The 114,784-nt window shown below is 33.8% G+C and overlaps 3 protein-coding genes across 4 annotated transcripts; 2 read left to right on the plus strand and 1 right to left on the minus strand.

Moving 5' to 3' along the window:
- Positions 1–26,265: 26,265 nt before the first annotated feature.
- Positions 26,266–38,750, minus strand: LOC125062393 (glycerol kinase). Of its 2 annotated transcripts, XM_047668293.1 has the most exons (9): positions 38,084–38,750; positions 37,289–37,462; positions 36,498–36,645; positions 36,153–36,304; positions 35,453–35,701; positions 35,032–35,201; positions 34,034–34,169; positions 32,355–32,623; positions 26,266–26,818 (listed from the first exon to the last, which is right to left on the minus strand). In XM_047668293.1, exons 1-9 carry the CDS (start codon positions 38,324–38,326, stop codon positions 26,590–26,592), a joined length of 1,770 nt encoding a protein of 589 aa, XP_047524249.1. In that variant the 5' UTR covers positions 38,327–38,750; the 3' UTR covers positions 26,266–26,589. The 2 variants fall into 2 exon arrangements, with proteins under 2 accessions (XP_047524249.1, XP_047524248.1); XM_047668292.1 differs by lacking the exon at positions 26,266–26,818 and having other exon boundaries at positions 32,002–32,623; positions 38,084–38,743.
- Positions 38,751–43,178: 4,428 nt separating this feature from the next.
- On the plus strand, positions 43,179–68,013 carry LOC125062772 (probable cytochrome P450 305a1). The gene is made up of 8 exons (XM_047668917.1): positions 43,179–43,334; positions 56,803–57,057; positions 59,066–59,284; positions 61,803–61,984; positions 63,101–63,200; positions 63,846–64,023; positions 66,184–66,443; positions 67,226–68,013. The coding sequence occupies exons 1-8, from the start codon at positions 43,247–43,249 to the stop codon at positions 67,402–67,404; spliced, it is 1,461 nt and encodes a 486-aa protein (XP_047524873.1). The 5' UTR covers positions 43,179–43,246; the 3' UTR covers positions 67,405–68,013.
- Positions 68,014–77,275: 9,262 nt separating this feature from the next.
- Positions 77,276–106,173, plus strand: LOC125062760 (sodium-dependent dopamine transporter-like). The gene is made up of 12 exons (XM_047668880.1): positions 77,276–77,352; positions 77,919–78,039; positions 80,912–81,084; positions 87,044–87,225; positions 89,489–89,603; positions 90,082–90,210; positions 94,790–95,113; positions 95,927–96,046; positions 98,776–98,970; positions 104,695–104,838; positions 105,006–105,134; positions 106,008–106,173. The coding sequence occupies exons 1-12, from the start codon at positions 77,293–77,295 to the stop codon at positions 106,155–106,157; spliced, it is 1,842 nt and encodes a 613-aa protein (XP_047524836.1). The 5' UTR covers positions 77,276–77,292; the 3' UTR covers positions 106,158–106,173.
- The last annotated feature ends 8,611 nt before the right edge of the window (positions 106,174–114,784 follow it).

Consider the following 114,784-nt stretch of genomic DNA (forward strand, 5'->3'; position numbering starts at 1 on the left):
CATGGGCGGCGGAAGAGCACACCAGAATGAACACCAGATGAGCCTCCTGCCCTTTACATGAATTACAATAATTATGGCTAAGTAATTTTATGTTGACTTAATTTTCTACAACACTAGTGGATAGCTAACTAAGGTATTGTTTATTAACAGTCTTAGTGATCTATAATGTTATGACACTATGTTCGTATGTCCGAAATTACACTTGCACTTATATTCACTACACTAGGTTTAGTAAATCAAAATGTTTAGTTCTTTAGGCGTCTAGTTCCTGTTGGTTCAAATAGTTGGATTGCCTCCGAAGTCACATGTAGCCTGTTTAACGGCCGAACCCATTAACCTATTGAGATAGGTTCCATTTTTGACCATCTGAGATAGTAATCTCCAAATGTTGTAACAAGTGTGCCAATAACCAATCGACGGATTATAATAGCCATCTGTCGATACAAGCTATCCATAGGAGGTCGTATCGGTGTCTGTGGATAGACCTTTGTATGAAAATTACAGTAGACGAAAGCTCAATTTCAACAGTTAATGATTTTAACAGATTTTAACTTACGCCAGTTTTTTAAATAATTAAAAAAACTGCTTGTTATGTTTTAAACATACACACGTTTATTTTATTGTTATATTTACACGGTTTTATTTACTTTATTTTGTTTACATTGATTGTCAAATATGAGTGATTATTTTTCCGACCCAAATATCGGCCAATAGAATTGCACCATTCGACGTCACGTGGTACAACCTACATGGTATTATACTGAAAATTTTTTGTGAAAATTTTCTCTGGTCGTTGCTTCAAGAAAAGTATTAAGTAGTTGTTTTATTCATTATGAAATTCTTATTTGTTAACTGTACATTTCGTCTCATGGTGCAATTCTATTGGCCGACATTTGGGTCGGAAAAATAATCCCCCGAATACCACTCGAGCTTCAAAATTATCTGGTATTTCCCTCAAGGTTCGTTGCAAACGACTGTCGTCGTCATGACAACTATATTAATTGTTTGCAACGAACCTATCGGGAAATACCCGATAATTTTGAAGCTCTTGTGGTATTACATATGAAAACTCGGTAAAATGGAGCGACAAAGAGCATTTTATCCGTCGCCAAATATGGATTGTCTTCGTAGGCTTTGGTTATTGGAATGCTGATAGGAGATCGATCGACTGTCACGGTATGAACTCAGATTGTTTTCAATCTGCGATTGTGGATGAATTATTGGGTTCGAGAGTTAGTGAGCTAAGGCAAACCGTTTCGCCGTATTTAGGACTGTAACCACATTAAGCATCAGAAGAAGTGACTAAAGTCGGAAAAACCAATTCACGAAACGTACTAGTCCAATCACAAAACGTCTCCTAGCCTTAGCCAAGTCAAGGATAAATCGAAGCGAACTAAAAGCGACAAGGGTATGGGGTACCCGGATACTCATGGAACCGGGTGAGCTATACCCACTAAAGCCTTCTCAGATAACAACACAACCGCATGGACGAGACTCTCCTGTTCGCGTTCGCATTCTATCGGGAACATAAGGTGATATGTAATATACTTAAAAGGCTTATATATCCAAATTCTTTATTAATCAAAACATAAAACTACGAGGCAATAGTGTTCTAATGATAACTTTAAATTAAAATAATTATGATAAACTAGCGCAACTACGACCTCCTTAGTAAAATTTAATTATTTATTTCGCATTTAGTTTAACACCGTCTAATTTAATCACCGGAAAAAATTTTGACGCAAAAGGTTTTGTGAAATTTCTCGAAGGATTTTATTATGCAAAATATAATTAAATTTTCATAAATGTTTACCGTTTAACACTAATGCCTAGAAAGTTGCACATTAAGGACATAGAAATACCGTTTTTCAAATTAGTTTATGTTTGAACTAACCACTTAGAATCAGTTAGTCACGCAGTTGGACGAGTTCTTAATTTAAATTTTGGAAAAACACGTTGAATCAGAAGTTATAGGAACTACATTTTGTATTAGAAAAATATGTCACCAGCTCACTAGCTGCAAGCTGCTACAACACTGTAGATAAAATAAAAAATAAAATAAATGGGCCTCATATTTCTGCTGAGGCTGATCAGTTAATAAGCAAGTAACTGATCAGCCTCATGTGCCTGACACATGCGGTCGACTTTTTGGGTCTAAGGCAAGCCGGTTTTCTCACGATACTTTCCTTCACCGTTCGAGCGAATGTTAAATGCGCACATAGAAAGAAAGTCCATTGGTGCACCGCCGGGGTTCGAACCTGTGACCTCAGGCACGCACGCTGAAGCACTAGACTAACACTGCACAGTGTTGTAGTTAAGCATGGAAATAACTTACCACTAAAAAAAATTTCGACACGTACAGGACGTGTTGAATTTTTTTTAACACCACACAACGGAATCAGTATAATAATGTAATTTAGGTGCAAATCGATTAAAAATAAGACACTTTTTACTAGTAGGCAATCCTCGATTGTATTCCCAACTGCTGCATTGATACATTGTCAAGAACGCATTTGCATAACATATAAAATTAAAATAGTATTGATGTCCACACAGATAACTCGTCGTACCTACAGTAAAATCCAAAATATTTCCTTTAGCAATCGCTTAACCTGGTCTTCGGGCAACTCTAAATTAACATCAAAGTTAGGTGTTAAATAAGTCAGTATTGAAAAAAAGACCAACGAATTAAACGTTTTTTAATCGTATTTCCAGCGCCTGTCGTGTTGGGGGCAGTAGCGGGAACGTCGCAAAGTCGCGAAGATGAGATGCGATAATTGAAAAAATGCTACAACCAGTGAATCTTAACACGGTCTTGAAGCAGCGACAGATAAATTAAAGGAATCCAACCGAGTCTCGATTGTTTTTCTTTGCAGATCTTAGCCACCGATAATTCAGATAAAGCTTGTTCTCAACGAACTTTATGTCTCCTTGTCGGTATGTGTGTACTCTGTGTAGGTAGCACTCGCGTGTTCGGCTTTATCGTGTAATTTTAATTACTCTCTGGGTTTATTACACTTTTATAATTTACCCTTAATTAAGAGCGAGTTTTTGGCGTATTAGATTTATATCGTAATATATAAACGGCATAGAGATGCTTATTTATAAGCCAGCGGATTATGCGCGTTTTTATCTGAATATTTCGCATGAAACAAATTGCTATGAATGCACTCAATCATAATTACAAATCATTGAAACAGTAGTCAAGTTCTTTTGAATCCTTTGTACGTGTTTCGAGACAAAATTATTCACGAAAAACTTAATTAAAACTGTACAGCGGTGTAACTGCTACTTGTATTCAAACGAATGAAATCATTAGCGTAAAAAATACATTGAGTTAAAACAACAGACAATGAGTGATCGGGGGACAAATAAAAATGCATGCTTTAATCCCCAGTTTGGGTCCTAAACGGAGCCACTTTCCGCGCATCATTAAATTTCTTTTGATTTCCTATTCCACCCGACCTCCCTTCGAGTTAACACCCTGAGTAGTGAAAAATTGGAGCAAGCGTGTTATAAAAGGCGGGGGAGTAGGTGCCCAACAATAATTCACAAAAAGCGCTCGCGGTTAATATTCCTCGCCTGAACGAGACATAATCATCCACAAAACTAAATTTAATGCTAATAGCACTTTGTAAAATAAAACCTTCGCAGGGTTGGCCGCTTAGTGGCGTTATTTAAAGTGATTTTAATTATGTTGAAAGCAGATGACACATTGTGCCCTCCTCTTCATTGTCCGTTGGGCTCGGACGGGTCTCACTGATTCGGCCGTTAATTATACCGAAGCCTCCGGCCGCGGCCCGAAGGTGTCGAATCTTTTAATGAGCCTTATTACGGTTTATTTTATCCGGATACGTCATGTGTCGTAATTTATTTCAACTTTCCGCAATGTTTTGTTTAATAATTTTTATGTTAATGGCCTTATTGCCGAATTGAGTTGAACATAGTGAAGTTTACATTCATTTGTGCCGTCTTTTTGTGTAATCAATTAACCAGAAATATTTACCTTTAGGCTTTTTATTAACAATTGTATAAGGATGCGTTGACCATATTTGACTTATTGTAACTTGTTGACGCTTACTTGGACTCAATACGACGGATCAATTACATATAATACAAATCAAATATTTTAATGATATTAATATATATGTAATTACTTATGTTGTTAACCTTTTAATAGCAAGTAAGGACGGACACACACTTTGAATAAAAAAAAGATATTTTTGATAGAATTGTGATCATAGATGAGTACATATTATCGAACTTGTCTTAGTCCTAGAAGTGCTTCCAAAAAAGCGGCTTTCTTAAACAAATCTTTACAGAAAAATTTGAAAATATCTAAGCGCTTATTACGCTTAAATAGTCACTTTATAGTACGACTTTACAGCTAGATCTAGCTATTTTCCAATGGCGGCTAGCATAATGTTTACGTTGAGGTACTAAAACACTACAAAAGAGGATAACCGGCTTGGTAATTATAATGGCGGCTTCGAGGGTTTGATAAACGAAACTCCAATCCAATATAGTAGAGGGATGTTCCTAATAGTATCGTAATATTACACCGGGAGAAAATGTTCCAATCAGTTGGCCTTCACAAATAAAAGCGCTGCAACGAATTTTAAAATTAGTAATATATCATTAGAAAATGGTAAGCAAATTAATTTAGATCTTACCTTACTGTATAGTATACATTCCAACTCAATATGTATATATTTAATATGAATATTGTCCATTAATCTATATATTATATAAAAATGTTATGTTGATTTTGTACGCTTCAAAAACTCAAAAAGTTCTGCACCGATCGAGCTGAAATTTTAGCATGATATATAATCCGCATCAAGGATCGTTTTTATCTATATTTTTTTTGTTTTTTTGGTTCTTTCGATTTTTTTCCAGAAGTATTGCAAAATTTAACTCACAAGAAATGTATTCTTTGTTTTGTTTCTCATTTCTCAACCATTCAATCACAATGTGCCACAGCGAAGCCAGAAGCAATGCGTTTCCATCAGTCCAACTGAAACTAATCTGTGACAAGGTCCCATGCGTGTCTCCAAATCCGACGAAGCCAATAAATCACACGAACGCAAACATAGCGAGGCTTTCTATGTATATTGTTACGCACTGTGCCCCCGTATACTCTGTTTGCTTGGCTAGCCGATACAAAAGCGAAGTGATTTGCAAACATATCGTAGGCATATGTTATATGGGAACTAACTACACAAGTGATCGCTCTAGCTGGATTGGTTGAGATTTGTAGGCTTCCTTAGATTATGATTTAGGTCACGCGTTCGACTCGGTAATGGACGTCTTAAAACTAAATGCTAGCTGGCTTTTTCAGCAGTGCTCTCGATTTTCTAGCACTAAAAGTATTCATGTTTGGCTTAACATTATGTGAACCTACCCTATATATAGAAAGATATTCAATTACGAACTGCTTTCAATGAAGTATGTCTAAATTTGAATTAGTTTTCTTCAAGCGAGCCTTACGCCTTCTGATAGGATCGGTAAAAATGTTGTGAAATCGGTAAAAAGTTTAAATATAGTATTGAAAACATACACCTAAGCTAAGTGACAGCGCAATATTTACGAAGACTGTTTAAACAAGGGATGACCTAAGCGTGGCGGCTCTGATCCTCATAGGTGGATAAATCACACGAATACAAACAATGAATGTTTGAGAAGCTTATACAACTCAAAAAGTTAAGTGCAATAATTGATGGGAATACAAGAGTCGCTTTTCTTTATTTCATACCTTTTTGTCTGTATTGTTTTTCTGAATTATTTGTATACTTAAAGCGTATTAAAAATGTATACATTAGCTGGTTACGTTACTCCATAATAACAATTTGTGGCATACAAGTATTTGTCTTGCCCTCCGGTTTCCAACGCTGATTTCTCCCCGTACCAGCAAGTGTTACCGCAGATAGAATGAACACTTGAACAGTCCATTGGGAGGTGGCACCGATCTCAGGTATGAGAGTCACTCGTACTACACTGTTCTCGGCACGTTACATATCGCTAGGTTTCTGTTGTTACATTAGGGTAAATGTATGTTGGGTACTGATAAATAATGATAAACTAACCATTATAAACCTATATGGACATATTAAGATCTGAAATGTTTTCTTATTTTTATTACAAACAGTCTCCTTCATAGGGTGACATAAAATTACAGAGTTTAATTTTATTGTGATTTAAATTGTATTTATTTTATGTTTTACGTTAGCTCACATTTTATATTTATTGAAATAGAAGCTTAAAACACAAAACTTTCAGTAATTTTATAACATGTCCATGACGTGACAAAAATCTAATAACTGGGTCTAATTGTCGTCTCAATGTACTGTAAGACGGGTTATTGAGCACTATTCCTAATTAGAAAATATCAAGTTTAGTTCTATTTGGTATACTATTTGCTATACTATACTGGTGAAGTTAATTTCAGTACTATAAATTGTGGGTTGGTGGTAGAAGCGTAAAAATAAATGGTAATAAATATGTTTAATACCAAATTAACATTTTAAACACGGCAGCGCTCTTGCGAGCTTTCTGGCAGTTCCAGTGATCATGGGCGGCACTTAACATCAGGTGAGCGTCCTGCCCGTTTGCCTCCTGTAACATTAAAAAAAATATATCTAAAAATGAATAGGGTTATTATCCTTATTTTTAACAACCAAAAATCACAGAATACCGAATGAAAACTAAGAAAATATAACAATTATAACATTAACAAAATACTCTCCAATCCGGCTGGTCCCCATGGGGAAGCGACCACCACCCTCCATTAGTCCATTACATATGAAAAACGAAAACAGGTCAATAAAAATAATAAAAAGAGGCGCTACACGTCTCTTTAATTGAAAGTATGCACTTTAAACGTAAAATCATCAATTAGATCTGAACAATGCATTGAGAAAAATCAGAGGAAAACAAAGAGAAATGGAAAAATATGGAGGAAGCTTTTAACCTAAAAGGGGCCATACCTAGACTACTTCTATGCGATGTGAACTTGGAGAAACTGATCGTGGTTGGTAACACAGAACGCAAAAGATCACAAGGTCGTTCACCAATCGGTCCAGATGGACCGATCAAGTGAAAGACTCATCGTTCTCAAAACTGTACACTATCATAAGAGAAGCGCTGGACAGAAACCGGTGGAAACAGTTAGTCCGCTCCAGATGCTTCCTTGCTGACCGCGACGCTCAGAGAGAAAGAGAGAGAGAGAGAAGCTCCTTATATATTTCTCACTTTCTATTAATAGTATTTATGTTAATGTTTTCGACGGTGAAGCTTCCAAATGCGTTTCTTTCTTCTCTTCCTATAATGGGGTGACTCTTCTGTTTATTCATTTCACTCTATTTACACATGAAAAGTATACAAATATTTATGTTTCACTTTATACACTGGCTGAAACAGACAAAAGCATCGTAATTTGCCTTCGGATGAGTGAAATTGACGCGTCTCTTTAAAAATTTATCAATGCCTGCAACAAATTGAAAATCGGATTAATATATTTACAATAAAATCCAGAGAAATGTCGTAAACCGTTTAACAGTTAACATGTACGTTCGCTGACAGCTCTGACAGCATGAAAAGCAGTTATATGTATGCTTATGCTTAGGGTACACTTAGCGTAGGCTCTGCACTTCTAAGTAATGGCCTCAGCTGCAGCGTGTGCCTCACTACCCGTTCGAATCACGACCGGGACGGTGTACCAATGGATTATTATAAGAAAAGAGCGTACCAATTCTTAAAAGGCCGGCAACGCACTCGCGAGCCCTTTGGCATTGAGAGTGTCCATGGGTGGATTATTAATTTTTTTTTATAAAATTGGCTGTTTTCTTAAAAAAATCATTCTTACGTAAGGGCGGCCCAAAAAGTCTTGACAGATCAAATAGATACAAAAATCTGAGACCTAAAAAGTTGTAGCACCACTGCTTTTTTAGCATACACTTGTAGCTATAACTATATAAACCTAGCGAACAAAGTAACAACCAAAGCGCTAGATTTAGGTATTCAGGTTTTAGGGAGCAGAGTTTTTATTTATTGTTGGTAACCCAGTCCAGGCTGGGGCACCTTGAGTGCATGGGCCAAGATCGGGCGGTGAAGGAAGCTTATCTGAGCCGGCTTAGTAGTCGGAGATCAGTAGGTTGGCCTAGGTACAGCTGGATCGATAGAGTGGAAGAGGCCCTCTGCAGCTTGAAACCAATATTTGGCGGAGGTGGCATAGGATAGAGAGTTCTGGAAGTTTCTCGTTTTAGAGACCAACACTTTTGGGTCGCAGAGCCAGCAAAGTCAGTGAACGTGAAGAAAATCTTTATTGTAAGAATATCTTACCGTGCTTACCTTTATATTGCGTTTATATGTAATGAGTGTTACTTTTTTTTACGTCAGGGGGCAAACGGGCAGGAGGCTCATCTGATGTTAAGTGATACCGCCGCCCATCGACACTCACATTGCCAGAATGCTCGCAAGTGCGTTGCCAGCCTTTCAAGAATTGGTACTCTTTTCTTGTCTATAGATTTCGGAGTGTACGCTATACTGGTATTTCATTTTGGAAAATATATTTCCTATGTTCAGTAGGTTTCAGTTTGGGAAAACCAATAGACCTCTTTATAATATTGAACGGTAAATATTTGAAATTTTAAACAATTGTACTGTGTAGACCCGGCTTTTGTTTTGCGGAACCTTTTATTTTCATTCAGTATGGAATAATGAATCCTAAATCAGTGTTCGGTGAAAAACTATTTTTAAATTTTCGTTCATCGTCGTTACTCATTGTTGTCGTGATAATAGGGGGCGGTCGCAGTTAGGCATTAGAAAGCTTCATTTCACTAATGACATCCCGAACGCGTAAGGTATTTTTACACTGTATTTTAGTCGGCCGAGGTTACTATTAACGTTTTCTTATTCAAAAGTGTAACCATGGTAACAAATCAATTGCAGCGAATTTTGACATACGGTTTAAATTTATATCTCACTAGCTGACCCGGCAAACGTTGTTTTGCCATGTATATTTTCTAGGAAACATTTTTAGTGCTATAATAAAAAAAATAAAAACAAAAAAATTGTCTCCTAATAAATAAAAATAAAATTTTGGGGTGGTTCACACCCCTTATCACTTAGGGGTGTGAAAGATAGTAGCCGATTCTCAGGCTTACTGAATATGCATCAAAAATTTCATAAAAATCTACTAATCTACTTGATTTCGCTGGTCGTGTCCACATGTGCACCCGTGGACGGCACCGCTTTTGATATTTTTGTATGTATGTCAATTTATATCATGTGTTTGTCCTAATTTTGTGGTCCAATAAAAAAATAAAGAATAAAAAAAATCCATCGAGCCGTTTCGGAAGAGTACGAACATTGTGACACGAGAATTTTATATATGAGGAAATATACTTAAAGAAGTACGTCTTAAATACATAAAATTGTCCAGATTATTGTCTAAACTATTCTTGAAACTACAAGAAATTTCATTAAAATCGCTCCAGACGTTTAGGAGGAATTTAATTACAATCACTATAGATTTACATATATGCATAAAGGTTCATTAAGATTTTCTAATTTATAAGTACTACTTAAAAATAAAAATCATAACCTTCTTGTTGTGTTATTAATTATTTTTAATTAGCGTTTTTATGGCGAGAATCCCACGAGGACTAGTCCGAAATATCTGATGTGCAATTCAAACAAAATGCTTACATTAAACAACAGCGAATCATACGATTTGAGACAAGAACAAATTAAAAACATATAGTTCTTAAAGGTGCGCTATATCTATATATATTGTATGTATAATGTGTATGTATCTAGTATCTACTGAGCGATTCCCAAAAATTGTTCCGTATATTCGGTAGATGTAAGAATATTTTTATACCCCTAAGTGATAAGGGTGACGCACCCACATTATTTCTTTTATTTAACAAAACTTTTTTATGATTTGGCTTTAAAATATAATTAATTTGCACCCTTCTACCAGCAACCCCCACTTATGGCCAAAACCGGGTCAAGTCAGGTATTATTATCAAATACAAATTGTCTTTGCTACCTATTAGGTAAGCTAATTAAATAACAATTGTTTTCTGTATATTATTACCATAAACAGTGTTGGATTATTGGCTTTAGCGTGCGACTCTCATACCTGAGGTCGTAGGTTCGGTCCCCGGCTGTGCACCAATGGACTTTCTATCTATGTGCGCATTTAACATTTGCTTGAACGGTGAAGGAAAACATCGTGAGGAAACCGACATGATTTAGACCCAAAAATTCGACGGCGTATGTCAGGCACTGGAGGCTGATCACCAACATGCCTATTAGATGTAAAAAATGATCATGAAACAGATTCAGAAATCTGAGGCCAAGACCTAAAAGAGGTTGTAGCGCCACTGGTTATTTTATTTATTCACCTATTAGTTTAAATATTTAAAGTCGTGCATAGAGTTTCCTATCTGTCATGCCCATGACTTGACGCTCAAAATTACAAAATTCTTTGATCGTTCTAATTTATATCGAATAGAATATTATCATAGCCAATTAATAAGACTAAACTCGTCGTTAAGTATGCTTTAAATACTTCTTAATTAAGCTAATAAACATAAAATAGTATTTTTAGATTATGCAAGAGTCCAGTGCTACACACGCGAAAATAAAATAATTAAAAACCGACTTCAGCGTTTAAAAGTATTTGGCAATAATATTTAATTAATTGGGTTTATATTAATTAAATGTTCAATTCTTAATTAGTTTATTTATATAGGAGTTCAAATCATCTGACACCGTGATCATCCGTGTTGCTACTCTGTTACTGTCAATAGTCAATACTAATAGCGATTGCGATCCCGAAATCAATGTTTAGTTACAGCGCACTGTATTGAAATTTCACTCAAAAACAGAGCGAGAATTACGGAATGGGTACAAGGTTTATTCAATTGTTTTAAAACATGAAATAACATTAATAAACAATATTAATTGTTTCGAGATACAATTATATACGAAAAGTAATTCAACCGATAACGAACGTTAAAAATATCCGCAACGGTCCGTAAAAAGAAATGGCATATCAAATTTCGTAATAGTTCAACCATTCAACAGCGCACCTGTCCCAAGTTATGCGTTATCTAAAGATAACTATCGGCCATCCTCATTGGAACTAAAACTTTACCGAGACAATAAAATAATGAGAAATAATTATGTAAAAACCTCTTCGCTCCGTGTACTTAATGTTTCACACATTGTAACTATGAGACCAAAAATCGGTGTTTTAATGAAGAACGTAATTATTTTTGTGTAATTAAAATAAATGTATCATAATGGTTATGCATATTCAACAGCCCTTAATCAAACTATATTAAGAATAACTCTTTCTTATAATTAGCTAACTGTTTATTTAAATCGGGACAACAAAATTTTAGTAATTGTTTTATCAGAGTTTATAATTGGGTTTATTACAGGACGCGCGCGAAGAGCACGAGTTTTAAGAAAAGATGCATTCGAGAGTGAAGTATGACTCATATTTCACGCTGTCACGTTTCTGAGTGCTAGATTTCATACTAAAACCGTTAACATTCATGATTTGTTAAATTCTCTCTCTCTCTCTCCTTAATCGGCAGCTCATGTCTAAGCGTCGTGGTCAGCAAGGAGGCATCTGGAGCGGACTATCTGTTTCCACCGGTTTCTGTTTCTCTCTTATGAGTACAGTATTGAGTACGATGAGTCTTTCACTTGATCGGTCCATCTGGTTGGTCAACGACCACGTGGTCTTTTGCCTTATGTGTTACCATGATCAGTTTCTCCAAGTTCTCATCGCCTCTACGCATTATAACATTCAATTAATGCTGTAGGCATATGCCTCATAATTCTTTACTATTGCCGTTTAGTTGCCTGACTTCCAGTCTTATCTCCAGAGAATGCTCCAACTACGTCATCCCTATCAAACTACGCTTATCTAGAAGCACACTGCAGTTTCATCCCTTTGTTGTTGACATCCCCAGGTGCAGCACTTTTTTGGATCGTCGTTTTTTGTAAAAACAACAAAGGAGTGGAACCTTGCCCCCTTCCAACTTTCCTACTCAATTTAATATGGGTTAATTTAAGCGTCGGTTAAACAGACACCTCCTTCAAAGGAGTGCCCTCCAATAGGCATCTCAGTTAACATCAGGTAGGATTGTGGCCACAGATCTGTCCAATTCTATATAAAAAACTTGCATTTTAATGTATATATTTCATACGTAAGTTATCGAAGGCAAATTTAAATTTTCACGCCACCACTATTGGTGCGTTATTAGAATCCCTACTAACTTAGTCAACAGGCTCTCAAAGAACACTAGTATATATTAACTATATTGTTATTATTGAAGACACAGGCAGGAGGCTCATCTGATGCTTACTGATACCGCAGCCCAAGTACTCAATGCCAGAGGGCTCGCGAGTGCGTTGCTGGCCTTTAAAGAATTGGTACGCACGTCTATAAGTCGAATTGGTTCGGAAATACATAGCGGAACATAGCGGTGTGGAACCAGCGTGTACCAACCACAACGGTGGTGTGGTACTTGTTAAAGTATTAAAATAATTGTATGAAAAATGCATTTAATGTGTAACAGTATATGGTGTCGCGGATATTCGTATATATTGATGTTTGCTTTTGTCTGTAGTACATTATTTTGGTCTATTGTCTATAGATTTCGGAGCGTACGCAATACTGGTATTTTATTTTGGAAAATATATTTCCTATGGTCAGTAGGTTTAATGTAGGATTGAGTGGTGGTGCGCGGCAAAATCTGCCTTAAAAACGCTCAGTTGTCGAACGATGATACGGGTAGAATTTCGTATTCTGCCTTGTCGTCCGATGGTGAAACTCAGCTGCAGGTATTAAACCGAACCACTACAATCCAGCCATAAGGCGCTTTAACCCTATATATTGCATAGATTGCATCCATTTCTTTGTTCATTTTATTTTATAGACACGTAGGCGTATGGGACGTCGAAGACATGCCGGTTTCCTCAGGATGTTTGCCTTTACCGTAGGAGCAAGTGTTAATTGCGCACATCCATTGGTGCACGGCCGTGTTTTGAACCCACAAGCTCAAGGTTGAGACTCGCACGCTTAAGCCACTAGGCCAATTGTTCTCACAAATCTATTCAGTATGATGTTATACTGAGAGCTTTACACTGGCGGTACGCTTACGGTACCGGCATTACCATCCTAATTAATTGAATTCATGCGTACTTTAATAGTTTAAACTTAATTTTTTTAGTTTAATTAATTTATTAAATACGAAAATACTCAATATGGTTTATGTTTAATTTGCTTTATGTCACACCCGGTCGAAGCCTTTCGCTAAATCCAAACTAACCGCTAACCCTTTGGCCTCTGCCCATCTATGCGGTAGGTATTCTAGAAGATCACCAGCTGAACGACCACGGCGAAAGCATAAAAGAATAGGAATTTGGACCTGGTTTCTATACGTATCCAATACCACTCTTAATTGGTACTAGTCGTTAATTAACCTATAGACTGCAATTTCACAGCCGTTTTCTTTTACATATGAAAATAGCTTGTAGTGCTGAAGACTGTAGGTACATTGAGAATAAACGTCAGTCTTCGTAACCTATGATCCTGGGTTTGATTTCCGGTGAAGCAATAAAATTCAGCCTTCAAAAGACATAGGACCGGACCTTAACTACAGTTTATCATTTTATGAATATACTTAACTCATTTTGTAGTGCTCTAATTAAAATAGGCGAAACTGAACACTGTATCCTGGAATCCAGGAAATCCCGATGAAATCCATTCGTATGTATGTATGGTTATTGAATGGTTTAGAATTTCTAATTAAATTTATCATCTGTGCGTACATCCAAGTAAGAAGGTATTGTATAATCATTGGCATTATATTTTAAGCTCCTTCCTGTTTACGCTGCCTTATAAATAAGATATATGGCTCTTTTCTTCACAGAATAAACATAATTCGACAGGAGACAGAAGAGAGTATTTCAGTTAAAATATATTTTCGCGGACTAATTTCTATAACACATCAAACAGTTCATACATTTTTAACTAAACGGCCAATTTAATACACAAGAAAACCGCACATCGTGACTGCGTCCGCCATCTATCGGCGAGCGCGCGAAACGGCAAAACGTGTTAACTTTGAATACAAGGGCCGACAAAACCGCTCCCAGTCAATATTGACACAAAAGTCCCATAATTTCAACCGCCATGCACACAATAGATTTATAAGATAAACATAGAGTAAAATGACTGTAAATAGTATCTACAACATTTTAATATATGGCTGTTTACTTTGGACCAAGTCGGCTCTGTTATGCCTACATGCGTTAATGCTACACCGTGAAATTATTGTTTTTTGTCCACAGATTAAATATGAAGGATGTGAGTGACTGTGGGATTTTGCAATTTGAGTCTTACCCTTGTAAACATTGTTTAGAATTAAAAGCGCATTTACATGTAGGTAACAGGTATGGGCAGAGATTTGTGCATTTGTTTTTCAGATTTTTTACAAGTATTTAGACAGTAAGTAAAGATTAAATGTAGATGTATTCCCAAATCAGCTTCAGATTCAGATATTCCCTGGGAGTGCACAAACTGTTTAGGCCCATTTCTATGCCCCATTGGAGTTTTATATCATCAACGGAGCGTCACAAAGGCACAATGTTCGATTTAAAACAGCCTGTTATCTCGAAATTATGATTGTTTCCCTCGCAATCAAAATTCAACTTATAGATTACTAATTTTACATATGTGCATTATAATTAAGAAAGACAAGCCCATGAAAGGTATTTTAGGTTGTAGGACCTGAATTACCTTTCATGGGCTTGTCAACCAAGAACGTCATAGACAGAAGGGCAGCAGTCCGATATGATAAGCGCGAAGTTGACACACAGATTATGTCACCCAGGTGTTAACAACCGCCAAGACCAAGGGGTATTGAAGGAAGAATTTTTTATTCTGGCTTTCGATTTTGTCCGAACCTATAAAAATACTTTCAATAGTTATTTTTTTATTTAGATAGCTTTTAAACGTTAATAGTTTCTGAGAGCTAATTCGATTTTCATTCAAGAATGCATTACCAACGAATTTAAAGCGGGTTAGTTACAATATTGTTATTAATTCACTATAAATATGTAATAATAGTCCGTTTAACGAAAAGCTTTGAGCTTTTTGAGCAAGCAACACCTTCCAATGATTTGGTACTCTTTAAGTTCTAAAAGATTTGGTAAAAAGGAACGCGATAGAGTATTGCGAATTTTCTTGAGAAATAGTCTTTATAATTACCACATTCCAGATCTTTAATAAGCCAAATATAACTAAAGTCACTGTATCCAAATCTGTTATTTTATATAAAAAAAGTGTGAGGCCAGGTGAAATAAAATTGGCATTCACCTGAACAAACGAAACGTTGATGTGTCGAAAGCGGATTTTAACAGTTTGTGTTTGGGATTCTCTCAATGGTAAACATACTTTATAGTAACTATATTATAAAGAAATTACACGCTGCTATTCCTTTTGTTTTGAAGTTTCACACATACTATTAATTATTATTCTACAAGATCTCTGCTTGTCTTACAAACAAAATCGTGGCTTGTGCGAAATTTCACCCGCATCACCTCCACCTCGACGCTCCACAACTGAGCGTTTTTTAAGTCACTTGCGCGCACCACCAGTATGTGGAACAAGCTGCCCACGGAGGTATATCCGAACCAATTCGACTCAGACACAAGAACATATAAATTACTATAACGCCGGCAACCCACTTGCCAAAGAGCCAAAGACACCTGATTCATAGGATGGCTATTAAAATATAAAAAATGAAATACTTGGAATATAAGTGAATTTAAACTTAAAAGACGCCGACTGTTTCTGAAATAATTATATATAATTTATGATTAACGTCGAAAAAGAAAGTCATTTAAGTCAAACAATATTATTTATTATATTTAATCACAATGAGGTTATTTCCCGTTTTTTTCATTTAGCTTTGGGACAAATAGATTAGTAAATATGATTGAAGTAGTTTTTCAGTCATATCCCACGGCTTATGATGAAGTTTTTATCAATACAGTGAACAGAAGAACTCACAAGGAATGTTTTAGATAGATATAATATGGTCAAACATATTGTGTCGTTGTTGCGACTCGCAAACCTTTAGTTATAATATGCTACCGGTGCAGTGTAAAACCGAGTAGTTGAAATTAAAATTTTCATATCTACCCTTAGGGAGCGTTCAAATATTACGTAATTATTTGCAGATTATTGAAACCCCCCCCCCCCATGTAACGTGCCGTAACGTTTTTCTGTACCCAAGTATACCTAGTACAACGATTCGTGACCTAGTGACTCTTTATACCTAAAACTTACCGTTATGTGGTGTAAAGTACTGGAAAGTCGAAAATAATATTAACAATAACGCGTAATTCAATCCAATTTAGAAAAGGACCCCCCCCCCTCCCCAAATTCGTTACGTAATACTTGAACGCTCCCTTATTCATAAAAATAAATTATTCAAGAAAGATATTTTGAGTGGCCCTATGACAACTTAAAAACTTAGGCATTTATCAAAAGAAAACATCGACAAGCGAGCGGGCGAGTTGCTTAGAAGTGTTTACCGTCGTTCATGGACAACGCCAAGTGGCTTGCGGAAGTGTTGCCGACGTTTAAAATACATATTTTCAAACGGTTACAATATTATAAAATACTTAGACATCTAAACTTTCAGTTTGAAAGAAACACAAACATGTCGCAATTCGTATGATGAAAAAACGCCTATACAAATACAAAACTTATTCATCGTTATCAAATATTGCTTTTATAAATAATCAGGCGTCAATTGTTTAGTACGGTTCAGAGCCGAGACCTATTTTAAAAGAGTAAGTGTGGAGTTTCTTGCCCATTCTTCTCCACACGAAACTACCTTTTGGAAGGGGCTACTAGAATCTTCTTTATATTTTTTTTTTGACGTTCAAAAGTGCCATTTTAGATGGTCTAATTGAAATAAATGATTTGACTTGACTTGACTTGACTTGAGATCTACCGAACAATGCATGTGTCAAAAACCATATCCACACGTCTGGATATCCATAGAAGCTCCCCTCACAGTTTGAAAGTTATAATGAATCGAGGTATTTTTCTCTCTGTATTTGTGTACCAATTTATCAGTAGATATACCGAGCGTTGGCTAGCTTTTGTAAATAAAAAAAATTGACGTTCAAAAAGGCGGATTCAAGGTGAAATTCAGACATTATAACGCGTGTTTTGTGTTTTAAAATCCAAGACATTTTGGATGCCCTGGAATCGGTCTTTGAACTCGTTTTTAAACGCGATTTTTTATGGCAAGAGTCGCTAGCCAAATCATAGAAAGGTTGTTTGGATCGTAGTCAGTACTTAAAGTCTCTTTTGACTCATATGAAAGAACTACGAAATATTAACGCAAGATTCCTCAAATATTAGTGGATATCTCAAAAATTGCCTGAAAAGCAAAACGGGTATTTTCAAAGGGTTTTAAAATATATTGCAATTATGAAATATTGTAGTGAATTTTATTTAAGCAAAAGGTTGTTGGTTTAACAAAGATAGAGAATGAGATTTAATTCCGCTATGGATTTCACGTCCCTTACAAAAGACACCTAAAAAAAATTCTAGCAAATCTTAAGCCAAAACATTACTATATTATGATTACTAAAGGATTTTCGTTTGTACTTCCGAACACGGCGAGCAGTGACATCTACTTTAATGGAAGTGCAAAAATTTTATTACCCATTTCAGAGTAATGGCGGTTTAAGAAACACTTTTTCTAGAGTAGGGCATTTTAATGTATGAATAAAACAAAACACGACAAGCATTTGATCCTATACCAACGACCATAGATACATAGATTATTTATAATTAATCTATATGGCTATAAACTGTATAAATTAATATATCTAATACAATAATTTGGCCTTTAGCTCTCAAATCATCAGTTGGTTTTTTCAGTAACGCGATTTACTATGAAAGAAATTCCAAATTCAAATTCCATGTATTTTACGTACGTAACAATAACGTGGTATTTTGAATTTCGAACCCGGGTTTCACTTAAACGCTCATTAATATACGTAAAAGAACCAGTTATAATAATTCATGTCGCTGTGTTTGTACAAGTTCGATGTACAATGCACGAAGCAAAGGGGTGACTTAAAATCAATGCTACCATTGAATGCAAGCCGCGTCTAAGCCAGTGGGGTGTTCTTCTGCTACTAATAACGCCACCCCGAAAGGGTGGGGTATCTGAACTTTGTATGTTAATATAAACACTCATGTAGGCTTCACAGAAAGCGTTATTATGTACGTATCAAGCCGAATTGTTGAGGGTTTTAGAGTTGACATCAAATAAACTATTGTATAACGGATGTAATTAGGATTTATATTTATTGCATCCGGTTATTTTGAATCTTTATTTGAATTTTATAGTATTTACAAACATCGAATTTATTTCTAATTATCTTAAGGTACGAATGATAAGCGCCGTGTATCTGTTTCATTTTAATAATATTTATTGGGTTTGATACTCAGGCAAATAAAAATTATAAATTCCTTGCTAAATATAACTTTATTAATAATATAGGGTGTTCATTAGTTCATATATAGCAGGCTAGGTGCAAAATCAGTGTTTGTATATAGACAGATAAATGAATGGTCACTTCACATGGAAAGAATATCGTGAACAAATCGTAAAAATTTTGCATGCTTGAGCGACTGGTATAGGTTTGATTGGTGATGCATCATAGAGTAATACTTGATGACAGGCGCTAAACTATAAACGGTATAAAACCTCGCCTGAAAAAAACTGTAGTGCATCACTTTGCTCTATTGTCAATAGTTTCCGTAGAGTGCGCGATATAGCTTTTTTATCTTTCACTACATTATCGAAATTTACGAAAAATTAGGAAAATAATCTATAGCTTATGTTCATTAGGGATTTAAGATTCTAATCGTGAAATAATTTTTCTTCAGCAGTTTTCACTCTTTATAGTGACAGTGGTATGTTTAAAACTGTCTCTGTATCAATAAAAAGAAAATTACAATTTACATCATAGACTAAGAATGCTGGAACGTTGATAGAAATATGAATCGTTTACGATTTATATATTTTTTATTTACAAAAGCTTGCCAACGGTCGGCTCACTGACTTTAGCACTTAAGAAAAAAATACGTCGATATCGTCATTAATTATAAAACTAAAGTAAAATTGATTATGGATAAAACTATGGAACTAATGCTCAATCTGGATATCGGTGAATTTTGGCCAAAAAGCGTTCTCAGATCCGTAATGTTATCCATGAAATGGCCATATCACTAACCATTTCAGCGATTGGACTACCTACTATCTACCAGACAGATAAAATTGTACATCAAAGTTAGCAAGTGTGTAGAAACCTCACTGCATGTAAATATAGAGTGGAACAAACTTTGCCGAAACTCAGCAGGAGACGGCATTCAGTTACACATGTTAGGGGGTGAGACGGGGGGGTGGACACATGTCCCACCCCCCTATCATAAGAAACTAGTCAAATCTCCCAGCACCCACTTAAATTTGTATGCACATTATACATGAGCGAACGAGGTACCTATCATATTTATATTGCCGTCAGTGGTCCTCTGTAAACACCGGCCTGTTGAATGTCTTCCTTTAAATGTTTTCTGTCGAAATATATGTATAAGCGACTGAGAACTGGTTTCAGCTGGTATTCTCTGCAGTATGCGTTCTACAATTGCGACATGTGTCTACTAAGCTGGCGTTGGCAAACTAAAATTTATAGAAAAATGTGCAGCTGGTATTCGAACTCACGACCTCCAGGTAGCAAATCCACTTCCCATTATGTGTTATTACTAAAGTTTACCGTCCATTTTATAATATATAAGATATTAGAGTAAATCTTAATCCATTATTTCGAATCGAACCCCAGAAGCAACTTAAAGAGAAATCGTTTCTGTAAACCCATAATTTAAACTTGAAAGAAATGGCTAAATTGTGGTCCGGTCCCTTCATTTGTAAGCCTTTTTGGGTAACCATCAGAAATTCACGGTTCATTTCATTTGAATTCGCCTTTTACTAAGCGAATTTTCTAATTAATCTAAGCATTTTTCGGCTTTCAATAGAAAATATAATTGTTAAGGGGTAAAATATATATATTTATAATAATAATATATATATTTTTATATATAGATGACAATGGTGCGTTTAGTAACTTAGACCAAAATTTCCTACAGGCAATGTAATCTAAGAATAATGGCACACGTGTTAATGCAATTAACAATAACAAAGGCGAGAAGACTGTTTTTGCTAAAGTTGCCGAATTTTCTCAAGTGTCTTTCTTAGAAAATTCGGCACTTCAATAGCGTTCTGATTATAAATCTGATTATAAAAACAATTACACGTATGTAAGTGTTCACAAAAAGGATCCTCTTAATATAACTGTGGACGATGAGTATGGAGTGCTGTTCCTCCAATCTAAAGATGGGTCTACCACCAGTCTAACCACAGACTGGCCCTGAAGGCACCAGTGACTAAGGTGGAGTAAGTTATATATACCTACTCTTAGCAGCCGGAACAACCGGCGTTTGCGTTTCAGGGTATGTTGACATCACCAATCTTTGTAGTGGTTAGGTAGTAGGTACATCACTTATAGAGCCCGAGAAATTATGTCCCTAGGTGAAACTAACAAATAATCTTAATTTTTTGCGTAAAATATCTTTAATATCCCAGTTTGTTTGGTAGTTTGGATGCCTGAGCATCGCGGTCAGAAAGGAAACATCTATCTGTTTTCAACGGTTTTCAGCGCCTCTCTTATGACAGATCTCGTTGATGAACGGCCAGGTGATCTTTTGCCTTCTGTGTTACCAACCACGGTTAGTTTCTCCAAGTTCTCGTCGACTCTACGCATTGTATGGCCGAAATATGGTGTTGGTGTCGGCATATGGTCACGCTTGATGAATTGGTGCGCTTCGCAGTCCACGTTTTTTATTATTTCGTCTCCAGCACCTCTATCTTTATAATAGTTAATGTTAATATACCATACATAGGTTTTTAAAGTGATACCTCCATGAACACTCACACTGGCACGCAAATGCGTTGAGGGCGTTTTAAGAGTTCAGGCGATGATAAATTTAAATTTGTCGAACAAGGCAATCAATAGGACCATTATACTTTCATATCGCTGCAATTGTCAATAGTATAATTTCGTGATCACCGAAGCGTATCACTATAGAATGATAATCCTTTTCTTCAATAACACAATTGAAACTATTAGAAAAAATTGACAATTGGCATGACATATTATATTTCTCTATTAAACTATAATTATTTTGTCAATATGAGTTGACATTTGAATGTTCAATTAAACGTAAGGAAATGTGCAAAATATTATAAATAGGTATTGTTATATTCTATAGACGTTTGGACTAATATGACTTAATTTTTATGGTTTTAATAGAAGCTTCTTACGTTGCCTCTTCAATTGCTAAAATTAGAGTCAATCTCCGAAATCTCTTCTTTTTTATTGGCAACCTTGGTTAGGTTAGTGGTTGTTCTGACTTGATCCCCGTACACTCCCAGATGTTCCGGAGTCAATGGGCCTTTTCTATTTTTTGATATCCGAAGTGGAAATGCATTTGCGCATCTGAACGTTGCAAGGGTATGTGCGACTCGACCCACACAGGAATGTCTCTTATTCACTTAAAGCATCTCGGGTAGTTCCTAAGGCCGCGTTAGAGGGTCCGGGGTCATTCTCGCATTCTAATGGAGCAACTAATTTTCGCAGATACTAAGTAACGCCGAGGCAAATATAAATGTTTTATAAATATTTTAAATAGTAAATAGAATAATTTCCGGTGAAGAACCGTCTTGTAAACTGCATTAGAATTTTTTAAATTATTTTTAATTGTTTTTTTTAGTAAAAAGTTTAGTGATTGTGGATTTAATAATTGGGTACACGGGTACGTTTATTATATAGTAGGATTTGCCTTGTGGCTTAAGTGGCCGAGTCGCATTTCTGTACACCAATGGACTGTTCCATGGCAACTAGATTTTTTTTTAAATATTTTGGTCTTGACATTTTGACTTTCAAAAGTGACTTTTTAGTAGGCTGGCATTGAAATAAATGAATAGACTTTGATTTTGAAAATAATTATACATATACGTTTTAAATAAATTCATCAATACACGTAACCATAGCTTTATTTTTTTTAATTAATGAAAGGAGTTTTTAATGTGATAAAATATGACAAGCGTGTGTTTGTCGCTATAACGAATAGCCTTTGTCTGTCACAGATTTTCCAAAGGGGAACTTTTAATATTTCCTCTGGATATAATTGCTAAGTCTTTTTCTTGCTTTTAATTTTAAAATAGCGAAGGGGTTGGCAAATTTATACGAGCTGTTACACACTTGATTATTGACGCGAACTATAATTTTGCTGTGTTAAATGGATTTGATAGATTATAATAAATTCGCGTTCAACGCGAGTAGTTGATATAAAATTCAAAATCATTTATTCATTAAGATAACACAATGTACAGTTGTACACTTATGAACGTCAAAAAAGAAATATAAATTAAATGCTTCTAATTCTACATTTACAGCCACTTCTCTAATCAAGGGCGTAGAACGGACGAAAAGAACTGGCAATAAACTCTCCGCCACTCTTTTTATTTTTTTATGGTTTACAAAATGTTAGTAAGGAGCTGCAACCATTACACCATGTTCCACATGACATTTTTCAGTAATAACTTAACATTATAGGGGGTTAAACGTACCTAAAAGGGCAGTCATCGCAGCCCATGGACACCTATTTTCGTGCGTGCGTTGCCGGCCTTTGAGGAGGAGTATACTCTTTTTTTATACAATTCGAGGTCGTATATATAGGGAAGACCCCCACTGGGAGTCGATTCCACCGTCCGAAACCCTTATATAACTTAACTTTTAAGATGTACAGGATATTCGTGATTAAAATAATTAATCTTATTTGAATTATTCCAATATTCGAAGCGTTTTTTTGATTAAAGCTTGAAGCTTTGTCGGACTGAAAAACGGGACGTTCGATTTGAATGAAGATTTTAGATGATTTTTATATTTGATAAGGGTCAATTCTGTCAGGGTCAGTTATGTACTTTATTCTACCTGAACAACTAATTCGACGCAATGAATATCAAATACAACAGCAAAACTAACCTATCCGCCATCTTTGCACCTACACTATACCATTATGTAACCAGCACAGTAAATAGCCATTTGTCTTATACGGTTTCGATGTACTGCGCTCTAAGTCCGATCGATAAAGAAATTCTAGTCGTATATTGTGACATGCATGTTTATCTAGCAATCACTCAAGATTTGCGAACGACATATTGACAGCTCTATCTAACCATGGAGGCTGCATGCTCGATCTACAAACACTGACGCCCCATCCGAAAACAAACGCGTGCCAAATTTTGATAAAGTCCTCTCACCATGTTTAATCATACGACATTAAAGGCGAGTGTACACAGAGTCGCGCTTTGCGCACATTGTGCATTTGGGTCACAGTGTTTAGATTTTCTAGTTTGTAAACTCTTTAAAAGCATTCTAACAAGGTAAAATTGAATGCAAACTGTTTCAACAGCCCGCCTCCAGAGATACATGAATCACATGCAAAGGTTATTTGTAGTTCGAGACAGCGTCTTGTAGCTTTGATTTCTTTTTCTCATGCAAGTGACATATTTTAATGGGAACTTCTCGAAACAATATACCAAGAGCAAGAGCATTTACCTTGAAAATGCCCCAGTATTAGGGTAATCTTAGTATATATGGAAAATAAGATGTTGACTAACAATGCCCTGAGGGAAAATTCCAAAATAAGGACGGGGCCGTTTGAATACTTTTAATTTATTTTTTCTCGAGCACTCACTACAAATACATGATGTCATTAGGTTGAATTTCTGTCAACAGTAGACCTGCATCTCAATTGATGTATTATATACCTAGTAGTGACGAATTAAATAACTTATTTCCTCGATAACAAGGCCAAATTGGCTTAAAAGCCGTTTTTCCTCACTGCTTGGCCGTTCATCGACTGCGGTTTTACCACAGTTCACACTGAACACTGATTGACTTTAATAATCTGTAACCCTTGCTTGTTTTGTTGGCCTGTAATTTTGTATTGTTTGGAAATGATATCGTGAATTAAGCCTTAACTAGAATAGGGAAAAGTTGTTTTAAGTTCATACATATATTAATTTTCTCTTTTAGCATAAAGTGTGTTTTAATAGTTATATATTGCTCCTGATGCTTAGTGGTTTACGCGTTTGACGTTTAGAGGTCCTGGGATTGATTCCACTTGTCATAATAGGCACAGAATTTATTTAAGAAGGAGATAACTGATAAGCATTTATTTAATCGTCTCTAAACAAATTATTACAAGTAAGAAAAATAAAAATTAATCAGAGGCCGTACAATCTTTTTAGATCTGGGCCTCAGATTTCTGTATCTGTTTCATGATCATTTGTCAATCTAATAGGCAAGTAGGTGATCGGCCTCCTGTCCTTGACACACGCCATCGAGTTTTTGGGTTTAAGGCAAGCCGGTTTCCACACGATGTTTTCCTTTACCGTTCGAGCGATTGTTAAATGAATATCCATTGGTGCACAGCCGGGGATTGAATCTACGCCCTCAGAGATGAGAGTCGCACGCTGAAGCCAACATTCCTCTTATTATAAGTATGAAATAAAATGTAAAAAAATATTTCGTTATTCCGCCATATTCTGAGAGATAAGGACAAAACATTATATAAAGTTATTATTTCATCTGGAAACAACACTCTCTTCGAATTTCGGAATTAAGGGCCTATCCCAGCACGAATTGCTGGGATAGGATAGGTTAGGTTAGGATGCTGGACTGCCACCCCGAGACACTGACACAGGGGCGCTGGAGAGCTGGAGCGCTGAGGCGCACCGGCCCGTAATAACAATTAGTTATGTAAAACATTAAATTTATGATTTTTTTCTGAAATGGATTACTTGGCTTGCGATAAAATATATCGTGTAAATTTCAAAATCATATTCTATATACATTTTCGTCATAAATTGAATGATCTTTTTTCTATCGAGCGTAATTATTTAAATCGTGTATCGATCTTTCAAAATGGATACACAAACTACTCAACTCCACCATATATTTCCATTCTCCCTACTTCAAGAAATGATGACGAAACATGGAAATAAACAATGTACTTTTTGGAGTTTCGCGAACTTAAACGTTGTGTTGTATTTCTTACTTATAATAAGAGGAATGTTGGCTTCAGCGTGCGACTCTCATCTCAGAGGTCGTAGGTTCAATCCCCGGCTGTGCTCCAATGGATATTCATTTAACAATCGCTCGAACAGTATTTTATTTTATTAGTACATTGTGTGGAAACCTAACGCTCGGTATACTTAAAATCTATTTGATTTTCCTTATGGTTTAATTTGTGGAGAAACTATAATTTTCAACTTTTGACGGGAGTCTTATGGTACTTAGAACTAAATAGGCACAAAAGGCTAAACTTGCCAATTGAAACGGAATTCCAACTAATATCATATCCAACTCTTCCGTCACTTATTCTTAGGTTAATTGAACTAAAAAGGTTTCGTAATTGTTTCGGCGATATCGACCCACGATCCTGAAATACAACTGTCATATGTGGCTATTCATTCCCTCCACGATGGACCAAGACTGCAGCCATCCGTCAGACTGTCGGACTTCACTTACAAGGTTCTGCACTTAGCCCCTTATACGATACACTAAGTAGCAATATAGCTTGTCTATGACAATAATTAGTTTGTTTATCTTGAATTAAATGCTCTATTTTATATTTACAAGTAACGAAATCTTGTTGGAATCTTATACAAGAAAACATAATGTAATTTAAGCCAATGTAAATTTCTAATAACCACTAACTCACGTCAAAAATTAATACGTTTTTGAAATACAGGAGTCATCTTTAAATAAATTAATACTAGGTCTAGGCAAAACTTGGTCAAAGTTCTTTTATAAACGTTTATTTGTGTTTTTATTTATTAATTGAAGCATATGTATTGGGCGAATGTAATTTTCTACTTTAATAATCACCAATTGACTGACAATTTAGGAAATGTAGATTAATGAGATTGACTGACAAATTTAAAATTAATGAGATTTTGTTTCAATTGGATATTTATTGTAATGAATTAGTAATTGTTGAAAATATCAAAATATAGAAATGGTACTAGTAACGCCATCTAATGACAGTTATATAAAAATGTATTACTGTGGTCTATTGTATCTATTGTATCTGTGATGTGCTTGAATAAATTAGTCGTTCGTCGTTCTTTGTCACTGAAAGTGATTGCGTTTCATTTTAGGTTATGTGCCCAGCGCACCTCTAAACTTTTGTTAAATGTAGTAATTTTGTGTCGAGAAGTAAGTTTCGGACTTGTTGAAGTTATAATTGTATCGATCGTGTTATCCAGTAAGTTAACTAACGAGGATGGCATCGAATTACATAGTCAACGTGCCCAAACTGAAAGGCAGAGAAAATTACACAGAATGGGTTTTCGCTGCAGAGAATTTTCTAGTCCTGGAGGATATGGTGCATTGCATCAGACCAATACCTGGGAAGAAGATAGAAGCTGCAGAAGATGCGAAAACAAAGGCAAAGCTTATCATGACTATAGACAGCGTCTTGTACGTGCATATCAAGGAAGTCAAAACATCGTCAGAACTTTGGAACAAGCTTAAGTCATTATTTGATGATTCCGGTTTTTCGCGAAGAATATCTCTTTTGCGAAACCTTATTTCAATACGGTTGGAAAACTGTGCTTCCATGCAGGCGTACGTCACGCAGATAGTCGAGACAGGTCAAAAGTTGAGCGGGACAGGTTTTAAAATCAGTGACGAGTGGATCGGCTGTCTTTTACTAGCTGGATTGACGGAGAAATTCATGCCGATGATCATGGCCATTGAGCATTCAGGTATCCAAATAACAACGGACGCCATTAGAACAAAGCTGATGGATATGGAAACGGAAGTTCGGGGTTCTCAATCTAGTGAAATTAGTGGTGCATTTGCAAGTGGCGCACAGAAGTGGCAACCTAAGAAAAATAAAAATGTGTCAGCCGGTGCGCAAAGTCAAGCTAAGTCAAATGTCAGTGTCAGTAGTGGTGCCAAAAGTCATGTCAAATGTTACCGGTGTAAACAAACGGGTCATTACAAGAATCAATGCCCAAATAATGATAATTCAAGTAATCATTCGAAAGAATTGCAACGTAAACAGAGTAATGCATTCAGTGCAGTGTTTATGAGTGGCCAATTCAACAAGTACGACTGGTACATCGACTCTGGCGCGAGTATGCACTTGACGGCCAATGAAAAGTGGATAAAGGATGCAACATACCACGATATGCGGGAGATATGTGTTGCAAATAACGAGAAACTTCAAGTATTATGTTCCGGCGACGTAAATATTGTGACGAAAACTGATCAATGTGAATATGAGATACCAGTGAAAGATGTTATGTGTGCTCCAGGATTGACAACAAATTTATTATCAGTAAGCCAATTGATCGAGACTGGTAACAGAGTTCAATTTACGTCAGAAGGCTGTAACGTGTTCAACAGAAATAATGAAATGGTGGCTATGGCTGTGCTCATTAACGGAGTGTACAAGGTGAGACTTGCTGACAGTGAAGTGACAAGTTTAGCAGTGTCAGGAGATGTCTGGCACAGAAGACTAGGCCATGTCAATAGCAGTTATTTAAATAAAATGTCAATTGCTGTGGAAGGAATGGATCTCCAAGAAAAAGTTGACATAAATAAGTCATCTTGTCCTGTATGCTGTGAGGGCAAACAGTGTCGTCTGTCATTCCCAAGTGGTTCTAGATGCAATGAGTTGCTAGGTTTGGTACACACTGACATTTGTGGACCAATGGAGCATGAATCGTTGGGAGGCTCGAGGTATTTTATCTTGTTCATTGACGACTTCAGCAGAATGATAGCAGTGTACTTCTTAAAGCATAAAAGTGAAGCGCTCAGATGTTTTGCAGAATATAAAGCCAAAGTGGAGAAGCAAACGAGCAAGAAAATTAAAATCTTGAGAAGCGATAATGGGTGTGAGTACTGCAATAAAGAATTTGACTCATTTCTCAAGAATGAAGGTATTATACACCAAAGAAGTAATCCGTACACACCCGAGCAGAATGGTGTATCGGAACGGAATAATCGTACTGTGGTTGAAAAAGCAAGATGCTTATTGTTTGATGCGAAGTTAGGGAAAGAGTTCTGGGCAGAGGCGACACATACTGCTGTGTACCTACAGAATAGAACAGTACTTCCATCATTGAATGATAAGACTCCATATGAAGTCTGGTTTGGTCATAAACCAAATGTGAGCCATCTCAGGATCTTCGGTAGCAGTGTGATGGTACATGTGGCAAAGGCAAGACGTCAGAAATGGGACAAGAAAGCTGAAAAACACATTCTTGTCGGATATCCAGATGGTATCAAAGGATACAGGATATATAATCCAAGGACAAAGTGTATCACAACTAGCCGAGAGGTCATTGTCATGGAAAAGGATAAACATCCAGATATCACTATCCCAATTATTGAGAGTGAGAAAAAGGAAAACTCATGTTCAGTGGGAGACATAGAGGATAAGGAGGCATCAACCTTAGAAAATGTCACCAGTGTGGATGAAACCACAATAACTGATGAAACACTAGGTTTATCAGATGAAGACTATATACCAAGTGATTACGAAGATGCTTCTGATTTGCCGGCACGTCCCAAGTCTACCAGGATAAAGAAAAAGCCAGAAAAGTACAAAGTGACTAATATGTGTGTCTCTGAGGAGTTTGATGATGCCAATGGTTTATCAATAGAAGAGGCTTTACAAGGAGAAGAAAAGGATCAGTGGTTGTCAGCGGTAAAAGAAGAACTTCAGTGTTTTAAGGACAACGATGCTTGGGAGTTGGTAAATAGGCCTACGAATGGTGAAACTATAGTGAAGTGCAAGTGGGTTCTTAAAAAGAAGTGTGATTCAGAAAATAATGTGCGTTATAGAGCTAGGCTTGTAGCTAAGGGGTGTTCTCAAAAGTATGGTGTGGACTACAGTGAAACTTTTTCCCCTGTTGTGCGGCATACAACACTTAGATTACTTTTTGCATTGTCAGTACAGTTGAATCTAGAAGTTACTCATCTTGATGTAAAAACTGCTTTCTTAAATGGGGACCTGGCTGAGACAATATATATGCAGAAACCGGCTGGTTATGCCTGTTCAGATAATAGTAAGGTGCTTAAATTAAAAAAGGCTATATATGGTCTCAAGCAGGCATCCCGGGCTTGGCATAAGAAGGTAGATTCTTGTATGTTAGTTGATGGTTATATAAAGTCAAAAATTGAGCCATGTTTGTATATTAAAATTGTTGGTAATAGAAAAACTATTGTAGCTCTGTATGTTGATGACATGTTTGTTTTTTCTAACAATAGAGCTGAAAATAAACACCTTAAAACCATGCTAAGTAAAAATTTCCAGTTGAAAGACTTAGGTATTATTAAGGAATGTTTAGGAATGTCTGTAAGTTTTAATAAGGAGAAAGGCACTGTTACATTAAATCAGAAGAGATATATAGTTACATTATTGTCTAAATTTTGTATGACTGATTGTAAGCCAGTAAATACTCCTATGGAGGTCAATTTAAAATGTAAAAAGGAGACTACTGGTAGTAGCCAAAATCCTTATCAGCAGCTTGTAGGGAGCTTAATGTATTTAGTTGTTCTTACACGACCCGACATAGCATATGCGGTGTCTTATTTAAGCCAATTTAATAATTGTAATACTGAAGAACATTGGCAGTATGCAAAGAGAGTGTTAAGATATTTAAAGAAAACAAAAGATTTAGGCTTAAAATATTGTAAAGGCAACAATAATAACATTGTTGGTTATGTAGATGCAGACTGGAGTAATGATATCAATGATAGGAAATCATATTCTGGGTATTGTTTTGTTTTGTCAGGATCAGTAATATCTTGGAGCTGTAGTAAACAAAAATGTATTGCTTTATCTAGCACAGAGGCTGAGTATGTATCAATCTCAGAAGCATGTAAAGAGGCAGTTTACTTAAGGAATTTACAGAATGAAATTACACAAAAATTGTATACTATTACTGTATTCAATGATAGTATGAGTGCTCAGAAATTGTTATCTAATCCAGTTTTTCATAATAAAACGAAGCATATAGATGTCAGATATCATTATTGTAGAGAAATGATAACTGAAAATATTGTTGGTGTTGAATATATGTGTACATCAGATATGCCAGCAGATTTGCTCACAAAGAGCTTAGGCCCTATTAAACATTACAAACATTTAAATACTCTAGGTATTGTTGAAATATGAATTATTTTTGTTTGTTTGTAATTTTCTATATTTTGAGTGGGAGTGTTGAAAATATCAAAATATAGAAATGGTACTAGTAACGCCATCTAATGACAGTTATATAAAAATGTATTACTGTGGTCTATTGTATCTATTGTATCTGTGATGTGCTTGAATAAATTAGTCGTTCGTCGTTCTTTGTCACTGAAAGTGATTGCGTTTCATTTTAGTAATTAATTTAAATTCAGCATAAGACAGTTTAAGACATATTATGCTCTTATTAGAAGAAGATATAAGAGAGAAGAGATGAGATCAGCGACCAAACTAGAGGACATTATAAAGAAAATAAGGCAATTGAAATGCAACCACGCGATGGAAAAAGGAAAAGAGGAAGACAGAGCAAGAGATGGGCAGACGATATAAAGAGAATAGGAGGCACAACTTGGACAAACAAAGCTAACATCAGAAAAGAATGGAAGCAGCTGGAAGAGGACGTATGTGTCGCAGGACAACGCTGATTACCTAGAACGGGTCAAGTGATGTATTAGATTACGTTTTATGTATGTATTATTTATTTATTATTATGAGCAGTGTTGGCCTAGTGGCTTCAGCGTGCGAATCTCATACCTGAGGTCGTAAGTTCGATCCCCGGCTGTGCACCAATGGATTTTTAACATTTGCTCGAACGGTGATGGAAAACATCGTGAGGAAACCGACATGTCTTAGACCCAAAAAGTCTACGGCGTGTGTCAGGCACTGGAGGCTGATCACCAACTTGCCTATTAGATTTAAAAATGATCATGAAACAGATTAGAAATCTAAGGCCAAGACCTACAGAGGTTGTAGCGCCACTGATTTTTTATTTTTATTTATATGTATTAGAATTAAGTTTTTTATGTAACTTAAATAAGTGTTAAAATATTATACTGGGTGTCAACAATAAACGCTTAATAATAATAATGCTCTTATTAGAATCAATTAATAAAATCTTTTACCAAAACAGATTGAGATAATACTAATATTGTAGTTATGAAATTTAACACTAGATGGCCTTTATACAATTACCGTTTACGGTTACCGGAATCTGGAAAAACAGTTCGACTTGATTTAGATAGACCAATTATAAGTCTGTGTTTGATAATTTAATAATTATTTTTTAATCAAATAAATACCCGTAAATTATCACGTATATACCACAACAACAATACAGCGCTATTGGCGTAGAATACTGTGTGGGTATTTCTAAGATGCTACACTAGATGGCGTCGAAACAAAAAATAATACTACGCTGAATAATAAGTGCTGATTTTACTTAGTTATGCTTCCTGACGATAGATGGCGTGGTTATACATTACTTAAAGCACTTGGTATTTCTTTGACTTCTTACTTCTATTCTTAGAACTTCTATATAAAGTTTTAGGAAAGCACAATTTTCTTCAGTCGAGTTGTAGAGGTAGATGTTCCCCATAGTACTACCATTATTGCTGTTTTATTTAAAATACTTTCATCTTATTCCAAAATGGATCAAGACAAAAATGTAGTAGCACTGTATTCCATAATAAATTAAACAAACATCTTTTTTATAATTTATTTAAAACATGATAACGGTATTCTATGAACATATTTTTTGGAATTTCCACATCACATTTATACTAGTTTTAACACATTCAAATGTTGTACACAAATCGTACTAACCATAGTTGTTATATACAAAATCATATTTTAGGCCAAATTGCAATCAATTTATACAAAATTATATATATTTAGATAAGTTAACACTTACGTATAAAAATTCACGCGCTCTATATAAATCGGGTAAATAACAATAGGGTCACCAAGGGTTCTTAGATAACTGTTAGGCTACGATAAATCGTTTTAAACTAACTAACATAAAAATCAAGTACAATGCCTTTAAGTCTTAATTTAATTCTGTTCCCACCCCAATGAGCGTTCGACTGCCATTTTCCACTGCTTATATCTCATATCGCGTTCATCATCGGTTATTTTAGGGTTGTACATCTGACCATTTTGCATATCGATATTTGGCGTTTGTGTATTTCTATCTAAGCCCCAAAAAGCGACGAGTGCCGCCCCTAGCGCAGTGCTTTCGGTAAAACCGGCCTTTATAATGTTAATTCCTATAAGATCAGTCTGCATTTGCATTACTAGCGAATTGGAAGTCATGCCACCGTCCACCTGAAAAATATATGTTTTAATATTACTCTAATACTAATAAAAGAGACAAATATTATAAATTATAAAGATATTCAAACCAATAATACAGAAAAAACATTATTTATAGAATTAAAAGATTAAATTTCCCACTCTAAAAAAATAACAGTATTTCTTATTAAAATATAATATAAATCCTATTTTTATTAATATAAATATGAATAAAAAAAATATAATAAAACAAATAGAATTATTATTTTTAATAACTTCAAATGGAAGCCCACAAATTAATATTTTATTTAAGTTAAATACAAATACGTACATTGAAGTATTTATATTATGTAGAATTTGTAGCTAAAACATGGGCTATTTTAAATTAAATTTAATAAACTATTCTATATTATATTATTTTTTAATTTTGATAAATATTGACCTTTAATAACCACCAAAAAGCTTCTCTACACAAGATGGCGTCGCACCACCTACTTTACCATTAAACACATAAACAAACGTACTTTCACGTAGGTTTCACGTTTTACTTATTAAATAACACAAATACACATTGATTTTCAAAAACCCTCCGACATTAAACTCCAAAACAGTATTAGGATAAGATACTTGCATCGTCGTTTCTACTAATCTCTGACTGTTTTATATCACGTGATCGATGTATCAATATCTATAATTATGTTTTGACTAGTTAAGTCCTACGTGACATTTGAAACGTTATATAGTATTTGTTACGCTAAATCAAGGTTTAAGTGTGCTCACATTAATTGTTTTTTTTAAGTGAAACTTCTTTAGAATCGTTGTGATTTCAAACCGGATGCAACGGAAAAAGCGACAGTAAAAAGAGACAGACACATAAATTAATAGGATTTGGCGTGGGAGAGAGTGAGATAGGAGGCATTATACAGTGTATAAACTTTAAATTAGTGTGTAGTGTATTTGAACATTTTCTGAAATAAAAAAACAGATTTGATGAATATTAAATAAGTAAGTCAAGTAAGTAGTTTAATTATAAAATTAGATTATTTATCAATTTTATTTAAAAGTCATTAGTTATAGAAACTTTTTGAAGTGAAAACTTCGTACTACACTTAATTAAAAGTTTATACACAGTATAATGCTTCCTATCTCATTTTCTCCCACGTTGGATCTTGTGAATTTATTTCAAACTTTTATTATTTTAGTTTTTACCAAATTAAAGATTGATATTAAAGTTAAAAATAAAAATTTAACATTAAAATATATTTTTTTTTAAAGAAAAGATCCTACATTTAGATAGAGAAAAAATCGAATTTACATATTTTAATTGTAAAAACTTTGTTTTTGAAGGTTTCACTTCTACCACGTGTGAATTGGACACATGATTTTTTTTTTATAAATAATTAATTTTATTTAATTAGAAGACATTTTAAATAAAATATTTACCTTTAAGAGTTGCAAAGGGATTCCACAGTCTTCGTTCATTGCATCTAGGATATCTCTTACTTGAAAACAGACAGCTTCCAATGCTGCCTTCACTATATGATTTGAATTTGTATCCTCCGTTATACCGCATATTACACTAAAATATTTGTTTACACTTATGTACTTTTACAAGTTTGGCGCGTTCGAATGACACAGAGAAATATTGCGAGGGAACTAATATGTTCGAAGAATAATTGCTTATTAAAAAAAATACGAAATACATATAATTATAATTCGATAGATAAACTGTTAAATAAAGTAACTCGAAACCAAGTTTTAAAGTTGTAGTGCGGTTTATTTATTAACAAATTATGAATATACAAATATATATTATTAAATAATTGCAGATAGCAAAATTGTTTACGAGTATATATTATTATGATTTGAGGACATTAGAAAGTATTTTATTTGTGACATTATTTTGTTTTCAATAACAATTTTGTGTTGCAGCGCCATCTACGTATTAAAAGATATACGTCCATGACGTAGCTTTTGAATTCTTATGGTTGTTCTTCACTTAGTTATGGTTGGATAGATGGCGCTATTATGAAGAAAATAGACCTAGAAAGTTTTGATAAACTTTTTCTTATGCTTTTTGTAATCAGGATTATTTGCATATCAAATAAACTACTCATATGTAACATGAGTAGTTTATTTTGATAAATATAACGACAAAAGAGACATGAGTTGTTTCTGTCTTCATTGCTCGCAAAGCTAAATCATATATTTTTTTTTTTGATGTATTTAGAAAAAAACACAATCACGTCCTAACAGGTGACCCTAAACTGACAAGAATATATAAAAAATAATAATAAGAAACATAGATAAGGCCGCCAGTTGCCCATTTAGTTTTGTAAATTTTATTATGTTATTGCAACGAAGTTTTAATAAATAAATAAGAAATCAAAAACTAGATAATAGTACTTTTGCCAGGTGACGTTATAAGAATAAAAACATACCCTCTGGCATCTTGTCGCCAATATGGTGCATATAACCCACTAAATGCGGGAACAAAAACGACACTACCATTCTCTGTGGCCATTTCAGCCAATTCTTGCGACTGTTTGGCACTTTCCAGTATTCCAACGTTGTCCTTCAACCATCCCAGTGCTGCCCCCGCTACAGCAACCTAAAAAATATAGATTTTTGATGAAAGCGGAAATAATAGCTTCTATGTATTAATAGAAAAAAAAAATAACCCAGAGAAACTTCAAGAACCGTACCGATTCACAAAAGGCCTGCAACGCACTCGCGAGCTCTCTGCCATTGCGTATCCATGGGCGGCGGTAACAATTAACAGTGAACCTGTTTGCCCCCTGTTCAATAAAATATAATTATTGTTTTATAATAAATAATAATATCATTAATATAAATACTTACAGAGCCCTCTAAAGCATAACAAGGTGCATTGTTAGCTCCCAGTTGGTAGGCAACAGTTGTTAGAAGCCCTTTGCTAGAATTTACACGAACATCTCCTGTATTATATAGGACAAAACATCCAGTTCCATATGTGGCCTTCGCTTGTCCCTTCTGTAGACATAACTGGCCAACTAGAGCAGCTTGTTGGTCACCAAGACAACCGGATATGGGAATACTTCTTAAGGGACCATCCGCTATGTAACCATATATCTGAAATAGGAGAACTCGAATGTATTTCTGAGAGTATGGCATAGATGGCACTTAACACACATGGTGCACAACCACTATGTGGAACTAGCTAATTTATATATATATATATATATATATAAATTATTGTAATTGGTTAAATTTAATTTTTTTCTCTTCCCTGGCTATAACACAAAGAAATGCTCGGTCCCTTGAAATTTGTTATAAAGAGTTTGCACTGTATTTCAATTCTGTACTTAGAAAGATAAGGTTGATACTTATACAAGTACACAGCCTATTTTTTATGTATATACATGATGTAAAACATTAGCTCTCAACTTGGAATGTGAAAAGAGAGAACCATCATGGGCCGAGATTCCATTTTGTCATATTTCTACATATACTACATAGTAGTAAATAAATATATATATATATATATATATATATATTTATTTTTTAATTCTATATACTCTACCTCTGAGCTAGATTTGATTTGAGGCAATACAGACTTAGGTATTTCAAAGAATTTCATCAAAAGTGGATCCCAGTTAAGTGTTTCAATATTCATGAGCATTGTTCGCGATGCATTTGTCACATCTGTTATATGCTTGCCCCCATTAACACCTCCTAAAAAAAGAAAAACATACATGTGTTTAAAAGGCAACTCCTAAGCGACTGGCTTTCATGAAATTTTTCAAAGACTTCATAATTTTAATTCCATGTAAAAGAAAAATGTTATTTATTCATATATTTAAAATAGGTTTCAAAATAACATTTTAAACCAGTATACAACAAAATAAGCACAATGGATTCTATTAACCTGTTAGATTCCAAATTAGCCATGTGTCCACAGTGCCGAAACAACAAGTTCCATTCTTTATAGCTTGCTGAACTACCTCAACATTATCGGCAAGCCACCTTAGTTTAACCGCACTGAAGTATGGGGACATAGGCAGACCACATAATGGCTGGAAACCATATGATTTAATAGTTAATTATTGCCATTCTTAATATAATAAACAAATTATTTATGATAAAATTGAAATGTTGTCACATGATTTTCTAGTGGCTAGAAGCTTCACTAATTAGGTTTGTGATCAGACTTTTTTCCGAATCGAGATGTTTTTGTAGGAGAATGTAATGTTCTAATTTATATATTAATACATCTCCATAATTCTCATACCCTGGCATGGGTCTATCTCAAAACCATCAAGACTGTGAAACTGTGAATACATTTTGGATGTAATGTGTGTAACGATATTGCAACTAGTTTTAATATTTACTGACTGTTATTAAATTATTGTATCATTGTATTGTAATATTAACAAAAGTAATGTTCAAAAAAACAGTAAAGATATAAAACTAAATAAGAGCACAACATCCAGTAATTAATACATTCAATAAAATAAAATCGATATTTAAGATAACACAGAAAAGTAATCAACAAAAATATATAAAATACATATATTTTTATATTGTTGTTTTAAAAGGGTTTGCCGCCGTGTAAATTAAAAGTTTTAAGGTTTTATTATATGCAGTTCAATTCTTAAACTTGTGTTAATGTGTATTCCTTTTAATAATATAGTTATTAAAATAGTTAAATTTATATACCTTCAAATAATTCTTATTCCTAGTTTTGTTTGGAACTAAGTCAAGTAATTTGTCAATTGTTGATGATGTTCTCATATCAAGCCATACAATAGCGTTATGCAGAGGCTTTCCTGTTATTTTATCCCATACTATAGTAGTTTCCCGTTGATTTGTTACACCAATTGCAACTATATCCTAAAATGGTAAAGAATTTAATGATGCAACTTTAAGCAACTATCTGCCAAATGAAACTATAGAGTAAATAATATTCCTGAATATGAGAATTGTTGAGAAAACAGTTACTTCTTTACAAAATTAGATGTGACTTAACATAATATTACCTGGATGAAAAAGTCCCAATATACTCATAGCTGTCTTGGCTAAACGTAACACAAAGTGATTGTTAGTATCACCCCAACTAATGGGTCAAATTTTTAATTCATATTAATATTTTTTAGAGATGTTGAGATATTTATCATAAAAAGTCTAGTTTCAACTGCACTAAGTGTTTTGCTCTATGCTATAAATCAAAGCAATTTATCATTGAGTTTTTACCCAATCTTATGCTTACTAAATTGAATAATATCTATTGATATATGAAAACGTTTTAATACCGGCCATACATGTGTAAGTGACTGCAGAGGTCATTTTATATTTTAACAATAATTCTTAATTCTGTAAAAAAGAAGTATCTTAAAAATTTACTTCAGTGGATAATTAATTGTTTTGTTATCCGAGTTGAATTTAGGTGAAAACTGTATTTTACAGGTTGATGTAAAAGGCGGTATTGTTAAATCTTATATTCTATATACATACCTTTGGGCTTCCACCCAATGAAACTAATTGCTTCACAGCTTCATTAATACATATTGTAACTACTTCCAGAATAGCACAAGCATCCTGTTCAACCCAACCCTCTTGAGGAAAATGTTGCTCAATTTCTTTTTGATATGTTGCAACTACTTCGCAAGAATTTGCTTTAAATATAATAAACCGCGCACTTGAAGTTCCTTCATCTATCGCCCCAACTAATGGCCCAAATTTTCCATACTCAGACATATTAATGTTTTTTAAGATGTTCAGATATTATTGTAGTAATACGTATGTCACTATTCTAGTTTCTAACTGCACTGTGACTTTGCTATTAATCAAACCTATTTATCTTATGCTTACTCATTACTCAATGGTTATCTTCGACTATAAAGATAATCTATTTGTGTTACTGAGGTCGGGGTATTAAATTATTTTTATAAAAAATTTCTTGCGGAGTAGGTTTTTATAAGCATACTCCTAACAGTGCAATATGATAATAGTTTAAATTTTAAAACAATAGGCACTTTCTAAATTGTTGATAGTAATATTTTTATTTAAAAAGGGAATATTTTACATTATTCTTGAATGTGTAAAATGTAAATAAATTAGGAAACAAGAATATTTATATTGGAAATTGACATTACATGTCGACTGTCGGCTATGGACTGTCACTGTCATCTGTTTGCTTTTGGCTGTCAGCTATCAAATTGTCGGATTTAAGATGTCAGCTATCACATTCACTGATATTGGCTGACATCTGTCGGCTATCGGCTGTCGGCCGTCGACTGTCAGCTGTTGGCTATCGACTGTGCACTGTCCGCTCTCCGCTGTCGGAGGTCAGCTGTCGGCTGTCATCTATCAGGTTCCTCGTCGTTAGTGACAGTTGTTATTTATTGTTAATACCAACCTTCAACACTTATGTCAATTTCAATCGTACATCTAACAATAATAATAATAATTTACTTATTACATAATCTTTGTAATGTAATATGATCGAATTTTTGAATAAAGAAATAAATTGGTGGTTTGAGCATTTTTTGCGGGCCGAGCAGGTGGTGTATGCATTTTGCTAAACATTTTGTTTCTCAAACCCTCGACAATGCGGTGGACTAAAGACTAAAGACTTTAGTCTAGCTGATTTTTTTCTAATCGGATAAATCCCCCACGCACCTTTCGCCTTGCGTGACTGCGTAAATTATGTAATTTGCTTATTTATCTTCATCTACGACTTTGATCTATTCAGTAACGTTTTAAAAGATTAAAAAGTGCTCATAAAAGTATCTATCTACTTGGAAAAGATAGTTCACTATTTCCCAAAGATTAATATTTTGTTGACATTGTATACGATAGGTATATATATAGTTTGTCATCTTATAACAACAACAACTCATAACAATATAAAAGCACATTTAAAAAATAATTCTAGTTCATCTATGTTCTATAGACACAAAAAATCTGTCAACCTGGTTGAGTTCTGTAGCAGCAGTAAAAAAGATACAACAGATCAGACAATATTGTTGCTTGTCTGTTTTAGTTATTTTCATCGTATAAAATCTTACGATGTGCTGTTGTGGTGTATTATGACTAAAGCTTAATCTACAATATTTTTAGCAGTAGCACTAGAGTCTGTTCTAAATAAGTAGATGAATTATAGATTTTTTTACAGAATAATACAGAAAATCATAAAGTCTTACATTAGAAAACCATAGTGGTGTGTATTAATGTAACCATAGCAGTCTTGCTCAGGAGCACGACGAATTTTCAGTTTAGGATTTTTGCAACTTTTTATAATACTAAAAGTCATGTGTCATTTGTGTACCAAAACAAGGTTTTATATTTCTAGGGAAAACTTGGAAGCTTCTTAAAGAAATCCCTAGCACTTCGCTAGCGCTGCCAATTAATAAATTCTCGCCAAGGTTTATTGTAATATAAATAATTGTTTAAATAGTTATAGACCATGAATATAAATTATAATAGTAATAAAATCGGGAAAACATATCAAACCTATTTAGAATTAAATGTAAATGAAACATTGCGGTTCTTAGGCGGCGCGGCTCTTATAAATTCCCGCGCATTCGTTCTATTAAATTTTTTTAAATGAAACATTGTAAAATTATACATTGCTATTACGCAGTTAGCGTATATTTGCCAGTTTGCCACCCCGATTTTTAGCTTGCATGTGGGAGGGAGTCGTTTTTGTAATAATTACTGCAATTAGGTCTACACTTAAACACGCAACTTAGGCTCAAGAAAAAGGTAAGTATCCTTTTTTTATAATGATGAGGAGAATGCCACCTTCTTCAATCCAAAATGCTGTTCTTTATACATATTAGTAAGAAGTCGGCAAAACAGGGCGACAATACTGTACGTTGGCTGGGGGTAGATAGACGCTCTCGTCCTGAAATTGACCTGAAAAATATCTGATAGCTGTAACGTAAAACCAGTTTAATACGATTTCCCGCATGTTACGCCATTATTTAATATCTGCATATCTATATCTGTTTCGTTATTTGTTTCACATATCTTTTATAGACAAGTTTTATCATCGGACGTCGAGGCAGAATACAAAATACCATCCGTATCACCTCGACGTCCGTCGTTCCACAACTGAGAGTTTTTTTTAGAAAGTTTCTGACGCACACCACTACTATCTAAAACCAGCTGCCCACTGAAGTATTTCCAAGCCAATTCGACTTAAGATCCTTCAAGAAAATAGTGTACCAATTTTAAGGCCATATTCCACTTGCGAACCCCTAGCATTGAGAGTGTCCATGGGCAGTGAGCCTCCAGACTGCTTGACCCCTGTTCTATAAAAAAACGTTGGTGAGCCAATCTGGTCTGGTCCAAAAATGTCTGACTGCCTGATGATTTTAAAACAACTACGCTCACAATGTTATCCTACGCCGACCAAAATATGTTGATTGCGGACAGAAAAGTTCTTTCGAATCCCGCCTTAGGCATACGAAAGAACGCCACTTACCCTGCCACAGATCTGTTAATAAAAATGTAAAAATCCACAGTCATATTAAGTATCATAAAAATCTTATTTAAAAATTATCATCAACTCATTATTCCGTAGCTCATTAACTGTCCAAATTATCGAAGTAAATATAATGTTTATTCGATAATGGTATTTTTGCAAACGTTGATAATTCAACGTGTATTTTGATCGTGAAAATTCTGTTTTATCTCTATTCAAACAATGAATTCAGCAAATTCCAAATGAAAGCTATTCGCAATGGTTCCAATACATTTCTAAATTCTCGGAAATTGCGTTGCACCTGATTTTCCAAGGGCGCTAGGTTTGCACCTGTCAAACGCAAGTTCAATGCTACGTTTGTTTGTTTACATCGAATGTTTGAATTGACAGCGGTGAATTTGTAATATTTAGTTGAATATTACAAATTATATTAAATTTAAACTGTCGATTAATAATCCTATCTATAGAAGGACTTTAAATCTTACTTATAACGCTTAATTAGGTTAAAATAGAAGACGATAGGCGATTTTTTGGAATTAATTAACCGTTCATTAAGAACTAATGCAATTGTACCGTTCATTTCCTTTTTTCTATTATATGGTAGTTCGATAATAATTAGCAATTAAACTGTGAAAGCATGGGGCAGTTTTTTTGCTTGTTATTCTACCGTAAATGAATTTGAATCGTCGTGGAAGAGAGATTGGAAAACTCGATTCATTAGTGTCGTTCCCGAGGTGGATTTTCTGCCTTCATATATGAAAATACGTGCATTTCATGAAGTAGATATTTTTCTTTATGAACATACAGTTAGGAACGATATCGTTTTAATTCTGAACAAAAAATAGAACAATTAATTCGAATCGCGCGGGAATTCACGAGACCATTTTTTTATTTGGTCAAAACTTTTTTTAACGGCCAGCAATATTATCGTACATTAATAGATCTCTTTGGTGAATGAAGCATTTATTAGCAGCACCCACATTCCAAATTCAAAACACTTATGAATTAAAATTATGAGTCATATAAGGATTCTGAGCGACCGTCCCTTAACGGCTTGCATGATGTCACACGCTTATGGGTTAAGTAATAATCTAACAATCTCTTTTACTGCGTATAATAATATTATGTCTGCCCAATCATTTGTATTTACTAGAATAGAAAGATTTTGGACAGAGGAGCCGGCGTACAGAATTTTAATTGTAAATGTGAGCTTGTAATGTTCAAGTTCAATGTTAGCAACATTAAACTTGAAATACGGAATATCGGTAGTTCATCATACTATCGGCCATGAATATGATGACGAATCAATACCTTACGGGCGAAATTAATGCGAAAGCAATTTACCGACCTATTTGTTTAAAATGTACGTAAATATTATATTGAAAGCTTGCTAACAATGTTGAAAATTTGATACTTTTTATTTTTAAAGTTAAAATAAAAGATGAGAGAAATTGCCGACATATTTTACCAAAGTATCTTCTAACCTACTAATATTAACAATATTATTCACCTAGATAATAATAATAATAATTAAAAATTGATATGAATAATAATAATTAAAGATCGATGAATAATAATAATCAAAAACTAAAATAAATTAAACTTTATTTAATAAGCCATGTGAATATAGGTTTTAAAAGAGTCATAGTTTTTCGGATGAATCAAAAATATTTTCTGATTAAGTATAAAGTTCAATATTACTTATATAGTGAAAATACCTATACACAAAAATTCAATCTATAACTTAAAATTTATGTCCAATGGGTTATGGGGGGGTATTAATTCTGAAAGAGACAATAATTCGAATCATTTAGATCACTGACGTTTTCAAAATATATGAATATTTCCATTTGTCAATCTGCATTACATTATTAATAAACACTCTGTATAAGTCATGACAATTGCCTAAAAAAAGTTATAGACAAAAATACACTCTTATTTTGTTGCAATAATTTATGATTTATTTGTCTCTGTTAACGCTTTTTACTAATAATTTACGCAGCCCACTGTTGTGTTCCAGTCGTAAACTAGAAAAAGCTTCGTCCGCTATTGACATTACATGTTATGATAGATGTCAATGGTATTATGTAACTGATAGTCCCCATAAAAGAATGTGTTATGAATATACCAAGAACAGTTGCGCTGTGAACGCCGAGTGATTGGCGCGTGAGGTAATTCAAATCAAAATGTTTGCGACACTGGTCGCCGTTCTCGTGTTAACCATCTTCGGCTATATTATCAATACGATCAGCAAGCCACGCAACTTCCCACCAGGTAATGTTAAATTTAGTTCAATACCACGATCTTAAATTAGCGTCTAACCTATATGTCACGTGCTCAGTTGTCAATCAACCAAAAATAGTTTAGACGAATTGGTTCCTCTGCCCATGCTTTCTGTGAAACCGTTTATCGTATTTTAATCTATTCCCAAAAATTGCATGAACATGTTGATAATAACGGACGTTTTTAATGTTTCTTCGCGGCTTATGCAATTATTACTTTTGTTAATTACAATTGTATTTATTAAATTATATATATTTTTTTAAATTTACAGCACGCGTAAACTTTAATATTTGAATAATTTTAACTATTATATATGCAAATAATTTTAATTATATTTTATAAATGTGCGAGTGTATGGTAATTTTTTATACATACATATCTGCACGTGTGTTACTATGGTAGCGTTAAATATTTTCTTAGATTTATACATATCACTGCTAAAATTGATCGGAAACTCTTAAATATTTAAAAAATCAATAACTCTGTCTTCGGGGTCGTCTATTACTAATTTAGTTATTTCGATTAGTTTTTTATTAATATAATATGCTATTAGTTTAGTTTCTCCTTTCAATGTTCTGTAAGAGATTTTTGTTGCCTAAATCACTTCGATTCACTATCCTGAGAACAAAACTACATTATAAAACAATTTTACGGTTTGATCACCAATATTTCTCAGTATCACGTGTCCATGCGTTAAACTGTTTATATGATTTCGGTGAGCTAAATTGGCTATAAAATACCACAATTTCATGAATTCGCCACGTAATACGCGACATACATATATAGGTTGCGACATGTATAACGAAAAATTAAACCAGTGGAAAATTTTTGTTGTTCTTCCATTTCTGTATTGAGCCTGACACACGCCGTCGAAGTATTGGGTTTAAGACGCCTTACGATGTTTTACTTTACCAATTAAGAGCGAGTATTAAATGCGCATTTAGAAAGAGAAGTACATTAAAGCAGAGCCGAGATGCAATTGCTTTCTGGGGTAAGGCTTGGACTATTGCCGGTTTCGTCACGATGTTTTCCTTCACCGTACCAGCGTTAAATGCGCATAAAGAAAGTAAAGTCCATTGATGCGCAGCAATGCATCTCAGGATTGTGAGACACACGCCCAAGCCAACAGTGTACAACGTACATAGAAATAGTTTAATGACTTATATACCTTTACAAAGTTTGAAATGAGCAGTCGAGTAGTAAACGAAACTTCTTAGGAACTCGTTGAAGAACTTTTGAAAAATGCCACCGAGCTTTCAGAAAGAAATCATTGTTTAAAGTACCCGGCTGTCCCGGGCTCTACTTTTTAGTTATGAATTGAGAGACAAGATTTGATTCTCAACTATCGTCGGGAAAGCTAGACTACATAAAATTATTAAAATATTTCCGTGTAAACCCTAAATTGAATAATAATTATATGAGTCATCTTGTTTGAAAAATGTATGAAATAGTTGCGGAGAAAGAAATTCGGAGCCTAGACCCCTGTATTTGCATGCTTTAGCTTTTTCAGCCGCTTCACAAGCCGCACCAGCTCTGTTGTTTGTTCCAAGTAGATGGAAAGGGGCCAGCGTGTCTGAACAGGCAGATTCAATATAATTCAAAGTTAGTTTAACTTTACAACAAATGACTTAGTTCTTTTTGACCGCAACAGCAGATGTTTTGACTTCGGATTTTTATAAAAATACTCGCTTCTTAAAAATATAAAAAAAAGGCAGTCACTTTCACAATTGTATATATTTTTAATTATTATAAGCTATATATATATATTTTTAACACTGAATAAGCAATTATTAGTTCTGAATTAATCTGAAATAATGTTCTTATCTTCTCTTTCATTGATTTAATTTATATCACCACATAAATTGACACTTTCGGCATTTAAAAACCTTTTCCCACCAAGAATTACAGAGATTAAGATCCAGCTTACTAACCCAACTGTCAGAATTACTTGACAGATGGGAGTATCGGTTCAGTTAATATTTATAGGGTTAAATAAGTCTCTGAATATCGGTCAATAAATTAATGAATAATGAAAATTATAAATTAGTAAGCCTACCTCATGAATCACCCTGTCTTGTGAAAACATCCAGTTTATTTATGGTAAATGAATACTACGTTACATATAGATTATACAAGTATTCTTCTTCTTATAGTGCCATCTCCTTGCGAAGGTTGGCGATCATCATGGCTATTTTAATTTTGGATGCCGCGCTTCTAAACAATGACTTGGTGCTTTGACCAAACCATAACCATACAAGTATTACCGAACGTATTCGACTAAGAGAATTTATCATATTTTATGCCTTATTTATTTCCTGTTACACTTATTATCAAATTATCCTCAAAAAGTCAAAAGTCAACATTATTTATTCATATAGGTAGGATTCATATAGGTACACAATGTACACTTATGAACGTCAAAAAAGAAATATACCCAGAACACTGAAAATGTTTAGAAAATGAAAAACTACTATACTTTTATTGTTTTTCGAAGTGATCTCCGTTCCTCTCTACATATCGTCGCTTTCGATGGATCCACTCAGAAAAGCAGTAGGCCCATTCTTCCTTAAGGGTCTCTTCTATGGCATTTTCGTACGCTTTCACCGCATCTTCAGGGCACGAGATGAGGCTTCATTAAGAAATGCTAATGATAATGAGCCTCCCGTGACCCGTTTTTATATAAAACAAAAACATGATTGCTTTTGATAATATTTTGTTTGGTTAACGTGTTTCAAATATTTCATATAGATCTTGTTTCAATGTCCTTTAAAAGACAAGTTACAATAACAATTTTTACTAATACTACAAGAATTCCTTTACTATTGGAAGTAAATTTTTTGTGTTTTATAAATAAAAAAATATTTTAAAATGTCTAGTTGTGCTAAGCCGTGCCGTGCCGTTAGTGATGCAAATATTGGGACATATCTTGACAATAGCGGAGCGGAAAAACACAAAGCGATACTAAAAGATAAAAATACCTTATTAATAAGTATTATGACTAATCTAATTATCAATTAAAATTAATTAATGTTACCCGCTTATCATACATCCTAACTTGGGATGATAATTTTTATCTTTTTCTGATAACACAAAGTTTTTCAACGAATCAATGAATAAACGAACTTTGAGTCCAGTAATACTTATATTATTTTAAGAAATGTATGAGTAGAAAAACACTTTTTTAACGGATTTGAAGTAATGTTTTATTATAAATTTACAATAATTTTAAATTTAACCGACGTTTCGCGTGCTTTACAGCGTGCGTGGTCACAATGACTGAAGACAAAAGGTGTTGAATGTCAAAAAGTATCACAGCTGTAGAAAAAGTTATGTTATCTGTATTTATTTCCCCGGAGTTGGTATCGGTAAATTTATAATAAAACATAACTTCAAATCCGTTAAAAAAGTGTTTTTCTATGTCCAAAAGTTATGTCAATAAAAGACAATACTAACTGTATGAGTTTTACGGGTCTCTTTCTATCAAATTGAGTTTACGCTATGTTGAAAAGAGATGCATACATTGAGTTAAATCGGTGTAATATGACTTTTTTTAATAGGACAGAAGGCTCACATAAATTAACGCAACGAAATTCGTTCAGTTAAGACGAATTTATTGTGATTAATTGTCAATTAGTATCGAAAATTTTGATTGATTGGTCATTGATTGGTCCCGAATCTATCCGCTTGATGACGTCGTCTGGGTGTAGTTGACCTCACCGATGACTTTAGAAACAATGGGTATACTTAAATATATGACACACGTCATAATTTTATTTTATAGAACTAGCTAGGGGCAAATGCGCAGGGGGCTCACCTGATGTTAAGTGATAGCTCGCGAGGGGGTTGTCAGCCATTTAAGAATTGGAACGCTCTTTTCGTAAAGGACCGGTTTAAGAGTCGGTTCGGAAATACAGTGAAGATTTAAAGAAATTAAAAAAATAAAATCAAAAACATACATATAATAAATACCACTAGACTTAAATTAATGGGGGACTCTGAGTACTCTGAGTTTTAATAAAACATATTACATTATTTATATCCAGTTCTTATAAGTACAAGCATAAATAAGTTATTATAAACGAGCTTAAAAGATCAACAAAGACGCCTGTATAGAAAAAAAAGTGCGTGCGTACAAAGTACGAGTACACATGTCAGAAGTGAAACTTCTTGGCAAACTAATTTTTAACTCTTTTTCATATTTATACAAACCTAAAACTAGTTTTCCGAGACTTAGAGGGAGGAAAAAAGGAAGATATGTTAAGGATTTAATGAATTAAATTAAATTTATTTCTTAAATTTTAATTTTCAAAATTGAATTTCTATAAAGTAAATAACCCTTCTCACTGTCTCAATCGGTCTCAATCGCTTTCTCCCATTTCTTTGACAAAAACACTGCACATCTTCGAGACGTTCCGTAAAAAATTTACCCTCATGCGCCTAAAGAAGTTTCACCTCAATAAATTATAAAGTGTAAATAATTGTATCACAAGTGTGTAGAGCTTTTAAGCTTTCTAAATTCTAGGAACAGTCTACTCAGTTTCTTTGAAAAAGTCTTGTAGTAATTAATTGAACAATTAATTACTCCTATCATTTTTTAAGCATGTATTTTTTTCATGATGACTTTTGACATTGACCTTTAGGACATATGAATGACGGTGACAAGTTCGACGCTTAAGACGCAGAGTACCCTACTATTAAGCGGGCCATAGACGGACCGCATGTTGCAGTCAAGACCGACTGCAACATGCGGTTTGCTCAGGAACAGCTCGAGCGGTCCGTGTATTGCGAATATGCATTTAGTATGGAAACTGCAGATCGCCGTGCGGCGACCGCTTAGAGCAGTCGGTATCGGCTGCAACATGCGGTCCGTCTATGGCCCGCTTTAGGGTCTTTAAAAAAAATGAGCGAATTCACTTAAGCTTCGCGATTGGTTGAATACGCCTGATCGACTAATCACAGCGCAAGAGATCACGAGTGAACTACGTCTTTTAAATTTTACAGATGGGCAACCGGGTTTCCCAATAAATTATTCATACGAAAACTTGACTGAATTTTTTTCCATTTTGCTAGGAAAGTAAGTTATTTACTATTTAGTTATAAGGGGTGGGGGAAGCTCCACTACTTTGTTGTTCCGATGCCTCCACACCTCTAAATTTGTAATTAAGACGTGTGTACAGGACAACGTCTAGTCAGGTTCGCTAGTGTACATATATTCTGGAATTGTTAACCTCCACCAGTTTTTTTGAGTCAATTAAAATGATAAATTGCCGAATCTTCACATTATCTAATAATTAATTAACAAATTATTTGTATTGTTTTAATTGATAAGCACTTCATTAGTTTAATGTTAAATGAAAAGTTTATTTAATTGCAGCAAGTAATCAAACTAAATAGATGCTTCTAATTACATTCTATAGCTATAATATCAATAGAAAAATTATTTTTTTATCACTATGTATTTGTATCTTTATTCACAATTTTATTTGTATTATTATTTTCTTTTTATATTAAATCTTAACTAACCTAATTATTAAAAAATAATAAAACAGTAATAAGTAAAAATAATAAGTTTTATATAACAAATAGTAAAAATGTTATTTTTTTAGTCTATTAGTTCTATTTTCGTTATCTGTGTAACCGTATATTTATGCAATATGCGACTATAGTGACGACTATGTTTCCAAATAAATCTATAATAGTATCTGTATCTATGTTTGTTTGTGGATATAATTGTATTTGAATTTAGCACGGTGTCCTGCAGTAAAAAAAAATAAAAATAATTTGGTTGTGCGCAAAACGAAAGATTATTTAATAAGATTGCTATCTTTAAAATAGGCGTTTTTTATAACTTCTAACGTAATAATTAATAAATAAGAACTAGGAAGCATATAATAGAAGTAAAAAGAAAAAAGTGAAATAGGCAATTTGATCGGAAATAACTAGGCACTCACACACAAAATACTTGATTTAAATCGATTAAAACCCGTACCTGTACCAACAAATTAAAATTAAGGCAAAGAAAAAGAAAAGCTTAAATAATAACTCAAAACGGAAGATGACCGTTTGGGGAATACCCAAATGAGCAATACTGCTACTGCAACTGTATGTAAGTTTCTAAGCTGTATGTATCCTACATTGGCTAAACTATCACTTTTGATATCTCTATAGCACACACCATTCGTCAAATACAGGCAGCGTTAATACCTCAACCAAGTGCTTGGAGATAACATATTTTTAATATCATCATTATATCTAAGCATAGTTATCGTTCAATGGATGTTCAAATGTCATTGTTATAACATTATGTCAATATTAGGTAGTATCTGTGACCGCAGAGCTGGTGCTTTCCTTGTTAAACGTACAAGTATCCCAATACAGAACGGAAATGTCAGCATTAAGGGTACACCACAGGGACCATTATCTTTAAATTTGTTTAAATTTTCTATCTATTAAAGTATTCCTGAAATTATACAATCAGTTCTAGATAAAAACCTGCAACTACATTTGCATTTAACTATAAGCACTGAAGAATAAAATCCCATTCTAAAAAAATTATCCTGTTAAATGAAGGAAATATCGAAGGCTAATCATCCAAAGATGGAGATGCCTATCTTTAGAAGCAACCAGGTAGATAAGGTTAATGAACCAAAAAGCGTAGTTTCTTGAATTCTACATTGTTGCCAATGTCGTCTCTAACTAGACAATACATCTGAGCTAGTTGTTGTGAATCTATATGTATTTAAATTTCTACAACAAATGTAACTGTATTAAACATACGTATCAAGAAGATTATCTTTTCAATTTTGTTACTGTGGTTACGAGGTTTTTTCTTATCTTTAGTTTAATATTTTTCTGCATTTATTATATACTAGTAGACTCGGCCAAGCGTTGCTGTGGCTAAGATTTTTGTTATATTACATAGTAGTAAACTATTCAAGAGAAAAGGCAGGAGAACACCAATCCACCATGCTTTTTTGGTGGTTATGCCATTAAACTGTAGCTATTATGCCATTAAATGTGAAACTTTGGTAATTATTTTGATAAGGATCAATACCTAGGTACGAATAAAGAGCCATTTCTAGCGGTGGTATTTTAATAAAAAAAATAATAATAAAAGGACGCTTATTGTGACGTAACTATAAAAGATAGAGACATGCTGTCGGGACATTTTTTATAGGTAGTTATGTGTCCTGAAAAATTGTAATACATCATTTTATTCTATCAATAATAGTTTTCGCAGCGCACGCGAATGAAGGAAGTTTTTTGTTTATGTTTTAACACCTTGGGTTAGATTATTAAAGTTTCAGTAAGCATCCCTAAGTTTTTTGAAAATGAAACATAGCCTATGTCACTCGGGAATAGTGTAGTTTGCCAACGGTGAAAGAATTTGAATCGGTCCAGTCGTTTCGGAGCCTCTTCATTTCAAACCAACAAAAAATCAAACCTTTCCTCTTTATAATATTTATATAGATCTATTACTAATATATACACTTTGACTCCTTGAAAAATTACAAAATAAATAATATTTTAGTTACGACTGGTAATTTTTGAGCTCTTAACAATAATAATGAACTAATTACTCAGTTACTTAAAAAACCAATTAACATAATTATTTCTATATGAAAACCTTCGGGTCCAGGCATTGATTCCAATTCATGATTGCTATGACCATCCCTAGGTAAACCAAAAACGATTTGACAGATTTGATTTGGCGTGCTCAAAATTGATTGAGCCATGACGTGGGCAAGTGTCACCTATGACAGCCCGTGTCAGCATGTAACCAAAGCTCTCTCAATATCCGTCGATATTGCAAAAAATGGGTACAAAACTCTCATTTGTTTTTAACATTCAAAGCGGAATCACAATCGCTACGGCTATTATTTATTTATTAAGGAAACTTAACAGATACATCTCTATACAGCCAAAATAAAATAAAAGTAAAACATAAAATAAACACAATGGACATATCCACAAAAAGTTTCACTGATAAAAAATACAATACAAAGTAAAACATGACAGCACAAAATTTATAAATTATGAGAACGTCAAACAATTACAAAGTAGGTACCAACGCTTTGCGATACCATCCAAAATAGTAACGGTATGTAACTATGTTACAACTCGACGTTTTCTATAAAAAAATATAACATCTTGTCAAAGGAAACAAAAAACGTATTTAAGCTATTCCTGTTTCACGTTTAAGAACAGCCTGATCTTGTATCGAATAATAGAGGAAACCTAGTTTAAATACAGACAAAGCGTTTCAAACGTTCCCTCTGCAATTTGATCGCATTTAATTATCGAACGTGGCAACTCGATTCAGCAAAGCTTTGACGTGCTCATCACCCACTCACTTATATGAAACGTCTCAATTTGTTAAACATTCCACTTCCAACTGCCTAGCTTTTATTAGGACTAGTACGAAGTTCATTTGTACAATTTTATCGTTGGGAATTTATTTTTCCGTTTATACGCTATATTAGCTAATAACTAAGCTTTAGTCGGATAATTAATTTGTACTGAAATACTTTGGTCTCAATTAATGCAATATATGAAAGAAAAGATGAGTAGTAACACACTTTTTAACTTTCGTAGTTTGTTTGATTCCAAGCAAAAATTATAAAAATAATTGGAAATCGTAAATGTACTCAATTTTAAGTGAATTTTGCTTGGTTATGGGAAACCAATATATAATATTTGAATATTGCCAGCGTTAAAGGTTGCCACAGAAACCAAACTTTTTAAATTAGTTTTAATTTTCTTTTTATTAATGTTCAATTATTTTTATTATTACGATGTAGGTTAAGAAAATTGTAAAGATAGTATAGTTGCTAGCTGTTATGTTTAGATTTTAATAAATGATAAATATATTTGCAAATTCTACATTTCGTAATTTCTATAGGCGTTCCTGGATGCGAAGTCCTGGTGTGGTTTTACTTTTATAACGTTTATCATCTTTTTAATGATTAGGTGGAGCGTAGATTCTAATCTAATAGACTAAGAGCTATTATCGACGTCCTTCTTTAGTAACGCTACCCGAAAATCGATACTATGCTGATCATGAAGTTGCTTTGAAGAAGCAATTAATGGTCGTTATAAAATATATTATAGTTTCGTCTTAATCACGACGTGATTTAAATTGTGTTGCAATGTTTTGTAAGTATAGTACATGGTTTTAAAGCTATTTAGGCTTTTTATTGTACCTTAGGCTTTGTTGCGTATTTATATGAATCAACTGATTTTGGTTATCAGTCCAACGGTTTTAAGTACATAATCAATTCCTATGGGATATTGCAAAAATTCAGTTCAAATATTCATCTGTATCTATACTAATATCGTCATCGGACTTCAAGGCAGAATACAAAATACCTTGACGTCCGTCGTTCCACAACTGAGCGTTTTCTAAGGCAATTTCTGCCGCGCACCACCACTATTTGGAACCAGCTGCCCACTGAAGTATTTCCGAACCAATTCGACATAGGGTCCTTCAAGAAAAGAGCGTACCAATTCTTAAAAGGCCGGCAGCGCGCTTGCGAGCCTTCTGGCAGTGCGAGTGTCTATGGGCGGCGGTATCACTTAACATCAGGTGAGCCTCCTGTAACATTAAAAAAAATATATATAAAAGATTTGTTTCTTTATATTATAAACTTAAAAACGCAGTCGTGGACAGGTCGCTAGTACTTAATTAACTATATAGCCTTTTCAAGGGAAAATTTATGAGTCACAAAAAATCGTCATAATATATTACAATTTCGTTTTAACTCAGCTAAAACTAATGATGAAATGAAATATGTAAATGAATCGCGGTTCGTTTGTGTCGCTACATCTCGACAATGATTGGACTAATTTGGCTATTTTTGATTTTATAATATTTGTGGAAGTTCAGGGAACGTTTAGAACATGACAACATGCAGTACATATAATTTTTTTTAATAAAACAAGAACATAAGCATAAATAATTAATATATTTATAAAAGACAAGGTGTCAGAATATAGTAACGAAGGTTCGTAATATTTTTCATAGTAGATAATTAATATATACATAACATTTTTTGTTATCATACATATTAAATGATCGAGTAATCATCATATTACTTTTTTATTGCTATAATCGTTTATAGTTCAATAAAAAATGAACATATTAACACTTCTTTGTTGTGAACTTTTTATATTTAGATTGACTCAAAGCATTATATTGTTTTATTAAACATTCTAGAGATATTATAATTCCTTCCACGAGTTTTTTTATGCGTTTAGGTGGAGCCCTGGATGGTTTAGATTCACAAATCAGCTTGGCAGATGGCACCGCAGTCTTTATCTAGGTTATTAATCTATACAGCAAATACAGCTGGTATATAAACGTTCTTTGTATGTGATCGTAATAAACCTCCTAAACGGCTAAAGAAAGTTTGATTAAAAAATTTGTGTGTTTAAGTGGAGTCGAGAATGATTTACAATATCTGTTTTTTTATATAACACGGGGCAAACGGCCCCCGCATAGACACTCACATCGACAGAGGGCTCGCATTTGTGTTGCTGTCGTATAAAGAATTGGTACTCACTATTCTTGAAGGAGCCTAAGTCGAGATCATTTTTTTATGTAATAAGAGGCAAACGGGCAGGACGCTCATCTGATGTTAAGTGATACCACCCCGCCCATGGACACTCACATTGCCAGAAGGCTCGCAAGTGAATTGCCGGCCTTTCAAGAACTGGTACGCTCTTTTCTTGAAGGACCCTAAGTCGAATTGGTTCGGAAATACTTCAGTGGTACCAATTCTTAAAAGGCCGGCAACGCACTCGCGAGCCCTCTGGAATTGAGAGTGTCCATGGGCGGCGATATCACTTAACATCAGATGAGCCTCCTGCCCGTTTGCCCCCTGTTCTATAAATAAAGACAAAAGAGTGTATTTAATTTTTAAGAAGTTAAGTGAGGTTTATTTGTCTACCTATAAGTAAAAAGTTAATTGAGTATTTTAAATCGACAATTTCTTTCTATTCGTGCATTAAAATCCCGGCTCGCGGTGAAAATAGAAAGCTAAACCCCAAAATCAACGACATATTTCAGGGATAATGCTGATGATCTAGCATATTTAAGAAAATAATGACACAAGTGTAAATTAGGTCCAGGTGTTAATATACCAATACACAGTAGTTCTTCGTTAAGCCGTTGATTTTGGGTAATGCCTTGTTTATCCCATTTGATTTTTGGTTTACAAATAAAATAAATTTAATAAAAAATATTTATGGCGAATTTAATCACGTAATTTTACATGGTCGTGACTGTAAAATGCGAGTAAATCAATATGTGTCACGATTTTTATTCACGATAGTCAAAATAAGAAATTTACAATGATTTATTCAAGATTTTTTCTTTATATAAAGTTCGTATATTATATAAACGTAAACGCCCCCACCCCATTACTGCGGGCGCAATTAACTATTGCTTGCATGGTGTTCAAAGTTAGTCCTATCAGGTATAGGCCGGGAGTACATACACGTCATCCAACACGCACCTGGCCGGGTGATACTTCATTTGAGGCCAAAAGAAGAAATATTTAATTGATAAAAAACATATTCGATATAAAAGTATTATTCAATTTAGTAGACTTTAGTAGTTTAATTATGTTCACGTTTCATTTATTTTTTTAATTAAATATATTTTAAACCAAGCCCCTAAAATGCAGACTTCATTGTTATATTATAAATTATATCCTTTTAACTAAGCTACTCTTTCGCTTTCTATAACATAGTGTTTACGCTGTGATTAAAAAAAACGGATGAGTACTCTATTAAAAAGACGAGTTATACTTAGTTTATGATTACTTTAAAACCAGTTAAACGAAATCTTAATTTGTTTAACGAAAACAAAAAAATGTTGATATATGTTCTCTAAGAAACAGTGTTTGCCTAGAGGTTTCAGTTTGCCCATATCCTGCCCTGAGGTACGACCTCAGGCATATGGGTTCAACCCCTGGCTGTGTACCAATGGACTTTCTCTTTATGTGCGCTCGTAGTTTAAAGGAAAACATCGTGAAGAAACCGGCATATCTCAAATCGAGAAATCATTAGCTTAAATGTTGAATACCACAAAAGTGGCACTAAAACTCCTCGGCGGCACCAATGGTCCTAAACGGGACAGCTCGTCTAAGACACTGGCTTTCTTCAGCCTCTTAGACGCCTACGAGGTCGATGTTAAGAAGGCAGGAATTGGCTGGCCTTTTTAGCATAACATAAATTTTAGATATAGTTGTAAATGGAATATGTACAAACCGCACTACGTTAAGTTTCTAGAGACTTCTACAATCTGTACCTACTAATCACTGTTATGTCGTCATACCCTGAGACGTGCAAAAGAAGTTATTCCGGCCGCTAAGGATATATAGTTTTGAATTATTTAATCATATAGGTGTACACAATGTACACTTATGAACGTCAAAAAAAGAAATGTAAATGAAATGCTTTTAACTTTACATTTAGTGCCAGTTCTCAAATCGTAGAAAGCGTAGAACAGAAGAGAAGAACTGGCAATAAACTCTCCGTCACTCTTTTTAATCGCCATTTTTTACACAACGTTTGTAAGGAGCTCCAACCATTACAGCATGTTCCACGTGACATCTTAATTAATTAATAATAATAATATAAATTAAAAACAAAGACTTGTCCTCTATCAGCAGGAGGCATGGTGAAATAGGAGCACGCACTTATATTCTCGTGGGAAAAACACGCGGGGCCTTCTATCCGTCCAGTCTGTGGTTAGACTAGTCGAGGAACTTGCTTTAGGTTGGAGTAACAGTACAACATCCTTCCTCCACAAAAAAATAGACACTCCTCAAAAAAACTTGAACCATAAAAATAATTAAGGGGGCGTCCATAAATTACGTGAGGTGTTTTTTTAATTTTTTGTACCTCCCTGCCCCCCTGGTGAGATGTTGTGAGATTTTATTCAACCCCCTCCCCCAACCCCCAATCTCACGTGAGATTTTTCAAAATGTGGGTTTCTTACGTAAACGCGTTGGATTGTTATTGAAAAAAGAAAAAATTTGCTTCGTGCTTTTATTTACGACTAAAACAAAATAAGTGAAATGTTGAGCGTTTAGGTATGGAGTTAGCGGGAAGTTGCAGAGATGGCCTTTATAGGGTCAACCGTCTTCCTATTTTTTTTTAAAAGAAAAAAATTGCGTGATATTTGCCGAGACCCCCCCTCTCTCCAACGTAAGATTAAATGAGATTAGACTCGAACCCCTCCCCCCCTTAAACACCTCACGTAATTTATGGACGCCCCCTAAGTCCCTCAACATATATGAAACATATTATAAGATTTGAAGGTTGCATTGTTGAAAAGTTAACTAACTGATTATTAAAATTAGGTAATAATTATGCTCTTAGACAAATTTCGACATTTGATTCTTCCGTTTATCAGCTTTTTAAATATACAATTTCCATTACGATTTTTCAGGTCCAAAATGGTACCCCTTCGTTGGATCGAGTGCGGTTGTCCAAAAAATGACAATGCAACACGGCTCACAGTGGAAGGCATTCTCAATTTTGGCAAAAGAGTACTCGACGAAGGCACTTGGACTTAAGCTTGGCTCAGACCAAATTGTTGTTGTGTTTGGGGAAAAGAACATACGCCAAGTCTTCACCGAAAAGGAATTTGAAGGCCGTCCAGACAGCTTTTTCATCAGGCTGAGGTGTCTCGGAAAACGACTGGGTGAGTTTACTGGTCGATAAATACTACGGAATATGGATAAGTAAGAAATAAAGCTTGTTACTATAAACAGTGCCGCAAGAAGCTTATTTATTAAATGTTTATCTAGGAGCATGAATATTTTATGTCAATAGTAATTACTTCGAATTGTTCATTCAATATTCGCTATTCTACATACCTAATTGTTGCGTTGTCTATTTTTTAAGCAGCCATTCTAAGATATAAAATATGATCAAACATTAATTATCTAATCTAAAAGCTTTATTTATATTTTTATTTTTTGTCGTCTAATGTCTGATTTTCTAAAATTAGATAATTTTATTTACAATCAAATATACAGTATTTACAATTTTCTTAACCTACAAAGTAATTATAGAAATAATTATAATGAAAATCAAAACAAATTTAAAAAGTTTGGTCCCTGTGGCAGTGTACCTTTAACCTTTTATTTAAAAGCTCTTTGAACAAAATATTACAATTTCTAAGTAAACAATGCGCGAAAATGTATATACTCGCGCGACACAGGCAAAATGTGACACACGTGCATTATCCGAACTATCGCGACTCAAAGTCAAAGTAAAATCGTTTAATCATATAGCTAACACAATGTACATTTATGAACGTAAAAAAAGAAATACATATAAAATGCTTCTAATTTTAAATTTATAGCCAGTTCTTAAATCAAGGGCGTAGAACGGAAGAGAAGAACTGGCAATAAACTCACCGCCACTCTTTTTAATCGCCATGTTTATTGTTTTATACAATGTTTGTACGAAGCTGCAACCATTACACCATGCTCATGACTCCTTAAGTAATTAATAATAATTAAAAAAAATAACAAAAAAATTGTCTTCTATCAGCATGAGGCATGGTGAAATAGGAGCCTGAACTTACATTCTCGTGGGAACAACACGCAAATCATAGTCGAAATAACTAACATACACGAATTCAAGACCGACCAGTCACCACTATACGCGAGACATGGTGCTTTTAGATCCGGCCATAGAACCACCTAATTATCATTTTATCTAATGATGTTTTATCAAACTTATTACTAAGACAATATTGTTTATTTTAATTCGAATCTCATTTATATGATAACAAGCAAATGGATCTGTTTTTAATTTAATGATTTCCGAGTGATACTGGTCGAATGTGGTATTCCGTCTCTTCTGTCGTCGTTCCACAACTGAGCGTAATATAAAACATGTGGAACCAGCAGGAAGTATTTTCGAACCAATTCAGCCTAGAGTCCTTCAAGAAAAAAGCGTACCATTTCTTAAAAGACCAGCAACGCGCTTGCGAGCACTCTGCCATTGAGAGTATCACTTACCATCAGATGAGCCTCCTGCCTGTTTCGCCCCTGTTCGTCTTTGTATTGAATATAATATATATTTCATAAAGTAGGTCGCCCTATCTTGTATAGGTAGGTTACGCCATGTAACAGTATTTGGATCTGAGCAAAGGAATTGTGTGTTCTGAGTAAATTCCAAGCGATAGCAATTGGTGTCGATAAGATTTGTACTACACGTACGAAATCGCAGGAAACTGTAAACCATATGTAATTACGGATTTTAATTATTAATTTGTCCTAGTTTTCAGCGTTACAATTTCATTCATACCTATTTAAATTAATATATTGAATTAAACTGTACTTAATGTACTACGTATTTGTTATTCCATGTATTTAATTATATGTACTTGATTAGTAATAATATTATCCATTCACTATTTGTGATAAATATGATATTTTAATCATGTTAATTTTTTTAATTGTAATTTGATCAAGACTTAACAAAGGAGTATGTAATTCGTTGGCATGGTAACGAATTGAAAATTATTTTTTGCTTGAAAGTCCAGGCTTTGCCCACTAGGTAAACTATACTATACATAAATAAGCCTTTACACACGTATTCCTATTCTCTGCCACAAACTAACTATATTGACGTTGTCCGTTTGCCCACAAATGCCTCCTCCCAATATTATTGTTCAACGAATTAAATAATTGCAGGAATAACCTTTGTCGATGGACCTCTGTGGCGGGAACACCGACAATTCACAGTGAAGCATTTGAAAAACGTCGGATTTGGTAAAACCCCGATGGAGAAAGAAATTCAAAGCGAGCTTGCGAATATTCTAGAGTACATTGAGAAAAACAGAAAAACACCGATTAATCCGAAACTCATTCTCGCGATGTCAGTGATGAATATTTTGTGGAAATTCACAGCTGGTTAGTATAACATGTTCTTAACTTCTACCATAGTGATAAAATAATAATCCAGGGCATGGTATAGTGTGGTCTTTATGGGCCTTGGTGGCATCCATTCTTTGTTTTTCATTTTTATAGATAAGTAGAAGATTAGCCTTCTTGGGTTTTAGGATATGCCGGTTCCGTCACATTGCCTTCACAGTTGGAGCAAGTGTGACTTACGCTTATAGAAAGAAAAATCCATTTGCGATTTGAACTTACGGACAGGGTTGAGAGTTAACCGCTTAAGCCAATAGACCAACACTGCTCTAAAGATGTTACTATAGTAACAAACAGTATTTATTTGTAAAAATCTGAATCCTACCCGTACGAGTACCAGTCAATCGTTGTACTACTCGGTCGGCTTTTATTCGTTTCATAAGCCCAACGATTATCCAAATCGTCGTAGTTACGACAAGGAATTTAATTAAATAACATAAGTATGCTCGACTTATGTAGTTAATATAGTAAAGTGAAAATCATACTCTAAATAACTAAGCTTCACTCATAGGTTTCGAAAATTTTGATCCTTCGAGCCGGATTAGCTAACTACACAAATACTTTCTATTTTTTTGAAGTTGAATGTTGTATGCTTTCATTTGTCTCGATAAAGTTCTGAAGTAGTTTATTAAACTCCTTGTAATGGGCAAATAAATATTTATTTAAAGTCACATCATGTTTATTGAATACTTAGATTTTTTTTTAATATAACAAGCATCTACATTCCAAGTAATCATTATAGAAATATCTTTAGATCTTTTCATTTTGTACCTTGAAATCTATTATGAGTATGTAACTATATTTTAAATTAAATAACAACCGTTATTCAATGATTTTTTTATGTTGGTATTGTAAAGGTTGGGCTTTGTTCATTGAAGAAGAATAATCATATTTAATTTTCTTTAGTATTAAAGATAATTTTACGGAAACGAAACTTTATATTTCACTGTTAAATATTTTAATACTTTAATATAATATTTTAGCATGGCGCTTATGAATAAGCATGAGTATTTAAAATGAAAGAAATGTCAGTGATTGTTCATTTATCTAATCCAATCATAGATAAGCGACACCACCCATTTTAACGTTTGACCATTCGTAATCAAACGAAATGGTTTCATCTTTCGTTGTACTTCCTCATTATGTTCTTTAATGGCTTCTACGAAAGGTTTAGTCACCAAAGTTAAATTTTGCTAGCAAATTAAGTGAATAAATAAACGGAAATAAATAGTAATGGAAAACCATGAGAAAATCATACCACTGACGAAATATAGCAACTACGTTCGGGCTAGCAGTGGTATCACTTGTCAAGAATCTTCAGTTTCAGTTACGGGTACGTCCTCCATTCTCCACAAATTTCAGTTATGAGATTACACAAAGCAAGAAGTCATGTGGTGAATGTTATGGAGTGAAAAAGTCTAAGAAGGCTTTATAAATGACAACTTTACATCTTTGTATAATTTAGCTATGTCTATAGTTTATGTATGTCATTTATTTTAAATTTAAATACGGTGAAATAATAGTGTGAAAAATATAACGAGTGAAGTTTTTGAAATAATTATAACATACTTCCTACATTAATGAGAGCGTGCATTAAAATAATTCTGTATTGTTATTTCTGATACCACTGTGAAGTGAGTTTAAAAAGATTATATAATGTGGTAGTTCAATCAATAAAGTTTTTTGCTGTTTAAAGTAGATAATTAAAGAAATTTACTCGGATCTAAATATTAAATTTTATATGCTTTATGGACAGGTTTATTAAGAGTTATCCGTTTATTAACATATTTACTGATGATATAAATAAGTTAACCTTAGAACCATTTGGAACCTTAAAGGTTCGGATTAAAGCACCAAAATTGGGAGAGCATGGCGCTCCCGTGTTGTAACGGTAATGATTAACACCATCAAGGCGCTACTAATATATAGGCGGTGGATTGTACGGCGATCCTATTGTGTAAATCATACCTTTTCACCTTACTTATAAAGGTTCTAAGCCTCAAATCTTAAGCTTGGGAAATATATTCTATTCGTTTCAATTTGAAATAAAACGTAAGCGCAATACGTATTGTAACTATGGTTTAAATCTTTAAACATCAGAAGTGTTTAAATAGTTCTCTTATGGTAAAATTAGTTCAATATGTAAAAAATATTTTTTATTTTTTTATTTACAGCCTTATATCAGAAATACAAAATATATACGTTATAACTATTATTTTTCTTAATCTACGATAACTGATTCTGTATGCCTACGGGCAAAGGCCTCCCCCATTGTCCTCCATTTTTCCTTATTGTATACCAATCTCGTCCAGGTCTTAGTCTTTCCAGCCATTTCCATGATTTCATCGGCCCACCTTTTAAATTGCCTACCTCTGTTTCTTTTATGGCCTCTTGGTTGCCATAGTGTTATAATTTTGCTCCATTTATCTGCTCCTCTTATGGTATGTAAAGAATATTATAAATGAATAAATCGTTGTCAAGATTTAAATTTTCATTGCAGGTGAACGCATTGAACAGGAGCGACTTAGTTACATTTTAGATTTGTTTGCAAAACGTTCCAAGGCCTTCTCGATAGCTGGTGGCTGGCTCAACTTGTGGCCCTGGATACGATTCGTTCTTCCAGACTTGAGTGGCTATAACTTAATAAAAAATTTAAATCTACAAATAAGCGATATTATTAAGGTAAGTAACTAAACTAATGCTGGCCATACACACTACGGTCTACCGGAGAGGTAATCTGTGCAGGTATGCCTGCGCAGGTCAACCGAACAATGGTAGCGTGTATGGAGACGTTCCGGTGTATCGGAGCGGTCTTCAGTTCTCTTTGCGATGGCATCGAATGTGGACGATGACACGCTGGCGTTGCTAGGTCTTGCTTTAATTTTGAAGAAAAATGATACGAAAAACAAGCGAAGAAAGTGATGTAAGCATTGGTTATTGAAAAGGAAAACATATAGTAAAAAAAAATTAAAAACAAATGACAATTTGCAAATTCAATGACATAGGCAGTGTTGCCAACATAACAAATCAAACTTAAAACAAAAGTAATAAATGTAGATACATTGCCGATTACTATCTTACCACCTGCGCAGGCGACCGGAGTACACGCACACACGCACAGGTACACCGTACGGTGTCACTCGAAAGAATCGATTTTCGATCTTGCGCAGGCATACCTGCACAGGTGGACCTCTCCGGTAGACCGTAGTGTGTATGGCCGGCATAAGATTGACTTTGGGTTATTTATTTTCCTAACCCGAACTATGGGTGTTATTAACTGTGAAACAATAATGTCGCATAAGATCTAACTATAAATGGCTAGTGCAATGGATAAATGAATGATATTTTTCATATTAAGCATGGGTCATGCTATTAAAGCAAAACAATATCATAAGTTTGTTCCAAATTACGTAACCGATAAAAAAAACATAAAACATGTCAATTTTGATTTCGGTTGAAGTTGTTTCCTTTTATTTGAACCTACATACGTTATTTAGTAATTCTGTAAGTCAGTTCGTTGTATAGTAATCAAAATATTAATTTAAAAATCTTTTTCATTTCCATAGTAAAAGATTTATTTTTTGAAGCTTTGCATTAGATTTAAAATTGGAAAATTTTAAAGATGATTTTTAAAAATGGAACTAGGCTTTTGACAACTAGCCCGCGTAGCGACATATGGCCCGATTTCATACGAATTCTCATTAATGTTATTTTTTATTTAGGAAAAGCCACCCTTTGATATGCAACTGTATCTATTCCACTCATAGAGAACTGAAATTGACTTCAATTTGTTTTTAGGAAGCCATCATCAAACATAAAAATGGAACTGTACAAGGCAGCGATTTTATATACACATTTTTACAAGAGATGAAAGAAAGTAACAACGATTTTTTTCATGGTAATATCTCACTGTAGTAGTCACCTAGTGGCTTAAGCGTGCGACTGTTATCTCTGAAGTCGTAAGTTCGATCCCGGGCTCTGCACAAATGCACTTTCTTTACTGCGCATTTAACATTCGCTCGAACGGTGAAGGAAAACATCGTGAGGAAACCGGCTTGCCATAGACCCTAAAAGTCAACGGCGTGCGTCAGGCGCAGAAGGCTGATCACCTACTTGCCTATTAGATTACCAAATGATCATGAAACAGATACATAAATCTGGAGCTCAGACCTAAAATCAGCTAAATCAGTTGTAGCGCCACTGATTTATTTAACATGTTATTGGTAGTAATATAAATTTAGAAGCATTTTACTGCCGCAGTCCTATATCAAGTGTCTTATGATTGATTCATTAAAATGATTCAAAAGCCCGTACAAATATACATATGTAAAACACGATCAATCGATCAATATAAATGCTTATTAATTTACATTTAAATAACCTCTCTGAGTTATAACACTAAGAACTATAAAATTTTACATTTTTCCAATACAGCTCGTAAATAATGAGTTCTTCGAAAGCGGAAACGCAGTGCTATTGAAATTTAAACCAAAGCATACTTATACTTGCTATTGGCCCCAATTAAAGCAATTGTTTCTTTCAGAGGAACAATTAAATACCATTTGTCTTGATATCTTAATAGCGGGCTCACAGACGACGAGTAATGTTGTAGAGTTTGCTATTTTGTGTCTTATACGATACAAGGCGATACAAGAGAAGGTTTATGATGAGATAAAGAGAACGATTGGTGACAATGAACCAAATTGGAATGATAGTAACAGGTGAGTTATGTGTACCTAGCTACATGCCTTAGCCCGTATGTATATTGCAAGATTTTCTATACATCTTTTTTATCAATTTAAAAGGACATTAAAAATGCACATCAGAATGAGTCTAGTAGACTAAAATCAGGACGGCTGTCTGATACTATGTTTTTGGGAAATAAAGATCATAAACGTTATTTTCCGCGATCACTTTTATAATAGTTATATTTGAGTTAGTTATACCTTTACCAGAAATCACACTATTTATTGACGAAAATCGTACAAAACACGACCATTATACATATATATGATCACTAAATAGATACAGAAATCTTCTGAAGGCTTCTAAAAAGGTTGTTGAGCTACTAGTATTTTTTGAGGTTACTGCGTTCATGTAGACAGAAAGATTCGGCTATTAAAGGATGATTGTTAAAATTACATACGATACATCGAATCTTATTCGTTTCAAATAATCTAAGTCAGCTATTATTAATATAATTTAATTTACGAAAAAAACATTGGATGACGATGTCATAAAAATAAATAATTATGTAGTTTGGAGGCCTACTCCCGGACAGTGGCCGCAACTTAGAGTAGTAAAAAAGTTATTTATCTCTTTAATTTCGGTGATATATATTTATTTAGAGCGTATCCCTCAATATTATTATACCATCCAGTATTTTAATATTTTTTAAATATTATTGGAGTACTGTTACATAATACATTTCAAGTTTTTTTTTTAAATTATTTAGAAATGTGTGCAAAGAAAAACATTAATAATTTACTTTAAAATCACTAAACTATTATCTGTAATTATCCCTGTTTTAATTTATAACATTAAAATAATTTACAATACAACCAGATTTTTCAGTAAACGAAATTCCAATAGATACAAAAATTACGCGTTTCTTCAACATTTCATTCAAAGAACGTTTATTCAAAGCATTTTTATTTAGTGCAGCTTCACAAAAACTACTCAAATAGAAGCCATTGAATATATTTATTAGAATAAAGCGAGTTTTTCGATGGAGTAGCAATTTATTTCCAAGCAAAAACTTGCTTTGAATGCAACGTTTCTATGGACACAACTTCCTATTGAAATTCAGTTTACAGTTTATAAACTGCCAAAAAGTTATTTAGTATTTTGAGCCGACTACTTACGGCAATAATTGCAGCTTTTTATGACTAGGAACGCTTCTAAAAAGGCACCTACGCACTCAAATCTAATTTTACGTTAGATGTCTAAGCAAATATAAATCAGGAACCTTTTAGGAAATAGCAATACTGTAAAATCGTTATTAATTTTAGAGCGAAAGCTTAATATTATTAACAATTTAATAAGTTAAAATACATTAAATGCTTTGTGCACTCACGCTGTACTCGCTAAAATAGGTCAAAGACAAATTTTCCTAAACTAACCTATATGAAATTTCATAATTTTACCTTAAAAACTGTAATATTGATTAAATTGGGACCTATCTTTTAACGTGATTAATACTCGCCCACGCGAAATAAATATCGCTTCGAGCCTTTCGTTCGATTAAATATGATAGAACCACGTTTGTTGAGGCACAAGCTTCACACTTTTAATCTGGAGCCTTGTTTGATGTTTACGAAATACTTTTGGGTTTGATAATAGGAGGCAAACGGGCATGGCTCACCTGATGTTAAGTGTTACCGCCGCCCAAGGACACTAACATTGCCAGAAGGCTCGCAAGTGCGTTGCCGGCCTTAAATAGATACCGACTACAATAGTAAAAAAAATCTTTCTTTCTTTTTTTTTCTTTTTTTTTTCACACCAATTGACCTAGTCCCATGCTAAGCTGGTGAAGCTTGTGTTATGGGTACTAGGCAACGGATATACATACATATTATAGATATATAGACATATAAATACATATTTAAACACCCAAGACCTAAGCACAACACCAAATGCTCATCACATCGATGTTCGTCTCAGCCTGGGATCGAACCCGGGACCCATGGATTCGTAGTCAGGGGTACTAACCACTAGACCAATGAGTCGTCAAAATACTTAGAGACTCAATAAGATTAGAAGCTAATTGGCTTGTATTACTATGAGATACATACTGACTTTGTGTAATAAGGTATTTGGTGCTTTAATACTAACAGATTGTTACTGATACAAATTAAACCGTCTCTTTAAACCTTTTACAGATTACTATACACCATGGCCTTCCTTCTAGAAGTCCAAAGGTTCTACACAATAGTACCATTAGCTGGTCCCAGAAGAGTGCTTCAAGATACCACTATAGATAACTATACTATACCAAAAAATACCACAGTATTATTAGCAGTTGGCGATGTACACTTTGATAGCGAGATATGGGATGAACCACACAAATTCATGCCTGAAAGATTTTTGGATTCTAATGGCAATTTGAATAAAAACGATCACTTTTATCCCTTTGGAATGGGTAAATATATTGTATTTTATATACACAAAAGCATTTAAATTTTCAATATTTTATCTCAAATATACGGGATAGGTATAATTGTACAACTAAATCAAATGCGTTTTAATTCTATTAAAAATGTGCCCCGTTATTCATAAAAACTATCAGTTAATTGCGCTCTTTTAGCTTAAGTGCTCTTCTGTCTCTTTTCATCACAGCTCAATCTGACAGAGAGAGACGAAAGATTACTCTAGCTAAAACTATCCAAAGATTGATCTATGAATATGGGTACAATGTGTGTTTACATTCTTGCAAAATTTCCTATACTAATAAATTTAAAACATTTGTATATATTTTTAATTACGGGATCTTAAGAAATGAGTTAAAAATATTTAAGTATTTGTTTAGGGACTGTTCATATATACCTATAATTTTACAAAATCCTTGAAGTATGCGTCAGTAAAATATGATTGAAAAATATTTACTAGATTTTGTGAATTTATTGTGAATACAAAACAAAAGGTCCGTATGATTTTTTAAATAATGGTCTTTTAACTAACGTGTAGAGAGAGCAGGTTGTTTTTGATTATATTTAGTATGACGATCTATTTATTATTATGTATTTTGTCCACAACTTTTGACATTTGGTTTCTGTGAGATATATATCGCTGTATAGGTTTTCTTGTTTCATGCATAATATACCTGGTATCATGGTAAATAATGTCAGGCATTTGAATTCGGTTTAATTTCGTTAACAATTTTATTACCAGTACATGTTGTGCTTATTGTTCATTGTTCAACAGGTCGAAGGCGCTGCCCCGGCGATTCGTTAGCGAAATCATTTATTTTCATTACATTCGTTGGAATCGTTCAAAAATATAAGGTCGAAAGTTCGAACGGTGTTTTACCTTCCGAAGAGCCAATCATCGGATTAATATCTGGAGCGAGACCGTTCACAGCAGAATTCATTCCACGGTCTTGATGTGATGTTCATTTATATTTGATATATGTGAGATTTACAAAATCGCGATTTACATCACATGTTATTTTACACAATCATTGGAATTATTTGACACTACCAGAGCTCTTATTTTGTAACATCCAATAGCGATTCCGACGCTACTCCCGACCCTACATAGAACTTGCGTATAAAAATTACGGAATCTGTATCGCTGTCGTTATTGGAAGTTACACAGTAAGTGGGCTGGGAGTACCCTTAATAGTCGCCATAGTGATTCCAGTACACAGTGCGCAACTATGAAGACTCATAATTATAGTAGACATTGGTTTACAAAAAACGTGTCATCTTAAAATGTTGAAATCTTTTGTTTCTTATCAAGTCAAATATATTTCATTAACACAAAAATGTTTTAAATTAATGCGACCTTATATAAAATGTGGACTAAACATGTTTATTACCATAGTTACATGGAACATAGATCGTAGATTTTCCAATCTTTAGTCCACTTTTTATAAAGTTTGGACATTTATCTATAAAGGAAGGCTCTATTCAAGAGTCATATTTTATAATACTTACAACTAATTTTAGTACTGAAAAGCAAAAGCAGTAATAAATGTGCACTGGAACGTTTGTGTATTTTTTTCTTTTGTCGAATAATTTGGTCTAAATTTATTTTTCGACTTAAACTAATGTGGTTTAGCGACATCTACAATCTGCGGATACAATTACTGCAATGACGTCATAGTTTGAATCGCGCTAACGAAATGTTTATGCGATCATATATAACAATATCTAACAGCCCTTGGTACATTGACCCCGGCACGTAACAAATCCGGATGATCCAATCACCGTAGCTAATCACAAATTAAAAACCGCCCGCGCGGCAATGCAAAATCAGACAAGGGTAAAAAACCGCCTTCACAGGCGAGGTCTTTACTTCGTATTTAGTGATAAAATACAAAAAAAAAGTAACGAAATCTAATCATTTCTTAAGTTTAGTTTTGCTGCGCAATACAACTTTTGAATCCAACTAACTGTCCATCTTATTCATTTAAAGATTCAGCGTCTATAGTATAGTAGACCCCAATAATTTATTTTTTATTTTTTGTATAATTTATTTTTTTATGATACAACATATAAAAATACATACAACCCCTAATTTTCACCCCTCTACGATCAACCCCTATTTTTTATTTGTTAATTTAAATCTTATGACTTGAACTCAGAGGTTTATATACAGAAAAATTCATAGAAAAACCTAAAAAGTTTTCAATCAGGAAAATCGATTAGTCTTCGGATAGCATAGCAAAATGTTCCATGTTGGTAGGTACTAAAAACGTAGGCTGAGTAAAATCACATTAAGGAGAAACGAAGTTCGCGGCGGCAGCTAGTTTGACTATAAATACTACAAAACTCGAGAAACATCTACCCGAGACAGGCAGTAGAAAAAGAGCAAAGAACTGAGATCTTATAAGATATGGAACGAAAGTCTAAAACAATTGGACCAAATTGTAATTAGTCACAAACTTTTATTCGAAACTGTACGGATCACGTAATATATCTATGAATACTCAAAAACCTTTTAATATTCAGAGAGCTCCTCCGTACATGAATAAAATATTCACAAGAAGTCTAGATAAATATAGAATAGTGCTAGTAAGCTAATAAATAATAGCAACCGGACCATCAGGGTAAAATAAGAAAATACCGGTCCCTTATGCAACTTTGCTATTCCTAGGAAATGCCTCGGATTTGAAACAAATGATAACCTAATAAAACACTGTTTTGACCGGATTGAAGTTATGTATTATTATAAATTTACAACTATTTAACATAATTTTAAATTTATCCGACGTTTCGCGTGCTTTACAGCGTGCGTGGTCACGGTGACTGAAGACAAAAGATGTTGAATGTCAAGAAGTATCACAGCTGCAGAGAAAGTTGCATTATCTGTATTTATTTCCCCGGAGTTGGTATCGACTAAAAGATGGAGGGTTTTGGCAAAAATGGCTCACGGTGTCCTCTATTTTCGCGGATTGTGTTTCTTTTTGAGATTTTAATTTGGATATTATTGGATCCCAGGTGTTTGACAATTTTAGGCCGTCTTCTCTATTGAAATTGGGGTGTTTTTTGATTTCAATGGCTTCGCGTACCAATCTTGGGAAGAATCTTTTCTGATGATAACCTCCTTACAATCTGAGAGCAGAAAAGTGAATCAAGACGAAACAAAATAAATGACTAACTCTATTAATCATCTAAGGTATTAAACGAGAAAGTCTAGATTACGTAGACGAATTGACATATCTTATAGCAAATATCTTTTGCCTAATTGTATATCTGAAGTACAAAGAACTACCAATTAAATTTAAAGAAAAGTCATGGCCTCTTGTTGCCTTCCCTCAATAACATACACATGCCAAACCTGGCCCATTACAAATAATGTAAAAAGCACAATACGAACTTGCTAACGAAGTATGGAATGAAGCATGATGAGCATTGATAGAATGCTGAAGGTTCACACTAGGATTAGGTGCAAGCCTTTCGTCTTGACCCTGACGTCCTTGATCCCGCTAACTAAAATGAAAAGGGCGGGACACTTAGCAAGGATGACCGACGCATTACAACATGGAAAGGACTAAAGGTAAAAGAAAATAGGGAAGAGAGGAAATGATTGGTTGAAAATAGAAAGATGAATACGCCTGGAAGATGCCTTCACCCTTCAATGAGAGATTCATGCGAGAATAGCAGGTATTAAAGACTGATTTGAAAAAAACCTACAAATTTGGATTTTATTCGTAAAAATTACTAGACATGTTTTTAACCCATTGCCATTGACATGACATTCGTTATTTGGAAAATGAAAGAATTCTATTTTCATCCAGGCACAATAACGAAATATTGTAAATAACGTTTTGAATGAAACAAAATGATTTTTTATATTTTATATATTTAATAGCATTCGTAAAAATATTGGTTCAAAGTCAGAGTTCAAATAAGCTTAGACTGATTTTTTTTTGTAACAGGCTCATCCGATGTTAAGTGATACCGACGCCCAAGGACACGAACATTGCCAGGAGGCTCGCAAGTACGTTGCCGGCCTAAGAAAAGGTACGCTCTATTCTTGAAGGAGCCTAAGTCAAAGTCAGAAGTACTTCAGTGGGCAGCTGGTTCCACATAGTGGTGGTGCGCGGCAAAAATTGCCTTAAAAAATCCCTCAATTGTGGAAAAATTGATTGCTAACCACTAGCCTAACTCTAAAAATATTGGTATTTTAATTGGCATAGCAGGGCTCCGATGTATCTTACCGTAAAATTGTATATACGATTCAAGATCATAAATACATTTATAAATATTTATACTAAAATAGTTCAGATACTTTATCTTCAAACATCTACATTTTTGAAATAACTCCGTCTTGAGTTATAAGTTCAAGTCATTAACTAACGCGTAGATTTATCGCCCCAGTTACTGTAACTTCTGCAAATAATAAGTAATTAGTGCTCTGTATACAACGAACAACGAACAAACACTAGTGTGTTATTTTCAAGCATTTTCTATAACTTCTTTATGAACGCATTCTCTGGCAAATAAAAACCACTTCAAACTAATTCAAAACTCTGCAGAACACTTGAAACAGTGAATTGCTATTATTCGCTGTATCTAAGCTATTTTCTCTTCGTATGTAATATTGTAAAGCAGTTCATAATACGATTATAACGTATTGTTTAGAATTAATAATTGAACAACTCAGGCATTGTTGTTACTCTGAACAACTAAGGAAACTCAAAAATAAATATACAACTACGGCACGAAACGTTGGAATATCCTATTGTTTTTTTCATTTCATTTGCAGGGGTATTCCACGTGAAGCAGACATCGAACAAAAGTGAGGTACTAGAATTTGTTTTCGTATATTCGGGTTTATCATACCTCTGCTTGGTATGGACGCAAATACGTAAAGTTTTGTTTAATGGTTTTTTCCAAGTTTTTAAAATGGGCTTTTACATCTTTGTTGATTTGGGATACATCATCTTTCGAAGGCAAGCCAAGCAAGAAAGTTAAAAGTTGCATGTGAGTTACCGCTCTAAGCAATATCTCCACTATTTAACATTAGCTTCACATTTTGGTGGTAGATATGAGACTACATGTGTTCCAGGGTCACCGGTTCTTGAATACGCTGACACAAAATGCTACAGCTGCCATGCAACGTCACGATAGTATGCAACGTCAAACTCAGTGTGACATGCATGCACATTAATTTACCTATCATTCTAACTAGTAACCATCCCACTATGAAACTTCTAGTATACTTAAAATATACATTGAGCTATTTTTTGGAATCAATAAAAGTTAGAAAAATTGGTCGAAGTTTTTGAAATTTTTACTTCCGGTTTTAGAGTTCAAATATTTTATATTTTTTAAAATTTATTTTCTATTCAAAAACGGAATAGAAAGATCTATGCCAATTAGAAAGCGTGATATTTTTTCCTATTAGGTCATCTGCTCCAAAACAATCAGAAAGAAGATGGCTTTATTTAATTGTGATTTGTCAATTAGTATCGAAAATCCGCTTGATGACATCGTCTGGGTGTAGTTGACCTCACCGACGACTTTAGAAACAATGGTTATACTTAAATATATGACACGTTATATGTTCTTTGTGCAGTAAAAAATAATTAATGGAAAATAATTGCTATTATTATTATTATATTTTTTTTTGAATTAGCGCTTTCATCACGACAGCCATCGCAACAATCAAACGACAGCTGTAACAACGAATAATAGTAGTAAAACATATCCCCAATGAGGCAAAGCAATTCAAAACACTAGGGCAAAGCTATATCTATTTTATATTTTAATATACATTTAATAAAAACCATTTATCTTCAACTGTTTTATTACTGTATCATTAAACCTTAATTTACTTATATAAATGTATGTGAATCATTCAAAAGATGATGTTAATTATGGACACATTAATTAACTACAATTATAAAATTAAGGTGAAATATGTGGTATTCATTTAATGTGAAATTATTTTCACTCAATCCGCTTCACTTTGGTTGATTTATTTACCAAATTACTTTATTAAATAATTATAATGAATGAATCGAAATAAAGTGTTTATTTATAGTAAACATTTCACAATTATTTGTACATAAAATAGTGAAAACGATGAAATAAATTCAGAACTTAAAATAATTAATATATGACATTAAGGCTATGTTCAGATAGCAAAAATTTGACGCGCGTTTTCAAATCGCGCGACTAGACATTGTGGTATTTTCATACAACTGTTCACACGAGCGGCGCTCAGAGAAAAAGTTTCTAGACGCAGGTGATCGCGCGTTGACGCGCGCTTTGATATTAATGTAATGTCCGTTTGCTGTTCAGTTGAGCACGCGCTTTCATCGCGATCCCATGTAATTTTGTTAATTTTCGTAATTATATTTATTCTATATGTCTATTTTTCAAAATTGGATGAACCCAATGTGTACGTTTTCTTTTTCCATATTTTTCTTTATAATATAACCACAAAATAATAGCCTCTTCCACGTCCATTTTCTACGTTCTACCGAACTAGACTGACGAGTACTCTCGCAACGCGCATTAGCGCTCATCATCTGAACTCTCTTCAAATTTGATCGCGTTGACGCGCGTTACATGTGAACATAGCCTTATGACTGTGTATTGAATAAATATCTAATTTATTCACTGTTAGTCTAAAGGTCAAGCTTTTGTATGAACAAGCAACTTGTGCATCAAACACAGGATATCCGAGTTGAAAGTCGCTCGCCTCACCAGTGGCAGTTGTATTTAATGCTTTTTGTTATGATAATACTCCGTCCTATTTATTTATTAAGTGTCGTTAGCCAACACTGCTCATTATTTTACTTAACACGTGATTATACGTGTTTATAACGTATTTTGTTCCGTATTCGTTGTACTGATGCCTGATGGTGCTAAGCGTTTGCCACTTTATTCGTGAAGCATTGCATAATGGTTTCAATTCCTTACAATTTAATTGTAAACCAAAAACTTGGCGATTAAAAAAAGTATCGGAGAGTTTTGTCAGTACTTTTCGTTCTACACATGTGCGACTTAATGATGTTAATTTTATACGTTCATTAAACTGTAAAATCAATGTAACATCCCTCGGCTTTGGTTGGTTTAGCTTGTCTTCCATACAATGATAACTTCTACATAGCATTGCACCCACCCCCAATAACGACAACAATTAAATACTAAAAAGTACCTTTTAAGTTGCCGAAATTAGTTGCGGAGCTGTGTGCTTTGTTTTGTCCATTTATTGTCTTAGTAAGAAATAAAGTCGGCTGTTGCGGTCGGCTCGGTCATACGTACCGATCTTTCAAAGAAATCCGTTATTTTTGTACAAATTGCGCATGCAATGTGCTACATCACGAAGATGCCTCAATATCGCAAGATATCCCAAGATAACCCAACCTAACTACAGGTACAGTGCTAAAATAACAGACAATGCAATAGCGTCCAAATACGAATTGTTCTTATGTTATTACTAACACTAGTCTGAAATAAACTTTCTTTTTCTAATACAGATTTTTCTTTCCATTTAACGGCAACTCTTTGTAACGTCAAAATAGGCACAGTCCCTTGAGTGTCGTTATATAGAGTTTTCACTGTAGTTACTTATATGAAGAAATAAATGTCGATTTGATAAATGTGTATTTAAAAACGTCTTTTTCTAATTCCAACAAAAAGTGTAACAACTTCCAGTATATTCTATAGCTTTTAATTACGAACGATCCACTTCTACACGATTTTAATGAGGACGTTTCTATTCAGCACACAATTAGTTCGCGGTCATGTTGCCATGTGGTTTCGTATGACGCGGTCTTTTCAGTCCATACTATGTTAAAGTATTGATTTCGATTAAAGTTAATCTAACAAAACTGTTGATTATAAAGTGACACGTTAAAATAGCTAATTGGATTACGTTTTGTGGCGAGTTTTGGATATTTTCAACAGCTATTTATTGCAGTTTTTATTTTTTTATTAATTTGGAAATCAGTTTCGTGTTATGTCGTTCAGCATCGATATGGCTTAGTGGGAATGGTTTTACAATAATTTCGAGATCCTGTCATTGCGGAAGACCTTTATCTTGCGGATGATCTTATCTCCAAATCCATAGATTATTTTTCCTCTCTTTTTACAGAAATTATCAGATGTTTGACCGCAAGGCGGATCGACATTTTTTAGCAATATGTAGTTCTCAATAGAATAAAAGCAATTGGAAAAAGCAGGGTAAAGAACATGATGAGATATCTCATGATGGTCTACTGGAGAGCACGCCTGTCCATAACCTTAACCTGACTAACAATGATATATTTATATATATATAAAAATGTTATGTTGGTTTGTGTACGCTTTAAAAACTCAAAAAGTTCTGCACCGATCGAGCTGCAATTTTAGCATGATTTATAATCCGCATCAAGGATTGTTTTTATCAATCCCTTTTTTTATAATATTATAATTTTTTTTTAATAAAAAAACAAAAATGTATTTTTATTATTTCCACAATTCTCAACCCTTCAACCACAATGTGCCATAGCGAAGCGTGGCAGGGAACAGCTAGTTAAATATAATTTTAAAAACTACTACATCGAACAAACTATTAAAATTTATAAATATTTTTCTTTTATGTTATACTTAAGCCTACCTACCTAAGAGCAGCGTTGGCCTAGTGGCTTCAGCGTGCGAGTCACATCCCTGAGGTTCGATCCTCGGCTATGCACCACTGGACTTTATTTATATGTGCGCTTAACATTCGCTTGAACGGTGAAGAAAAAAATCGTGAGTAAACCGGCTTGCCTTAGACCCAAAAAGTCGACGCGTGTGTCAGGCCCAGGAGGCTGATCACTTACTTGCCTATTACATTTACAAATGATCATAAAACAGATACATAAATCTGAGGCCCAGACCTAAAAAGCTTGTAGCACTACTGATTTATTTCTGTTATACTTGGATAGACAATCACGGCCGTGCGGGCGTTAATAACAGCTTCCTACACTCTCACGTTCTTACACAAATTGTTTATGATTATTTATAATATGTAAAGTAATTTAAGATCTTATACAAGAAACCCGCAAATTAACCAATTACTTCATATTTTATTTATTGCTGTGAATTTTATACCTAAGTTCGACGGTGGACAGACAAATTTTAGTACCACCGTCGCATACATTTCTGTATTTATGTTAAAAATTAAAAAAAAAAAACAAATGAAGAAGAAAGAATTTTGGCCAAAACTCACCGATATCCAGAGATAAGCATTCCGATAAACGAGCTTGGTCTGGATATCCGCAGTTGCTCCCCTCACACTTTGAAATCAATTTTCCTTTACTTTTCATAATTTATGAATCGATGTATTTGTTCTCGTCGCTTTTGTATCGTTGATTTATCTCTTCGTGTTTGTTGTTTGCCTATAAGTGCTTGTCACATTAAATAATGTATTTTATTTTTCTTTATGTATCAGTGTGCAAACTTTTGTGAATTAATAAAATAATAATAACAAATAAAATCCAGCAACGTGCTTGGTGCAATATATATTCAAGATATATTTTATTGTATTGCAATAAAGAAAGTCGTTTCACAATCGAGCGTTCAATTCCCTACTGAAGTATTTCCCAACCAATTCAACTTTGGGTTCTTCAAGGAAAGATCGTACCAATTCTTAAAAGACCGACAAGGTTCTGGCATAGAGAGTGTCATTGGGTGGCGGTACCACTCAACATCAGCCCCGCGATTCTGTAACTCACTTTTCGAACTCACACAGCGGCTTTCGCATCGGCGGACGCTCTCAAATCAGTCGTGAAGCAGTCATTTTATGATTTGGCATTCTGATAAACAATAAACTACAAGCTCCCACCTTTTCAGAATGCCAAATCATAAAATGACTGCTTCACGACTGATTTGAGAGCGACCGCCGATGCGAAAACCGCTGTGTGAGTTCGAAAAGTGAGTTACAGAATCGCAAGGCTGGTCAAACTCCTGCCCCCACACAAAGTGCACAGATTCACATAATTTAACTTTCATAAATAGTAACTCTGTCATTCTTCTCTCAATCAAGTTGACATTCAATGACAATAGTATCATTGAAAATTTGTGGTATAAGTATCTGAATATAACGATTTTGGAAGCATATATTATTTCGAGAATATTCTAAGAATATAGAAGGTAAAACACACCTCGTTAACTAATTTTCAAAAGGAGAATAGACGGTGTTATATCGCAGTCGATGAATTTTATGAATTCAATATGAAGTGTTATATTTTTTGTATATGCAATCTAAAGTTCAGCTCTGAATCCGCAAAATGTGTGCGGGTTAGTTCGAAATACTGAATCTGTATAGATTGGGTGATACATACATGATTTCTCTGATATTTGTTCAAATCCCCAATGAATTTACGCAAATAACTTCACTTGACATTCGTTTTGCTCGCCTGTATTTTATGCAATTATTGTATGGTTAGTATTATATTTGGTGTTTTATTGCTTTGTGCTATACAAAGCACAAACAATTTAAAAATATGTTGCATCAATCTTGAAACACAACCTCCTTCCAAAAACAAAATCAGTTTTATATAGATTTGATAAAACTGATTTTGTGTGATTAGTCTAATTTATTTTATTTTTGAATAAGTGAGTCAGTGTTTACTTATCTCATAACCCTTTGAAAAATTCTACTGTAATTATATTTACACTGTAGGATGACTTCATTCGAAGGATTTCAGCGGAATGAGTGGACGGGAACATTTTTCAGTCTCATTTTAATTAGTAACTCCATATCATGCTCTACTTTTGCAGACTTTAATGAATATTGATACTTACGTAATTATTTTTTTCAGTACAACTTGGTGCTCGACTGAAATGCATAAGACTACCGTAGACCTCACAACTAGCACGTCCACTTCATTAAGTGATAAAAATGTTAGTTATTTCAAAATAATTTATTTATTTTGCGTAAAATATTACTGGTCCTAAATATTTATCACTACAAGCCTTAGCTTCAATAGTGTATTTTCCCCCAAAAAGCTTCACTCAAAATACTATATATCACAAACTAATAGTACGACAGCCTTGCGATTCTGTAACTCTCACAGCGGTTTTCGTATCGGCGGTCGCGCTCAAATCATAAGGTGGAAGCTTGTAGTTTATTGTTTATCAGAATGCCAAATCGTAAAATGACTGCTTTACGACTGATTTGAGTGCGACCGCCGATACGAAAACCGCTGTGTGAGTTCGAAAAGTGAGTTACAGAATCGCAGGGCAGTTGTCAAATTTACACGTGTCTTTTGAAGGTTAAACCTAACAATTATCAATTAAATGCTAGTAGCGCCATCTGTGTCAGCTACAATACATTATAACAAATGTGGTTAGACTGCCTTTTCAATTGATAACGATTTGTTAGTCCATTAGTACTAATGTACTAATGTAATGGCGCAAACAATGTATTTGTTTACCAGAACTCATTATATGAAAGTAATCGTTTGTAGGAGTTCCATGCAGATGTACACTTCAGATGGGATAGTATTAAGAAGTTCATATATGTCGGCTATGCGTATAGCTCCTCCATATTTTCATTTGATATATTTTCTAAAGTGGTCATAGAAAACAGTGAGTATATTTTGGTATAAAAATAAAATGTAAGGTAAACTGAGAAATTATTTAGCAATCCTATAGAATTCTTTCTATCTCAATTGGGCTGATTGGATCACGGCTATTGAGACCCACTCGTAGGAAATATGCTAGCACTCAAGTACATACGCAGACTGAAGTGGACTATTATTCTGTAAAACTCTCGGATCTTATAATACTTCGGTTTGCATTGTAAGACCCGTGTAGGATTTCTTCTCTATTATAGTCAAGCTCTGCACTTAGGTACCTGTATATGAAATTTTAAACAGAACATTGAGTCTAGATTCAAGTTTGAGTGACTTTCTAGAATGCGGGCGTACAAACGACAGCTCCGCGTGCTCATTCGAGGCACGGCAATAAATTTACAATTTTCTTAAAAACATTCAAATACAATACGCCGTAAATGTTCCTGCCAACTTTTTAAAATATTCTATGGTTGGTGATCAACCTGTACCCACAGACATCATCGACTATCACGCTTCGCCAGTTTTTTCGTTGACCATAAGACTTGCTTTCTAAGATTTGTTTGGGCATATCTATCTTATCTTAGCTGGGCTTGGAACCTACGTCTTACGGGTTATAAATCGCAGGGTTCTAAAACTTTGTAAAAAGTGAAATAATATCGAGTGATATTTTTCTAAATATCCCGGCAATTTAAACTATAAAACGAACAGCGTAATAATGAAGCCTGACGTACTTCAACTTATGTTAATTTAAGGCCAGTGCATTTCTTTTATGCTATAAATAAGGTCAAGCGAAAAGAAAATAGATAAACCTACGTTAAATTTTAATTAAAAATCCCTACCGCAGTTAAGTGTAATGTTGAGTATTAAAATATTATCGAGTAAAACGAAACGGCATGTTGCGTTGGTCTGTGATTGTTCAATATAAATCTAAAATTGACATCATGCGTCATATTACGTCCGTTTATCCAATCATAATCACACAATTTGAGCGTCATTTGTTTTACATTCTCACCAGCCTGACTTCGCGTAATAATTGTTCTATAATTTTAGGATTGCAAGCTGTTTAGTTACTTGTATATGAATTATTAATGAAACAAAACCATCTTCAACGATTATAGCATACCTTATACATACATATACAATATACATACATATATATATATATATATACATACATACATATACATTAGGACAATATTTATTATATGGACTTGGATAAGACGCGTAAGGTCAAGAAAGCCGCGGAGAATGTTCCATCAAAGCCTTTTTAGAAAAAGTATGTGACCGCAATCATGCTTAATGGCTGGCGAAGGTACACACACTCAACCTATTCACTTTTCTGTAGTCTGAATATTTGCTCTGTCTTTGAGAAACGTAACGTCTTTCACAAGACGTGTAATTACTTACATGGGCGAGGTGGCGAGTGCGCTAACTCAGGCGCAATATGCACTGGATATTGGGCTAAATGAAAATTGCGCCAAGATTTTACAAAGCACTTTTAAAAGATTTTACCAAGGGTTGTAGCCCTGTTCTTGCAAAGTAAAAACTTCTTAGCTCATAACAGACAAAGTTAAAATAAGGGCGTGCTTACTTACATTACTTACTTAGCGAGGCGGTGAGTGCGCTAACTCAGGCGCAGCACCGGATATTGGGCTAAATGAAAATTGCGCCAAGATTTTACAAAGCACTTTTAAAAGATTTTACCAAGGGTTGTAGCCCTGTTCTTGCAAAGTAAAAACTTCTTAGCTCATAACAGACAAAGTTAAAATAAGGGCGTGCTTACTTACATTACTTACTTAGCGAGACGGTGAGTGCGCTAACTCAGGCGCAGCACCGGATATTGGGCTAAATGAAAATTGCGCCAAGATTAACAAGTGTTTTTAAAAGATTTTAGCAAAGATTGTAGCGCCGCTTTCTTAAAAGTAAAAACATTTTCTACCTCATAATAGACAATGTTACCTGTGTAAACATTATATGTAATTTAAAACCTATATGAATAAGTGCTCTCAATACGGGTTTCATTGTTTCGTTCCCTTCACTTAGCTTACCTTTACACACAAACAAGGTCTCAGTGTCTTTCACAGCAAACAATATCGTTATTCCGAGAATCCATTTACGCGAGTCAAATGTTAACAATGAGCAAGCTTCCCACGTAACTTCGATATCGATTACATTAATATTTTTTAAAACGTATTTTAGTTTGCGACAGCGCGGTATAGGTAGTGCTACTAGGTTTCGTTAGGTGAGATTAGGTTTCTGTCCAGTGTAAAATGGTCGGCAATTAAATTATAAATGGTATAGGTTTTTCAGAGACGCAAGGTTGCCCTAAGCTATGAAGGCTTTATAAAGCATAGTCTGGTTAATTAGATTAACAATTAATGGTAAATAATATTTATATCTCACGAATGGAATGATTACGGCCGTTACATTCTATAGTGTCATAAAAATCATTTGTTTTTATAATCTATAACGGTTTCCTCTCATCAACACCACATTTGAGGGTTAAGGACTCCGTCACTAGGATGCTGTTCGATTAGTTACCATGATACCACGGCATAAAAATCACGATCAATATTTTACAGGCCCAAAGTATGTTCGTTTGCGATAACAAGAACATTGTTATGGTATAGTATATAAACAATGAGTTGTTGAAAGCTCTTTCAATAAACGGGACTTTATGAAAAAGAGCTTACCTATGCCTACGCACAAGTACTATAATATATATAACATATACATTGATGGCCAGGCTCAATAAGGGAGCTCAAATTATTATTTATTAAACAATTAATTTAAATAGAAAACAAGTTATAGGACGAGAGAAATTACCAATATTTTCTTTCTTAACAGAATTTTATTTATATATGAATGATTTTATATAATTGCAGTGACGCTTGTGGAGTTTATTCTTAGTGCACTAGCATTAGGCATGGCTTATATGTTTATGGATTTTTTCATAAAACAGTACACAAGAAAATTAGACACGAATGAAAATCTAAATCCATTATTAAGAGGTGTGTCATTTGGCATTCTATTGCAAACAACATTGTGGGCGCTAATTGTAAGTATATTGTGTTTATCTGTGAAGTATTTGCTTCGTAGTATTTTATCAGTTATCAGAAATAAACGTCTAAATATCTGTTATTTATAGATTGATACCTCTTTTGTATACGTAACGTATTCAATACTTTATGAATTTAATACTCAGAGAGAAGATCAAATAGAAAACATTATACGTAGGGTACGTTTTCACACCATCACAGCTCTGACGAATTAGGTATTATGTATTTAATAATTTTATTGATTCTTTCCTTTCGGAAACGTTTGAACCATTTTGTGTAGTATATGTATGTCATATGTGTTTGGTATAATTGCTTTTTGTTGTATATATTTTGTGTTAGCAGTAGAATTACCAAACAAATAATTAAATTCAAATTTTTACCGACTTGAAACACTCGAAGCCTGTTTGGATATGCCGTACGCTGGAAAGTGAGTTTAAGTTTTGATTTTAAATTTTTTATTAGACTAATTTAATTATTTTTGGCCTAGTGGCTTCAGCGTGCGACTCTCAATCTTGGGATCGTAGGTACGATCCCTGGGTGTGCACGAATGGACTTTCTTTCTATGTGCGCATTTGACATTAACATTCGCTCGAAGGGTAAAGGAAAACATCGTGAGGTAAACGGCTTGCCTAAGAACTGACGGCGCGTGTCAGGCACAGAAGGCTGATCCCCTACTTGCTTATTCCTTTGACAAATGATCATGGTTGCAGATTCTGAAATCTGAGGCCCAGAACCAATTAGGGTGTAAAGCGCCACTGATTTATATATTGTATTTATTTAATTTTATTATTATGATAGAAAAACATTATCAACATAATTTTGTAAACTGATTTAAATGCTGCTTGAATAGTTTGATAATTTTGGTTGCAAATTTGCGGTTTTGATAAACCTATTCGGGAAATTTAAGCCTGCGTCAATATGAATAGAAAATATTTTATTGTAACATGTTAATAGTTATATTCTAGTAATTATTATTCGGAAATAGGAGAGTTAAAAGGTTTTTTTTACCTTTTTTTACTACCGTATAGAAAAGGGAACCTAAAATATACGTAATAATGACGTTTATTGTAAATATTAGTTTGAGGTCCTAATTTATTTATGTAGATATGAGCAATGAGCATGTACCATAGACAAATCAAGAGCGAGATGCCTTTTTAAATTTATTGCTAATTATGTGACACTACAATCAAGTCAGTCTACAGCTTAATGCTTGAGCATACACAAAAATACATATACAATAGTGCCGAGTTTATAAGAAATTCTCTAAAAACACTAAGATTATGCAAACGTTGGTTTCATCTACATTCGTCTATGGATAGAAGTCATGGACTAGCACTAACCAATTAACCTGATAACCGGATCACCTGGCACCTTATGGTACGATTTCACCAGTGTGCTGAACTGTGCGGTTCAGTGTTGCACAACGTGCGGCACAAATGTTTGTTTTGGTCGACCCACTCAAGCGAACAATAACAAATACTGCGCGCTTATTTCAGCAAAGTTCGCGCACAACTCTGTCTTGCTGCCGCTACCAAAGCGAAAACACTTAATTGTGCGCGTACAACACACAGGCTGCAGCACAAAGCACAACGATTTCCTACCCTTCCATAGTAGCAACTGTCGGAAGAAAATACCTGCTTAGTACGTGTTCTAGTATTGTTTTGCACAAAATGTTTGTTAATAATTGCTGCACGCTATTTAGGTGGAATCTTACCTTTACATAGACGCAGCCTTCGGCTATAATAATACGACTAAAAGCAATACACACCCCAATATAATCATGACTTAGTGGCTTAAGCTGCAAACTGATGTTCATTGTTTCAATCCCGGATGTGCACCTATTGATTTTTCTATGAGCGCCACGTTCCACTTGCTCGTATGCTGTACGTATAAATCGTGGGGAAATCGACTTACCTTAAACTCAAACTCAAAAATAATTATAATATTGTTATGTATTAAAAACACCATCGGTGTTCAAGTATGAATAATTTCACCACAATATTTTATAGTAGCACATCTTTATCAAAGAAAAAAAAAACGACAAAAACGCTGCACATCTTCGTGGCGTTCCGTAACAATTTACCCTCATGCGACTAAAGAAGTTTACTTCAAAAACTTGGTAAACTGCTAGCAACTTAGTTTAATAGTATCAATTAGTTGGATTACAATTGTATTTATAAACGTATGTTTATTACGTCATTAAAATCCCATTACTCATTTGAATATAAGCCTTGAAGCTATACATTACGCACTCAAATCATATTGTACAACAATTGTAAATAGCCGAGTCTATTATTTGCAGTGAGCCTTCAATAAACCAATCTGTTTGCCAGAAATGTATGAAATATGAATTGAAATGGCCAATATATCCATAGTATAGAAAATCACCCCTAAAATATATATTATATATATATTGTCGACTCTGAATCTTACCCTAAGACATGAAGTTCTCCCACGAATATTTTTTGAAGCATAAAAATCTATAGGTATGAAGTGTTGAAACGCTTATGTTTGATGTCTTGATTGAGAAACTCACATGAAACTACTATGTTGACTATGTTGATCTTCATTTTTAGGCAGATAATTATTCTATGTATATACATTCCTGAGTCTCGATATTTATAAACAACAACACCAAAGCGGCTTGGCTGATTTTTATATCTTATTTCAGTAGATCGATTTCTTTTTTTATAACTAAGTGATTGGCCACGACAATATTTTTTATTTTTATATGTTGTATAAAAATAAAAAATGTTGTTTCTAGCAACAGCTCCCATTTTTATACGTACTATGTCAACGTACGGGGTCAACTAGTGTAGATATATATTGACCGACAGTGTTGTAGTAAATATAAACAGACGATATTCCTTTAACCGTGGCACCAAGAGACACACAGTCTCAAGCTTCAGTCTGAAGCTACCTAAACATTCGTGACATGGTCTACATATGAGGGGATTTTGGGGCTTAGCACGTAGGACGTAGACGTTACACGTGTTGTGTCTTACTAGTGACAGTGACATTGGGGAAGAACACGTCTAAGCTAGAAGACACGTGATTTTCAAAGTGTTAAGGTCGATTTACATCAAACGAACATAGAGCTAGAGCTAGAACAAGAGCATTCTTTCGTAATCTTTTAGTGTAAACGAAAACTAGAGGTATCGATTTACATCAAACGAACATAGAGCTAGAGCTAGAACACAAGAACGCTTTGAAAAGACCGCTCAGTGGCGCGAGCACGTCCGAACACGCTAGAACGCTCTAAGCAACTGTTCGCGCGCTCTTGCGCCGTTTACATCAAGCGAACGAGCATTCTTAGAATATTCTATAGAATCTTTGCGAACGCACTAAGAACAACGAAAGAATGCTCTACGCCTGTTTACACTAGAAGAATTTGATGTAGTGGGGATAGAATGAGCATTCGCTCGTTTGATGTAAATCGACCTTAATACAAATATATTTCTGAAACAACATTTTAATATTCGCAAATAAGAAAAAAATTTGCTAACTCTCTTCCTAACAATTTTCAAGGAATCCATTTCTTTGTTGTGTAGTTTGTTGTTATTATTAATATTTGCTCATATCTTCTCTTACTTGGGAATTCATACAATTGCTTCAAGCATTTGTAATCAGCTTATTGCGTACAATAGTGCTTGCTTAGATTTCAGTTTAAGGCCATATCTAGGAATTCAGCATCAGATTTGTAATAACATAAATTTATACACAGTATTATATACTGAAATTTTATATATTTAATATATACTCAAAAGTCAAAATTATTTATTCATATAGGTAACACAATATACACTTATGAACGTCAGAAAAAATATATATTCAATGCTTCTAATTTTACATTTACAGCCAGATCTCAAAGCAAGGGCGTAGAACGGAAGAGAAGAACTGGCAATAAACTCTCCGCCACTCTTTTGATTCGCCAAGTTTTTTGTTTTACACGACGTTTGTAATGAGCTGCAACCATTACACCATGTTCTACATGACATGACAAAAGCAAAAACAAAGATTTGCCCTCTATCAGCAGGGGGCATGGTGAAATAGGAGCATATTATTATACATACATAGGATATATTGAAATAAGGCTTTACTACGAAGCAGTGTTGGGCTCTGGATACTTAACTCATTTAAAAAAAAAGTGATTTTTAGGCTTCTCTAAGTTGTAACGGTTCGGCAGTACCTCTAAACCTTTTAAAACAATCTGTCTCTGGGCGTAAAAGTAATAAAGACATTTAAAACTGAAAAATAATATCCCTCCTCCGCTGCAGAGTCTTCAATTAAAGTCAAATTTTAGTCGCAGTTATAAGACATATCTACTTATTCAACAAAAGTCCCATGAAATTTAGTTTTTATCCACCCATAAAACAAAATTTAACTACTTATTTACAATTATTCTTATTTTTAACTTTTAACTTTATTTTATTTATTATACACCGTTACACACGATTTACTCACACTTCTAACTTTAATATTATTATATTTTTTTTCTACTAGGTATTATTATTAATTATTTTATTAGAGGCGCAAACTAGCTGCTGTGGTCCCTGGCAGAATGACCAGCGCTGTGGAACTTTCTGCTCCTCAGCATAATGCTGAGCCAGGGCCAATTACAACCGTACTGTGTACTGTACACACACATTGCACACTGGAAGCGAACTGAATGGCAAAAGGGAATTTTTAATTTTAGTTTTAATTGTTTATTGTTTTTGATGTTTTATTAATTTGTTTCTTTAAGTACTGTGATTTTGTGTGTTTATGTGTGTGTGTTTTTGATTGTAATAAATCTTATGTCTATGTCTATGGTAGCAAGCCCTGTTAAAATAACCGATGCTTCAAATATTGAATACGCTTCAAAATCAATACAGCTTCATACCTGTTAAAGTTTTAGATCTTTTTGATCAATTAGTGAATGTAACTTCGATAGAATTTACAACTTTGATTTCTCTGCAGTTAGGAGTGAAGTCACTAACAAGCTTACTGACTTTATTATTGTACCTGTTTAATTAGTTGTTTATGTAACAGTTGATTTGTATATTTCTTTGATCCATATCGATTGTAACAGATTTTCTGATGCTTTATTATTCTTTGTTGAATTTCGGTGCACATTTTGGGGAATGAAGAGAGAATTATACTCAACTAAATTTCGGAGTTTTTGTTATCAATTAAAATTAATGTTATCTCATACTACGTATAAATTATAACACTTGTAGTTAAAAACAAACAGTTTTGAGAATTGTTACTTGGAACTGAGGTGTGTAAAGCTATGAATATACCCAAATGATTACTTCGAATTTTCGAAAGATTTTTCTATGAAAAGTGTATTATTTTTCTGTTAAGTCCCGATTCTGCAAGACAGTGGTGGACTAGAATTATAGAAGGAATCACGATAGTCAAACAAAAAATTCTATATCTGTACAGAGTTGCAATTGCAATAAAACTATATAAATTTTAACTTAATACGATAAAAATGTATCAGTTTTAAGCGTATTTCATTAATTTTTGCGAACATGAGACTCGTTAACAAGTTTAAGCCCGCAATGAAATCGATACTCTTCATTATGAATTTTCAGAACTCGCACCAATGAAACTGTGTTATATTATGTAATATAAACATTTCTTTATAAAAAGTCCGTCATTACACTATTTTAACTTAATAAAATAATATTTTAATCTATAGAGCTATTGGTCCTTATTCATGCTTTTTGCTCTTATCATCTTCTTTTTTTACTCATAAGCAAGTATGTAAGACGTAAGTAGTATAATATCGTGCCTGTCGCGTCGTGTGGGTCTAAGTATGAATTCCCTACGATATTTCCCTAAAATATTCACACACAAAATAAAAATTAAGTGTATAGCTGGCGATCGAATCCACGATCTCAGGGTTGCCAGGCATACCTATATCATAAGTTAATTTATTGATGTTAAAATCTTATAAAAGTGCTTTTACAGAACGCGACAAATCTGGCTGATTCGTTGCGGTTTTTGGCTATTACCTTTCTTATGGAGCCTGGCTGGGTGAATTGTCAGAAGTCGAAGCATGCCATATGTATACCGTCAGAAGACGTCGTTCTACGATGCAAGGCCAAAAATATAACAAATATACTAAATACCTCAGTACATTTTCATTATGAGTAAGTGGTTTTTCTTTCAAAATTTAGTCTGAATTTTTAATTATGTGGCTTAAGGTGGATTATGTTATCATCCCTGTGTTAACGACATTAAAGAGCGTTCCATTCGAAATATGACACTAGTGTCTACTAGTTAACGTCAGAAAGTTTCTGACACTATTGTCGACACTCGAGTGGTAACAGACATCGGATCAGTTTAAGTGAATATTATTTATAGCTTTTTAAAATACATTTCGCATGATTCTTGGTTTTACGAGTATTTGAAAAAAGTATAAAATTAAATATAAAAGTTGTTTGAATATTTATTCATCTATATATATAAAAATGAAACCCGTTTTCTGTTGTCACGACATCACATGAAAACGGCTCGACCGATTTGTCTGATTTTTTTTTTTGTTGTGTTTGTAATTGTCAGGAGAAGGTTCTTATAAGAGAAAAAAATTGCGCGGAAAATTAGAAAATTCAAGAATACTTAACCACCATACAATTCGAACTTTTTGGTGTAACCTTATGGCGTTTGACATAACACAACATTGACAGAATGCGTGCTGCGAATATCGTTCAAAATAAATGCTTCGATCGGAGTTATTATATTGATAATATAATAATATGCGAGCCAGAAAAACAAACAAAGAATGTTGTATAACATAAAGCATTAGAATAATAAACACTTTGTTTCTGAAATATTTTTTAATTCATTATACCAATTTGAAATCAATATTCATAGTTAAGACAGGACAACGTCTGTCGGTGCCGCTAGTAGAACAATATAAATGAAAAAAAAAAAGGAGTTTGTATATTTATTGATAAAACAATATTAAGAATAAATATACGTAAGTTATTTTAATATTTTGTTTTGTTGCGTATAAGACCCAGTAAAAGATAATTTTCATTACGAATAAGGAGGGCTGTAAGGGAATGCAAATTATAGTAAACTATAAGTAGCAGCACATCACCATCATCACCTTTTTATCATCAGACATCCAGGCACACAGCGTGGTTCAGGTGGAATGTCAAACAGATAATATGTTTGACATTCTGAGGGCTCGCACTACGTATTTAGCCACATCGTTGCTCGTTCGCACCGCTAAGGACTTGCCCCGTGCTTCATATTTTCAATATAAAAATATCAGTGATTCGAGAAGAGCAATTGACATTTTTAGGCAGGTGTAACTTTAGCCTGTTTGTACTTTATAATATGTAAAATCTTACAGATGAATCAGTGCTACAATAAAATGAATATATAATATTTCTATACAATTTATCAATAGAATTTATATCATTAACTTAAATTTATAAAATTTAAATTATTAATTAAAATACACTTAGTGTATTTATTTCTATGAATTTTTCTTTCGATTAGAAAAAGATGTGGGAAACGTTACTGAAAAATGTGTTGTATTCTCAGTCGTTTTTCAAATGTTACCTCGTTTTTTATTTGTTCACAATTAAGTTACCACAAAGAATTAGCTGGCCGTTGATAAACTCTCGCTTTTAATAATCAAGTTAAAAAAACAAGAAAGGCACGCAGTTGTCAATCGTATAGAGAAATTAATATTTAAATGGAACAACGGCAGGAGTTAGACTGATATATACTTTGGCTTTTAGTGTGAATACAAAAAAATCATAGCATGCAAAAAATACTAAGGATACCTTATTTATAAATATATATTGGAGTAATTAATATTCAAGATATTTATTAATCAGAAAATTGTACCAGTGAGTCTCTAAGAAAATTATAAGCAAAAATAAATAAGTTAAAACGTTTTCTAAATGAAAAAAAAATGTAAAACCCTTTTTAAAGAATAAACATTTTTTATTAATAACAAAAATACAGTCAACTTAAGAGTCATTACATAAAAATAGCAACATACATACACTATATAATAGCAAAACAAAAAATATTATAAGAAAACACACACAAACATCACTTACAATATAATATAAAGGAAAAAGCATTACTTATGTAAATATTCATTTCCGCCAAGTTCTGGAATGTACTGACTATCGACATAGCAATTTATTGGTACGGTTTAAATAACTAATGATCTTGAAAATTTAAATCTCGATTACTTAACGAATGATTTAGGGAGAATACGAAAACAAATCTTTATCAAATACTTCTAGGAATCAACCTTAAATTATTAAAAAGTACTTGATGAAAATGCTTTTTATAACAGAACTAGTCAAACAAGTAGAAACTCAGAATCCAACAATTTATATCGGTCACAAATCTGTTCGTAAAGTTTCAATGCATATTTTTCAGAAAACTCTTCATAAACTTTGATAGAAACAACCTATCGACAAAGTTCTTCATCATTGCGATCGTTTGGCTGTTCAATTTTTTTATCTCAACAATCGCTGATAGAGCCCTTTTGAAGGTATTTATTTAGAGATATGAATATAAGAATTGACTCTAATGGTATGACTCATAATGTATGTAATTTCTATGTAATATTCCTTTTTAAGCCATTATATGTATGGCAGAATATTTGTACTTTACATTGTACCAGTAAAACATTTTTGTACCATATTCTTGCAAATAAATTAGTTATGCCGAGTTTCATATTCAGTTCGAAATAGTTCCGAATATTATAGTTTTTTACAATCTATTGATGCCTGTATCTATTTTTTTATATTTTTTAGGCAGGTTTCCCTTCACACACATTTGAAACTGTGCACATCGAAATAAAAATCCAATGATGTAAAGCCGTGATTCCATCGCTCTCCGATATCGGTGTTTTGTGGAAAACGAAATATTTGCCCATTTAGTTTTTCTCAGAATTCATCCGTTATGCTTATTTTTATTGAAATTCGAAAAATCAATTGAAACATAAGATATTGTGGTTTAAATTGCAGCTATTTAAAATTACTTTTCTTTGGAGGACGCTATCAACGCTCTTTATTGTGATTGTGTTATTATGTACTTCATACACCACGACGGCGTTCTACCAAATATTGGACTTGACAGAGCCAAAGAAAAAATACGTGAGTAAATTTATTTGAACATTTGTTTAAAATATCAATTTTGCATGCTAATTATGTAGATGACACGTTAGCTTTTGTACAAATAAATCATAACGTGCAGTGTTGCTAACCTATTATTATCTAGTTTTATTTCCTATATATAGTTGTAACGCGTTTCGTTGTGTTAAAAATCTTTATGAAACGTACGTGCCCCGTTCTGGTCATCCAACAAACTTTTTACGAATTAAGTATTACAAATACACACACTTGCAAACAGTGTCATTTATAAAACATACTAATAGGCCACCGCATTTACCACGACACTCAAATTATACCAATTGATTATCTCAGTATTAAACCAATTCATTATCTATTTTCAAACATACGAGTTTCCTTACTTTTTAGCACATCTTTATAAGCTCTTCACAACTCAGCTGTCATAATGACTCAATATTATATTCGGGTTAAGTTCTATATATAATTTAAATTCAATATTTAATTATGGCCCTGATTGTTAGTATTTACAAGAAAGATATTTTGTTAGTATTTTACATACAGGATTTCTTTGGTTTGATTTATATATTTTTTTTATAGAACAAACGGGCAGGAGGCTCACCTGATGTTAAGTGATACCGCCGCCCATGGACACTCTCAATGCCAGAGGGCTCGCGAGAGCGTTGCCGGCCTTTCAAGAATTGGTACGCTCTTTTCTTGAAGGACCCTAAGTCGAATTGGTTCAGAAATACTTCAGTGGGAAGCTGGTTCCACAAAGTAGTGGTATATATATATTATAATCACAAACTTAAAATACACACACTATTATTTGAAGTTTATAAAATTATTCATTCGTTCCACGACAAAGGACCTACCCTACATACCTGTTATGAAAACAGGCTCAGAGATTCGTATTTATTAAACGTAATATTTAAAAAATTGTAAATTTATATCGTATTTGTTAAAAGTAATGTTACACCCATAAAACTTAGACTAAATACATAAGCTAAGACTTACATAAAATTTAATACTTAATAGTTACTTATTACAATTTAATATCAAGCGTAGGCGAAGGCTGGCTCATAGTTTACGCTGTCATAAAACAAGGTAACCTTAACCTTGTAACTAGAATTTTATTAAGTTTTGTCTAGCTACGAGAATATTTATTTTAAATTCCTTTGAAGCTTTTCACAGCGGAAAATGCTTTTATTAAAATGTCTTTAGACTTAATCTAGCAAACTATATTACCTTTGAGTAGAGATTTTTGTACAAGCCTTATTTGTTGTGAAAAATACTAAATACCATTTTAGATTTTATTAGTTGGTTTTACATAACGTTATTGATGTTTGTGTTACTATTAATGCCTATTTGAACGAAGTATAATTAATTCAATGATTTCAATAGCTCAAAGGCATTTATTAGACATGTTAATTATTATAATATTATAGTGAATATATTAATTCAATTTATCTGACCTACAATTTATATGTTCGTTAATTAAATATTCGATGGAGTGAATAATTGTATGTATGTTGTATTCATAAAATTATATAATTAATTATGCATTGATCTGTTACATTTATGAACATTTGTATTACAATAAATTTAACACTAGCCGAACCAAGTAAGAGTGATAAAAATTAATATTTTTTTATATATAAACTCGATTGAAGTAATGTGCACTTTAATAAAATAAAGCTCTTTTGTTTATGACAATCGTTTAGACTAAAAATTCTATAAAATATTGAGTTCTATGAATTTAAACCTTGAGTGTTTAAATGTATTGATATTTTAAGATATTTCAAGATGTTGTTAAGTATTTTATTAAACCATAAGTGTTAGATAGGTTTTTCTTACCTTCCTTTCTTAGTTATGGATGTCCACTCTTTTGAATACTAGATGAATGCTAGAGCGATGAGAATCGTTGGTAGAAATTGAGAACTTTTAAGGCCTCGCTTAACATATTTATAAAGCTTTTAAAAGGTTCTCTTGATGCCTATGAAAATAATAGATATCTTTAATCAATTATTTAACACCGGACTGTAGATTGGCTTTCGCTTAAATTCATAATATTACGAAATAATTCCTATCAAGAGTACGGCGCATTGATCGTAGGTAATATTTTTATTGAATAGTATTGATTAATGCCTACAAACCCGCTTTATTAATAGTTTAAGCAGATGAAGAATAAACTTAAGGAGAAAGAAATTTGTGTGAACGTTGCATGCTTTAAAAATAAAGTATGTCTCGTATGGTTTGTCTTCTGCTGTGCCAATTGCAGCAACTCTTCCGCAGTTGCAATACCCGTCTTCCTTCCTTCTACCAACACCCCGTATATCCTGGATTTTACCCATTGTAATTAATTAACGAAGTTGGTAGCGGTCGAGGCTCAACACGTGGCCCAGGTGACTTTAAAAATTATGCTTCAAAGAAATGCGTTCTTATTGTGGGGAAGATAGTAACATTCTCGTTACCATGGAAACAATGGTTTATTGTATACAGTACTAAAATACTTCTCTTAAGATGGTATTAGAAAATCCCATCCTGTCAATGAAATGTTGTTAACATAGTTCATACACGTGGTCCTGCGTTCAATATGCAGTAATTAGAATATCGGGTTGTAAAGTCAAGGTTAGCACAAAGTTGAGAGCTCCATTACACGATTCTGATGGAGTTTCAAACTAAACGTTGTATATATAGCGTAACCTCTATAGAAAGCTATTCAATTAGTTCAACAGCAACTTCGTACGAGGAATATAACGTAGTTCTCAGTCTGTTTAAATTTTCTTGTCATTAAATTAATAGCCACAGGATAGTGCGATGTGTCGCCATGATGGCGTATCTCAACTAAATTTATTGTACTTATTTATTGGAATTGTTTTAGATATTATTATATAAGGGAATTTATTCGGATTTAGCACAAGCTATGCCAGTTTGTATTTAGGATTCAAGCTTTTTATAAGTAAACTTCTTCTCAACTGTGAATGTGTTATGATTTTTTTATCTCCTAAATTGGCACGTTTTAGTCGTCAAAAACTCATACATAGAAAGGATTGTCTGAAGTGCCCAGTTTTCAATATAACAACCATAATTAATATGGATAATATCTATTAATACGGGATTATATTCTAGATGTTCCTTTCGACTACTAATTAACCACAAATCGGGTAAATTGGTAGCGGCATTAGAAGCAGTGTATTTGCACTATAGGTACTCGTAATGTATTTGTTTTAATGTAATTTGTGTGGGATGGTTTAGACCTACACCAGGAAAAAAAGGGGTGCGTGTACTTATGTACGCGCGTAAGAAATTATACTTCTTTGGCTTTCTTTATTTTTTTTAAATTTGAAATAATTAATAATAAATATTTAACGTTAATGATTTAATAATATTTAATATTTAGTATATTATTCAATTCTTAATTAATATTAATTATTATTATTATTATTGATTATTTTATTATATTATTCATTCAATTTAATAACTAGGTATGTTCCATAACCTTTTAACTAAGTAACAATAGGTCTTTATGAAAAAGCATTGCTAAATTTCTTTGAAAAAATAAAGGTCATTATGGTCATTCAAAATTCTTGGCATAGCTGCTAACTTCACGCATATTCTATTTCTTTTTACATGTCTTATTCCCATCTCGCTCGCGCACGCTCGGGGCCCGGCTGGTTTAAAAACTTCATACTGATAATTTTGTGTCACGGTGCGCGCGCACCGTAAAATGTCACTCTCACCAATTTTTTATAACGCGCCTAAAGAAGTATAACTACAAAAATATTTTTAAAATTAATATATACTGGCTTCGTCTCTCACAACCACCGTCTCAGCGGTAACCATTCACTGAGAACATATTTAAGTCAATCTGTTTAATGGCCGTTTCCGTACTTGATACATTCACACAACGGCCATATTCGTCTTCTATAAAATAATCTATAATAAGTTTAATGAAACGAGAAACGTGGAACTGTTATAATTAAATGGTGTTTTGTTAACCCGTATTAATTAACTTTTATGATAAATTCAGCACAAAGTAATTGAAATGAGCCCACGTAATGCCTCACCGGATTATGTATCAAAATTAAATAAACTTCAGGAGTGTTGAACAAGTATTCATTAATTAAAATATTAATTATTATACTCAATTTATTTTTATTATTTACTTATTCAAGGCATTAGTTATTTATAATCATTTGTATTAATGTTCCTTGTACAAAAAACGTGACTTCACAGACCTTTAAAGGCGCGGGTAATTTCTACCCATTAGTAGCATGGTGCACATATATTTATGTTACTGTTATGGGTACATTTTTACCATAGGTAGGTAAACGTTTCTGTATCGCAAGCACTCAGGGCCTTTAAGCTATCTAATAAGAACGAATTCTTTTTCTCCTATGAATAAACATGAATGCTGTGTGTCTCCCATTATCCTCAACGGATAGCAAACATTTCGCGCTAGAATGCTTCTAAATAGAGAAATTCATAAGTGGGCAATGATTGTTTCAAATTGAAATAAAGTTTTCAGTAATGGAATAAAAACCAATCAGAGAAGCATTGACATGAAACTCGAAGTAATTTAAAATAAACATTTTGATTTCAGCCGTCATCGTTGAGTAGAGCGAACGAAATATTCGGCGTAGGTTTAATTGGAGTTTATGATTTTGGTACGATGTCCCCATTTACTATGATTGACACGACAGTTGTAATTTTCACTGTTGTCACTACAGCGATTGCGTTCGCTAGATCGTTTATAGTAAGATCGCTTTATTCAGCGCTTTCTGGCTGCATTGAAATCAAGATAGCTGTTACGCCCCATTATTTGCTCTTCGTTATGATACCGCTGAGCGTCGAATTTATGGATCTACATAAACTATATGTGTTCTACGTGTATTTGAACTTGACCGTGGCTCTTGTACCGGGGCTGGTATGTTATTCAATACTATTAAATTGTGTAGTTACAGATATGTTTGCCGTAATTACTGTTGGAGAATATTGTGTAGGTATATTTGCGGTTTTAAGTCTTATATGAAAAACAAACTATGAATTATTGAATATTACTTATACTATTTAGTAAAGGTAAATAAGATTATTTATCATCAAATCAAATGCACCTGTGGTGTTGCACTTCCCTATGTTTTCTTTTTAATAGTTAGGTATTGATAAGCTAATTAAACATCGTAGGTTAATTAAAAGTAGTGAATTCTTTTTTTAAGAACAAACATTAAATTAAAATAATAAATTAAATTATTTGTAAAATATGTGGCTAAGTGCAGAACTCGAAGACGTCTGGACCAATTCGAGTGTTTTATTTTATTCTTTGAACTCTGAAAAGGTTTTAAAGAAGGAAAGTTTTGAAAAATAAAATAGTTTTTTTAGTATTTTAGTATTTGGGTTGGAAAACCGAAAAATCTGTATGAGGTAGCATAGCAAAATGTTCTTAGTAAAACTAATCATATTAAGGCGGAACGAAGTTTGCGGGGGCAGCTAGTTTTTAAATTAAAACAAATGCCGTTTCATATTCATTGATTCACTATATTTTTGTTTCAATAGAATCTTGTATCAAAGCAAGTAAGTCTTTATTATTCTTTTTATCAATCTTGAATGGTTTAATTACCGTATTTAATGGTTCGTTCTTATTCAATTCATTTCTGATTGTCTTAAAATTAGCTAAATTTGAAAACCTCAAAGATAAATTAAACTATACTTTTACATATAACTTTGTAATGTTTTTTTTCAGGCTATTCTGACTTTAACCATATCGAAATTACTTCACAATGAATTCCGATCCGTAAAGTATATTTACATTATTGGAATATCGTGCTTTATGGGGTTTGCGCTATCCTTGCCTTTGACCGTGGTAAGCGTTTTTTCTTCTATTATATACGAATTTCAATTTTTCAGGTTTAGAATATTTTTTAAAGCGATAAAACCATTATTAACTTTTTTTAGAAATCGTATTTTCATCGCAATTTTATATATAGTCGGCGTTAATATTTCAGAAGACTATCTTTTCCTTACAATTGAAACAATTTTTTTTAAAGACAATTCACACCAATTTACCTAGTCCCATGCTAAGCTGGTGAAGCTTGTGTTATGGGTAGTAGCAACGGATATACATACATATTATAGATAGATAGACATATAAATACATATTTAAACACCCAAGACCTAAGCACAACACCAAATGCTCATCACATCGATGTTCGTCTCAGCCGGGGATCGAACCTGGGACCCATGGATTCGCAGTCAGGGGTACTAACCACTAGACCAATGAGTCGTCAATCAACTCCAATCTTAATTTCAAATATAACTTTTACAGAAAAGCACTCGAAATAACAAATCTATTTAGAGTACATTAATGTAAATACACTTCAGATAAAGGGCATATTAACACAGTGTTTCCGTCATAGCCCAAGACCAAACATTTTTCAAATTAGTTTTGTCAAAATCAGCAATCTTGTGCTTTGGGATATAAAATTCATTTTTAAGACAAAAATTCTAGAACAGTAGCTGCATTTGAACATAGATTAACCCTTGTTTAATCCATGAATCTCGTTTAAGCCATGATTAAGAGCATTATTAATCTACGTTGAAACTTTTTAATTACATTGTATTAAAAATATTGTTAGCTTCCGCTAATTCCGCGGATTTTTGTATTATACAAAGAAAACGGTAAGGAATAGACGTATATATTTACTAAGCCTTAAGGTGGGAACTGACCAACGTTACGAGGTGTAATGTAACACGTTACACAGCGAGCATTCGTGCAGTCAGTACGTCGTGTTACGGGGAAACCAACAACGAGCCGCTCGTTGCTAGCTTAGAGTGCTCCACCCGGCTGTAGGTTTTTCGGCGAATCCTTTGACTGTTACGCGGTTCAGTCAGCACGCGTCGTACGTCGCGAGTGATCACGATAATGATTTTCTATAAATTGTGTCTTTTTTAAGTACTTTTGGTCCAATTAAATTCACGAGTTGTTCAAAATCGATAGGAGACCAGTAGTAAATTTGGTGTCCAGTAACGTTTTTTCTTCTTATTAATTTGGATGAAACAATAATAAAGTAGAATCAAAGATTCCAACGGGTTCTCGCTGCCGGCCATCTCGTGAACACTGGCGGCGAAAGCGGAGCACAGAGTTTTGACGAGCATGTTACGCCGATTTTAAAACAGCGCAACTAAAATTAAAGGATTACAATAAAACTTAACTTTAAAGCTAAAAGCAACGCTGCTTAACTTACAAAATATACACAAAAATTGAAATAACAAATTAAAAATAACGTTGCTGAGTTTATTCCTCGAATTCATAAAAGCTCTCCACCTTTTCTACCTGACTTTTATAAATGCAACTATTTTGATTTAGTTTTAGAGGATAAATGTTGTATTAAGTACGTTATTTTAACTTCATTAAACAATACTTAAAACAAATTCCATGAGATATTGGAACATAAATAAAGTATTTATTTCTTGGGAGAAATAAAAGTTATACATACGGGGTAGATGTATGGGCTGCCAAATTGCTTAAGCTTTCAATAGAAACTATCTAATATAAAGAATTTTCGTGTCGCGGTGTTTGTGGTTAAACTTCTCCGAAACGGCTTGACCGATTCTCATGAAATTTTGTGTGCATATTGGGTATAACTGAGAATCGGACAACATCTATTTTTCATCCCCCTAAATGTTAAGGGTAGTCCACCCCTATTTTTATTTTTTATTTTGTTATGATACAGCATTAAAAAATACATACAACCCCTAATTTTCGTCCCTCTACGATCAACCCCTATTTTTTATTATAAATGATAAACATGGCTAAACGACGTTTGCCGGATCAACTAGTAATCTATAAATATTTTGTTTCACGATAAATGATCAGAGTCTATTTATGTTAATCGTTTCGTGACATAAACCTTTTATCTTGGACTATGAAATATTGTGTGCTAGCAATGCTGAAGTCAGGGTCAGTTCATTTCCTAGGATATCGATAATTTCCATTGAAGCACTGTTCAACTCGGTTTCTCTCTTTGTAGACGAATTTCTTTTAAATTTTCTGAAGTGAAAGTCTTAATGCTATTAAAATAACGCTGATTTTTTACAATTTCTACTTCCTTTTTTTGGCTTTTCATAAGTGCTAGGTTATTCTTGCTTAAATTAAATCTTTTCAAAATATATGTATGTAACAAAAATAATGGAATTTATGTATTGTATATATAATATCTTATTAAGTCCTGGTTTCTACGTATATATTAAAATATCAGCGTCCAGCCTTGCGATTCTGTAACTCACTTTCCGAACTCACACAGCGGTTTTCGCAGCGGCGATCACGCTCAAATCAGTCGTGAAGCAGTCATTTTATGATTTGGCATTCTGATAAACAATAAACTACAAGCTCCCTCCTTATCAGAATGCCAAATCATAAAATGACTGCTTCACGACTGATTTGAGCGCCGCTGCGAAAACCGCAGTGTTAGTTCGAAAAGTGAGTTACAGAACCGCAAGGCTGTAGTAGCTTTTAAAAAATTTCCAAGATTACTTTTAAATATAGAAAACAGCCGTTTGATTAAAAGATGAATATATACTTTTTAATTTCAGTTGCCAATAAATAAACTAAATGGGCTGATGATTGGCCATAAGTTCAGTTCTTTGTACTTAGGCGGTTTCAAAGCTTTGATTGTCATGTGGATGTATGGAGTGAAGAAATTTTCAGCAGATATACAATTTTGGCTAGGCTTTAAGCCAACTGTGTACTGGAGAACTGTTTGGATGCTTTTACCTGTAACATTTTGCGTAAGAGTTATTTTATTCATGTTTTAATCCCAAAAAGCTAGAGACATATGTGAACACATTGTTCAATATCTCTCGCATAGATTGCTAGTCTATTCTCAAAAGCTTTACCGGCAAAATCAGTTTCGAGAACTGATGCAACAATACGATTTTAGAAGAAATTCACGGTCAACGTGGACAATGCTTCAAAGCGTTCATTTCCTTTAATAAAAGTGGACGGTAGCGTATTTTATTTCTAGTGATTTCTCCTCAAAAGGAAGGTGAACAGGAAAATAAAGGTCACGGGTCTTTAATAAAGATATGTTGTACAAGTACCTCAGGTTTTACTAGTTTATACATTGATTCTCTTACGTTTATAAGGGGAATATTTAATGGCTCTTACCATTGAAGTGTACTTGATTAGGTTTTAATGAATTTTAAATAGAAACCAATCAGTGCGTGTCTGTTGATGTTATTGTACAAATTTTCTATACATTACCCCGTTACACTGTTGTATTTCCGAACCAATTCGACTTAGGGTCCTTCAAGAAAAGAGCGTACCAATTCTTGAAAAGCCGGCAACGCACTTTCGAGCCTTCTGGCATTGTTAGTATCCATGGGCGGCGGTATCACTTAACATCAGGTGAGCCTTCTGCCTGTTTGCCTCCTATTACATTTAAAAAAAAACATTTTCTAAATTGTAGGCCTATATGACTCAGTCAAGGTTTTACATGCCTATTGTTCACAATATCATATACTTCCGCTTAATACCCTTTACAGTTAAAAAGTACAACCTTTAGCTCAATCAGTGGCAATACGTGTATTTAATTTACCAACTTTAAGAATATGTTGTGATATTTTTAATTAAAATTTTCTTTTCATAACCATTATGTTTGTACACGCCGTCTCTCGTATACATTTCACACCTAAAAGGTATGTTTTTCATTTCAAATGCACATCTTCGGCTCACTGAGTTATTGATTTAACGTGTTGTTCTTAAGATTCAGTCATTTTGTAATATTCATAAAAACCTTACACAAAACATCAATACTGATTGAATTTGTACAACAACAATTTTAAAATTTTGATTTATAGGTACTGTCGGCTTCGTCAATTATTTCTATATCACTAATTTTTTGAAGTGACAACGTCTTATAATTCTATGGAGCCGGCTGCACGCACGACAAAACATGACTCATGCGGCGTTACCTCGCTCTGAGGCGTTCCATTTAAAATTGACATAATTGTATTTATGCGTACAAATAAATGTAACTTGATCAATTCAATTGTGATTTCCATTTACCTCCTTCTCTATATCCATACAAAATACCTATCAAACAAATATTTTTTTTTTGTTTGTAAAATGCAACCATACCATCAATATTTTTTTATGACGTTGTCACGTTCAACTATCGTCAGTAAACCGACTTTACAGACAATCGATTTTTTTTAAATTATTTTTGAACAAACATTATAAAAATATATCTAAGGTCATCCTCGAACTTTTTCTGTACTAAAATACTACGCTTTACTAATATATGTAGTCAGTCGAATCAATTTTGGTTCACATAATCTACACACAGTTACAGATAATTCAATCACAAATGTATCAACACAAACATAATTCTATTGAAATGAATAATTCGATTCAATAGAGGCATTGGGGATCAGTTTACTCAATAATTCTTGTTATCAGTGCAATTCTGTGTTCATATCAAAGGTAAATGTCATAGTTAAGATCAATTATTCAGGTATTCTAAGCGTTAGTTGATCAAAAGCTTTGTTCTGTGTTATAGATTTAGATTGTTTATTGGATAGCACTACACCTAACTAACGTACGCTTCTAATTAGAGTACTGAAGTATTTCCGAACCAATTCGACTAAGCCCGATCCCAATAATCAATCCACACTCTCAGATTGTTTTCAATCAGACTGTGACAGTCGATCGATCTCCAATCTGCATCCCAATAACCAAAACCTACGAAGACAATCCATTTTTGGCGACGGATAAAATGGTCTTTGTCGTTCCATTTTATCGGGTTTTCACTCATATTTGATAATCAATGTAAACAAAATAAATAAAACCGTACAAATAGTTTTTTTAATTATATAAAAAACTGGTGTAAGCTAAAATCTGTTATAATTAACTGTTGAAATCGAGCTTTCGTCAATTGTCATTTTCATAGAAGGGTATATCCACAGACACCGATACGACCTCCAATGGATAGCTTGTATCGACAGAAGGCTATTACAATCCGTCGATTGGTTATTGGCACACTTGTTACAACATTTGAATTAAGACTACTATCTCAGATGGTGGATTATGGATTGAGATAGTTTATTGGGTTTGGGAGTTAGGTAGGTCAAGAAAAGAACGTACCAATTCTTAAAAGGCAAAGCGCTTGCGAGCCTTCTGGCAGTGTTAGTGTTCATGGGCGGTGGGGTGGTATCACTTAACATCAGATGACCCATAGGCTTACAACCTCTTCTAGGCAAAGTATACGAAAAAATGATAATCGCTCGGCTAAAGTGGCATCTAGTCCCGAAAACCTCGAAAATCCAATACGGATTCATGCCCCAGCGGAGCACTGAAGACGCCCTATATGACGCAGTCACACATATACGCGCAAAGCTGAAACAAAAGAAGATACTAACAATCGTATCACTCGATATAGAGGGCGCATTTGACAGCGCTTGGTGGCCGCAAATTAGAGTCCGACTGGCAGAAGAACAATGCCCATTAAAACTAAGGAAAGTAATGGATAGTTACTTACACGAAAGACAAATAAAATTAACCTACGCTGGACAAACGGTTGAAAAAGTAACTAACAAAGGCTGCGTTCAGGGTTCAATAGGGGGACCAACAATGTGGAATCTAATATTGGACCCGCTCCTACAGGACTTGCGAAATGGTGGTGAGTACGTCCAGGCTTTTGCGGATGACGTCGTTTTGATAGCGGAAGGAGAGACCGGTAGTGAGATCCAGCAGAACCTCAACCTAACATTGAACCGGATACATAGATGGGGTATCCTAAACAAACTGAAGTTTGCGCCACACAAGACCAAAGCCATGGTGGTGACGCGCAAACTGAAGTATGATACCCCACGGCTAAATATGAATAATGTACCGATACAGATGGATAAGCACATTCGAATTCTCGGAGTTGATGTGGATGCTAGACTCACGTTTAACAGACATGTGGAGAGGGTATGCCGGAAGGCCATCCAGATATATAAGCAGCTGGCCAAAGCCGCGAAGATCGAATGGGGACTAAACCAGCAAGTTATCGCGACCGCGTACACTGCCGTTATTGAACCAATCGTAATGTATGCGGCCGCGGTGTGGGCTCCCGCGACAAATAAAATCTGTGTACGCAGAAAACTAAATCATCTTCAAAGGGGCTTTGCCCAAAAAGTAGCAAAAACTTATAGGACGACATCATTACACGCAGCAACCCTACTGGCCGGGATACTTCCACTAGACCTCCGTATTCAAGAAGCCGCTGCCTTATACGAGATAAGAAGGGGGGTCAGCACGGAAATACTGGAGGGCGAAGAATTAGAGAGGAGAGTGAAATACGTAGATCTCCCACACCCGGCGAAACAAACAAAACTGGACTACAAGATGCTCACCAATCCGGAAGAAATCGAAGGACACGGCGGCACACAAATCTATACGGACGGCAGCAAAACAAGTATAGGAGTGGGTGCCGCTTGGACGGAATGGAAAGATGGAATGGAAATAAATAGCAAGATGATTAAGATGGCGCCCCACTGCACAGTTTTTCAAGCTGAATTGACGGCACTACGAAACGCGACTAGCCACATAAATAAAAATAAGCGTGACGCTAAAATATACAGTGATTCTAGGTCAGCATTAGATGCTATTGTGAGTGGACGATCTCTCGATCCCCAGGTAGCCGAGATCCGCCGGAGCCTGGAAGAGTGCCGCAAAAGAGGAACTCACATAAGCCTCTTCTGGGTAAAGGCGCACGTTGGTACGCCAGGGAACGAGAGGGCGGACACGTTAGCAAAAGAAGCGGCGGAAAGACTAAGGTCAAAACCTGAATACGCCGCATACCCCCTGTCATATGTAAAACATCAGATAAGGCAAAAGACTCTAGATGTATGGAATGAACGCTACCTGGGGGGTGAAACAGCTGGAACTACAAAATTATTTATCGCAAATGTTAGAACTGCGTACAAATTAATAAAAGAGAAGCGTTTCACACCCCAGATGGCGCAAATTCTTACAGGGCACGGAGCCTTTGCACATTACCTTCATAGGTTTAAAATTAGGACAAGCCCAGCATGTGACTGCGGCGATGAAGAACAAACAGTAGAACATGTGCTCATACATTGCCCTATTTTCGCATCGTCCAGGCACGACCTGGAGCAACAAATGCAGATGACTGTAGACCGTAACGGCCTACAGGACATGTTAATAAAGCACAGATCGTGCCTGGAACGGTTCTGCGAAAAAATTGTGGAATATATAAAGGCGGCAAATAAAACCCCAAGAACGGGTCTCGCGAGGAATTGCGTCCCGGCTCGCCCATGAATATTGTTAACAAAAATATTATAGATGTAGCCGGGGCGTCTTTCGCGAGACGTGTGATGTGCAAAGGTCCCTGGACAAAATGGCAGGGGAGTAGAAAAGTGATATATTATAAAAAAAAAAAAAAAAAAAAAAAAAAAAAACATCAGATGAGCCTCATGTAATATAAAAAAAAGTTTCACATGTTGTAACCGTCTGTTTTATTGATAGGCCTGAAATTTTTTCCTGTGGCTGTAAAGTGAATTTTAAAATATTGTGAAAATAACAAACTTTGTGGATTAGTTCACGATATTCAGAACTGCGTTTAAACATGGATTGCCACATGATATTATTTATAAAATTCAGCTTTAACAGCATATAAATATGCATATATTTTCTTTGCACTCATATTATGAACTATAAGCAACTGCATTTAAGTGTGTACTTAAGCCTGAGATAGATCTTCACATTCTAGAGTTCGTATAACTTCAAGATGCGGCTCAACAGTTGAATGATTCGAGTGGTGCCAACACTTTTTACGACTCTATAAAAGAGGTTTATAATGTGTGTCGGTTTTACAGATTCCATTGTAAATAATCTGCGTTTTTTAATAATCTTTTTACTAAGCATTTTCTATTGTGTATTGTATAAAAAATAACAAATAATTGTATGATTATGTGTTGATTATAACGGTGTGATTTCCGATGTCTTTCGAATAACTATTTCTTATTTTTCTTACCGTTCTTATGTATTATTTGTTTAACGATTATGACGTCTAAATATTTATGTAACAAAAATACGCAATTTTTAACGCAATAATCTGATAAAAGACATAAGGAATTAGTATTAAATCGTAAAAAAATAGCAACATTTGGTGTCATGCATAATTTTATAGATATATAGTTGAATGTCATTCATTCACCATCAACCAAGTCAATTTAACAACAGAGCGCGCTCACAGAATACTCACCCACTCACGCGTAGATGAGCCTTCCACCCGGATTCCCTGGCAACAATGACGACGCGTTTGCTTGTGATTGGTCAACCAAAGCTCTAATCCAATCACAGGCAAGCGATTCGTACTTCCTAACGGAAGTACGAATTAACTTCCAATAATAATTGCGAATCATGTCAGCTTTTGTTTATCCTTCTTTTAGCCATACTATCCCAAATTAAAAGGTCATTTGTTGAACGAATAACATTTCTTACAGGTACTGATTGTAAATAAAATTAACGAGCTAAGCAAATTAAATGATTTACAACAACAAATTTTAGCAATTGTTTGGGTTGGATTTTCGTTTTTAATTGTTGCTGTATTTCAAATTAAAACGATTGCAAGATATATTTTACAAAGCGTTAGTATTTAATTATTCTATCTATATTTCTTTTGACCTTACCTTTTCATATTTCATTTTATACATGTATCGGTATTAGTTCAAATTTGGAATTGTCTGTCCAAGATATAAATAATAATTTCTAAAATATATCTGTATATGAATATTAAGACACTGTTCGTTTTTAGAATTTATTGGGTATATTGCGCAGCAGTACAAAATATGGCCCAATCGATCCCGATGACCGGAAGCGAAGGAAATGTTTTGACGAGACAATTACGAGCCGTCAATGCAGACATAACTGTATAATGTTATCCGTGAGTTGAATGTTAATGATAATAAATCCTGTGACGTTACACATTTGATTTTTTATCATAGAAATGTAGGTGATCTATGTCTGTCACGGATTTTTGTCGCAAACAGAGAGTGAGGCTTAAACAGTTTCAGGCTAATTAATTCATGTAAAGTGTATGCCTATCACTTTGGGATAATGTAGCGGTGACTTTTTTAAATCGGTCTAGTAAACTTTATGTTTATTCGATACAAAATACAAATTTCGCTTAATAATAGACTGAAACATTACCGTAACGGTGAGGCTAAGGTCATTTTTAATTAAGCCGAAATTATTAAGAAAATCTTCGCTAGTCTATCTCATTTTGCTTCTTCAGTTACATTATAATTACGCAATATACAATTAGGATTTTAACGAACGTCTTAAAGCGCTAAAAGCTCGACATTATACACAAGGAACATCCTTTGTTTACATTTCCACGTGTATCTCGTACATGACGGTTGTGGCACAAGGTTAAAGGTGTATCTTATTACACAGTATTGAATAGCCGCTAACGATAACTCGATGCGCTTGTAGTGTAAATTCAATATAGGTACTATCTAGAATAAGGATTAGGATAGACTAGAAGAAGGATTAAGTTTTGTAAGGCTACACGGACCTTGTGTTCGAGGAAATCTGCTTTCCTTATTCGAATTTATGTTACGTGTCGTATATTAAATTTTATGAAGAAATCGATATGAAGCTTTTATGAAACCCTATTTGATGTTGTCCAATATGTGTTATTACTTTGCAAATATAAATGGAATAAAATATTTTGAACTAATTGAGGTTTTTAAATAAACGTTGATTTCATTTTGTTTATTTTAGTTTATTAAATGTTGTTATACATTTTTTTCAGGAAAAATTTGAATGTAATCATTTACCGTTGATATTCAAGCGTCAATCAAAATCAAGTAATGATTCGTCTCTGAGGCATATATTCGACGCCGGCGCAACAAGAAACAGGCCCTCAAGTGTGGTTGATATTTCGTATAATAACTATAATTAATATTGTATATTTTTAAAATTAAATTGACTATATATTTATTGTCTTTGGTATGCCTTCATCTATAACAGGTAATATTGTTTACTTTAACCGTTTTAAATTCCGATGCAGAGGTTAACTTGTTTCTCGCGAATTTATATATACCCAATAAAATTTACTTATTGTACCATGCTCCATTTTAAACATGGATTTTCTTACGTATTATTTTGGTTATCATAACCATACCATAAGCCTTTTAAAAATTCAATCATCAGACAGAATACCAGACGTGTTCTTTATCTTGACTGCGATAGATTATCCTTAAAAAATTGAGAAAGTTGCTAAATATCGGTAACAATGTGTTCGTATAAAATTTAGTTAGCATCATGCCGTATATTGGCCTAGTGTATTCGGCATACGATTCTTAAGCAGGGTCCACACTATGCCGCGGTAGGCCGGGCGGGTTGACCCGGGTGGGCTAAGCCGGGCGGGTACGTTCGGGCCGCCACGACGTCCACATTGAAAACGAAGCCAACCGGGCTATTTCTACCTACATTATTTAGTTTCAACACCAAGACTGGTGACTTAGTTGAAGAGTACTTAAAATGAACAATAAAAAACCCTACTTAAACAAACTGAATCGAAAATAAAATAATTCGTCTACTTCGGTCGGAGGTTTAATTGTAACTGAAGCCGCTCGGGGCGCTCGGCACGTCCCCATTCTATATTTTTGTTCGGCTCGGCTCGGCTTCCTTTGATCTGTACCTACTTTATGCGGGTTGGGATCGGCACGGCCCGGGCCGGCATTTTCTAACCCAGCAAAGCCGCCTGGGGCGTCTACATCAACGCGGCTTAGGCTGCCCGGGTCAGCCCGCCCGGCCTACCCCGGCATAGTGTGGACCCTGCTTTAGCAGTCGTAGGTTCGAACCCGGCTGTGTAGCAATGGATTTTCTATGTGTGTATTTAGGACGCGTACGGGGAAAGAAAACATACTGAGGAAAGTCATTACTTAGATTCAAAAAGACGACGGCAGGTGTCAGACACAGAAGGCTGTACTTGTCGATAAGATAAAACAAATGAACACGAAACAGATCCAAAAAGGTTTTAGCGCCACTGGTAATTTTCAAAAGGTACTTTAAGCATCTTATTAACGAGAAAGTACTTCTGTACTCAATATCGAAGAGAGATTAAAACTTAGCATTGAAGATGTTTCAAAGTACTGAGGCATCGTAATTTATCAGGGTATAATAGACTTTTGTTGCTTTAAAAGTTCTGCTAGGAAACTAACAAAGTTGCAATTAAACTAATAATTTTATTATTTTTTCAAACATAGTTTAATAAACTATACAATTTAAAAGAGAAAAAAGACTTTGTTGGTACTTCTTCTCATTCATTCTAAGCCCCTGAATTCAGAACTACTGTCACTATCAAAGGTAATTAAAAAAAAAGGGTGCGTGTACTTATGTACGCGCGTAAGAAGTTATACTTCTTTGGCATTATTAAAAATAGTTTTTGATTGCAAGAAAATAATTAATTACAATTAAATAATCAAAGACTGGAAAAGGAGTCATTATAGTCAATAAAGTTCAGTTTACATTTGAAAAATTAAATAAATAAATATTTATTATTATTCTCTTACATTAATTATAATATAAATGCTATTATTATTCTAATGTTGTTTTTAAATTATGTCCAATACCGTAGCATCTTCGGTGGGCAACTTCATTCTGTTAATTTTGTGTAACGGTGCGCGCGCATCGTAAAATTTCACTCTCATCAATTTTTCACAACGCGCCTACAGAAGTATAACTTCAAAAAGTGAAAAAGTAGATCTTAAACGAGAAACTAAAATACTGAGAAACTGTGCGGCTGTCAGAAAGCAATGATATGATAAGTAATAAAAAAAGCAAAGAACCAAAAAACAAGGAGGAGAAGAGAAAAAGGAGAAGAGAAGAGGGCGCCCTAGAAAATGGTATATAGAATATAAAGAAGCGATATCAGGAAGGGAATGGAGAAAGTGAGCCATAGATTGAGAGATTTGGAAAACGCTGGAACTCTGGTTTTTACCCGAGAAGGGTTTTCAATCAATGGTAGGTACTGAAGGAAGATTTATAAATGTAAAATGCATATTGTAAATAATTGGTTATTATTATTAAGTCCATTTTTAGATTTTTGTATCTGTATGAATAAATTATATTTGATTTTATTCAATTTTGGATCGATTAGATGTTTCCTATCGCCGAATAATTAAACGTATAGAAAATGAATTATTTATATCTATGTGAATATTATATATAACTAGCTGACCCGGCAAACGTTGTTTTGCCATGTATATTATTTCTAGGAAACATTTTTTTAGTTTAATAAACATAACTATCTACTATACAAAAAAAATAGGGGTTGATCGTAGAGGGCAAATTTTGAAAATTTAGCGTTGTATGTATATTTGATGCCACATAATAAAAAATAAAATTTTATCCAAAAACTAATTTTTTTTTTGGGTCGTCACGTCTAAGGGGGTTTAAAGATAGATAATAGCCGATTTTCAGACTTACTGGATATGCATAAAATAATTCTTAAGAATCGGTCGAGCCGTTTCGGAGGAGTATGGGAACGAACATTGTGGCACGAGAATTTTATATATTAGATTATATGCACAGTACAAAAGGAGTTAGAAGTATCAAATCAATCGTTTCTCCAAGCTCCTTTTATAAAATTCACCTCAGCTGTTTATTAATGCTGTCTTAGACTTATAATCACAAAAGCCCTTTATTATAGTAGCCTTTCTCGTATTTGTCCAGCGCTTAAACATTTTCGATAGCGATATCTCAAACTGCAGTTTAACCTCCCCAAGGGACCTTGGTATATCACAAATCGTTCCATAACCCGCTAGGAATCTAGAAATAACCAATTCATACTAAATTTTCAGATTCTCCTGAATAATCGTCAATTGTATGGTATATTTTCGGTAAATAAAACATATTTCAATCTAAGTCTAAATTTGGAACACTGTATAAATACGACGTTCCACATTTTCTCTCCTTAATTCTAATTATTTTGTATCTCACGGAGGGCGGTTTAATGAGTTTGATATTAGTTGATTCTACGTTAGTTATTTTCAAGTAAATTTATGATAAAATTTAAAATTATTTTCTGTAATCAGTTGGTTTTCGAAAATCTCGGGCTTCACAATTAGTAAGAAAAGGGTTTGGACATTTTGCCTATTTATTTATAACTATTTAAATAACTTTATAATTTTCTTTAACCTATAATTATTAATTATTAATTGTCAACAATTATTATTAGGTTTGTTAAGTATAGAACATGTGAAGTGTTACACATTTTTTACTGAAAAGGGTCCCCACCAAATCTTACTACAAATTAGTTAAAACAAATAAATATTTTTTTTAATTTATATCATTAAGGAAGCTTATAAATCAACATATTAAATTTGTTAATTAAAGTGTATATTTAACTTTAAATGACACCTGATATAATATAAAATTCAAAGTTACATGATAAAACAAACATAGTAATGTTTGTGTAATATGTATAATGTTTGTTGAGTTCATATCGAGTGTTAAAGTACCATAGAGTTTACAGCAAGGGTGCAATTATTGTATGAAATACAATTTGTAAGTTCTAGTTGGCTTGTTTTTTAATTGAAATAATTATTGTATCGGGAAGCGAAAACGAAGCTTTCAATAATAGACCAGTGCCGATAATTTTTGAAACCTAAAAAAATTACAGTAGGATGAAACCCATTAGAAAAGCAGGGGAATATAATCAAAATGAAAGGAAAAATAAATTACGGTCGATCTGAGGTCGGGAAGGGTGAGGGGGGGAGTTTTAAGGGTAAAAAACGGTTTATCTCGATTTCCGGCAAAACTAAAAGTCCTATTGAAGAAAAATAAATGGCAAAGTTGTAGGTAATAAAAAGATCTAAAACTTTTGTATTCACACATTTTTCACATAACCTCAAAATTTATGTGAAAAATTCAAAAAACCAAGTTTTTGGTTTTTAATTTTTATCTTTTACAAAATTTATTTTTTTCCCACGAAATTTGGTGAAAACTTACCTTTCTATGTCCCAAATACGCTGTAATTTATTTGATTAAAAATATTTATTTGTTCACCTTATTTTGAATTAATATCGAAAAAACACCCTAATTTTCAATCGAAAATTCTGACGTCAAAATTTCAGCTTTTTTCAAAAAGTTGGTGTGCTTTTAGTTCGTTGAAATCTCTTCTTTCCTATGGTAAAAAAATATATATATATTACCATAGTAAATCTTCTCAGAAAATGCAAAAAATCGTATGCAGTAACGCCCAGACCCGTCATCCCCTTCCCTACTTCTCTATAAATCTTCTTTAAATTAAAATCAGATGCCTATTTATTACTATTTTAAGATAACTTATATATACCTGAGTGACCTAAAAAAAAAATTTAGCCTTTAGATGGGCTAAAATTTTCGTATTTCATAGAGAAGTAAGGAAGGGGGTGACAGGTCTGGGCGTTACTGCATACGATTTTTTGCATTTTCTGAGAAGATTCACTATGGTAATATATATATTTTTTTTTACCATAGAAAAGTAGAGATTTCAACGAACTGAAAGCACACCAACTTTTTGAAAAAAGCTGAAATTTTGACGTCAGAATTTTCGATTGAAAATTAGCGTGTTTGTTCGATATTAATTCAAAATAAGGTGAACAAATAAATATTTTTAATCAAATAAATTACAGTGTATTTGGGACATAAAAAGGTAAGTTTTCACCAAATTTCGTTAAAAAAAAATATTTTTGTTAAAGATAAAAATAAAAAACCAAAAACTTGGTTTTTTGAATTTTTCACATAAATTTTGAGGTTATGTGAAAAATGTGTGAATACAAAAGTTTTAGATCTTTTTATTACCTACAACTTTGCCATTTAACTTTCTTCGATAGGACTTTTAGTTTTGCCGGAAATCGAGATAAACCGTTTTTTACCCTTAAAACTCCCCCCTCACCCTTCCCGACCTCAGATCGACCGTAATTTATTTTTCCTTTCATTTTGATCATATTCCCCTGCTTTTCTAATGGGTTTCATCCTACTGTAATTTTTTTCACTTTTTATTTATTTTAAAGGCTATCTGCACTGGTCTATAACGTATATCTTTAAACGTATTTTTGACAAGAACTACGTGATTGAACTAACATCAATTCAAGTTAACATACGTATGCCTTTACTTTTGAATAACCATTTCTTCACACATACAAAATATGAAATGTATTCAAAATGGAGTCTCGCTACTGTTATATTTATGATTCGGCATTACGTACCAACTTTAAATATTTAAATCGAGACGAGAGCTTTGACCAAACAATACAACACTGCTGATTGTTTTCGCAGAAGAAAGAGACGCATATATGCTACAACTTCCGCCCACAACACTGCTATTTGGAGCTGCACTGGGAATTTATAAGCGAAACCTTGTGTTAAGCCTATTGGCTTGTGTGTAAACCTGCAACCTGTCATAAAGACAGAACATACATTTCTGAATCTGCTTTAACTTAGTTTTTGGTTGTTTCAAACTGTTTAGTCTAAACTGTTGAAATTATTTGACGATTTTGTTCCAAATTCAAATCATAATCTACATATTTTATTTAGGGTCTGTTTCACAATGTACGGATAAGTTCCACATAAGTTCCAAATTAGCTATTTATTACTTATTTGTAGGATAAACACTATTGTTGCGTTTCACGACTGTCAGATAGCGGTATTCGTCACATAAAGTCCATCAAAAGTTATGATTCCGATGAATGTCAAATAGAACAATTTATCTTCCAAATAATTTGTGTTGCATAGCTATTTGGTACTTTATCCATACGTTGTGAAACAGACCCTTATTGTACTCAAATTATAATTGAAGGTCTACAAAAAATACAATTATTTAAAATTGAATTGTTTTTGTAAAATGTATTCGACAGAATATTCAATTGAATTTCAAACTTAATATAGATACTTTTCACGCAACGGTTTCTTGCAAGTTGCAAGAACGCGGTGTTTAAATATCAGTGCGGCCTCAGTACTAGTGTAGTATATTTGTATCTCAACTAAAGAATCGTCGTCAGGATAAATAAAGATAGCATAGAAAAAAAGTTGCACGTTTTGTGCAAAAGTTGAATGGTTTGTATTCCTCCTAATTCTCATCAATGTGGGTAAACGCACTCTTTAACATGTTCAAACAGTGTTTCATTAAAAATAGAACCCAGGAGCTCATAGTATATTAATTACAAATCAGATAGATTAAAAATTCTAATAATTGCCGATATGAATAAAATTCATTACAATTACAATATAAAAGTGAAATAGAATTATTTCACTCAGTGAATACTGATTATGATAAAACAATAATAGTATTCAGAGTAAAAGATCCAAATTAATTTTTCATTACCTGGTTGTACTATAAATATATCAATAAAATATGCTAATGTTAAATTAATTATAAAAAAAAGTTTTCGAACGGACATAACAATAACATCATATATATAGACCTAAATATCAATAATATTTATTACTAAAAATAAAGAATTCTGACAAACTATAAATATATGGTTTAAAAAGCAAGTGCAAAATGATAATAATATTGTAAATTTGTGAAAGAGAATCTGCAACACAGTATCACATCTCAGCTGAACTTGACCGTCGCTTAGTTCTAGGAACTAAACAATAATATCACAAGTAATGTGTAGTTTTATTTTTTACTTTTTCCGCCGTCTAGAAATATTTAATCTTTTCCTGGTAACTTTATAGTGATATTTCCTGTTGCAACATCGTATGACCTTTCATATTAACCATTGATTCCACGCAGCCACAATGTTATTATAACTATAATTTCATACGTAATGCCTTTCGAGCTTCAACTTAAATTTCTTGACAGTAAAATTTATTCCCTGCCCTGCGATTCTGTAACTCACTTTTCGAACTCACACAGCGGTTTTCGCATCGGCGGTCGCTCTGAAATCAGTCGTGAAGCAGTCATTTTATGATTTGGCATTCTAATAAACAATAAACTACAAGCTCCCACCTTTTCAGAATGCCAAATTATAAAATGACTGCTTCACGACTGATTTGAGAGCGACCGCCGATGCGAAAACCGCTGTGTGAGTTCGAAAAGTGAGTTACAGAATCGCAGGGCTGTATTTTATATGGTAAATGCTAAAGAATATCAATTATCTTCTGTTTTAAAATAGATATACTGCCGAGATGAGCGGAAAGAAACTTGGTAGTTAATGTTTTAGTACTAATGTGATTCCTGACTTTAAAAGGAAGAATGCAAATATCACTCCTCAAATGGTATTTTAAATCAAACGCTGAATCCGGGCGATTTCGTAAAGCTGCCCAAAACTTGTGTTTAGATCTTTAAATAAAAAAAATACAACAGCGAACTTCCTATAATCACATAATACTTAAACTAGGCGAAACTTATATTGCCTCTAAATATAAAATTTTCGGGACACAGTGTTTGTATATAAGCTCCTAAACGGCTTGACCTTTTGAAATGAAATTTTTGTGTTTACTCGGTAGGTCTAAGTCACAAACATCTTTATGCGTCTCAGTTTCTGCTTAGTGTTGAGGAATCCTCAATTTTTATTTAATTTAGTATCAAACAATATATATATATATATATATATATATATATATATATATACGAGCAGTGTTGGCCTAGTGGCTTCAGCGTGCGGCTCTCATACCTGAGGTCGTAGGTTCGAACCCCGGCTGTGCACCAATGGATTTCTTTCTATATGTGCATTTAACATTGGTTCGAACGGTGAAGGAAAACATCGTGAGGAAACCGACATGTCTTAGACCCAAAAAGTCGACGGCGTGTGTCGGGCACTGGAGGCTGATCAGTGATCACCTACTTGCCTATTAGATTTAAAAATGATCATGAAACAGATTCAGAAATATGAGGCCAAGACCTAACGTGGTTGTAGCGCCGCTGATTTATTTTATTATATTTATCAAACAATATAATCGCTATCTTTTACCTTTTACCATCATCATCATATTTAACAGTGATATTAGTAATGTAATAATCGTCATACAAAACATTTTCTTAGTAAGCTGGTTAGACAACTTAGATGAATGTATTCAAAGGTATATAAATTTCAAACATCGCGCGTGCAGGTGATGAAATGTTTATTTTACATATCGGTTCTTTTAAATCGGCTTGCCTTTTTGATATGATTTTGCTCATTTCATGCTTATATAGCAATTACACTTTGACGTTGAATAAAGCTTTGTAGGAGAAATACCATTCAGTTTGCTTACGATTGGAATCGATTGATCTAAGGTTGTTGATATATCCTCTATTCACTGGCCTTGTGGTTGTGAACTTGATAGTAAAATAAACTTTATCGAGAGACATTCTTAGAAAGCAGTCGATAAAATTTAAACGGTCCACACCAATCCTCAAAAATTTTAGAACACGAAAATTGTTAAGTGTGTACAGTGTACACTGTTATTGTTTAATAGTGTGTACACCGTAGTGGATATGTTAAAAATATGTTGTTCTCTGCATTTATTATTACAAAGAGAATTAAATGTATTATGTGATAATTCGTTTATATACGGGTATGAATTAATTAATTTTGTTTAGTAAATAGT

Source organism: Pieris napi, chromosome Z, assembly GCF_905475465.1.
Source record: "Pieris napi chromosome Z, ilPieNapi1.2, whole genome shotgun sequence".
Classification (NCBI taxonomy): domain Eukaryota; kingdom Metazoa; phylum Arthropoda; class Insecta; order Lepidoptera; family Pieridae; genus Pieris; species Pieris napi.

Coding starts and splice junctions, on each gene's coding strand:
- LOC125062393 (XM_047668293.1), bottom strand. CDS start 38,326: ATGTCTGAGTATGGAAAATTTGGGCCATTAGTTGGGGCGATAGATGAA. Junction 35,202..35,452: donor GTTATGCTTTAGAGGGCTCT/GTAAGTATTTAT, acceptor TATATTTTTTAG/GTTGCTGTAGCGGGGGCAGC. Junction 26,819..32,354: donor TCATTGGGGTGGGAACAGAA/TTAAATTAAGAC, acceptor AGATATTCTTCG/CGAAAAACCGGAATCATCAA.
- LOC125062772 (XM_047668917.1), top strand. CDS start 43,247: ATGTTTGCGACACTGGTCGCCGTTCTCGTGTTAACCATCTTCGGCTAT. Junction 43,335..56,802: donor GCCACGCAACTTCCCACCAG/GTAATGTTAAAT, acceptor ACGATTTTTCAG/GTCCAAAATGGTACCCCTTC. Junction 64,024..66,183: donor AATTGGAATGATAGTAACAG/GTGAGTTATGTG, acceptor AACCTTTTACAG/ATTACTATACACCATGGCCT.
- LOC125062760 (XM_047668880.1), top strand. CDS start 77,293: ATGCATAAGACTACCGTAGACCTCACAACTAGCACGTCCACTTCATTA. Junction 96,047..98,775: donor TATCCTTGCCTTTGACCGTG/GTAAGCGTTTTT, acceptor TTTTAATTTCAG/TTGCCAATAAATAAACTAAA. Junction 105,135..106,007: donor ATAACTGTATAATGTTATCC/GTGAGTTGAATG, acceptor CATTTTTTTCAG/GAAAAATTTGAATGTAATCA.